General features: G+C 45.5%; 1 protein-coding gene across 1 annotated transcript; it reads right to left on the reverse strand.

Annotated features, from left to right (window-relative positions):
* Positions 1 to 16,525: 16,525 nt before the first annotated feature.
* Positions 16,526 to 81,244, reverse strand: LOC8024294 (retinol dehydrogenase 12-like). Its single transcript, XM_042288233.1, has 6 exons — positions 81,013 to 81,244; positions 49,066 to 49,302; positions 44,887 to 44,979; positions 40,230 to 40,415; positions 36,064 to 36,173; positions 16,526 to 16,873 (listed from the first exon to the last, which is right to left on the reverse strand). The coding sequence occupies exons 1-6, from the start codon at positions 81,242 to 81,244 to the stop codon at positions 16,688 to 16,690; spliced, it is 1,044 nt and encodes a 347-aa protein (XP_042144167.1). The 3' UTR covers positions 16,526 to 16,687.
* Positions 81,245 to 144,179: the final 62,935 nt, after the last annotated feature.

The raw sequence follows: 144,179 nt of genomic DNA on the forward strand, positions 1-144,179 counted from the left end.
GTCACCCGTATTGGAGAAATTTATTATCGCTTTAATTTTCTAACCTGGAGCGTTTTTCCAATAAAACGTAAGTGCCGGGAGCAATGAGGACCCACGAACAATGACTTTCGTATCGCAGCAGACAACTGAAATGAAACTGTCCTTGGTGGGTGTAGGAAAAAAATGTCCCCGGAAAAGATGTCTCCGGGAAAAGAGTCCCCGGACAAAATGTCCCCAGAAAAAAAGGCCCCAGGCGGGAAGTAGGAAACAATGTCACCAAAGAATTATCTATCTCTGGACTTCCCTGATCCTCATGGCCTTCGGGCGGTCCGGTGATATGTCGGGAAAAAGGCACCGTGTGGCAAGTAGAGAAAAAATGGCCCCAACAAATAAGGAAAAATACGATTCCCCAAGGTATACATCACGACATTGTTAGCGCGAACACGACATAGACGCATTTTCACATTTTACTTGGAACGAGTATGAGTGGGAACGAAATTTTACCGCCTGCGTTATATCCTCAAATGAGCACTTTCAGTACCTATAATAACTTTGATAACAACCTTTTGTTTCTACGAAAAAAAAAACAGAAAAAACTAGCGCTTGCTTGTTCAAGCAAACAGTGTCGCGCTTTTTACGTATTTGAAAACGGTACTCAAGTACCTCTCAAATTTCTCCAAACACAGTAATTTGGTTTTGGGTAGAAATGTTATAAATGTTTATTTCACAACGGGGGAAAAAAAGAAACACAATAATTTGGTTTCCAAAATACCTTACAATAGACTATTTCAGTTGCTTTGTGCGACTTCTCCCTTTTTACCTCTAGGTGGGTCAGGTCATTTGTGACTGGATAATCACAGGACCGCCCAAGGCTCTGAGAATCGGGGAAAACCCAGCGATAGAGAACCCCTTGGGGACATTTTTTCCTCCACTCATGGACTTTTTTCAGGGGACATATTTTCCGGGGATTTTTTTCCGGCGACATTTTATCTTCCCGGGGACTTTTTTCCGGGGACATTTCTTCCGGAACCCGTCCTTGGTGATACCGTTGGAAGACATCACATTTCTCAAGTCAGAAAGTTAAAAAGCCCGTGTTGAGAATTTAAGTAGAGCGTTCAGTCACTTCCGCAACTCTATAAACAATCCCTTATGGGTATGGCCTCCGCTATATATACCGTAGCGGAGCCGCGTTTTCATGTTTTAGAGAACGTTGGCAACCCGGTGCAGAATATGGCGTTACGGGAGCTAACGCAATGCAACTATTTCGGACACTAACGGTCTGTACACAAGATACATCGTTTAGGCGCGCAACAGTTTCGCGACACTCAAGGTTCGCGAAATGTGCTCGTTCACACGTACAACTTCACGTGCAACAACAACACACACCGATGCACCGTTTTTAGTGAGCTCCGAATCAGATCGCTATTTATCTGGAGACCTGCTTTGCGCATTTTATGCAGTCAATTGACTTTATTCTTTTTTCTCACATACTGCACTACTTGGAGCGATCTCGCGTGTGCGCTAAGCCGATTGAGGCGGCAACCTGTACGTGAAGGACATGTGCCGGCGCCGAGCCCGTACGCAGCGAATTCATCGCCAAAGCTCCTATTAATGCACATGGTATTTATAGAAACGCTACGTGCCCAATTTGTTATTTCTCGGCGCTCATGTCTGCCTCGAGTTTACTGTGCTAACCGTTTCAGAGAGTGCACATGGTTTCACGTTCGCTTGTAAACAAAGCAAACTTAGTTTTAGTTTACTCGATGGTCTCTTATCCAGCGGTATTGTCGCGACAACAACGCTATGAGCACTATTCTAATCTCGCCAACTCCCGCTAATTGTCTTCGTCCATCGCTGGATTTTTTTCCGATATGCTACTCACTTTTCCTTCAGTGGTGCTTGACGTGCTTCCGGAAGGGCCGGCAGTATCGATCGTTCGTGGTTTCGGTTTTTTTTCGGATTTGGCTCCGCTACAACACCGGAAGTGGGCTTCTCAAACAGCTCGCTCCCCCCGTAAAGGCCACATTAGAGCGTTTCTGAGCGGCCATTGGCGGCGCCCTCAGAGTGACTGACAGGACTCGGCAAAGTTTCAGCAAAAGCTCGCTCCAGAAGCGAGGTGTGCGCGCAACTCTTAGATGCGCGCGTCCTTTTCGGACTCGTTCAGACGCGCAACCATTTCCCGAAACTACATTTCGCGACACTAGATGCGCGAAAAGAATGCATCGTGTGAACGGGCCTTAAAGCTAAAATAAAAGTTTGCAGAGCAATTGTTAGTCATCTCCTATTCATGTCGCTATCTCGACACAATATTAATTTATTATCAAGTAAGTTTATGTTCATCCTTGCTTCTTTTAAAAGTACGTCCAGCGCGTTTGCGACGAGTAGATCTGAGATCCACGTTGTTGACGCCGGGTTCGCTTCTCTGTGTACTACAGCCGCGCTCGCTTTGCTACACGAGAGGAGCCGCGCAATAATGGAATAAGTCGGCCGCATAAAAAAAAAAAAAAGTGCGACGTTTTTTTTTTTTTTTTACTCTTTCTTTTTGTTGCGAGTGCGTTGTTGTTCATACAGTATCAGAAGATGCCGCACGAACTAAAAAAAAAAAAGAAAAGCGGCGGTGAACCGTTTGTAATGGTGAATCGTCCCTTCCTTCAAGACCGCGGATCCGGCCTCCCTCCCCCACTTCGCCCCGCAACCAGAATGGAATGTCTGTACTACCCTTTCTTCCAAGTGGACTCTTCCCCAATGAATGGTTGACCTTGTTTCCCGGATCCGTTGCTTCGTTCCTTCGCCGAGTCGTCATTTTGGCAGTGTTGCCAGATTGAGCTATATATAGCCAAATTGGGCTACATGTTTTTCTAGTTGGCGTCGAAATTTTGTGGTTGGCTATGTGGCTATTTTTGGGCTATTTCTAAGAATGCGGCGAACTTCTGTCGAACCTCAGGTGGGACGTCGAACTTTGAGGTTCGAGTAGTTCATTTTCGAACTTCTAACCAGTTTCGGAAAAAAAATTGGTTCTCTTTTGGCTGTTCGTGAGGAGAGAGAGGAAAGAGAAAGGCTTCAAACTTCTACAAACTTTGGGTTTTTCACTACTCTAGTGAAGCAATGCTTGCAGAATTCAAGCGGTCTCCCCACAGCGCAATGAACAAGGAGGTTAGAAGTACTAGGAGAGGGCACGTCATAAAAATATTAAACGATGTTGTGGCTAACGTGACCGTATATCTCTTGCTATTGGTGCGCGTGACATGTCACGTGTGAGATAGACGGTTGATACTAGAAGGATTCCTGGCAGGCTTGCGCGCGCTCCGTCCGGTAGGTTTTATCAGATCGAAGGCTAGCTACGGTCACGTGATGTGGTCACGTTGGCCTGATAAATGAGAAGATTAAGAAGGAAAATGAGAAAGAGGCATGTCCTCTACTACCCTTCTATCCTCCTGGCAGTGAAGCAAACCGAACAGATAGCCCTATTACCACAGGCCGGTAGAGCGTCTTCAACCCGGACGCATATGACTCTGCCCGGACGAATGACTACCTTCCAGTCGTCGCCCACCCCAAGAAAGGACAACACAATTAGAAATAGCTACACTGGAATGGGGTCACTCACATTTTCCACAAAGAAAAATAGACGGATGTGTTATCAATAAGAACCTTAGATATTGGGGGTTCTGGTCCGAAACTCCCAGTGTACTGACTGTTCTGCTTCTGTATTCTGGTATTTTACTGTATGATCATATCTTATGTGCTTCACAATAAAGCCGTCTTTGTTTGTTTTTTATTTCTGGAAACCTACGAAGGAAGGGTCTGTGTTGTAAAAATTTTCATCCTTACAAATTTTCTCTCTTTTTTTTTTAATTTACAAGTGACATAATATCTGCGTTCGATTTATATACACCTCCAGCACCTGTGCAGAAAAGCGTAGGGCGGTGCACTTCTGGTAGTATCTAAATACAGATACCGGAAGTATACTGCCCTACACTTTTTTGCAGTTGTGTAATGCAGGAGGTGTAAGTAAATGGAACGCAGCTAATGTACACAAAATGTGGCGCATCTGAGGGTTGAAATAGAGAATGTAAAGTGTTTTGTACGTACTTGAAAATTGTAAAAACAGAAGGCCTAAAATCATTGTTTTTAATTTTGGCTATTTTGGCTATATTTTTTATGGCTTTGGTTATATTTAGGCTATACCTACCAGTTGTTTGGCGATTTTTGGGTGGGACCATCTGGCAACACTGCATTTTTGTGTCATTTCTTGTTCGGGGCCAGGAATAGGCAAAATACATCGAAATATGTATCGAAATACAAATACAAAATACTTCGTCAAAAATGTATTTAACTACAAATCTAATTACATCTTCAAAAAAGCATTTAAGTACAAGATACAAATACAACTAAATGTATTTGGTCTCGTTCAAATACTTTTCCAAATACATTCCTCAAAATTAGTGTGAGCGACTTCAGGGCACCTGCAACGGGTTTCTGGGTATCTCATTTTAATTTTTCATCGCACAATCGGGAGTTAGTGTTCGAGGCTCTAGTAACGTAATAGAAATATAATCACAAAAAAAAAAAAAAGACATAATCAGCTTGGACGTAATAGGTGAAAAAAGTGCAGAGCTTCAAGCAGCTTTTTTTGTCGATTATATTGATTTTGGTATAGACCAATTAAGAACCGAGACGACCAAGATGCGCAGCACTAGCTAGAGAATTTTTTATTGTTGCAACTCTCACAAGTTACGAAAATCTGGACGACCCGCGCATTTAGAATGTTCCAGGCAAAAATATGAATGGAAATCAGACTGGAAAGCATCACAACTTGTCACGGGCACTTATTTAGCCAGTCTGCCTGTGAACGTCGATTTCGTCACTATTCTTGCCCTGGACTAGCACCGTAATCACGAAGTCACTAAACGCTTGTGCTTGATTGAGAGACACTGGATTCGGTGCAGAACGTAGTTTTCTTCCTACTCCGGACAGTGCCTTTAGAATAAAGCCGGAGGAGAAAAAGAAAAAAAGCCCCCTGGCCGAATAAAGGATGGAGACTATATCTTACAATTACATGCATAAAAATAAGAATTGTAACTTTGGCAATAACATTTATTTAATGTAATAGAGGCAAGTGCAACATTAAAGAGGACACCTTCTCGGTACAGTGAAATTTTCTTGGTTTGTTGTAGCCGTTGGCGTTGAGATGAAGAAAGAGCAGCTTTGGATACGTCTTAAGATGAGCAAAATTAGCCGTGGCAATGAATTTGAGGGATGTATTCTCGCCCACAAAATTGTAGTTAATTACAATTGTATTTGAAATACCCATGTTTTAGTATTTAAATACACACGTCAAATACATTACCCAATTTGTAATTAAATCCAGATTCAAAATACACAAAGTATTTCAAATACATATTTCAAATACTTGTGTTTGAAATACTGCCCATCCCTGTGCGGGGCTATGGTTTTTGAAAAAAAAACAAAAAAAAAAACGCGTGTTCCCGCAAGCCGCTTGGGTTCCCTATGTTGACGGACTACGACGTGTGTTGGACGGCAGTAGCTCGCCGCAACGCAGTGCTCGTTCCTAACGAGTGGATGTGCTGTTCTGTTTTACACAGACTGAAAAAACGGCACACGGATTACCTTTCGCTGTATGGTACGTACGCTTTATTTTGAGAGTATATGTTTCTCGCGGAGGTGACGGTGTTTGGAACGTAGAGACGGGTCGACTCGAATAGAGCAGCGATCTTACCAGCTACGTGATCAAGCAAAAAAAAAAAATTCCAAGATCACGACGATTTATTTTTTATGCGCCCTGCTTGTTATTAAAGCAAAATCAAATAGGTAGGCGAGCTGGTTAACGATAGATAGACATAGTTTCGTGTCTGTCCGACCTTTTTTTGTTCCCTCGCTCCAGGGTTACTATGTCTACTTGTCATGTAGCAAGTAACGCGACGAAAGTGGTCGTACTTGCTATGCCAGTGATAAGTCACCACGTGTTCTTATCGCAGCTGCGAGGTTTCAGTCACCATGAAGAAGCGCGATCTCGAAGCGGGCACATACGGCGTGATTCTCGCGAGACGCACGCCGCGCTACGCGCCTCGCTTTTTTTGTTAAACTGGTCTACCTCCACTAGCCCCGGCAGCTCCGCTTTTGCTCTCCTAGCACCAGGCATGGGCAGTAGTGGGATTGCTCTAGGTGACGGTAAACAAGCCCTCAAGTTGCCGTCACCGCCATGAAACATGTTCGCGGCGAGACATGGGGGCGGAACCTTCGTCTCTCTTTCAATCGCCACCAGGTGGCGCTGCATCTACATCGATGAAATGGAGGAACGGGTGCGATTTCCTCCCTTCCGTTTGCGACACGGAGGAACATCGCTTTTTCCTCAATATCTGTCTGTCTATGCTGGAAAAAGCGATGAAGAAACTTCATCGTGACGTCGCCAGTGGGAGGAGCCTAATCTCAATCGGCGGCGAACTCAACTGGTAGGGAACTTCATCCCGGCGCGTTGATGACGTCGACGGAGAGTGGCGATTGAGTTGAAACTTCATCGGGATTTGTCCCCAAAATATGTCCCTAGAGGGAAATGCGCAACGCCGCATCGAAGGGTCTTGTAAAAGCAACATTTTTAACTTCTGAAAATGTATAATGCGGTACAATCTAAGTATTATTACCGGTGTCAAGTCTAGGTCGCATGAATCATGTCTTTTTACGTAAGTAAAACAATTTAGCTGATCGCAATGCGTGAGCTGCATCGCGATCGTGATGAATCGTCATGGCCGACGGTGGATGTCGCACGTAAACTGCTCGTGTGTCTGTACGAAGATTTGCCTCACTTTTGGAATTTTTGCTGTCAAGTCGGGCTTTTTCACGTCGCGATTACCACTCGGCAGTCTGGTGGGGGACGTGAACCAAGTGTCCTCGCTGAACTCGAGAAGTAGGACAGAATCTTGGCCCATATAAGAAAGGTTCCTCGCTAAGACACGGAAGAAGGCGCATGATTTCGAGCACGGACGCGCCTCGTCCATCGCCACACGGCATCTTGGCTGCAGTGTCGGTAAGTAAGTGCATGGCATCTCAATGGGCGGTTTTAGCGTACCATTGCCGTGCGCAGCGAAATTGCTACTGGGAGTGGGAGCTCGCGCTGTAACTTTGAAGCATGCTTTTCAGCGCGCTTAAAGCCTTACCAGCCGTACCGTGGCCACCGCAGAACACGGTTAACGGTCTCCTAAAACTTGCTACTTGTAGTAAACAGACACTGTGTTGTTTTTGGTCTTATTGACTTTGCACGAGTGTGCTGCCTCGTGATGTTTCTTTGAAAGCTGTGATCGTAGCGCTCAAGCTGACGAGTTAATTTCTCTAGAGCTGTGCATGAGGCACTCCGATACCTGAATTCTAAAGTGTAGGCAATGGGCATTACATTAACGCGGAACCAGAAAGGCTGCCAATTTGTTGTGCGTTAACTTGTGTTTGATTGGATGATGCAGGACTCATCTGCTGTGGCCAAAGGTGCTAGTGAGGACCCAGCACAGATGGCAGCTCCACCACCACCAAATGTTAGGTAGAAAAAAACAGTCTGGATTCATCTCCATAATACGTGGTTTGCGCCTGTGTCAGGACATGTATTATGCATGAGTGTTGTCGGTAGCCTCATGCTGGTGGCCATTGATGTTGTGGCGTTGCAGCTTTGCTACACTGTGATCATGTTGAACTGCGCTGGCTCCAGTGGCCCAAAGTGACAGCTTTTGTACCCATCTCAGCAATTGCACAAAAATGTGAACATGACCTGCACTGTGCATAACTATGTAGAAGATGCTGTCACTACCATATTGTGCCTGGTCGGTAGCTCCCAAGGTGACTGTAGGTCCAACCGTGTTGATGTTTCTAGCAAGGTGACACCTCAGCAAGATTTACAAAAACTTAAGTGTACACATGGTGCAGAGACAATCCACACATGGTTACTTGAGTTTTGTGTCGGACAAGACACAGATCCAATTAATGAGACTGTGTCAGGAAAAAGACGGTGCCTCCGGTCCTGTTTCCCAACAGCAACCTGCTTCCACCGAACATTCCCGGCAGCATCACATCTACCCACTGCCCTGAAATTGACAAGGGAATGAGACTAAGACAAAACTGGCTCACCAATTCCAAAACCGGTGTCTGCTATTTATATAAAAGGTCCACTTCTAAAAATATTTGCTACAAAGGACTATGGAAGCAGGACGCACCTGGCTGGGCATTGCCTGTCGAACTCGGCAAAATCATCGGCGTGCAGTTTTGTATACTTCTCTTAATTTTTTGCACTCAGGTATTCACGTCCTCCACCTTTGGCTAGATATCACAATCTGTCACAGTTGAGAGTAAGTATTGTAAAAGCTTGGTCTGCTGGGCAAGTTGGTAGTGGACATTCATATTAAAAATTAAAAATAGCGTAAAAGAGACAGGACAAAAAGACGAAGAAGCACACAGGACAAACGCTAACTGGCAACTAAACTTTATTGAAAGCTTCCAACTTTGCTATCACCATGCACGTGCTTAGTCTCGTTCAACAGAGACAGGGCGTACCGCCAAATCCGCACCATCATACCGCCCACCGCCTGTTCCAAAAGTCAGCAAAACGACTACATCACCCCGCCGCACAATCCGAACGAGAAAAGAATAGAAAAAACGCCGCGTTAATATTGTCAAGTTAGATAGTGTTAATGAAATGGTACTCTTTCTGCTGCATATACACCGATGCGACGCTTATGCAAACGTCTTTGTCACAATCACGTATTTTCGCTGCCTCCAGCAACTCTCGTTCCCTCCTTCCTTTGTTTCGTCCCTCCACCTTCGCATGTCCAGCTTGGGGGAACAACCACAAGTTCTACAATGCCCCGGTAAGTGGGAACCGTAATTGTTGCCAAGAGAAGCCGCATGCTCTCGAAGTCGATCATTTAAGCAACGTCCCGTCTGCCCTATGTAAACACGGCCACACGTTAGCGGAATCCTGTAAACCACCTCAGTGGCACAAGGTACAAACTTTGTCACGTGTTTCTTGCTACAAACAGGCTTCTTCACTTTCGGCCCGCTCACCATAGCGCACAATTTTGACAATCTGCACGGGGCAGTGAAGACAACGTCCACGTCGAACTTTGATGCTATCCTTTTCAGATTGTGCGACACCTTATGAATATAAGGTAGCACTACAAAATTCTTTGGTTTCCTCTTAGGTACAACGGAAGAGCATTTCAACTTCTTTAGAAGGGATTCCGCAACTCCCTGTATTAAAACCGAGGTTTTAATACAGGGAGTTGCGGAATCCCTTCTAAAGAAGTTGAAATGCTCTTCCGTTTTACCTAAGAGTTTCCCTAAGAGTTTCGAAGTGAGTGATTTCCAACTTTGTGCTTTCCATTTTTCATGTGATGGACAGAGCAGGCCTGTCTGCTGCAAAGTAATTGGATCATGCTAGGTGCACATTGCTCAAGGCTGCTTGCTTCATAGGTTGCGTGTTGTACTGGAAGACCCACAGCATGAGCTTGCTGATCTGAGCAGTTCCTTGGTTAGGAAGGTGCCTGCATAAACAAATTGCCTTTCAGGGGTCTCGCATTCTTGATATTTCCAGCACTGCATAAGAGTTCTAAATGAAGATAAAGCAGTCGTATGCCATACACTACTGCTCACCACACCCCTGGGATTTTCTTGTTCTCAGCAATTTCTGTAACATAGTCTTCAACAATGCTTGTTTTTTATAAACATTCACCCTTTTCGTGTACTTTGTTTGCAGGCTGTGGAGGGACAAGCAGCTGCAGATAGCCAGCAGTCATCTTCACTGACCACACTCGTGCTGCCCCTCATGGGGGTGCAGAATTTCCATACACAATAAAACATGCTCCCCAGGCACCATTTTGCGTCTGTCATGATTTCAGTATAGCATGGAAAAAAGGTTTTCAACACTACCTTAATCATACCCGACAAAATTGTCATACATCGAATCCAAATTTTGGGTCAGGAAATCTCGGTGCAATTGTTTATGTGCCAGGACTCGTATCTCGACTTCAGATGTCGATGTATATTTCATATACAGGGAACCAGAAATTTCACAATTAACGGTGACACGGCGGTGCAAGTTCAATCGTCCAGATACCAGCAACCACAGTTAATTCTTCACCTTTTCTTCCTCTATACTTAGAACAATATACTGTTACAGCCAGAATGCTTATGCAGTCAATGGGAAACAAGATGCCACCCATGAGGAGGCCCTCTTTTATTCTCTATTCTAATGCCTCGACGTTTCACTTATGCGGTTTGCATTTTTACAAGGTTAACCTGCCAAAAACATTGTGTTAAAAAGCTTTTTCAGAAACATCCCCTTATTTAAATCTTCAACTTCGAAACTCTAACCAAGCTTTATTAAAAAGCAAAAATCCCGACGTTTCGGAACCAACTCGGTCCCTTGATCACGGGTGACTGTTTTTGTCCCGCGGAACGGCCTGCCCAAGAACCCGAACACCCCCGGGTGTTTTCCGGATTATCCCTCTTAACCCCGAAACGTAGCTGCTGGGAAGGGTCCCCGTCGACCGGTTTATGTTGCCACGTGTGCATTGAATGTGCCACGACTCCAACAGGAGGCGCCTCCGCCAGTTTTTCTCCGTTCCGAGGATGAAGCTGTTGGCAAGGTCGATGGAGTGGTTCGTCTTCTCGACGTGTTCGGCCAGCGCGCTTCCCTCCACATTTTTCTTCGCGATGTCGTAGCGGTGGCGCCGCAGGCGCTCTGGATAGTTTTTCGTTTCCCCAACGTACGACGCGGGGCAGTCACCGCAGGGAATTTTATAAACCAGTCCCTGTGCCCTCTCCCTCGTGGGGCGATCCTTTGGCAGGGGGAGAAGGCCGCCGATGGTCGAGACTGGCTTGTGTGATACCGCTATGCCGTACTGTCGCAGTACTCGGGCGAGAACCTCGCTTGTGCCGTTGATGTAGGGTACACACACGCGGGTGGAGGGAGGGGGGGGGGGGGCGTCTTGGGTTGAAGGGGTGCGTCGAATTTTTTTGATCGTGCTTTTTACAAATCCAGCTGGGTAGCCATTCTTCTGCAGGTCTTGTTTTATCGTTTCGATCTCTTTTCGAAGGGTCGCCTCTGATGTGCAGACCGTGATCGCCCGTCTGACGAGTGCCGAAGCCACGGAAGACTTATGTGTCCTAGGGTGGCTTGAGGAAAAGTCCAGGTATCGGCCTGTGTGTGTCGGCTTCCCATACACACGGACCAGACCAGTCCAGGTGGCCGGACTTTCTCACTGCACAGACGTCTAGGAAAGGGAGACCGCCATCTTCCATTCCATTTTTAGGTGCCATACCAAAACTCCGCTTGAACTGTCTTTTAGTAAGAACCACTCGGCAGCCAAAGGGACTTACCGTGTCTTCTTGATTTGGCAAGTTACAAAGTATGACAAAACATTGCAAGCGGATACACACAAGTATATTTCGCAGATGTGACGAGAGACAAAGCTCGTAGTAGCCTCAACAGCTGCCAGGCTTCAAGTTTGAGCAGGGAGACCTTGGTAGGCAGCACATACTTGCAGAGGTGGCCACCGCTTAGATTTTGAGCAGTGCACAGCGTGTCCTCTGCTGTCAAAGCTTACACCGTCCTCGGGATCGGACTCTTGGGGCTCAAGGGAGAGGCCCCAAAATAGAGCCATACAAGCCCGCATTGTGCAGAAAGTCAAATGATGTTGCTATGCCTAGCACCTTTGCAACCACCGGAACCTGCTTTTCAGCATCCTATTCACTGCTCTACGACAGAATCCTAATCAATGCTTTTTTTAAGCTTGGCCTCAGAACAGCAGAGCATCCATTGGGGTTGCGAGGAATTGGTGTGCAAGCATGGCTTCAGGGTTTTGTCGCTGTCACCTGCACACAACAGTGAGACGGTATCTGACATGAATGTTTCATAACCTTTTCAGTTGTCCAAAAGCACATCACGACTAGATAGAAATTCTATATGCTAATGCAGCCTCTACTTGGAGATAGTAGTTGTATAGCACCCCAAAAAGGCTGAAAATGTAATAATAAAAAGTTAAAAAGAAATGGAGATATTCCACTTGTCTTGCACAATACCCAAAATTATGCCTTCAAAGCAAAGAGGTGGCAATCGAGTTTATAATCTCTTTATTTTCCTTTATATACAAAGGTGGGAGATGGGACATATAATGTCAAACGTCAAGCTGCATGGCTTGCAGCTTGACGAGGCGCTCTACCCGGTGTGGCAGAAAAGCAGCAAAAACGTTTCAGACAACACAAGCAAAGAACAAGATACTGTACCAGTTTGAACCTGCAATCGTAAAATGAAAACGTACACAACGTGCTGCAGCAGAACAATTTCCAGATGTTGAGGCCCGAGACATTTGGATGATACACATGCAATCACGAGTAAGCTTGAATCCGTGCGACTATCTCACACGACACTCATCACGGTGAACGAGGCACCCGTTTTCTACCGAGAGCTCTCGTGCAAGCGCATTGAGAAAATGTGTATTGAGCACTTACCGACAACACCGCTGTATTCGCATCGCTGAACTTCATGGTCGTCGTCTTTCCGTCTTCACTTGGAGCGCGAAGCCCACCCACCTTCAGCCCCGGGTTATCGATTATCGCCTCTGTAGCATCCAAAGAATGCGACTCGCAGCACACCGACGCACGATGACGTCTTCGTCGCAGCAAAATGTGCCGCCAGCTACGCTCAAAGAGACCACTTGCTGCTCGGCGGTCACCATATGGGGCCCCTCGCGACGCCGCCAAACCTTCCACGGCAAATGTCAGCACCAGCGAGTGTCGGGAAGTATTCCCCAATTACGTCCCTGACGAACCTTTAACGGCGAACACATAAAGACGTAGCGGTAGTCCGCTTTGGTCCGCCCCGTCCGCGATCTTGAACGTCGCCGTCTTCATTGACTTTGAAAACTTTTGCTGCCCGACTACTACAAAGTTATCTCCATCGCCAAACTCAATCGTGACGACATTTTGACGTCACCGTGAACTTCATTATTTCAACAGCATAGTTCGAACTCCATCGGAATCCGTAGGGAAAAACTCAATCGCAACGTCACATCACGTGACCAAAAGGGCAGCCAATCACCGACCGATTGAGTTAACTTCATCGTTGAGTTTGCGATCTAGCATAGACAGACTGTTTTTGTTTTAGAGTGTAGGCGCCCACTGATGCTCTGGGCGCCTCGGCCGTTTCTGCTTCATGCCAAGAGAACCAGAAGCGGCCGCGGCGCGAAGAACTACATTCGTTCTTTCGCATTCAGAACTTATAAGAAGTGCTGAGGTGTACCTCGAGCCTTTTTTATTTCTGCCAGTTCAGTTATTTCTGATTTTAATGTTATAACCTTATTATTTGTGCATACCTGTTGTAAAAGCGTAACACAATGCGTATTTAAATCATAGTCTCTCAGCTGTACGCAGAGTTTTTACTGACTCATATTGGCGTAGGCCCTTTAATGTCTAGAAATGCTATCCATGACGGTTTTTAAGTCATCCGTGCCACCTCTATTCATTGATTGATAATTAATAAGTTATCACCAAATCTTCTATCTCTTCGGAACCCATTCTGAGGCTCACCTAAAATGTCTACTGCCCATTCTTCCCTTCTCTGTTCTACTACATACATCGCTTGTCTGTACAGGACCGAAGTTACTTTTATTGGCCGGTAAGGAAATTTGTAACTCCCTTATTTTTCTTACCTTGATGTAGTAATCTCATTCTGCTTTGTTTTCAATCATTGGCTACCCCTCCCCACAATATTATTTGATTATTTGATATGTGAACCTTAGTTTTTATTTTTTGTTCCTGGTGTCCTGACTACTCTCATTCTTATGCCATCTAGCCCTCTCGATGTTCCAGCCAGTACTTCACTTTAAGCTCTGTCCCACTCCCGCCTGGTTGTCCCAGTTGTCTCGTTAGGGCCACTCCATGTCGAAGGTGACACGGCAATTCTTTCATGTGTGGGATATGTGCGAAACAATTAATTTTAATGATAAAGCCTCTGAACTCCAAAGAAAATATTTCTTTCTGAGAAAAAAAACAACAAAAAATTATAGTTTTGCTGATATCATGCTCTGAATTCCTGGAATTTGCACAAAGCTTCTGTATTAAGAAAAACATTGTTAAAAAACTTTCGCGCACCACACAAATTTAGGTAGGCGACTAATTACGTAATAAAAAAACCTATATTACACTAAAATACAAACATTGAAAGACGCAGTTTTGAGTCCAAATAGGAACTCCAAAGAAAGAGAGTTTACGAGATTTCTTTATTCGTTTAAATTAACTTGGAGTTGGGTCTTAACTACAATACTTCTTTAATTTTATAAATACTTATTCCTCTTCTCACATAGAACTATTTTTTAATTGCATGTGTAAAATCTGTAAAGCCTTGTTTGTTGCCTTCTAATTGAATGACAAACAAATCTCCAGTTTCCGCATAAACGACCTTATTGAGAGCAAAAAGGGCACCGATGCCCACGAACAGAGACATTTTGTATGCAGATGCCCCCCTGCGGTGGCGTAAATCCAATAAAAGTGTTCTCTAAGCCGGTCGTTTTGCATTTTTCAGTCTGTCCTATACATCATTCCAATATACATGTCCCAGCCCAATGCACAATATCCTCAGCCTACCAGGCGCATGTTCGCCGTTTGGCAAAGCGAACAAATCACGCGCCATACGCATGAACACTAAAAATGAAACCGACTAGGAGCTTTTTTTTTGTTTGGGAAGGTCTATATAGCAACCACCAATAGTTAGGGGAATCTTATAACCGTTCAGGAAACAAAATTGCTCCTGTGTTTCTTGTGCATGCTGTTCGTGAACGACTTTCCAATACGGAGCCTAACGTGCGACCGATCTTAGCTAACATTTGTGGGGAGAGAGAACACTGTTGGAACATCATACCTGTTGGCTACTTGTTTCAAATTGCGGGACAGTTTAGGCGGGCAGGGGCCAATACCGGACGTTTTCTTTTTTGTATCTTTCGTCTAGTGCTGCTATTCCCTTTAACCTTCTGCAACAAGGGCCCCATAACCTCTACGCTTTGCTTTCACGTGGGGTTCAGATTCAGAAAGCGTTCACTGGCTTTTTGTGGAGGGAGAGCGGGAATGAGATGGCTGGCTTACTTCGCCAAGCGTCCCAAGTCTGGGCGCTTGGCGAAGAAGACTGCGAGAAATCTGGCGGCCGTGAATGGCCGCACTGGACCTTTCCGTCAGTTCATCCTATCCGCCGGATTTCTCGCCGACTTTTTAGACAAGTGTCCAGATTAGGGCCTCTGCAAGCTTTTTGTTTTTCTCCTCTTTGAAAATAAATCAGGTGGGAGTCAGTGCCCTTTTGTTCTACATCTCCTATCTCTTCGTGCGTGTTCTGTGGGTTGTATTACCACGTCAAATCTGTATTATATTAAATTACTGCAATTACATTTTGAAAAAAGTTTTTGTTACTGCCGGCGGAAAAGAAACATCGTCGTATAATAATAATAATAATTCTTTATTTTCTGTGCCCAGAAACCACTTTTCAGTCTCCACTGGTATACGTTGCGCCATGTTGCACGAAGGATACCCCGTACATCAACTGATTATGGAAAGCAGAGTCCACAGTATCAAATAATTACCTTAATGAATAGCACATCCCAAAGAAATTAACGCAATCGTTTGGGAAATAAAAAAGAAAATTCAGAGCACTACTGAAAGCGTTATCAAATTTAAATAAAATGTGAACCCCATTGTACCATAAATAAGAAAACAACGTATGAATATTTGGCTCTTGATGATGATAGGGGATTGCGTTATGCGTTTGCTTTCATATATTCACTCATTACTGAGTCTCGTGTACCGTGTATTGTTTTGTTTCTTGTCATTTATATATTTCTATGTTATGGGGACGATGCCGATCACTTTGAGTTGACAACTTTCATCCGAATACCTTTTTTCTGCTTATTTATACGGGACCAGTGACTCGCCAGGCTCGATAGCCTTTTGTACTGGTCTCTCCTTCGTACCCTAACCGAAAGTAAATGAATAAATGCCTCACGAGCAGGCGACACAAATCGCGCAAATTCGATCTGAATTACCATATTTTCAACGTGCGGTCTTGTAGTAACTTCCGCTTCATTTATTTGCTAAATACCGCTTCTTAGCATTCGCACGGCCTTAGTTAAATTTTCTACCTAAAGCGGAAACACCAGACGACAGTTTCAGACTCTCTGTACCTCTGCGCTCTCTTAATTTCCGAGCAATATATTTAAGTTTTTAACTTACTTCTCGTTCTACGCCATGTCAGAGAATGCATGAATATTGTGTAATCCCGACACCAGCAGAAAAAAAAAAGATTCGGACGAGGTACTCTAAATTAGTCATTCGGCGAAAACTTGGGCAAAATCGATCGGCGACCGCCGCGATTGGCCATTGACATTGACGCTGGCCAATCGCGCACGTCGGCAATTGCGTCAACTTTCTTTCCTAGTGTTCCACTTAGAGCCCCTGGGAGTGTATTGTGTTAAAACCAAGAAAATTTTATTTGATGTCACAAACGAAGGTCGCTCGAGCATAATTTTATCCGTTTCAACTACCTGAACCCGTACAGAGCTGGTTCGAAAACATATCAAATCCCAGCAATGCTGAATCTTGTATGCCGTGAGGTGTCGGAGGCGGCATGGAAGACCCGATCACAGGCGCACTTTTCCGTGAACTGTCGCAGTCACGCAGGCTCTTTGACGTTCGTCATTTTCAGCGATTCTTCCCATAGTCGCTTCGCCTTCATTCGGTTGGTGGCCCATGGAACGGCGGAACACTCCTTGCAGTCGGCGAAATACTTACCATTCACCGACCTTACGTCTTCTGAGACAGCCAGGTAAACTACCGTTTGAGATCCCTCCCGAAGGCTCTGTAAAAAATAAGACTATATTACCGCGCGCGCAGCTGACCAAGCAGGCAGCGCGCGCGTGGCCTAATTGTTATCGCGCCTGCCTCCCACGCGAAAAGTCAGGGTTCGGTTCCTGGGAACGCCGCGTCTTTTGTTAATCCTGTAATTTAGTTTTCTGTTAGATTCGAGAATAATGTTGGGCGTATTGGAGGTCCGAACGTTCTACGCGTCGAACATTCTACGCCGATTATTCCAGAAGCTCACGCATGTACGTACATAAGGGGCGCCGCGTGGCGAACCGGACTGACCGCCGAATTCAGAAACCTCGCGCGACGGCGGATCCGTCCTCGCGATTGGCCAGCGCCGGCCCTCGCGCCTTCCTCGAGGAAAAGGAGGGGCCCTTCAGTTTGAGTGTAGTTTGAGTGAGGTTTCTGGAATTCGGCGGTGAGTCTCGCCTTCGTGTTCGATCCTGCTGTTTCGCCGCTATCGACGCCTGCGACGCTATCCATTTTCTGCTCTGTTATTTGGGCACAAGCTCGCCTCATTAAACATTCAGTTTCTTTAGTTATTCTTCGCCTTATCATTTATTATTCGTGACATTCTGGTGGAGGTGCTGGGTACACTCTAAGAAAAAAGTTGGCCTCAAGGGACTAATGGCAGCATTTGGTCCTCTGAACTTCCAGTTGCTCCCCGTAAGGACCATCTGGTTCAAGCTAGGTACCGCGCGAAAAAGCTGGGGACTAACAGCGCTCGACTGGGACTAACCGATAAGCGTGCTCGAGCAAAAGCAGCCATTAGTCCCCCTCAGACAGGGTGCATCTGTAGCATTTAGTCCCCGAAGGCAAACGGAATGTTCTCCAGGAGGACGGATGATACTTCGCTCGTCTTGGGGATCGGCGAGACTCTGCCCAGCACGGCTGAAAGTGTTGACAAAACTCGGACGAAACTGGCGAATTTGTTCAATGTGCCACGTAGGTTTAGACATTACATGGTAGAGCTTCGCGCGTTGTTCGAAAGCGAGTTAACGAAAGTGTTGACTATCTCGTCAAAAATGATCTTTTGACATTTCACAAGTCCCATTCACGTAATTTGCCTTCGCACAAAAAAATGAGCATTAATCCAAATGCAACACCTCCGAATACTAGCACTTTTTTTTCTTAAATGAAACTTAAGAGTTTGTAGAAGACGCGCTTTCAACACCGGAGTCTCGCAGTCAGAATAAATGGCCACTTCACTCGGTAAAACTGAGTTACTGAGAACAGGTCGAGCCTCGTCTCTGCGTCTCCCCGTAGCCAACCTTTCTTGGTAGTCCAATGTCGAACTCAATATCCGCACTGACACACTTGATGCACGGCACGTTCCACTTAAACAGCACATTCGGGGGCAGTATCGAGACGCCTTCATGCCATCGTCGTCGATGTTTCAGATAACATTCCAGATGAACAACGGAGAACGAACAGCGAACGGACGTCACTCATGGCAACACCCTGCTAAAACAAAACAAATGAGAACAAAAAAAAGGCCCCCGAGAAAACTGAAAAGAGAAAGAGAGAGAAAAAAATACAAAAAAACAACAAAAAAAAGCGTGCTTGCTTGTACGTCACTTGACCGGCGTGTTGAAAATGGTGACCTTCGACCTTCTCCCGTCCTTCGGGCATTGGTGTCAACTTGTGTCGTGTGTAGCAACAGGGAGAAAAAGATTTTCGGGGAAAAAATATTTTCGGGGAAAAGATATTTCCCTTTGGGGAAAAGAAATTTCCCAGAGAAGGTCCGTCGGAAAAACGGGAAGGGGTCTTTGTTTGAAAAGAACCAGCTTTTAGTATAGCCTTCGTCAGGACTTAGAAGCTGGTCGTCTCCGATCATTGCGGAATCCGGTTATGATTCGCGGTGCTGCAACACTGCACTTGATCTGTTCTGAAGTCATAAGGCAAGGGAACTTGATTAAGGTATGTCAAAGTACTTCTGTTTATGGTATATTCATTAACTGCGGCGTCAGAAAGTGTTTTATTTTGAGCGCGTTCTGTAGCTTCCAAAGCACGCGCCATGCTCTATTCTTTTTGGCCCCATGGTTGCTTATTTTGTTACGCCGCACAGAGACCTGATATTCAATCGTATCGAACAAAACGCCAGTTCTACCGATCGCTTATTTTTTGTGTTTTGCAGACCCTGGCAGGGATCGCTTTACCGTAAAAGCCTCTTTACACTACTTTACACATGCAGCTGAGAGCTACAAGCATAGCGCTGACCTAGCGCTAAACGCGTGCTGACGGGAGCTTTCACCAGCTGTTTATCGCATCGTCAAAAGTGTTGCTCATGGCAGACGAAAAGCAGCTGACGACACGTGAGCAGCGCTACTTCAGCGCTTCGCTGCGTGTGACAACCGGCCTTAATGGAGACATTCATTCGATTGTGCAGACTTTCGCGTTGATGGCGGGAGATCGTTCCGTCCCTTTGAAGCATAGTTTGAGCACGCACACGCTGGGTCTGTAATTCGTAGCGAACGGTCTACTAAAAATATAATATTGCGCTGGTCTGCTGTCTACAGATCGCATGTTAGATGTGAACCATTGTAGCACTTTTGTAGCCTATTTTTTTATTTTAATATGTGTGTGTTGTATCTCATACTTTTGCTGAGCGATCGGGTATTTCACGCTGCCCCTGTTGCTAATAATCCAAATTCCTCGCAAACAGGCAAGAAGCTGCAGCTGCCCCAATAAACGGTGCTTGGACCACGACCGGTTTGGACAGCCATCACAGTGTTCAAGCCATCATCGACGCAAGTGCACTCTCCGGAATCTGGCCTTATCGTGGAGTCTACCGCTCAGGAACTTTAACTTCAGTCATCCTTGAATGCGATGTGTATTTACGAGGCAGTAAAGCTCCGTTTAACTTGGAATGCACGATTTCGTTTTGGAGATTTGTGGCTCGGGAAAAAATGCAAAGGATAAACCTTTAGACCCAGGGGTCTAAATCCGACGGCGCAACGTTTAGACCCTGGGGTTCAAGTGCAAGGGCCTAACAGTTGGACCTCGGGGTTCATTTGAAACGGTGTAACAGTTAGTCCTTGGAGTCCAAGTGCAAGGGCCTAACAGACAGTCCTCGGGGTTCAATTGAAACGGTGTAACAGTTGGTAAAAGGAGACCAGGTGCAAGGGCCTAACAGTTGGTCCTCGAGGTGCAATTGAAACGGTGTAACAGTTGGGCCTAACGGTGTTAGTGCGAGAGACTAATGGTAGGGGCCCAACTGTTACTCCCCTTCCCGTTAGTCCCCGAGGGGACTAATGGTTGTGGCAACGCACTTACTCCCTTCGGGGACTAAGTCGCGTTCCCATTTTTCTTAGAGTGTACCGCATGCCCGTGCAGCCGTACCCTCCGGGGTCCCGCTGCGCAACTCCGAATCCAAGTCCCCAAGAACCCAACGAAGACCAGGCCGGTACCCAATCAAGTCGCCGGAACCTTGGCCAACCCCCGGAACTAGGACCGTTGCCACCCAAGACCAAGCAAACAAGGAGGACCACGATGGGAAACCAGTCGGAGACCCCGGCCGCTTCTGCCGTGGTATATCTGCCCGTCGCACCCCGGACTCCGACGCCTTTCCACGGGGAGATCCACGAGGATGTTGAGGACTGGCTACAACATTACGAACGAGTGGCCCGCCATAACCGATGGACACCGGAGCAGTGCCTTCAGAATGTTTTCTCGCTCTGGAAGGCACGGCACGCACCTGGTTCGAGAACCACGAAGCGTCGATTTCGTCGTGGGAAGAATTCCAGGCCGAGCTGCGACGCACCTTTGCCAACCAGCACCGACGACAGCGTGCCGAAGAACTCCTGCGAGCGAGAACCCAAAGGCCGACCGAAAGCGTCACGAGCTTCGTCGAAGACGTTCTCCATATGATGAATCGCGCCGACCCAAACGCTCCCGAAGAGAAAAAGCTCCGGCTCTTGATGCGCGGCGTGAAGGAAAACATTTTCGGAGGCCATGTTCAGAGCCCGCCTACCACCGTCGAAGGTTTCATCACAGAGGCCACCAACATCGAACGTGCCCTTCAAGCACGCGCCGCCCACTACCACCGAGTTCCCGGCGTCGCTGACTTTTCGTCTTCCGGCTGCGACCCCACGGACATCCGCGAGATAATCCGGGACGTCGTGCGGGAGGAAATCAGGAAGCTGCTACCTGCTGCCACAACCCGGCTACGCCCTCAGTCGCTGATATTGTCCGGGAAGAACTTGAGCAGGCGCTGCAGCCAGAAGTTCTCGCCAGCGCCGCTCCTGAACCACCGAAGCTGAGCTACGCCGCAGCTACCCGACGACCACCGCCCCCTGCTCACCCGTATACGGCGCCACCTCGACGTGAACCTCTAGCGCCGCAGTATTCACGACGCCATGAAGATCGGGCGTACGTCCGCCCAGAACAAGCTGCTCCACGAAAGACCGACGTGTGGAGGACGGCCGATCGACGCCCGTTGTGTTACCACTGCGGTGAAGCCGGCCACATTTGCCGTCGATGCCCCTACCGACAACTGGGGCTTCGCGGTTTCCACCCAAACGACCCGCGCCCAAGGTACGACCAACTCGTGACATCGAGTAGTACCTCCGACGTTCGCCATCTTCAACGCCGCTCCGGCGTGAGCCCCGCTCACCGTCGCCCAGAGGTTCAGCGTCTCCAGCGCCACGACCCCGCCGAGAGAGCCTGTCGCCCTTGCGTTGCCGGGAAAACTAGGTGCGGCAACGCCTGGAGGTGGCGTTGCCGAAGACGACCGAAGTAAAGAGCCTCCAAGAACGCCGGAGCGCTCCCATTCTCTCGACGCTACGCATCACAACGACGTCCCTGCATCGGTGTCCAACAACCTAAACATCCTTATCGACGGCCACGACGCGTCGGCACTCGTGGACAATGGAGCAGACTACTCAGTCTTGAGTGGAAGGCTCTCTCGCCGCCTGTGAAAAGTGACAATGCCGTGGGAAGGCCCTCAAATACGAACCGCCGGTGGGCACCTCATCACACCAGTCGGGCGATGCACTGCTCGCGTCGAGATCCACGGTGAGACGTGCCCTGTGAAGTTCGTCGTTCTGCAGGACTGTTCGAGGGACGTTATCCTCGGAATGGACTTCCTCTGCGAGTACGGCGCCGTCATCGTCCTCAGAGCAAACCAGCTAACTCTGCGAAAACCTGTTTCACCGTCGGAGGAACCCAAAGCGACTTCATCCGCGGTCCGAGTCCTCGCAAGTCACGTAAACTTACCACCGCGCTCGAGTGTTTTCGTACCTGTCGGGATCACCGAAGCCTTCTGCGGCGAAGTTCTGCTCGAGGGGAGCCTCCAGTTGCTTCTAGGAAGAGGGATAGGCGTCGCAAGAGGGGTAACCGAACTTCAGGATGGCCGCACTGTGGTCCTCATGACGAACTTCCGAAACGAAGCGCAACACCTCACGAAAGGGGCAGCCGTTGGCCACGTCAAGGATCTCCGAAACTCCGCTGAAATCGCCGCCATTGCTGACGAATCCTGGCCACCTCAGCAAGACAGTACGTCGCCAGCGCAGCTCGACATTGGACCTAAGCGTCCGGGCCCGAAGCGACGTCAGCTGATTACCTCCTCGCCGAATACCGCGACTGCTTTGCGACGTCGTCGAAGGTGCGCCAAACCGCCGTTGCGAAGCACCGCATCGCTACCGAGGACGACGCCCGCCCTGTGCATCGATCTCCATACATAGTCTCCGTCAAAGAAAGGCAGATGATCCAGGAGCAAGATCAAGAGACGGTGAACGACGACATAATTCAACCCTCAAGCAGTCCTTGGGTCTCCCCAGTCGTACTGGTTAAGAAGAAAGACGGGGCGCTTAGTTTCTGCGTGGACTACCGGCAGCTGAACGCAGTGACGAAGAAAGACGTCTATCCACTCCCCCGCATCGACGACACGTTAGACCGGCTGCGCCATTCTCGATACTTTTCATTGATGGACCGGAAGAGCGGCTACTGGCAGTTCGAAGTCGACGAACGGGACTGAGAGAAGACAGCCTTCGTCACACCGGATGGGCTGTACGAGTTTAAGGTGATGCCCTTCGGACTATGCACGGCGCCAGCAACTTTCCAGCGTGTCATGGACACCGTACTGGCAGGACTGAAGTGGCAGAGCTGTCTGGTCTACCTCGATGACGTCGTGCTGTTTTCCAGCGACTTCGACGAGCACTTGCGACGACTCCGAGCTGTTCTTCAAGCCATACGGACCGCTGGACTCACCCTCAAGCCGTCAAAGTGTCGGTTCACCTATGACGAACTGAAGTTCCTAAGTCACGTGGTTAGTAACGAAGGCATTTGTCCAGACCCAGAGAAGACTCGCGCCGTCGCAGCATTTCCAGCGCCAAGAGACAAGAAGGCCGTGCGAAGGTTCCTTGGGCTATGTGAATACTATCGGCGCTTCGTTCGAGATTTCGCAAGGATTTCCGCACCGCTCACAAACCTCACGAAGGACGCCGAGAAGTTCGAATGGGCCGAGGAGCAGCAGCAGGCATTAGACGAGCTGAAGCGACGACTGCAGGCGCCTCCTGTTCTTGGACATTTTGACCAGGATGCGGAAACCCAGATTCACACGGACGCAAGTAAGGCAGGACTTGGCGCGGTACTGGTTCAAGTACAAGAAGGCACCAAGCGAGTCATAACCTACGCAAGTCGGACATTGTCGAAAGCGGAGCGAAATTACCCCACGACTGAAAAAGAATGCCTTGCGGTCGTCTGGGCGATCACGAAGTTTCGTCCGTACTTATACGGAAGCCCGTTCCGCGTAGCCACGCACCATCATTCGCTCTGCTGGCTTGCGAACATCAAGGACCCGTCAGGACGCCTTGCGCGATGGAGTCTCCGACTACAAGAGTTCAACATGACCGTAGTCTACAAGTAAGGGCGCAAGCAGAGTGACGCCGTCTACCTGTCCAAAGCTCCCGTCGAAACACCTTCCGACAGCATCGACGACGATTACGGCGAGTGTTTCCTGGGCGCAGTGCATACCGACGACATTGCCCGACGTCAACGAGACGATCCTGAGCTCCGCGCACTAATAGAGCACCTGGAAGGTCGTGGGAGTGCCATACAACGTGTTTCTTCACGAGACCTGCCCACCTTCGCCATTAGGCAAGGAGTTCTCTGCAAAGAGATCTTCGGCACCAACAACTCGACGTGGCTGCTGGTAATCCCGACCGACCTTCGAGAGGAGATCTTCCAAGCCTGCCACGACGAACCGACGTCCAGAAACCTTGGTTACAGCCGGACACTGGCCCGTATTCGTGAAAAGTATTATTGGCCCAAGCTCCCCAAAACCGTCCACCTATACCCACGATCATGCCATGAATGCCAGCGATGAAAGAAACCTCCAACGAGGCCGGCTGGACTGTTGCAGTCAATTCCTCCGCCCACGGCACCCTTCCAGCAGACGGGAATGGATCTACTTGGCCTTTTCCGCCGTCGACGCCGGGAAATCGCTGGATCATCGCCGACACAGATTATCTCACGCGGTACGCCGAAACAAAAGCCCTTCCTTCCGGAACTGCTGTGGAAGTTGCCAAGTTTTTTATTGAATCGATCGTCCTCCGGCACGGCGCTCCCGAAGTCCCGATCTCAGACCGTGGATCCTCGTTCACGGCCCAGCTAACACAAGAAGTCCTTCGTCTCAGCCACACCAGCCATCGTCGCCCTATGGCGTACCACCCTCAGACCAACGGGCTGACGGAGAGACTTAACAAGACCATCGCCGACATGATTTCCATGTACGCCGACTTGGAGCACAAGACATGGGACGAGGTGTTGCCGTACCTCACCTTTGCCTACAATACGACCGTGCAAGAAACCACCGGGGTTACACCCTTTCAACTGGTTCATGGTCGCAAAGAGACGAAAATGCTGAACACAATGTTACCCCACGAACCGGCTGTCGACGGAAGCGACGACGCCCAGGTGGTTGCCCAACGGGCAGAAGACGTCCGTCAGCTCGCCAAACTCCGGATACAAGCCCAACAACGTATCGACACTGGCCGCTACAACCTTCGTCGCCGGGACGTCCACTTCCAGCCCGGAGACAGGGTGTGGGTGTGGACACCGATCCGCCGCCGTGGTCTCAGCGAGGAACTCCTGAAGCGCTACTTTGGACCCTACAAAATGCTTCGTCGACTCGGGGATCTGAACTACGAGGTGATGCCCGACGGAACACGGACTTCATCACGCCGCCCTCCACGACCAGAAGTCGTCCACGTCGTGCGCATGAAGCCGTACTACGCTCGATAGGACAGTGGACCTTACGTATTCCAAATGACTCTTTAGTTTACCGTTCTTTTCGTTTGCTTTGTTTTGTTTTGTGCTGCATCGGGGCGATGCACTTTTTAAAGGGGGGAGTAATGCCGCGCTCGCAGCTGACCAAGTAGGCAGCGCGCACGTGGCCTAATGGTTTTCGCGCTTGCCTCCCACGCGAAAAGCCAGGGTTCGGTTCCTGGGAGCGCCGCATCTTTTGTTATTCCTGCAATTTAGTTTTCTGGTAGATTCGAGAATAATGTTGGGCGTATTCGAGGTCCGAATGTTTACGCGTCGAACATTCTACGCCGATTATTCCAGAAGCTCACGCATAAGGGGCGCCGCGTGGCGAACCGGACTGAGTCTCGCCTTAGCGTTCGATCCCTGTTTCGCCGCCAGCGACGCCTGCGACGCTATCCTTTTTCTGTTCTGTTATTTGGGCATAAGTTCGCCTCATTAAACATTTAGTTTCTTTAGTTATTCTTCGCCTCATCATTTATCATTCGTGACAATATGAACTTTGACGGAGTGATAAGCCCTCTATGATATCTGACAGAACAACAACGGCACGACTCGTCCTGCCATATAGCCTCCTTTATACTCACAAAGCCTGGCAGTTCGACGACGGAGCAAAAGTGCAGATTTGAAGCGGGAGGATCTGGTAGCACAGAGCATCAAAGAGCCATTTCTCGGGGAACCTGGACGTCAGCGCACAGCTTTTGCAGCGGTGAGGACCGAAACACGTTTGTTCGCTCGGGAGAACTGTGTTCCGGCGTCTCGCCGCAGCGGGGCGCCACTCACGTGTTTTTCCTCTCCTCCGTTTTCTGCCGCTCTATATTTTCCAATTTTGTGGCCGCTTGTCGTGGCGTTGTCTGCCGCTCTCTCTTTCCCATTTTGGTGGCTGCTTGTCGTGGCGATCTGCCAGCCTCTGTCAGTACATAGGAGGCAATGGTCTTCCGAATACCCGGCCTCAAGCAAGCGCGCCATGCCTTCCGCCGTTATTTGACGGCGCGCGAGCTCGATGTGCACGAGATAGTGAAGCGTTGTCGAAGGTAGAAATCTCGCTCTGCAGGCGGAATAACTGAAGGTTCTCCCTGCCGTTAACACAATCTGACGCTGCCTGATTGGCGGCCTCAGCTCAAAGCTTCGGCTGCGTCTGTATTTAAGGTGAGGCGAGGTATCGTGAGAGCGAAGAATACCAGGGTCCGTTTGCTCGAAGCACTAACCGCGGCTAAAGTTAGCCGCAGTACCTAGGAGAGGGATTTTGAAATCACGTGACGTTTCTCGAGAAGTAAGCTGCACGATTCTCATAGCTACCTAATCAACGGGACTGTTTTATGTACTGTGTTTGAGTATGTATACCTAGGAGTGCTATTTGCGGATTCCCTAAAATGGAACGACCATACAGAACGTACAACCGGAAAGGCTAGTAAAATGTTTTATTCTATCCGTCAAAATTTCAGATCCACGTCGCGAAACGTTAAAGAAACACTTTATTTTTCTTTCGTAAGAACCATCCTTGATTACGCGTGCATTGTGTGGGAGCCTTATCACGGCTTCCCTATCAATAAACTAGAAAAAATTCAAAATCAGGCCTCGCGTTTTGTACTGAACAACTATGACCCTTATGCTAGTGTTACAGATATGAAAGCCATGCTGGGATGGGAAACACTCGAATGTAGACGAAAAAAACTAAGCCTAAAATTTTTCCACCGTGTCTTTCACAACAAAACAGGAATTGATAAAGCCACTTATCTTATGGAGCCATCCTACGTTTCTTCCCGTTGTGATTATTCTAAAAAGGTTGCTGTTCCCACTTACAGGACTGACAGTTTTGCGAATTCATTTTTTGTCAAAACCGCGAGAGAGTGGTACGACCTCCCGGAAGATATTGTGTCCATTGATGATAATGACGTTTTCTTTTTCCACTTGTTATAATGTTTTCTAAAACCCCCCTACAATATTGCCCACAGGGCGATGTAGGTACAATGTAAATAAATAAATAAATAACCGAACAAGCACAGGACTACACACAGACAATTGTGACGAACAACTGGCTCGATCTTTGCGATAATCTAAACAACCTTTCCACGCAGCAAGGATATGGAACATACTCCGCACGCTCCTCGGACAGGCTAAACCCAAACACTCTCTAACCAAAATACATCATACAGCTCCGAACCGGAAACACTAAAGAACAAATAGGGCCAGCACTGATCAACCAGTTCTATCCTAGCATTGCATCTAAAGACGCTACCAATACAGAAGACCAAACACCTAGGGAAACGGACAAAGCAGAAGGAATAGGCTCGCCTTTTACATTGAACGAGCTCACCAGAACCCTCGCTAACATCAAACGAAACTCTGCCCTAGGAGAAGACGGTGTAAGCTACCGAATGCTCCGTAACCTTCCGGACAACCAACTTGAACACTTACTAAAAATCATCAACGCCGCTTGGGAAACTTAAAAAATTCCCCAAGAATGGAAAATAGCCACAATTGTACCAATCCCCAAACCAGGTAAATCGCCCGACCGAATCTCCAATCTCAGGCCTATCTCATTAACATCATGTATAAGCAAAGGTTGGTCCTTGAAAGACTGCTTTGGCACATCGACAAGAACGAATGTTTGCCTCGCACGATGGTAGGATTCAGATCCCACGTCAACACACAGGAAGTCATGCTCCGCATTAAAGAGGACATATATGACCCTGAAAGCACCACCCAGATGCGGACTATCGTGTGACTTGACATCAAAGGGGCCTTTGATAACGTCACTCACGAAGCAATAACCCAAAAGCCAAAGACCTAGGAGTCGGAAATAGACTAATCAGATACGTCCAAGGTTTTTTACGAGACAGATTTGTTCAGGTCAGGGTCGACTACTATACTACTCCGCAACACACAGCTGAGAAAGGAGTCCCACAGGGAGCGATATTGTCGCCCACTCTTTTTAATATAGCCATGAAAGACCTTCCGAACTGACTTCAGAACATACCCAACCTTAAACACGCCGTGTATGCAGACCACATTACACTATGGCGTAACAATGGATCCCCAGGGGAACAACAGGAAACAATTCAAAGGGGTATTGACGCTGTACACAAATACACTAGTGAGCTCGGGCTAACCTGTTCCCAACAAAAATTTGAATACATAGTTGTAACTAACGCGACCGGCAGGAAGGCCGAAGAAACTAGGAACCACAAATATATCTCAACACCGCAAACACGCAGATAAAACGCAAAGACGTCATACGCATCCTGGGCGTCTAGCTTAAGGACAATGGCAAATGGAACGTTTGGCTAACAAAACTCACCGTACAAATACAACAAATACATCACATGATAAAGAGAATCACATGCAAGAACAGAGGCGTACGAGAAGAACATCCGAGACGTATACTTGAGGCTCTCGTATACTCTAGGACTCTATACCAACTACCACACATCCGGCTCATCAAGACTCAAGCATCCAAACTTGAAACGAGCCTCTGCAAAGGCCACAGGCTTGCACTGGGTATCCCACGATTCTCAGCGAATTACCGTATCGAAGCAACCGGCACATTTAACACGCTGGAGGAGCGGTGCGACATACAAAGGCAATCTCAACATGACAGCCTACTAACCTCGAGGCAAGGAAGACAGATCCTCAGGCAGCAGGGTTACCTTACACCTCCCCCCTGAAGAGATCCCCGACATCCCTCCACCGTGGGAATACATTCCGATACTAACGGTTCTACCTATCCCTCGGAACACGGACAACGGAAGATACGCCACAAGGAGGGCGGCAAGGATCAATAGACTCCGCACCTCTCCATCCCGGCCGACGTCACACTATACTACACAGATGCCTCACACAAAGACGAAATGAGCACCACATCAGTCGCCAGTCACTACCTCAACTGACAGAACAAACACGTAGAAATCCCCACGCCAGAAGAAGCAGAGATAATAGCTATCGGCGAGGCACTAACACTACTCTACCACACTACGGAAGACATCCTCATCCGGACGGATAGCCAAGCTGCATGGAGGGCTTTCCGGGACAACACGTTGGCAACATATTAGGCAACATATCCAGGATTACCTGCATCTGCGAAGCAACATAACGGTCACGATACAATGGACACCAGGCCATGGTAGTCTACAGGGGAACGAAGAGGCTCACCTCCTCACCCGAAAACCTTTGCCGGGACCCCCTGCTATATGGCCGCCTGAGTTCAATCCACGCACCGAGAGAGCCATCTGCAGAACTACAAGGAAATTCACACTTAAGAAACTGAAGGAAAATGTCAGAACTCTGCTCCCTGCTTAACGCTCGCTTGGAAGGAAGGAAGAAGTACTCCTAAGAAGAGCGGAGCCATCGCTGCTTACAGACAACTTCGTCCATTACGTATCTAGAAGTGCTGGACACCCAACCTGCAAACATTGCGGAGGACACCCAGACAACCACCATGCACTCTGGGCATGTCCCAATGCCCAATCTTCAAAACGCACGACTTTATCTTGCATATCACCTTCTCTACGGCCCTCATCCAACGAAGAATGGCTCAGTCCACCCAAACACCTCGTCACCGTATACTCTCCTCCAACACATCATAACCCACCTCCCAAAAGAGGAGTCATAAACACCCCAGAACCTTCTTAACGAGCGCCGGACCAGGCCTGCAAAAAGAAACTTTATTCTCTCTTTACCTCTCTCCCGATCACGTGGCCGCCTTTTCTGGCTGCGAGGTAAGAGGGCAGGGTCATTCCATGCCAAAGGAGACGGCAATTTTCGTCATATTTTGGATATGCTTGAAAAAATAATATGAATAAAGACACATTTGAAAGTAAGGATGGCTAAGTTTGAGGACTGAATTATGTTTATTTTTGCTGACGTCATGCTCCAAAGTGCAGGGAATTTGAGAAAACCTCCTGTATTTAAAAAAAATTGCTGAAAAAAAGATATTCTTACCACATAATTTTACGTTTGCATGCAATTGAGCATAAATATATTCTATCTTACCTTGAAAGGAAAACACCTTACGCCGCCATTTTGGGTCCAGACAGGCACTCCGAACCGATGCAAATTTTTAAGATTTCTTGATGTATTTTAGTCAACTTGAAATTTAAATTTGACTAAGAAACGTTTTTTTACTTATTTTTATAAACCTTATACTCGACTAGGTTGCATTACAATAGTAAAAAATTATTCGGACATTTTTTAATGAAATGGTGAATATGATGCTTTTTTTGAAAAACTGCCCTATAGAGGGTTTAAAAAAAAACATGTGGGCAACGGTGCTCGCATTTCCTGAAACAGCCAAAAGTTTAACGGACCCATCTGTTCAACATATCAAAAAATTGGAAAAGTACTTTTTGTTATTTTGGAAAAATTACTTTTTAAATATGAGGCAGAACGGCATCGCCTCCACGCGTCCACCTCGTCAAGAACGCGCGCCGTCGTCTGCTACGGTCGAGCGAAACACTGCATGGGGAACCTAATTTCGTTAATTATATTTGTATAGCTAAAGCTGATGATCTTGACATTATGACATGTCTATTTATAGTGACTAGAGAGTGCATTTTTTTTTGCTCTAAACAATATGTCCGGGTGCGCTTGCAAGTTAAATAGCGACAACTCGAAATATTGTTTGGGATACTTTTTATCAAAGCCGAAACAAAGCACATTTGCAGCTCACCGACGTTTTTGTTTCTTATGTACATAAATATAAAGTATAGTCAAGAAATACTATATCACAATTAGAATGTCAATGTTTCATTAGCTTTCAGTTCATGTCATAGGCTAGAACACTGCGCACGTCTGGAACATCACCAGTGTGATCCGTCTGCTGCGATGTCTTAAATTTGCATGGAAAACTCTTCCTGCACGATGGACGTGGGTGTTATTTTAGCCACCCCGTAATATTATTATTTTGGCACGCTAATTTGAAGGCTTTAATTCCACTTTACATGTGCTCAGGTGACGGGAGACAAAGCCGTCGTCTGCTAACCGAGTTTGTGCATGCAGACGGTTTGTGAGAATTGCTTAGCAGGGTGCGTCTTCACTTTTTGGTCATACTCCGTTTGCTTGTAAAAAATGAAATAGAGAACGCCGGAGATCGTCAACGATGCCGAGCGATAACGGTGATTTTCCCCTTTTTCAACGAAAAGGTATTGGGGTGCAAATACATAGTGCAACTGAAAAACAGAAAGTGAAACATTAAAAAATGTAGAATATTAAGATTGGATATTCAGGCCAACGGCCATTCGAAGGTTATAACAGAACAAAAGCATGTTGCGTGTTTACCACTTGTAAAATATATGTCTCCCCTATATGAAAAAAAGTTCTGTGTTGTGCTCCTATCGAAAACCCCTGAATATGAGTATTCGCTTGCCCTTTCTGGTATATTGATATCTTATCTTAGTGACATCTGTATATAGTATTTCTGGACTATATATCACATTCATGTACATAAGAAAAAAAGAAATGTCGATGAACTACAAATGTGCTTTGTTTCGGCTTTGATAAAAAGTATCCCAAACAATATTTCGAGTTGTCGCTATTCAACTTGCAAGCGCACCCAAATATATTGTTTAGACCACAAAAAAAATGATTTCCTTTCTAGTCACTATAAAGAGACATGTCATAATGTCAAGATTCTTAGCGTTAGCTATACAAACATAGTTAACGAAATTAGGTTCCCCGTGCAGTGTTTCGCTCGACCGTACCAGACGACGGCGTGCGTTGCCGACGAGGTGGACACCTGGAGGCGATGTTGTTCTGCCCCATATTTAAAAAAATGATTTCTCCAAAATATCAAAAAGTACTTTTCTAATTTTTTTATATGTTGAACAGAGGGGGTTGGTTAAATTTCGGCTATTTCAGAAAATGCGAGCACCGTTGCCCACATGGCTTTTTCTTACCCTCTATATGACCGTTTTTGAAGAAAGTGACATATTCACCATTATTCAAAAACTGTCCGAATAATTTTTTATAATTGTAATGCAACCTAGTCGAGCATAAGGTTCAGAAAAATAAGTTCAAAAAGTTTCTTAGTCAAACTTTAATTTTAAGTTAACTAAAAAAATCAAGAAATCTTAAAAATTTGCTTCTGTTTGGAGTGCCTCTCTGGACCCAAAATGGCGGCAAAAGGTGTTTTCCTTTCAAGGTAAGGTAGAATATGTTAGTGATCGATTGCATGAAAGCTTAAAATTACGTGGTAAGAATAGCTTTTTTTCAGCAATTTTTCGAAATACAGAAGGTTTTCTCCAATTCCCCGCACTGTGGAGCATGACGTCAGCAAAAATAAACGTAATTCAGCCCTCAAAGTTAACCACCCCTACTTTCAAACCTGTCTTTATTCATATTATTCTTTTCAAGCATATCCAAAATATGATGAAAATTGCCGTCTCCTTTGGCATGGAATGACCCAACGGTGTTTTTATTTCTCGAATTTTCTTGCGACTGCCACTGCGTGGAGAAAAAAAATCACCATCTGTTTACCAGCTATAGGATATCAAGGGTATCAAGAAATAATAAATACATAAATAAATCATCATTATAATAATAATATTTTTATTTCAACAAACACTTTTATTGTTATTATTATTATTAATATTATTATTATTACCAAGCGTGATTCTTCGTGTATTTCAACTACGGATACGGTAAAATTCGATGGTTTGCTCGCTGCCTTTGTCTGGAACGAACTCTTGATATCCGTAAAACCTTCCGATGTTTACAATGTGTTGGTCAAGGTTTTTCAATCCTCTTATTGTGACGCCAAGAAAGAGGTTAATTTCAAACGACAATCTTATAAGCCATAGTTTCATTCTGATATTATGACTGCAATCAAAGAAAATGACACGTTGTGGCTACGTTCACGTCGTTCACCAAACAATTTGCTGTTGAAAGGACAGTATCGAAGCGCTTGGAACAAAGCTAATGCGATCATACGGTCTGCCAAACGAAGCAACATTCAGCAAACATTCTTTTAGGCAAGACCAAATCCACGCGAAGCATGGAAGTTGATTAATTCTTTTACAAGGCGTATAGGAAATGCATCGCTTCTTGACTCCCTTCAAAAACACTTCGGCACAGATCTGAAATCAGTAGTGAAAGACTTTATCAAACTTTTTGCTCCGTCATTGGGCTTTGCGAGAGACTGATTTCAAACCGCTTGTCTCGAGCGCTAATATTAGTGTATCCAAACTCAGCATTTCTCCTTCTCACGATAGACGAATTACGCTCCAATTTGTTTTCTTTAGAACGCAATAAATCTCCTGGTGTTGATGCAATTTGTATTAATGATCTCTGCCGAAACTTTGGACATGTTCAGCACGTACTTCTTACCATGATCAATGAGTTCTTGGTCTCTGGCGTCATTCCAATTGAACTAAAAACCGGACTTGTGAAGGAAGAACGCCTAACAAACCTGAGTACAATCGCCTTATTTCTATCTTACCTTGCATTGTGGAGATTTTGGAGAAGCATTTGTATCTTGTAATGTCCAGCTTCACTGAAACTTCCAACATCGTGTCACCTAACCAGTATGGTTTTGTTGCTGGAAAGGGCACTCAACCACTGCTGGAAGACTTTTCCGACCTACTACACGGTGCTTTTGATCGAAACTTATGTTCATGTGCAATTTTTCTTGATGTCGCCAAGGCCTTTGACACGGTCAGTCATAACATGACTTTTTTTCAAACAGCGGGATTACGGTTTTCGTGGACCATGTATTCCATTGCTTAAAACTTTCTTTCTTGACCGCTCCGAAATCGTATCTATAGGAATTTTCAAACGTGCTCGGCTGATGCTAAAAGACGGTGTGCCCCAGGGACCGGTTTTGTCTCCCTTGTTATTTAATCTTCTTGTTAACGATATCTCAACAAGGCTCACTAGTGGCAAACATTTTTCATTATGCGGATGATACTTTACTTGTCTCTAGTCACATTAATTTTCGCCAAGCTGTGGAGTTATTGCAAAATGACTCTGAACAAATAATGGGCTGGTTTATTACAATTATATGATAGTAACACATCCAGAGCCAGACTTTTTTGCTTCAGGAGTCCTCTGAACAATATTTAGAATTCGACTCATCATTTGCGTTACACAGATCCAGCTGTCTTGATTGTACAATTAGTTCCTTGAAATGTGTTGACACTGTTAAGTACTTAGGCATACTCTTCGATTCAGATTTGTCGTGGTCAATGCATTTAACCCTTCTTTCTGGCAAGCTTTGCAGGGTGTGCTGCTTACATTAGAATAATAGGATATTTATGCTACTTGCCGAAAGAAAATTAATTGCTAATGTTCTTGCTTATAGTATACTAAGGTATGGCATCACAATGCTTGGCAACTATGCAGAAATATGGCAAACTAAAATTGACCGCATTCTAAGAAATTTTTTAAGAAGTGTGTGTTATAATTATGATCTTTCATCAAAAGCCGACATCTTTGAGGCTCTACAACTGCCTAGCTTCCATTCACTCTTATTGCATTGTGTCGTGGTTTCTGATTTCTGGTGTAGCCAAGTTAAACATCCCTTTTTGCCCCGAAGAGATTTACGTACCTCCGATCGCTTTATAATCTCCCAGTGTTTTACGAGGTATGGTAAGCGAGACCGTTCTTACTATATGTGCCATACACGTTTGACAGACTCCCCGACCACTTCTTTGAAGCTACAAGTTGGAGAAAACTGAAAAATCTACTGAACACTTTTACGCTCGAATTTATTCTGCAATTTCAATAATGTGCTGCTCAGTGATATTTTGTATCCAATATGTTTTCTGTGATATTGTGAGGTGATTATTTTCTGTTTCTCGTATAGTGCGATACATGTTTTAAATGTGTGCCCTACGGGGTTCTTCTGTGCTATCTGTTACCTTCCATTTGCGTCAAGCCTTTACTGGCTTCGACAGACCCGTTACCATACAGTGCAGGGGTGTCCAGGGAGACCCGGCCTAAGGGCCGCAAACAAAACCACGAAACTTCCAAGAGCCGCGGGGGGGGGGGGGGGGGGGGGGACTTTTGTTCAGAGCAATAAACGAAACTCGAACTACTTTCGATCTATCCGAGTCAAAAGCAGTCCAACTCTACGTAAGGTAGCAGTAGCACAAGACTACCGAACCGCAACCTGTCTTTCGATTTAAAACGCGTTCCATTTCTCTTTTTGGGTAAGTCTCAAGTGACCGGGAGGGAGGCGGGAAAGTGTGCGTGTGTCTGTGTGTGTGTGGGGGGGGCGAAGTGGAGAAAGCAGCGAGCCGCAGTTTAACACGCGAAGAGCCGCATTCGGCTCGGGAGCCGCAGCTTGGCCACCCTTGATATAGTGTTTCAAGGTATCTAAATAAATGAAATAAAAAATGAATGGAATGAAAAGTAACGTTAATATTACTATTACTATTATTACTATTATTATTATTATTATTATTATTATTATCAATTTAATTTACCATGTAAATTTAGTGGCAGCTGAAGATAAAACACCGTCCAAGCAAACTTAACTGGTCTTCACTCAGTCCCCTCAAGCTATATTTATTGAAAGCAGGAAAAATGTTCTATCGTTTCTTTAAGACGGGTAAAAAACAACAGCCTTATATGACAACATTACAAAACGCTGTATGTACACTCCAAGCAAGCTCTATCACTAGGCAGATAGAATTGGTGAAACGAATTAACCAAGGGAAGATCTGGTGGCAGTATTGGGATTACAGAAATAAGAGTTGTGGCGCAAGCTAGCTAGTGAACGTTCATACTTGGAAGGAAAAAAAAGACTCGAGACAAGGAAAACGGAAGGGACAAATATTGGAGACTTGAGATTTCAGGCTTCGTTGTGTTTGCCCCTTCCTTTTCTCTTGCCTCGGGGTTCTTTCAAGTATGATAGGGATCACATTTTGTTTTGCCGGAATTTTTTTTTTTTTACCTCTTCTATGGATTAGGAGTTATACAAACCTTGCCATAAGCGTCCAGTACTCGGTTCATAAGCCAGGTTTGGATATCTTGATTGCGGTTAACCAGGTCCGACCGAACCAAACCTGGATGGCAGCAATTCACTATCACACCTGCGTATATAATACAAACGTATTGAAAACGCTGTCATTTCTAATCACAAACCCAATCGTTTCCGAAAATCCCCCGATACGTTTTTCGTTCCTTCCGTGATAGGCTTATTTCTGATTGTCACATTGACGCCTAAAAAAAGCAAAAGGACCATGATATCTTAAGCTATATTCTTCCGCTTAATAAACCTAAGAATTTAGCCCACGATATACCATTTTTACAGATAAGGGTGATGACTTTTATATAGCACATTGCAAATATTAACGTAAAGATAAGAATTTGATTTTGACCATAAAAAGCGTGCAAAGTGTAGCCGCTTTACCCAAAAGGCACATGTTTAGTGCCTCCATTTTAGTACCGTTTATTGCGACTGGAGTTCTTTGAGACGCCAGCAGAGCTCACTGCCTATTTTCCAAATCTCTCAAAGTCACAAACTTCATGCAAAGACAGCGGTGAATTTAGGTACTCAGAGAAATTAATACAACAAATACTTGGGCGGTGGCAATGGGCACTGAACGAATGAGAGCTAACGGAGACATCGGTGATTGGGGGCCAAAATGATCAGTTATCAATTGAAATATACTATATAATCTGGGTCACCAAAGTACGATTATGCGTCGGGTCACACATTTATTTTTGATTAGAATACTTAGAAATGTGTACACGATCAACGAGGACGTCATGGGTGTGAAACAGCGAAGCTATCGCAGACCAGTGCATTGATGTTCCCTCTCGTGAAAACGCTTCTTAGCCAATGATTTTCTTTAGCCTCCGCCAATCCTTCACATTGAAACTAGGACTAGTCAGTGGCTAATTGTCGCAGTAAGTTTACTAATTAGCTCAACTCTTTTTAACTTTTAATTATTGGTTTTATGGAGCATCTCCTAATTCCAATATTGACGGCAATTTTTATGAAAGGTCATAACAAATTAAAAAATGTGCATTAATGTAATGGCTAATTTAGATGCTAACTTCTCAGTTTCGAATTTTTTTTTTTTTTTTTGCCAAATTTAGACATAAGGCACAAAAAGAGCACAAGACTGTCCACAACAAAGCGTGGAACACTGACGTCGTCGTGTCATTCATGTGGACACTATCTGGGCAGTGCGTCCTTGGGGAATGCACCGACGGCACAAGCGACGAGGGGATCCAAAAGACTACGTCACATTTACAAGCGTTAATGTGGGCAGGGATTGACGCTCTTCTTTTCGAGCAATTTTTAGATCGGCCTTAAAAAGGCAAAGATTGCTTAAATAATATCTAAAAAGAACACTACTTTATGCAATTTTCATAACTAGTCTGGCCTTTAATTGTAAGCCTTGCCAATACTTGCAATTACATGACCCCTAAAGCCAATATTAAAGAGCTAGTTAAAAGTTTTCAGTAAATTCGTCAACTTAGCATGACGATATTCGCCTCATCTAATGTTCGCCAAGCCTGATAAACAGATGGTAAAGAGATAACTCGTCTCTCACCGCCATTTTTTAAAATTTTTTTAATGTTCTCATTAAAATTAAGCATTCAAGGCTCAAGAGTATTGTGAACAAATACATTACTTATGCACCCCTGGAATGATCAGAGCAACAAAATATTTTCTAGTCTGGCCTTTAATTGTAAGTCTTGCCAATACTTGCAATTACATGACCCCTAAAGCCAATACTAAAGAGCTAGCTAAAAGTTTTCAGTAAATTCGTCAACTTAGCATGACGATATTCGCCTCATCTAATGTTCGCCAAGCCTGATAAACAGATGGTAAAGAGATAACTCGTCTCTCACCACCATTTCTTTTTAATTTTTTTTTAAATGTTCTCATTAAAATTAAGCATTCAAGGCTCAAGAGTATTGTGAACAAATACATTACTTATGCAGCCCTGGAATGATCAGAGCAACAAAATATTTTCTAGTCTGGCCTTTAATTGTAAGTCTTGCCAATACTTGCAATTACATGACCCCTAAAGCCAATATTAAAGAGCTAGCTAAAAGTTTTCAGTAAATTCGTCAACTTAGCATGACGATATTCGCCTCATCTAATGTTCGCCAAGCCTGATAAACAGATGGTAAAGAGATAACTCGTCTCTCACCACCATTTTTTTTAAATTTTTTTTTAAATGTTCTCATTAAAATTAAGCATTCAAGGCTCAAGAGTATTGTGAACAAATACATTACTTATGCAGCCCTGGAGTGATCAGAGCAACAAAATATTTTCTAGTCTGGCCTTTAATTGTAAGTCTTGCCAATACTTGCAATTACATGACCCCTAAAGCCAATATTAAAGAGCTAGCTAAAAGTTTTCAGTAAATTCGTCAACTTAGCATGACGATATTCGCCTCATCTAATGTTCGCCAAGCCTGATAAACAGATGGTAAAGAGATAACTCGTCTCTCACCACCATTTTTTTTAATTTTCTTTTTTTAAATGTTCTCATTAAAATTAAGCATTCAAGGCTCAAGAGTATTGTGAACAAATACACTACTTATGCAGCCCTGGAATGATCAGAGCAACAAAATATTTTCTAGTCTGGCCTTTAATTGTAAGTCTTGCCAATACTTGCAATTACATGGCCCCTAAAGCCAATATTAAAGAGCTAGCTAAAAGTTTCCAGTAAATTCGTCCACTTAGCATGACGATATTCGCCTCATCTAATGTTCGCCAAGCCTGATAAACAGATGGTAAAGAGATAACTCGTCTCTCACCACCATTTTTTAAATTTTTTTTTAATGTTCTCAATAAAATTAAGCATTCAAGGCTCAAGAGTATTGTGAACAAATACATTACTTATGCAGCCCTGGAATGATCAGAGCAACAAAATATTTTCTAGTCTGGCCTTTAATTGTAAGTCTTGCCAATACTTGCAATTACATGACCCCTAAAGCCAATATTAAAGAGCTAGCTAAAAGTTTTCAGTAAATTCGTCAACTTAGCATGACGATATTCGCCTCATCTAATGTTCGCCCAGCCTGATAAACAGATGGTAAAGAGATAACTCGTCTCTCACCACCATTTTTTTTTAAATTTTTTTTTTAAATGTTCTCATTAAAATTAAGCATTCAAGGCTCAAGAGTATTGTGAACAAATACATTACTTATGCAGCCCTGGAATGATCAGAGCAACAAAAAATTTTCTAGTCTGGCCTTTAATTGTAAGTCTTGCCAATACTTGCAAATACATGACCCCTAAAGCCAATATTAAAGAGCTAGCTAAAAGTTTTCAGTAAATTCGTCAACTTAGCATGACGATATTCGCCTCATCTAATGTTCGCCAAGCCTGATAAACAGATGGTAAAGAGATAACTCGTCTCTCACCACCATTTTTTTAATTTTTTTTTAAATGTTCTCATTAAAATTAAGCATTCAAGGCTCAAGACTATTGTGAACAAATACATTACTTATGCAGCCCTGGAATGATCAGAGCAACAAAATATTTTCTAGTCTGGCCTTTAATTGTAATTCTTGCCAATACTTGCAATTACATGACCCCTAAAGCCAATATTAAAGAGCTAGCTAAAAGTTTTCAGTAAATTCGTCAACTTAGCATGACGATATTCGCCTCATCTAATGTTCGCCAAGCCTGATAAACAGATGGTAAAGAGATAACTCGTCTCTCACCACCATTTTTTTAATTTTTTTTTTAATGTTCTCATTAAAATTAAGCATTCAAGGCTCAAGAGTATTGTGAACAAATACACTACTTATGCAGCCCTGGAATGATCAGAGCAACAAAATATTTTGATTTTGCAAGATAAGTGTAACAAAAATAAGATGTGAAATCACCCTCACAAGCTAATGACCTTTACGTCTCCAAATTAAAATGAACCGCGAAAACCAAACTGACGTCCTGTCGAAGTAACACAACGTTCAATAGCCCATATCCAGCTTGAAGTAGCCTGCGACAAGGCCGCTAGATCCAGGTACAATAATATCGTGCTTAATCGACTTCAGACATGCGACTCACGTAAACTCTCAGTTTTTGTTATCTCCTAGAAGATTAAATTTTTTTAGAAGATTAAAATTTAAAAGAGATTAAGAACTCAGAAGAGTTCGTCAATATAACAGACGCACCCGTGCCTTCCAGCCTCCGACTGAGCTCCACGGTGAAAAGCATGTTGCACTGCTTGGTTGTGCAGTAATTGAGGAGCGGGAACCAATACTCTCCAAAAAGAAGGTTGTCGCAGTCCAAGTAGGCAAAGTTTTGCCCCACGGAGCCCACCACCACAATTCGGCTGGGTTGGCTTTTCTTTAACAAGTCTGCGTAAAAAATAATTCCATGAAAAATCAATCCCAGAAGCCACATAAAGATTCACAAAGAATACAAATGAGAAAGAGCAGGAATCAATCCGGAAATGTTATAAACGTATTCCTTGATTGCTTTATGGCTCCTCAAAATCTGTAACATGTGTTATCTCGACCATGCGGCTGAAACCCTCTGCCTATGCACCAACGAAATACTGTTAACAAAAAAAAAAAAAAGAAGAAAAGCCGCATGAATTTTGCATTAAAAAAAAGTGACGTACGCAATATATTGTTACGAACCAAGTCTATAAATTCGAGAGACGATAAATAACTCGTTAAAAAACCTCAAAATATTTTTTCGACATTTTTGCTGCCAACAATTCAACGAAAATAACTTGCATTTTGTCCCTCATTAGAGAGGCTGGATCATCCGCGATTTTAAGCTTAAAGGTAAGGTGGGGCAGAATGAGACAAAACATTTTAATTTCGATATTATTTTTATTTTTGCTGAAATATTAAAAAAAACATGGAGATATTTTTAGATGTCTTGACTGTATACGGTTTAACTGGAGAAAGTGAAACTTTAAACAAAGCTATAATATCTGCAAATGACACATTGTCTTATTTTGCCGCGCTCTTTGGGGCAAGATGCGACAACGCAATGGGGTAAAATAAGGCACTTGAAGAACCTGACATGTATTTAGTTTTTGCAACTAAAACACTTGAAACACACTGCGTGAGCTGCAACACACTCTTCATGAGCCCTCATTTTGCATTCCATGCAGTGGATCCATATCAAATACGGGCCTGCATGGCTCCAAAGTTTTTTGCATACCACACACTGTCAGTCTCTTGAGGTGTGTATCGTACGATCTACAGAACGCTCGGACACTACGTGCTTCTTCGGAGGTCACTAATGACCTTTCTCTTCGGTTTTGCGGTTTTTTGTGGCGCTGTAGAACACCGGTCTTTGGTTGCTTTCGTGAACGTCTTATTTGTCTTTCTTGGAGACGATGTTAGAACAATGCTGCTATCCGACCTGTTTGTTCTCTTTTGATATTCTCGAAACTCATGACTGCTTCAGCAGAGATTCAACAATTCCCGGGGCTGTTCGGTGAAGTGCGGGAACCATGAAAATGTTCCCCTTGTGTCACTGATGTCTCTTCTGCTCCTGTACCTGTTGATACTGGGTCATCAAAGTCAGGATCATAAACTGGCTCACGAGAATAGGACGAGATGCCACATTTCCAAAATCTGTTGGTAATGTTGGTGATACATGCTGACCTATCGAATGCTTTTTTAACCAGCTCGCCGATGTGCGTCATTATAATCCGTCTTGTCGGGTGACTCACCATTCATTCCTGACATGCATTGTTGTGAGCTGTTTGGAATGCTTTGAAACCGCTGGCATCAGGGTTTGCAGCTTTTGCGTTGTATGTGGAGGAAGGGGGATCAGGATTATCCCGTATTCTCTGGCGTACTGAGTTGCTTTCGAAGTGCTCGCCATTTTTTTTTCTCTCTGTTGAATACATGGACAATAGTGTTTGATTCGCAGGATTGAAAAACGAGCTTTCTCACATCTCTGTAGTTGAGCCCTAAGAGCGATTTTTCCATGTCAAAAATGTTCTCTACGCGCGAATTTTCTTTCTCGGCAGAGAAAACGTTTTTAGAGCCTTCCGTTTTTAGAGCCTTCGAACGACCATCGAACAGCAGGGTGTCGTACGTTTTCAGAACACAGCCGGCATAAACCTGGACGGTTTCTAGGATCTCCTACATGTGTACCTGGCGGCAACAGTAGTGTCGCACGAGAATTCTTCATATGTACAAAGAAGTGGAGTAGGCACTGGGTCATGCGTGGCTCCGTACCTCAGCGATGTTTTCCTCGCGGCTTGCGGAAGTGCCATTCAAGAAAGATTGAAAGATCCAAAAATGAAAGGCATCTTCAGGTACGTCGACGATTTTTTAAATTCTATGCGACACAAAAGTAGATGACGAAATGGACGGGTGCCGAGACACAGTGATGCGATGCTTTGAATAGAGCTGCTTTGTGCTCAAATTCACCCATGAACTCCACGTGGATAATTCCATCAGATTCTTGGATCTAGCATTGAAATTCAAAGGTAACCAAGTGTTCTGGAGATACCAAGCCAGGTCATGCAAAGACCTTTTGACTCGCGGCACTCCAAGAATGTAAAGCGAGCGGTGGCAACCACAGCCCTTATATCCGCCCTAGAAAAGACCTGTCATCATCAAGTCGAGCGAAGTTTTAAAACTCAGGTCTCGAGACTCCAGGAAGCTGGGTATCCAAAATCGCTTTTGGTAGCGATTTGCCAGCAGGTGTGCCTGACTATCAGGCGCCGATTAGAATGCACGAATGAAAGCACAAAGGAAAAGAAAAAGACTCGACATGCGGTGGTGGTAGCGCCCCATGTTCGCGGTATGACCCACAAGTTGAAAAACGATGCTGGACGGCAAGGCGTTCAGGTGGTGTGTTCCGCTACAAACAAGGCCTATTCCAAGTGTCACAGGGTTAACCAGGAGCGAAGTAACAATGAGAAGAGGTGGGGCACAGTTCTCAAGTATCCATACGATCTGTGTGAAAACGAGGTGGTGTACCACATTCCGCTGACATGCGGCCCAAGTTACATCGGACAAATCGGCCGATGCATTAACGGTCGGACGAGGGAGCACGCTGCATCAGTGAAAACTCTGTCTGCAGGAGGACACTTGCCAACCCATTGTCGTGCGTGTCAATGTTCGGCACGGTTTTACGACGTGAACATCGAGGCAAGGAACAAGACAAAACTGGGACGTGAAATCCTAGAGGCACTTGCCATTGAGGAAAAAGGGGATGGCTGCATTAGTGCACCTTCTATCATGCTGCACAAGAAAGAAAAAAACATTTCTTCGGGGTAAAAACATTTTAAGGTGAATTAGAAAGCAAAGAAGAAGAGAGAATTGTTCCCTCAAGTGGGGCTCGTAGTAGAAGAGAAAAAAAAAAGAAAATCAGTTGTTAGTCCAGCTTTTGCGATTGGTCTTTTCTTTATGTGTATGTTTTTTTCTCGTTCAGTTGGCCTTAAGTGAACTATGAACCAACTAGCACAGCTCAAGCCTGTTAGAGCTTTTGCTCTTCGCATTCCCTGAGTCGTTTTGCTCGCCTTTAAAGTGCATTCTTTGGTACGTGTAAAAATGTGACGGCAGTGCGAAAGGAGTGGCGCTGTTGCTTGACACTTTCAAGAGCTTTTTTCATGTCACTTTCGCACCATGAAGCCCTTGCTGTTTTTCCTTTATACCTTCGGACCATGCTGGACACCGGGAAAAAAAAGAGTATGCCTCAGAAGACTGATGCGTTATTGACATGCGCGTTATAGAATGCGATATTGTCGCGTTTCGGCCCACGCGTATTCCGCTAGGTAAATAATTATTTCGTAAAAAAAAAAAAGAAAACAAAACGCAGCACGAGATGGCTAATTTTGATCCGCAGGGCACTATTAACGCATACCAATAATATTAACTGCTTATCTTAGCAGAATAGTGAGCGCCAACCGGAGTGCACGTCTTGAAATATAAGCACTAACTAAATTTCGCGCTTTTTTTTTTCTTTTGAGGGGTTAAGGTGGTCATTTTGCATTCATTTTTCTATGAAAGACTCTTGCCGACAGCTTTCTTTTTTTTTACACACGTAAACTGGGGAGGCCACGGCACCTTTCGGTGGAGTTTGAAACTACTCCGAATGCTTATCTAGGAGATATGTACGGCACTAAACACAAACTCGCATTTTGCCCCGAGTCTCATCTTTCCCCACGTCACGCTACCTTGTGCGTTCAAACTCCACGTTTTTAATCCATAGAAGACGGTAATATTCAATCCACTTCCTTGATAGTTATTTTAAAACATTTTTTTAACTTCAGATATTGATAGCACGGCTCGGCTTTTCGCAAAAAAGAAAATATACTGACCACAGTAAAGGGTTAAAGTGACAAACCGCCTCGTAACATCTCCCCATAAGTGCCGCCAGCACAACAAGGAGTAAGTAGTCTGCTGTTGGCACCTATCGGGAGATTGCACCACAAGTTACAACTATCTGAACAGCTGGATGGACTTTAAACCCATCGCTGTCTTGATTGTCCGCGAAAACGTCTGTCGTTGACTCCGGCAAGTCTGTTGGTCTCATTCTTTTTTCAGGAAAACAGCTCCGCCTTGAACGTTCATCAAAATAAATGCACTACCTCAAAGCACACATGATGAACGTTTGAGATTTCTAACCGCCGACGTTGATTTTTCGGCTTGCTTTTATCGAGGCAAGCTTAATCGAAGCCACCCTCTGTATGACCCAGACATTTTTGACCCAGCAAGTTTTGTTATCTAAACGTCACCACTAATTCACATCAGTGAAATGATGATCAGAATCTCTCGTGGGGCTTTTCCTTTTGACCCTCAGAGTCAGAAGAACTGGACATCTTTACAGCTCCGTAAGAATACTTACCTAGTAGTAGAAGGGTGAGTAAAAAATGACCCAAGTGATTCGTTTGGAAAGAAACCTCGAAGCCATCCTTTGTTTCTTCACGCTTGGGGGGAGCTGTAATGTTACCGCAAGAAAGGAATGAAGTAAATATATACTCAATTTGAAATTCATTTCATCAGTCTGCAAATAAACAAATTTGAAAACGAAAACAAATATGTATAAATGTAAACCATGTTATTAACTTCTCAGCACTACTAAATACGCACTCTGTTCGTCTAAATTAGTGACAACAAAAACATTGTCTACACTCAAAAGTATGGGAATGCAGGAGTGCGTCCTTTCATTTTCCTCCTTCTTTGAGGGTAGAGCTCTTTACATATCTCACCGTTCATTCTTAGAATAAATTCGAATTAAGCAATATTTCAAAAAGTTGACCTGAGCCCGAAAGTTTGTTCACTTGAACTGAATTGATAAAAAGGACTGACGGTACCGCGTCGCGTAAACGTTTCAGCTTTCAATGGGCCTCCTGCGCTGAACCTTTGAACAAACTGTGGCGCCCTCGTTTTGGGTAGTACAAGCTCACCTAATTGGAACTCCCACTGCTGTGGCGCCTTCGCCGTAATTTTTTTTCCTTTCGCGTAGTGCAGAAGAACGGAAGAAACACCTTTGGGCGTTCGAAATCGGCTACATTCACCGGCTAAAGACAATCGAAAGTTCCGGACTCATGCCACTACAGCTCGGGTACGCGTCTCGTATCTCTGAGTGGTGACGTTAGAACATCTGGCGTCCCGACGTTGTTTTTTTTTCCCTCCCCTCTATGTTTCTTCTGGACGCCTGATACGGCGTTTCTTTGTTCACACTCTCTTATCGTCATAGCGTTGGCCTGTGCTTCGATGGCGTCAGCATTTTTGTTTGTCTATTTTCCTCGTTATCGTGCTCCGCGCCCCAGAGCAGGCACGCTTCTATATGTGTGGCCGTTTGAGTCCCTCAAGTTTGTACTACCCAAAACAAGTCCTGAGAAGTCATTTTTCGCAGCCTCGTTACCGTGTTCCGCACACCGCACTACCGAAACTTTTGAAGCTTGCTTTTAAAGGGAAGCTACGGAGCTTCTTGGAAAAAATGAGTTAGAAGTGAATTCTAGTGTATTTTTACCCTGTGAACCCGAATACCCAAACCATTTGCTGCGTAAGTATTGTTAAACGCGAGAAAAACGCGAAAGACAGTCGCTGTCCGTGACGTCATCGACGGCTCTTTTGGCTGCCCAAGGCTAGGGGGGCGGGGCTTCAGCCCTATTTTGAAATTGCTCTTGTGGCTCTCCGGCGCGTCGCATTGAAATATAATTTTGATATCTGTTATTCTAAAGGCCAAATGAACGCAATTCATGCGTTTTTTCTCAAATGTAGAAGTGCCCCATCTTCCCTTTAAGCGCGCCCGGGTGATACCGTGACTGCGGAGCGCGCGCATAAGAGCCTGCTAAAAATGCGCCGGCAGTATGGTATGCGGGACACGGTATCGGCTTGATAAAAGTCTTTATTAAGAACAATACTGGGGTACGGTGGCCGAGTGTGTTAGCGAACCGCAGCTCGCAGCACGTAGACCGGAAGCTCGCCCTGCAGAACCCAGGGATTCTGGGCACGGTCCCCTTCCTGATTTGTATCTGAATGATCATAACACCGATGTGTCTTTCTGTAATCTTGACAACGTCATGATGGCGCTTAAGACGAGGACAAAAGGGAGACTAGACAACACGGAGCGCTACTTCAACTATTTATTTTTGAAAAAAAAGGGGGGGGGGGGACATATATACACTCAAACCGCTTCACCTCAGCCAATCCCAGGCCTCACCGTCACTCGCAAAAACCCTATATCTTTGTCTAACAGGTCAATGGAGGCAACGCTGACACATTGTGCTCCAGACTGTTTTATCAAGTCTGCTTCTATTATTTCCCTGACCGTCTTACCTTGTGTCTGGCTAGAATTGCGCACGTGTTGAACAAGGGCCTGCATCCACAATCGTGACAATGAACTGAAAGGTGAGCGTCACCGTGGTTATTAACATTCAAATTGTGCTCTCGTAACCTGTCATTTAGGCATCTGCCTGTTCGCCCGATGTACTTTTTACCGCATAATAACTGAATCACGTACACGACTCCCTCTGCGCAACCGACAAACGGGTTTCTATGTGCCTGCCACAGCACAGGGGGCCTCCGCGGCAGGGGTTCGTCAATCTGCAGAACCTGGCTAGCTTCTCCGGAGCCGAGAAAACAACCTTCGTATTCACTCGGTTAGCTATTTTCTTAAGGTTGTGCGCAATTCTGTGCATATAGGGGTCAACCGCTATCTTTTGTTTAACTTGTTTCTCTTTGACTAAATCCGGACAAGGCTAATGTTGAACAGTCAGCCCCCTGAGAACGCCTTCTGCAACAGACAGCCGCACACTCTTGGGATAACCGGCCGATAACAGGCGCTCTGACTGCTTCCCCAGATTCGAATTTACCTCATGGATACACGATTTGCGAAGGGTGTTCACAAAGCACAATTTTGACTAGTTTAGAATGGGATGACTTACACGGCAACAGGGGCTTCTTGGCCCTGGGCTGGTAGGTCCAACAAACATGATGATTGGACACGGTTAGCTTGAGGTCTAGAAACTGTATGACGTTATCTATTGGAAGCTCATGCGTGAGCTGGAGGGGGGATAGCGCGTCTTCAAAAGTGGACAAGAGACAGTCCACGACCGAGTGAAACCGGGACGTATCGTGGTCAAGAAAGACTAAAAAATCAACTACATACCTAAGAACTTTCCTTACATTAAAACCACTCAGGCGGTCCGAAAGGACGTTTTAGCACATCATGACAACGTCCTCAGCCTAGGACCAACGTTCTCCGGGTATCCGGCGAACCTTGGTTTCAGGCTGAGGTGCTGAGACAGAGAGCTCTTTCGAAGGTGATTATTTTTAGCTGCGTGTCTTTGAAACCAGGGTCACGCATATCGAATTGAAAGCGTTGAGGTCGTACCCAATCAAGTCGTCGCTCAGAGTCCATGACTCTGGATCGTCTGCCCGACCATTTGCTTGGAGAGCGGTTTTTTTACTTCCTTTTCTTTCAATGCCAAAGGAAAAACATCAACAGCGGAATCGCCGTGCACGCGCTGTTCCGTACTAGCGAGCGCGCCACAAGGAGCGTGAGAGCGCTTACACTGCGCTGCTGAAGCGCTAACAATGCGCCTACTGAAGCGCTTCTGAAGCGCTAACCGAGCGCTATTTCACGCGCAAGTCAGTGCCACATGAGCGCAGCTTCTAACGCTCATAAAGTGCTAACTGAGCGCTCCGCCGTATGTGTGAACCGGGCTTAATACCCTATTCACACGGCCAGCATGAATGTACCTTGAACATAAGTCCCTTTGCAATCGGGGAATCAGTCCGCGCTCTAGGGTCACGAGCACAAGTCACGCGCGGAGGTTCGCGAAAATATTCGTTGCAGAGAATAAAGCGGGTTTCACATGCAGCGATTTTGGCCCTAGAGCGGCGCGATTTCAGCCGTCGCGGCGCTCTGGCCAGCACCAGCGGTTGAGCGGCACGAGCGCCGCGACGGCAGAAATCGCGCCACTCTAGGGCCAAAATCGCTGCATGTGAAACACGCTTAAGGGTCCTTTAGCCAAAGGTATCTTCATGATCGTTTGAATGGGGTAGAAGTGTACGCTGTCTAAACTCCAATGCAAACTACCTCGAATATAAATCCTCTGGCAACCGTAATGCAGCTTTGAAAAAATAACACCGCTACAAAGAAAGGAAAGCCTCTGCTTTCCTTTCTTGTACGAGCATCGCACCTTAATATAGACCACCAAACTAACATGCCGCTATTTTAAATCGAAGTATTCTAAGGAATGCGTGGTTCTTGAATCAATTAGTGCATGATCTTCTCCATGCAAAAGTTTTGTAATGACACACGTGCCACCACATGATCGACTAAATTAAACACAGAGAGGTACATTCCAATGCAATGAGTTGCTATTCGTGCATTAAATTAATTTTTTGTTGTCGAAGCGCACACACCTCATGCTTTTGTTTTCCACGTGCTCGCCTCAGTGTTTTATAAAATGGCACATATAATCAAAAAATTTAGGCTGCTTCTGAAGAGGCCTTAGTGCTGTGCCTGCATGCTTTTGTTGAAAACAACATCGCAAATGAGTCAACTCACACATCATGCCGGCGTTATTGATGAGAACATCCAGGCGATTCTCCAAGGAGATCACTTGACTAGCGAACTCTCTAACAGAATCGAAGGAGCACAGGTCTAGCTTCATGCAGACCACCTGTCTGCCCGTAGTCTTGAGAATGTCTTGGGCTGCTTCGCGAGCCTTTTCCTGGTTCCGGCATGCCAGGATCACTCGTGCGTTCCTCCTGGCCAGCTCCCTGGCCGTCTCCTTGCCGATCCCTGCATGGTAATGAAGAAGTCGTCTTCACAGCAATGATGCAAATCCTAACACCACTTTAAAATTCAAAGAAAGCCCGCTGAACTGAAAATGTTGGCGCCGATATTAAAACTATTATGCATGGGTGTGCGAATAGTGGTTTCAATCTAATAGCGCAGAGTACGTCTATGCTCCGTTTCACTTTAAATCCGACTGCAATCGACGCTACGATCTGATTGAACCAATCAGGCAGCCTCCAATGTGGATTGGAGGTTTAGATTGGATTTGAGGTCAGCGGGTATAGCAGACAAAGGCAGCCCTTGCGTCTATCCTTCCAATCAGAGATGAGCGCTCTGACGCCACCGCACGCTTTTTTCTCCTCCTCTTCCTGTGTTTCTCACCGTATACATTGTCTTAGTTGAACCGTTTACACTCGGTTCCCTCAATTCCGCCGCTTATTCGGACTGAACAAGCTCTTAGCGTGATTGACTCACTTGTCAGGCTTTTAGTCCCTGTCTCGATTTCGGTTCATTCCGGAAAAATAAACATTCATTCAGTCATTCATCTCTTTAACAGATCGGCGTCCACCTCTGACGTCAGGCCGCGGCGGTGGGGCTGCTGTCGGCACGGAGCTTGCGAAGAAGCTCAGGCGAATATCGTTTCTGAGCATGGGCAGTGGCCGCACCTGGTGTGGGCAAACGCTGACTTGCTTCTAAAGAGCGTCTATAGGAGGCTGGGCGATGCTTGAACGCCCTGCGACTTGATTGGAAAAAAGCGTTTTGTTGGCCACGTGGAACAGGGGGGTAGTGAAGCCCCCGGTGACAGCGAGGTCTTAACGGATGGCACTAAGAGGTTAGGGCAGGGTGAAGGCACAGCAGGCGTGGGATTTTAGGGAGCGGAAGTGCAACATGGATGGAGCGCTTCGCGGACAAAGCGAAAGACTTCTGTTTGTCTGGGGATCGGGGAGAATGCGCCCATCCTCCCGGATCCCCAAACTGCGTTTAGTGCATTCAGTCGACATTTCGGACCGCTTTCTCTTGAACTGTTTTGTGGGCTTGAATAATCCGCTTTAGAATACTCGCGAGAATCAAGTATTTTAACGCTGCACGTGCACACCTAATCAACTAAAATCTCGAATCTCTAAGATCAAAGGACTTCCCAGAATACTTCCCGCCCTTACAAAAAATGAACAATAAGTTTCAACTGAGCTTCTAGTGTGTTTTTATAGATTCAAATGAAACTCAAAAGAAACGCAACGTTAAATGAGTTTTATCATTACAAAACTAATATTTATTATTGCGAATGTACTCATTACACGTTCAAATGAGTGTTATCATTACACGCTCAATATTTATTCTTTTGAATTTACTCATTACAAATTCAAGTGAGGTTTATCGTTACCCAATCAAAATCAATTATTTTGATCTTACTCATTACACATTGAAATGAGTGTTGTCACTGACAACACGATGTCCGTTATTTTGAGTTTACTCATTACAAATTGCAATGAGTTTTATCTTTACCGACTCGTTATCCATTCTTTTGAGTTTACACATTACAAATTCCAACGAGTTTTATCGTTACCCAGTCAATATCCATTCTTTTTGAGTTGATAAATGTACTGATTACTCATGCAAATGAGTATTATAATTAAGATTGCAATATCCGTTCTTTCGAGTGTATCCATAGACACTCAAGTGAGTTCTACCATAAGAAACCCTATACACACACAGCGAAAAAGTACACCCCTGGACGTGTAAACCGTTGTCCCAGGGCGGACTCCCCAAATGGTGTTCGTTTTACACGCGAGGCTCGGTGTATTTCGTTTGCACCCGAGGTCTCGTGTAAAATGAACATCTTTGAACGTGTACTTCGTTCTGCGATCACACGTCTAGGGGTGTTTTTTTACAATGGCGGCCGTTTGACGCAAGACGGGTTCTACGAGCGAGGCCCAGCGCTTTACACGGCTTTTCGCCGCAGCGAAAGCGTAGTTTGCACGTGTTCGTTCGTAATCGTCCATACGTGCTGAACTACCGCAAGCATTCACCTCCAAGCGCCGACGCCGTATCCATTACGGCGATTACGCGACAGTGGGAGCGACCATCGACTGCATCCAGCAGCGTGCTTCCCCATCGAGCAGGTCTCGTTCGCGTGGCGGTTCAGACGATCGCCGAGGCCTCAAGCCGGTTGCATTGTCACCGACGCCGGGTAATTTCCACAGCAGTTATCTTTTCGCGACCACAGACATGAACTTTATTGAAAAAGCCCGTTTGCCGCGAGCGACGACGAATAGCTCCGACACCGACCCTACCCGACCGGCGTTACCGACGTCCCGCTCACCTCTTTACCGCGAGCAAAGTTGTGCGCGACGTTTCGACGTATCCACTCATATCTCGTGTGTACGCAAATTTTGCGGCTTTCCGGGTACGAATCGGCTACCGAAACGGCCAGCGAACGAAGACGAACTGAACGCCGGCGCTATGCGCCATTTAAACACGCGGTTACTTTTCTACTAGACTGTAGCTATGTGGTGTGGTTCCTTACACATAAATGGACTACGTACAAACAAAGCTAAAATAAAATTGGGCGGCTGCTTGCGCCACCTAGTGAGTATGCGGAAAACTACAAAAATGAAGGACATTTCGGCATTTGAGGAAGTGACAAGCTCGAACACGGACGGCAGCACACCAACACATACATCACAGCACATACCACAAGATCAACATACAAGCATCTACATACAAAATCAACGAACAGAGACACTGACAGCCCGACACTCCTACTCGATTACGAGTGAAACCCACTCGGTATATATAGGAGACTTTTTGTTTCAAACGAAGGTCCGGTGACCCCCCCTGTATTTTACATGAACGTAACGATATTACACAATTATTACTTACATAGTACGGCGACATAAATATAATTTGGCAAGGTACACATTTCTCTTAGTCTAGATTATAGCTAAAAGAGACCCTATATTTAAAAAAAAATGTTTCGAGCTAGCCAAAATGTAGCAAAATCTGGTTTCGTTTTCGGAAGTTCTAGCGCTCAAGGCTGGAATGCGCTAGCGGAGTGTGTGTTTGCTTCTGTCAAACTAAAATCCGTTGTATGACGCTCTCAAAGCTACTGGCTGCAGCCCCCGTCTTGGTTTAGGGTTTGATTTACACGCGCTCCCGTGGAAATGAAATTATGCGCGCTCGAGTCGATATTATTGACAGCGTGAAGTATAAACCGAATGTAAACGATTTTGCGAGCGACGAGAACAGCGACGGCGACCCGCTTCGCTGACGCTCGGTCACTCGCGCGACGACGCAAGCCGCATGAAAGCGGAACGATGTTTTCTAGAAATCCAAAAACCGAGTGACGCGACGAGCGATAGTAAGAAATCTTCGTAATACGTCGCTGACTCGTCGCTGTCGCCGTCGCTCGCTAAATCGCTTTATGCAGTTCAGCCTTTATACTCACGCTAGTGCCGACCTGCATTATCCGCTGAGCCCAAGCAAGCGATAAGGATATTCAAATATGTCACAACAGTGGTGTGCATTCGCTAAGAAAACATATATGTCAAATTCCTGTAGTTTGACGTCGGGATCCGTTACTTGTTCTGCTGTCACCTTGGCGAAACGGTCACTAAAGAAAAACTAGTCAGTTTGTTTTATCAGAAATTATAAAAACCTTATCTAGCCACTGTTATGCACAAAAGCACTCTGGAATTTCATATAAATAGTTTAGAATAAACTGAACACAATCGGTAACTTAATTTTCCAAGCATAATAATAAAAAAAAATCTTAGAAAACAATGTATTTTTAAGGTGCTTCAAATAAAAAAAATTGAAAAAGCAGCCTTATTTCAGCTGCACTATCACGTAAATACTTTGGGAAAAAAATATCTATTGAGAAGTAGGTTTTGCAATCTCTAATTTGCTTCTTTCAACTTTCCAGTTACTTTATGCATACTTGCAGATTGTATCCTGACAAATCTAGACAAAATTGTATAAAAAGTAACAGTCTATATAAAATTTATAGCTTAATTAAATTCACATTTGTTTGATAATGTTCAATCTTAAATATGAGTTTTAAATTTCACATCTATTATTACAAATGATTGAATTACATGCTGCTTGATGCATGCTGTGCTGCCCCCCCCCCCCCTTTTAAATATATATATCCTGTACATTTGCTGTTTAGTTGTTGTAAACCTCTTAATGTCGTGTTATTTGTTTGTTGTTGTAGGTGTGTGAATGCATATGTTGTACCCCACTCCTACTTGGGCCTTCAATGGCCAGTAGTATCCTCTAAATAAAATTAAAAAAACAAGTGAGCAGTAAAAATCTGGAAGACAAAAGTAAACACAGAGCCGTACAAAAAGGCATTCAGTATATGAAACAGATACAGATATGGGCCTCTGGCGGTCCATCAGTTCAGCCTCCACACCGCCTAAAGACGGCAGTGTTGCAATATTACGAACCAGCGCACAGGTAGACAGTTACCAAAAATCCAAACACAAAAAACTCACATCAGCGCTGTGCAAGTGCATATTTTTGTGTATTTGGATTTTGAGTAACTGGTCTACCTGTGCGCCGGTTCGTAATTATGCCGTACCAACTCGCCCAATCTGCCGTATTAATAGTGTTGCAAAATACTTAGATCAACTATAATGCTAATGACTGCAGTGTATAAAAGCAAGCTACTCGTCGGAACGAGCTTGACGGTACGAGAATAAAGAGAATGTTTTCACAGTTAAACTCAGAGTCTGTTGCACCGTCTCTTCCGTCCTCAAGATCGAAAGTGCTACAGATTGGTGACCTGGACATGATGATTGACTCCGAGCACCTGCTATCCAGGGGAATGTTCTTCGTGGCCAAGGGCACGGCAATGGCTCTGCCTTTTCGGACGAAAATGCAGTAGGCACATATTCAACTTTCTCAGCCTCCACATCTGCAGCGCCTCCGCAACCACCTCTGCTCTGTCGCATCTAGCACCGGCATCTCCCAGCAATGGGCTGCGACCACCTTGCTTGCCCCACCGGCTTGGCAAGTGAATATTCATCGACATCTTCACACTGTTCACAAGGCATGTTGCTAGCCGACCAGGGTCTCCTCATCGTTGCCATGTCAGGCATTCGCTCTCAGTTCGGTTCCTCATCTTAGGGGATGTTGCATCGGCCCCGCAGTCGGCCGACATCCCCCTTTCAGTCCGAGGCTGTACACTCCAAACTGATCGAGCCGGACTGAAAGCACGACAGGGTCGATTTCCCCCGTCTGCTGCCTCATTTCCTGACCTCGGCGTCAACTGCCATGCACGGCTTCCAAACGCTCTCTTTCCTGCTCTCTAGTATGTCATCCTGCTTGCGGTACATGTCAACAGCAACGACACCTCTCTGGAGCCGCAATCACTTCAACAAAATCGTGCCATTCCTCACAGTGCAGAGCTGAGGGCGATAGCTCTGCGGCAGTCTATCGGTTCAGCCTTGGCATCGCCAAAGATGACAGTGCTACTCATACTCGTCACCACGAGCTCAACGACATGAGAATAAACAGAATGTTTTTATTGCTCGTAGTCGGTCGCAGCATCTTTTCCGTCCACAACATCGTATACTCTATAGGTAGTAAGCAAGAGACACACTTCAGATGAAAAGAACAAATGCTCAGATCACACATGCCGCGGGTGTCCAAAATTATCCATCATGTTGAATATTGTTTTGGTTTTTTTTAATTCTAACAGAAGACAAACATCATTATCGCGCAATCAAAATGAATACTTACGAAACACCTAAGTCGCAGTGTAAGTGCTCATCGCTGAGCTGCGGCTGTGGCATATATGTATTTATTTAAAAGTGCACCGATGATAAAACCTTCAGGTTTGGCAACAATACCGAGATTACAACGGTTGTTGTCCATTATAAAATACAAAAGAAATAAAAAATACCGGAAACAATGCAAGGTACAAATCTGCACAACAGGCTTCCGAATTCAACTACTTCGTCGTACTGGAGTTTGTTACAGTAATAACAGCTTTGGATGGGCTGTGAGGACAGCATTCACTCTGAACTGGGTGCCTTGGTGACTATCACCAGTGTTGAGGAGTTGCCACTCCAGAGTTGGAACGATTCCGCACTTCCACAACCCTGGAATCGAATGCAAATAAAATGGTGGCAGCACTGGAATGGAATGGGAATGAAATTAGTAGTTACATTTTGCCCAGAATAGAGTAGGAATGGAATAGGCTTTGTTCTAATGCGAGCTGCTTAGATGCCGTCAAAGGGGCTTTCGAAACGGCATTATTGCACTTAGGTATTTGACGGTTTGGTTATCTGACTGCTTATGTTCTTTCGAGGATGAAAGTGGCAACCCCAGTGAAGCAACCCAAACTGTAGAGTTGTAGGCTGACAAGGGCAATTTACTCGATCTTAATCCAGGGTAAGGGTTTTGCACCTCAGCGTTCCAAAAACTACCCGTGCCCAGCACTTTTCAATCTGTGTTGTCACGTGACACGACCCACCGGAGTAACTCGGATCTATTTGGGTAAGATTTGGAACACAGCCAAAGTGTCGTTCCTGGTGCTGCGAGATGCAACCATAAGGCTGTTGGGACCATGTGTGATTACAGCACCAGTTGCAGGCCACCAGGCAGGGACAATGTCACACCGCCCGCACTTCGTTAATACACGTGACTCCTCACTTATTATGTATCTCGTAAAAGTGGAGGACATATACGGTTCTTTTGTGGAAAAGATGGGCGACTTAGTTTTCCTCTCTGTTACGAGGCTTTTACACCTGGTGGTGCGATCAATATCTGCAGTGCCCCCATACCAATTGCCACTAGTGCTATGTGCGACCAAAGCTCAACTTAGTAAAATCAATGATTGCGGGTAGGGTTTTGAATTTTGCAGTAGTCTACGCATTCCGCAATGCCAGCTTTACGCCGACGTTATTTTCCGGTAACTTAGTACTAGCTGTCAAGTGCCATTTTCACAATTGGGAGGGATCGAGAGGAATGGAATGCAGCAGTTCAGCCATTCCAGGAGTGGCAATGGGCCCAGTTTTTCCTTTCCAGGAGTTCAAAGGAATGGAATTAGTATTAGAAAATTCCAATTCTCTGCAATGGAGTTGGGTGGAATGGGGAATCTTTTGTTTGTTTGCACGCCTAGAATGTTTGAGATGACTCGAGAATCTTGTTTGTTCGAGCTCGGAACCTTCTAGATACCTACGGGCTTACAAAAAGAGCTTTGCATGGCTGCTCGAGTCAGTCGTCCTTTTGTCGCTGTCAAAGTATGTGCGGTCTTTGTTACTTTATGTTTCTCGGCACAAGTTCGCTGCATTTAACATTGATCTGACGTTTTATTAATCAAGTTTGTTTTTGTTCATGACATATTGGTGGATGTGCAGGGTAACGCAGTCTATGCCCATAAAGCGTACCGTCTGTGAACACGATAACTCTGAAGACGACGATCGTGAAGGCGACGTCCTTGAAATCATCCGAGGACGACTCCAACTCTGACACCAACGACGACCTCAACAATGGCCTCGGAAGCGACCCGGACAATGAACTTGACAAAGCCCCTGGCTACCACACTTAGACGAAAACATCATGACGACTTCTACGCTGATGATGAAACGGACGACAACTCCAAAGACCAAACCCAGCTACAATGTCAACAACCAACCTGACAACGGCCTCGATGACAAACAGTCTTCAACCGTGGTGACGAGACTGATGACGACACTGATGATGACCCAGGCGAAGACTCAAACAATTTCATGGAAGACGATCCCGACTACGGCTTTGACAGTTATCCAAGGGCAATCCGGACGATGACTTAAAAGGGCAACTCCGGCCAAAACTCGAAATTAAAGAAATTGCTGGTATCGCTGTAGTGACACAAAATACGACCCCAGCCAAAATATTACGTCCGTGGGATGCCGCATTCTCAACTAATGCCGATAATAAAAATGTGACCCGCCGCGAGCCGCTGCACCTTAGCGGTCGGCTAGCGGGTTGCCGATCACTAAAGCAACATTGGGCCGTGACGTCAGTATCGTTCTTTTTTTCCTCCAAGCGTTACGCGGAGTGCGCTTCTTTGAGCCGCTACCACCGCTACTTGGACTTGCGATTGTCATGTTTAGCCATTGCTTTTATCTGTAGCCCGTGTAGCTTCGGTATAGCCTTTTGTTTATTTGCTTGTGAGGACTCAAAGACTGGTTTTAGCGAGCAACTCGTAGCGCCCAAGACAGCCCAGCTGTTCCTCGAAGGATGCCGAGTAGAACTTGTAGTGCTGTGGGCTGCTCAAACAACCCGCTGCACAACCCGGAGGTGCTTTTTCACAAGTTTCCAACGTACCAGAAATTGAAGAAGGTGTGGGTAAACGCTGTTCGACGAGTGGACTTTGGCTTTTACGCGCCCAAGGAAAAAAGAATGCAAAAACAGACATGTACAGCCCTAACGCAGCAGCCCGTGCCGGAAAGCCTCAAAGCTTCGTGTCTGTTACTGACCCGCAGCGCGAAAGCGAGAGGGCACCCAGTACTGTACTTCACTGGCAGCGCGTCGTAGAGCAACGCTGCTCCATCCACGGAGCCCCGATGACAATTTAGGCCTAGCGACAGAGTACGGAAGACTGCACACACGGCGACAGCCGCCGAGTACGGTACTGAACGAGTTCACTCGTTTTCCAGTCGCTACCTTTTGGGTATACTAGCGACAAGTACGGCATGGCACACGCACGGCGGCAGCGGCCGCCGAGTACGGCACTGTACGAGTTTACGGGTTTTCCAGTCACTAGCTTTTCGGTATACGCACTAACTCTTCCTACATGTGCTGGATAACTACCACATATACAGAATTAAAATAAAATCAGCTTACCTCCTACCTTTAGACGGCTAGCGCAACAGAAGTAGCTGCTGATCAACCTGCATACTCGTTGAACAAGAACGATCCTGACGTCACGTTCACATAGCGGCTGATTTCTAGTGCTGACAGGGCCTCGAGCGGCTAGTTTCGGTTTTGTTGGCCGTGCCCCAAACAAAACTTTGAGGCGTCCATATCTTTAAAACTAAGCAACAATAACGAGGAAAAAATTACACCTTGCAATTCAGGGACGCTGACTGCACTAAAAACAGTCATAATCCCAAAATTGAAAGTATGGTCCGGAGTTTCCCTTTAACGACAACCACGATTACAAACTTGACGGCGACCTTGATGATGAACCCGATGACAATACCTACGGCAAGTGTGGTATCTGTCACGAAGACGAACAGGACGACGACGCCTGGTATGTCACTCAACGAACGGAGGAAGTTTGCCAGCTTGGTAGCATTTTGATGCAAGCCAAAACTTCCTGACGATGACTGCTACAATCTTTGTCACCACGACGCCCAGTTTCAGCCTGGCTACCGACTGTGAATCTAAACACCAATTCATCGTCGCAGCAAGGAACTGTTAAAGTGGTGCTTCGACCTCAAGGTTATTCGCTACATGGGATTCAAGTTGTAAGTCGTTGGCCAATGGCACGTCAACGTTGTCACGCTGCCCTCTGCGACCCGTAGGCGATTCACGTCTTCCGACTCAACTGAACTAGGTATGCTCGGTAGGACTGTGAAAATCTGCTATTTACGAGACTGTATTTTGACCTAGTCTTGTTTAAGCTGTTAATTTAATTTTGTGTTGCATAAAGACGATGAGTCTTTCACAAGAGGGGAGTAATGCCACGTGCAAATAGCCGAGTCAGCAGCGTGATCGACTCACATGCCGCTGACCCCGCCAGCGCATGTCCTTCTTTCTATTGTTTGCGTGACTGGAATGATGAGACGACTCTAAATTTTTTTTGTTCGAGCTCAGAAACTTCTAGATACCCACGCGCTTACAAAAGTACCTTCGCTTGGCTGCGTGAGGCAGTTGTCCTTTCGACACCATCAAAAGTCTTTGTTAATTTATGTTTCTCAGCACAAGTTCGGCGCACTACACACTGATTTTAAGTTTAATAAAGAAGTATGTTTTTATTTGTGACAATATTTAGGTGAATTTTGATAATTCAATCTTCTGATATTTCAAACTAAAGTGTGTGGCTTCCAGGGCCCGTTTGCTCAAGCGCTAACCGCGGCTAAAGTTAACCGCAGTACCTAGGAGAGGGATTTTGAAATCACGTGACTGGCTCGGCAGGAATGCAGGGAAACATGGCGGTGCCCCGGTGAGTGAGCGCCGCTCGCTTTGAAACTAATATGTCGTTGTAGCTGCAATATTGGGTGCGTTAGTCAGCAATGAATGGTGCCAGAGGCTTTCGCTTTGCCTTACCTCATTTAAATCGCAAAGCATGAGCATGTGACCTCGCCGCATTTTTAGATAGCCTTTCGATTCTGGCCATTCCTAAGCCTAAATGAATGCGATAAATGTTAGCATGGCAATGTCTTGGGAAAGTGGATTGCCTTGACTCAATCGGCCGGGTATTAAGAGCACACAAAAGCAGACAGCGTCCCAATAGACCATATTAGACCTTTCTTTAGATTTCCCAAGCACCGAGGTGCATGCTACAAGTGTAGTTACACGCGTTGCACGTGCTGGCGTCTGAAGTAGTAACTGTTCTAAAGCAAAAAGTCTAAAACAAATTTTGTCTTGCACGTGCGTTGGTCAAATATTTATTATGGTTATTTACTTCGAATCTTTTATGAGAGGAAGGCCAGTGCGCGCAGACCGCAGAATTATACTTCCAGCGTTCTTCTCGATGCTTGGGTAATTTAGAAAAAGGTCTATAGGGATGCTGTTTGCTTTTGTGTGCAATCAATACCCGACCGATAGAGTCAACATAATCCGCTTTCCAAAGATGTTGCTAAGCCGACAATTACCACATTCATTTAGGCTTAGGAATGGCCAGAGTCGAAAGACTATCTAAAAAATGCGGCAAGAGCCTTGCTCATGCTTTGTGATGAAGTGAGGTAAGGCAAAGCGAAAGCCTCCTGCACCATTCGTTGCTGACCAACGCGCCCGGTATTGCAGCTACAACGACATATTAGTTCCAAAGCGTGCGGCGCTCACTCACCAGGGCACCGCCACGCTTCCCCGCATCCCTACCGAGCCAGTCACGTGATTTGAAAATCCCTCTCCTAGGTACTGCGGCTAACTTCAGCCGCGGTTAGCGCTTCGAGCAAACGGGCCCTGGAGTTTGAAATAATGAGAGTCACTGTAAAACACCATTTTTGCAACCCCAAGTAGCAATTTATTTTAGTGTGATTTCTGGAATATTTTATTCAGACCGAACACTTCTTTTTCAATAAGCTTGTCGGCATAAAATTTAGACTATTTTTTATAGCCTAAACGTAGCAAGCGTTCAAAACAAATACAACCTAGTGCATCAGATACACAGAAAACACAATATTAGCAAATGCTACTTTTATTGAACACATCTGGAGTTTCTGTTGGATACATACAGCGCTGTGAAGAAGTACACCATTCTTATATGAAAATAAGCTTCCCACCAGTGAAATTTCTCAAGTTGGACAGCCTTGTTGTAAGTCAGGCACATTAAAGAGAACCCTGCCCAAGTTTTCATAGACACTCTTACGAAGTTGTTTCATACGTACAATAGCGACTTCAAGGTAGATGTGTAGAAACTTCCCAAAGTGCAAACATTATGTGAAGAAACTGCATTTCAAAGTTGACGTCCTCGCAACCCCCCCTATCGGTAGCTGCTCTACCGGCAACAATGAAAAGAACTATAGAAAGACCGCTGAGGCCACATAACGTAAGACATGGTGTCCAATATTCGCCATGGACAGCATTGTTGGTAGTTGGACTTGTTTGTGCTCACTCTTTTACCCAGTCTGTCGATTGATAGCTATTTAGAGTGCATGATAGGAAATATTTGTGCTGTAGACATAAAAACATGTACATGTTGCCCCCCCCCCCCCCCCCCCCTTTGAATCTGGCAGGCGAGACCACTCGAAAATGTTTGAGAGTAGCTGTGTAGAGCTGACATGTTCTAACATTCTGATGACACAATTATTCATATTAAAAGGTATGCTTAACCGAAATTCGAAGCTTGCAAAACAACACTGGGGCGGTAGGCGGGACGCTGCAAAACCCCCAAAACGTCACACATAGAGCATTATTTCTAACGGATGGCCGTATTTTTGGAAACATGTGGGATTCAACAAGTTCGACGAGACATGTGATGTCGCGATTCTCATTCCCTCTCCTCTAGGCTCCATGCCCTTAAGCAGGTGAACCGAAGCGGGAATGAGAGAAGCGAGGCCGCTTCCCCTCATTCTAAAGTGTACCAGGAGAAGTATGATGTCACATTTCTTGTTTGATTGTGCCCTTTCCTTTCCAAGAATACGGCCATCCATTTGAGATATTAATGTATGAGTGATGTTTCGGAGTTTGTAGAGCTCCCATTCAAAGCTTCCGCGGCCTTATTTTATGAAATCCAAATTTTGGTCCAGCATCCTTTTAAACAAGCTTTTTCAAATATTAGCATAATGAACATACAATTGGACAACTTGCTAACTCACAACAGCATCCTCCCGATGATTCCGTACAAAGGTTCTGTCACACGCACCAACCGAGGGGATTGCTGCAAGTCCATCCACCCTCAACTTTTAGTCACCTTTGAGACTGCAGAACTGCTGTATGAGGCCCGTCCAGCCACTGCGCACACAAAGAGAAACACGGGAAATAACACTCAGTGACGAGCAAATCTCTGGGCGGAAAGCCCTCCATGACAAATGAGCACTGTTGGGTTACGGCAACGGCGTAATACACAGGTTCTGCTTCTTGGATGCCTTCACCGCTGCGGTGGGTGGTCGTAGCTAGTCGTAGCAGATAGTGTCACGTTTGTTGCTCGTACCAAAACACCAAAGCCGTGTAGTATTCTTGTTGCCGAAGTTCATAAGCCTACGTTCCCGGTCTACACACACTACACAAAGCCAGCCACGAGCAAAGCTAGCTAACCCCGTTTCTGCTTCGGCGACAAGCCGCCAGGGCGGTGACACCGCCGCTGAAACTTCTGCCTCGGCTCTTCAAACCAGGGCCCCTCAGTGCACAAGCATGACACTTGCTAGGCTGCTCTGCCTGTACCAAGTGACACGCGCCCGCATGTTCCCTCTCATAAGTCTTCTGACTGTACGTGCCCCGTATTGTACACGGCCATACTGTGCACATGGCGAAAGTTCCCTTTTGAAAGTGCTCCACGGTCGGCTTACAATGCTGCGAACACATAGCACATGACCACTATAGGTGATGACACTTGGGACACTTGCCATCCGTCGTTGTGGCGCAAAGTCGCTTTCTCAGTCGTTCTCACAAGGGGCGAGGAAAGGCAGGCATTGCATAAAAAATCAATACATATTATAACACTGGCTGTGGCAAACTAGTTTCAAAGATGATACAGTCATGTCTTCTTAATATGGACACCTCCGTACTATAAAAAGATTTTTTTTCTATAATGCAAGGTGTTTATATGAGAAAATTAAATTTAAAACAAAAATTGGATAACAAGCATAACCAAACAAACAGTTTATTCAGCTAAAAGATAATGAGATGTGAGTTTGCTCTATCGCTTTAGAGCCGTTTAACATGTAGCACTACTGTCGTTTACAAGAACAGATACCCAGGCTGTAAAGTGATGATCGGCTGAATAGCAAAAGATGTTGCACTGTATGCACAAGCCGGATGTTATTGACACTTAGCTGCCGGCAGTTAGGATCCTATAATCTTATGATCGCAGACGGGAATTACATCTGGCGCCTACGGCTGGAATAATGTCTCGCTTCGTAACAGAAAAAGCACAAAAAAAAAACACAGGATGGCGAAACCGGGTGTCACAAATTCAGGCTTCTCTTCATTTCTTTAAATACTTTTATGATCTTTTTTTTTGGACCACTTTAAGTGTTGGTACGGTCAAAAAGGGGGAGTGTGGTGCCACTTTTAATCTCAGTTCGTCCCGTCGCAGTTCCTTTCTAAGTCTCCAACGAATTTGCTCGTTTGCGGAATGGGTTTTTGTTAACGGGCGACGTAGATCATCCCAGGTCACAGTTTGTGGCTTTGACCTCGCGGACGGAGGGGTGCGTATGCTGGCTCGCGTATGGTGCCGATTTGACATGCAGGGGCGCCGCCTGGATACAAAGATGTTTACGCTGGCTAGCACGCTTTTTGAAGGCGGCGGCTTTGCTCAGTCTGCCGCCTGTCGTGTTCTATGTATCGGCGATAATTGATGTTTTTGGAGTCGTACGGGGGAATGGATGGGCACATATGTTTGGTTGTCTGAAAAATGTAATAGGTTTTGCCATTTGGGTCGTTGCTGTGTAGCTTTGTTTTTCTTGAAAGTTGACTGACCCGAAAGGCGGGGAAACGGGAGGTTGGTCGGTAGACGAGCCTATAAAAGGGGGTTCGGGAACAAAGAAGGTATTCCAACCCCAGAGCTGGCCGGGTCGCTACTCAACGTGGTTACTCCCTGCAGATGAGTCTTGGAACGTGTAATTTTTGGCTTCTGCCCTGCCTGTCGGACAAGTGTTTGAGTTTGTTGTGCTGAAGCGTGTGTGGCTGTGTGGTGCGCGGTGTCGACCTCATCAAGCCTCTAATTGGACCGCTGGACTTCGAGACGCCGTTCTTCGGCCGACAACTCCAGACTACGGACTGCTCTGGACTCGGCACCTACCGGAAAGCTAAGCCTGGTTTTCTAGGACTTGTCTACTGCATTCTCTGGCTCTGAAGTACGAATTGTTGAATGTTGGGAAGATTTTTACACAGTGCTACTTTCTGTCGCGACTGTTTTGGGGGATTATCCCATGTGTGTAGCGGTAACGTTCGAGCTCCATCTCGGTTTGCTCTCGTTGTTAGTGTCGGGTTTTCGTCACTGTTTTGTTGGCTTATTCCGGTTTTATGAGCGTCGAGTCTTTTTAGTATTAGTTTCTGGCTCGCAGGGCTCCATAGCTTTGAGCTGGAGTGTGGTTTGTGTTGAGTGCTCTATTGCCGTGTACAGCTTAGTTTTTCACTTTATTAAATCTAATCTTTTGTTTGCTTATCCTCCCTGTGTCATCATCTTTCTCTACTGATTATACACCAGGCGTGGAACTAGCGCTAGTCAATGGTCGAACTTAGCTCTCTTGTTCTTTTCCTGTAATTTCTCGTTTATTCTCAGAGTGGATCATTGAATTATTTTTATTAATTTGAACCTTACTCCGTGACACCGAAACAGATGGGAAAGCACCGCAACGTATTAAACTCGTCGAACATTAAATGTTCTTGAATTATAGCTCACCCATGCTTGCTACGTCATGAAGCCCAAAGGTTAGTTCAATGCCAATCAATATCAAATGTCTTTAGATGGGCACCTGCTGCCCGATCATGGCCTTTATTGCAAAGCACTGTTCACACATTTGCGAGTCCTGCAGTGCCTTGTGGAATGGTGGGCGATACTTGCCGTTCCGCAAGGCACTGCAAGACAAATCAGGCTCAACTTTTGAATGTCGACGTGCTTACGGAATGCTGCAGCAAACCAATCATTTGCCGAGGGAAAAAGAAAGGAAGCTGCATGCCTCCGTGTGCTCATTGCCAGTGTTTTCTGCTCTGCTATGTACCCTGCTTGTGTGCTGTGATTTGCAAGCCAGCGCGGGATATATTTCCTTGATTTGTTTGTCTGTTCAGCTGTGCGAGGTTGTGATTGAAACAACCAAGAAGTATAGACCGCCATTCTTTTCATCAAGCTAAGGCTTCGCTCATCCGAACCGGGGACGATGACTGCTGTTGTTTACACGATTTTCGACAGCTATGTGGAGTGGCTTTGTGTTTAAAATTGCAATCCTAAGTGCAAAAAGAAGTTACCGCAGACTATATTGTTAAAGGTTGATTTCAACTGGCAGGCTCTGGCTACAACCACCTTAATATTCATTCAACATTGTTTGCATTTCTACTTACCCGTGATCGCTTCATTTGCCAAACACGTTAGTGGCCGGTCACCTTACCAATGAAACTAATGTGCTGGTGTCTCCGGCGAAGAATTCCCTCAGGGCTACATGCAATGCACAACCCAGTTTGTAGCCCGTTCTGACTGAAAGCTTTCACACTGGGGAAACGTTGTTGTCACAAACGCAGTCAAAGAATGCGATAGGATTGAGGGAACAGGGCGATTGTCCAAGTTGACTGACTGCATGAGCATATGTTTCTATCGCCACCGTGTTTCCTCCACGCAGGCGACGGAGAAAACGATATAAAGACTCCTCGCGCTTGCCAATGCCAAGTTTCTCTAAAACGTCGAAATACCAGACACCCAGCAGCGAAGTGTCGATATTGCCGGAGAGAGCGGCGGGACAACGATCAGCGCAGGATCGCGGCTTCGCCACTCTTATGCGACGGTGTCTTCGGTTTCCGCTCTCTGCAGCTTCCACCGGGACGCTAGCCGTGCCTAATTGTGCTAGCTTTGAGCACCACAGTTCATAGGGTTCACAGCGCCCGAGCGAAAGCTCGCGCAAAAGAACCGGCGAGCAGTCGAGTCGTTTCCAATCGACGGGGTGGCTAAACGCCGGTTGTGTGAATCGGGCTTAACGCCTGAGCCGGCTTGCTCAAAGCAAATCTAACGTTCTTGAATGTCATGTAATAAAAATCTGAGACGTGCTACATTCTATACAAACTTGATAAAAAAAATCAAACACTCACCTTCGGCTGCTACGTCCGCCGTACCGCTTTAAGGCAGAAGCAACATGGCGCTCGACGTTTTGGGGTGTTGGGCTGGGGTGTTTTCAGTGTTGCTTACACGCCTAGTCATGTAAACCGAAACCGAAACACCAATTTTTACTACCCCAAGTAATTTTTTGACGATTTATCACCAGCAGAGCGTGTAAAAATATGCTAACGAGTGAAAATGGGGTGTAAACAGGCGAAATATTACATTTTCGCTAACAGTGTAGACATCAGCTGATCCAATGCGGAGGAATTCGATAAAAGCAAAGGTGAAGATAATCATGAATGCAGACTGCCTGCTATTCAGAAGACATTCTTCTCAAATAAAGTCATGTTCAAAATTGCAATCCAATAACTTCTCATATTTATTAACCATTTATTAACCCTTCTATAAAATCGAAACATATTCAATTATTCCCATTCTCAACTAGCACACTGTCTCGTGCAATCAAAATGACACAGCGATAGACATAATGACTCAATATACAGTACCCGCCCCCAAACTCCTCTACGCGCGCAATCCACTAAAATATATAATATATCCTGCCACGACCCCGGCCCCTCCTCCATTCGCATTTGGCTGGACTACACGTCTTACCATCTCAGTGCATAAGCAGTAACATATTGAAATTGTCTCTGAAATTTAGTTTCTCAGGTAATACAGGTAATTTTAACATATATAAAACCACTGAAAAAAAGAAAACGAGAAACAAGCCAGCAGTTGTTTTGCGACACACCGCTAGATCAGTCACGACCAGGGTGTCGAACCGGAACCGAACCGAACCGAAAACCGGAACAGAACCGTTATTTTTAGCCGAACCGGAACTGAACCGAACCGAAATCTTCGCCCCCATCTTGGAACTGAACCGGAACCGAACCGAAAAAAAATATAACGGTAACCGGTTTAAAACGGTTCAAGGTAATTTCTTTTTTTTTCCTTTTTTTTTTATTATCACAAAATGAACATATGGGAATAAAAAATTGGCGGCTGTATTTCTATTGATCAAATTGGTCATAAACAGAATTGCAATGTATAATAAATTGTGGGTTTTCGTGGCGCTTTTGTATTGGCACTATGATTAACCATGTGTCACGTTTTCACGTGACGTCATTGTGTCAATACATGTCAAGAAATGTCACGTGACCTCGTGACGTTACTGCGTCAACTCGATTTAATTTGAGGATGTCACTGGATGTATTAGCCTTGTTGACAGCGTGACGTAATATGACATCACAATTTTGCACCGAGTCACGTGACATCGTGACGTAAGCGATTTTCATAACACCTAGTCGAGTGCACGGGTTCTTGACAGTCAGCATCGTCAAACATTCGGGTCACGGCTCATGTCAATTAAATGTGATAATAGCCCACCTCTAAAAATATCTGAAGCTCCCAGCCCAAGCTTTTGCTTTCCAAACCCTAGCCGCCTAGGGCATGACTATGATGAACACTGATGGTATATAATTAGCGTCAGATCACGCGGCCGCGTGTTGAAATTGCGAGTTGAGGAGGGGATCGACAGCTGTCTCTTTCCTTTATTTTTTCTGCATCTGCTATTGCGCGGAGGGGAAAACTAATGCATATTTTCGCTAAAGTTGAGGCTTGGGCGAGTTGGTACATACTTCGAAAATTAAAAACAGCGCGGAAAGACGAGGACCAGACAAAGAAGTGACACGGACGTAGCGCTGACTTACAACTGAGTTTATTGAACGCAAACTCGCAATATTTATTTGCGGTGTCACGAACAAAAGTGACACCGCAAATAAATATTGCGGTGTCACTTTTTGTCTGGTCCTCGTCATCGTGACACCGCAAATAAATATTGCGAGTTTGCGTTCAATAAACTCAGTTGTAAGTCAGCGCTACGTCCGTGTCACTTCTTTGTCTGGTCCTCGTCTTTCCGCGCTGTTTTTAATTTCCGAAGCATATTTTCGCAGTCTATAAAAGTCAGGGGTTACTTCTTAGCAGTATTTGTTGAAAGTACAAAAATTGTTGCACGACCAATTTTATATCATTGAGGCACCCAAACATTCTTTTCGTTGCTGCTGAACTGCATCCGAAAGATGTGTCCGAGAATAGAAGTATTGAAATGACTAAATGCGACTTATTAATACGACGTTCCATAGAACTACATGTGTGTACGGAAGGAATACTTAAAAAAAAAGGATTTTAGTGACCTCAGAGGGACAGCCGAACAATGGCAGTCGCTGTAAGTCTCGCACGAGCGTCGTTCTCAAGTTATTGTCCAAATTTCGACACCCTCTGTATTTTGCTTAAAGAAGCTATAAAAAGATTTCTATACATCACTAAATTCTACTCAGGATCACTCCATAACTTTAATAACTGATTGAACTTGGCTTTGCTCTTTTTTCTAGGCAATGGCAGTCGCCAAAAAGTTAGAGAAATATGAGCATCGTTCATTCCCTCAACTCGGAGCCAGAAGCGGCCACGTGGCCTGGTGCCTATGTTATGCCGCCAACGCTAATCATACCCCCGCGCTGGGGTTGGAAAGGCAGAAAACGCGTGCTGGAGCTCCAGGCATTGTTAGAGTTCGGCTATCCTCATTACCGCAGTGGTCGGACACGAGCCACTACCCAAGTGTCCACCAAGGCATTGCTTGTTACGAGCCGATGTACAGTGCTCACGCAGTTCTGCTCAATCCATGAGCCGTGCTCGACTGTCGTCAGGCAGGTGGGTTTGATCCCACAATTACGACATCGATCTTTGCGAAGGCAATTCTAAAAGAAATAGTCTCATTTTTGGCGTCGCAATTTAACCGCGACAAAGAAGCTTCTGAATCAGTGGCGGCCTGTGCGAGTATACTTGGGTCAGACTAGGACCAGTACGCCTCGGAAAAGTCGTGAATAATTCCAACCCGTTATCGTTTTATGACCCATTTAAACTTCACGGGGTTCACAATAAGAGCAGTGAAGGGTTGCTGTTAACAAGTGAAAACTAAAATTGTCGAATTAGCACTCACGAACGGAGGAGGCAATTTCTCAGAAATACTATCAGCCTTTCCACTCCGGTGAAGAAGGAAGACCAGCGAAGCTGAACTCAGGTGGGAATGAAGTAATGGCCGGCCGCAAGTCGGCAAGTTAGAGTGGAAAGGCTGTAGAGGTTGCCGCCATCTATGCGCGACGGCGGCAACCAGACAACCAGAAAGTCGGTTGTCTGGTTGCCATCGTCACTTATAGATGTCAGTAGCTGTCCGGAGTTTAGTGTCGTCATTTGTTTCCTGACGGACACGATACTGGGGAAACTAGCCCTTAATAGCTCCGCTGTAAAAAGAAGTGTGTGTGTGTGTGTGTTTGCGTGCGTGTGTGTAAGCGAGAGGGGGGTTAATTTTAAAAACCTACTGTGTTGTAAAGGTTCCTCTTCCCCGCATCTTTGGCGCACACCAAAACGCGTGACCCCGGAAACTACTTTGCGTGTAAAAGGCTCTTGCTAAATAGCACGTTTTTGTCGTTCCAGAAGCTCGCGCTGTACCTCACGACGATGCACTAAGAATAGTAATACGTGCTTTCAAAATACTTGGCTTTCACTGAGCTTAACCTCCTGCAGCATGCATTTTGCACCATCGGATTCGATCTTCTCAGCAAGAAGAAATCACAATGACCACCAGCCTATAGTGTGATGATGTCACGTGCATGCCATGCTAAACAGTTAAGCTTTCTGCTGAAATGTGATGTTTGGAACACTAGCAATAGATGTCCTAATTGTAAAGTTGTGCCATTTTGTAGCAGTCTCGCGATGATATAAGGCAACCTAGAGAAATGTTAGCGCGCATGACTATTCAAGCATAGCGTTCTAAACTGAGGGCCAAAACAAGTGCAGGTAAAACCGAATATAACATTAGCCTCCCGAGGCAGCATTTCGCGAAGTTTCGAGCTCATGGAAGCTGATGAAATGTAATTTATACTAAGATTTTAAGAATCTTTATCTGCCCTTCGCCCTATTTATGTAAAATTATAAATTTCATTGCTTGCATTCTTACGCATATCTTTTTGCAGTAAGGCGTTCTGTAAGGGGTTGTTTAGAAGGATAACATTAATTATCTCAGTATTTTTGAACATTTTATGTATTTGACTTCCAATCTATCATGTGAGCACAGAGTCCTTTTTGGCACACCCTGCAACCCGATGTTTCACACTGCCAATCAGCAAACAGAAAAACACTTTTACGCAGACTCCACAGCTCGCGTAGTTTCGAGTATCGTCCTTCCGCGTCGGTCTCAAGCGGTTATGGGAACTTTATAAAGTAAAATTTATTGATCGTTATAAAAATATATTTAATTACTAACCGAATATTTGACAACATAAATAAGTGGCCGAGCACCCTCAAGCAATGCCCCCCAAATTATCTGAAAAATGTTCTGCCAATCTTTTCCGGTGTTTTTATCCTCGACAGCCACGTTTAAGTGATATGGGACAGCCTTACACACATTCCTGATTTTGAAGTTAATTTAAATAACTATGTGTTCGTCACACATATAACTTCTCAAGCATATAGAAGTCTGTTATTGCCTCTTTTATCTGGCTAACATTACTTGTATGTGTCTGTAAGCTGGACAAAAACAAAGTAAACAAAGGCGCGCGGCGGAACTATGACGATTACGCATGCAAACCGTCAGAAAGTGTCCAATTATGTAGCTGCCATGTCGAGTAGAACGTGAAATACTACTTCGTTTTACATAACAAAAAAGAATCTTGGAAGACGCTTAAGCAATTCGCCTTTAAAAGTGGAACGCGATAGGCTTAACGGGCCTCGTTTGTATCGCATTCTCATTTGCCACGAAAGCGTGCCTCGCGCGGCCTAGTCAAAAGCGTCTGACTCGCAACCGAAGGGTCCTGGGATCAAATTTCACCTAAAATTCTTACTTTTTTTCTTTAAGGCAAAGGAATTGCTTTAAAAAGTGAAATCTTTTGCGACATACGACGAACTTTAATTCGCATTACATGTCATGTTTTAATCACTTTTATTCCACGCGTGATGTTACGTTTCACATGAGCATTGTGGGTTGTTTGAAATTCTAGCGCGAGGGCATGTAGCTCTGACGTCATCACCCTATCGACCAAGCAAGATTTTCTAGTCACGCCACAGACAACGGGTTTTCTGCGGCATGAGCTCCTCAACACTATCGCGTTAAAGTCATCACTTAGCAAGGGTGATGCTCATTTGCAAATTAAATTGGCCGGCATCTTGTCAAGAACAAACCTCAACAGCCAGGCTATGCCAGCTTCTCCTGTATAAAAAAAAAATGTTCACTCGGACAAGCGCTATTTTGGGACAGATTCGATCGGAGTGCGAAGGTCCGTATAGATTAAGGTGAACAATTGCGATTACTCCTTGCTGCATGATTAGTCGCATGCATGCGGTACTGAGTGTAAACAATCTTTGGTTAGAACAACAAACATTTTGATTACCGCTCAGTGTTCCCATAAAAAATAGTCCGAAAGGCATTATTCTAAAACTTTTGTGACATTTTGACAATTTCATTGCTTTTAGCTAAGTTGTGTCGTCATCTTATACATATATATTGTGAAGTGTATTTCATAAACAATATCTGGTAATATATATGGCCACGAGGTGCTCAATTTATAATTTTATGTGATGTATTTAATTCCTTGGCTCAAAGACACAATCACAATTTCACTTTTAATACTGCGACACAAAGTTGTATCAATCACGGGTGTTTTAGGCGACATACCACACTTCGCGACCATAATTTATACCGTGTAAATAAATCAGCTTGAACTTTAGAATTTTACACAAAGAAGGGACAAGAAAATGCCGTATAGTTCTAAATTTCAAGCTGATCTATTTACAGATGTACCAACAAGCTCACCTCTTCACTCTTGTACGTAAACATTTTGATTCAGGTAAAATATGTTTTACTGGTAAACAAAGAGATGTCAAGTCGTATGAACACGACGTTATGTGCGTTAATGTAGATTTTCTTCTACTCTTGCGTCAAAATTAAATAACTGAATTTTATATTTTGGTACCTAAAAACAAAAGTAAATTGCACGGACGATCGAAGAAGCTATATAGTTAATCATTTCACGGCGTAAATAGTGTATATCAATCAATCAATCAATCAATGTTTATTTTTCTCTTGTGCTAACCAACAGCTCGAAAGCCTAGTGGGCTAAGCACACAAAATGGCCAGAAAAACGTTAAAATATATTTTCAATTTAGCGGTTCAAACCGGTTCGAACCGGTTTGAACCGGTTTGAACCGTTATTTTTTGCTCCCCGGAACTGAACCGGAACCGAACCGAAAGCTGTGAACCCGAACCGGAACCGAACCGATAAAAATTTCGGTTCGACACTCTGGTCACGACACCCCTGGGATTCGCGACTCACAGTTTGGGAAGCACCTCCTGTTTAATATTACAACTTACAGAGTGCTGCTTGAAACATTTTTCAAAACATTTATAAGTAGCAACTGTTGACCTAATACCGCGCCAAAATTTAAACCAACTCTCACACAAACTCACAAAAACATAATCCCAAGTTTCCACATAATAAAAACCAGTAAGCACAAAACTAAATACACACTAGGCTTATTAATTAACTCTGAGCTGTAATTTTGTTTTAATCCAATACACATGAAAATAAAAGAGGAACAGTAATGCCCATAGGCCTTTTGGTACTATAGGGGGTTGGACCGCTCCCATAGGGACTTTTTCAGACCATTAGGAATTTTTATCACTCAAACGAAAGGTTTTGTTGGCCAAACAGGACTGTCTAGGCCAATCGTGCCTGTATATTTGAGCAATAGGAACCAATTAGACGTATGTCTGTCAGAATGATGTAAATGCATATTGGACGCCACAATTGAGAATCGGATCAGTGGGAACATGTTTCTGTGCTTTTCGAAAGTTATTTTTGGACGAAGCCGATATATTTTTCAGACATCCAACTAAGGTAAAAATAGTCCCTGTCAGAAACACACCGGCCCATTTGATGCATGTGTTATGTAGCATGGGCGGTACGATGCAAATATCTGTTCCACGTCCAAAGAATGTGTCCACACTTGAATTCCAGCATGTATAAAAGTACATTAACCAAGTCGATTATGCGGCAGTGCTACGCTCAATATTTTCGGATGGCAAAAATGGTTTCAGCCCAGGTTATATAACACACCATTTTTGTGCATCAACGGGGTTATGAAAATTCAAAGAGTTTTGTAGCACAAAATTAATGCTAGAATCAAACACTCAGATACAGTCCCAATTTAGAGGAAAATACCCTACTGCAATGTTTGCTTTTCTGAAGGAATTTTAGGACCATACTCTAAATAAAACTGAGGAGCATGGTGCTTTAAAATAATTTACTAATAAATTCTGTAAGCTCAGCGTAACTTAAAAGTAATCTCCACAAAAACTTAACAATAAATCTACTCCCTACTGCATTGCACCCAAAACAAATGGCGCGTGGGTGCTACTTCTGATTTACACATTTATTTCCTGTGCTTGTATAATAACTGTATTCACCCTCTTTTACTCCTAGGTTTCTAAAAACACACTTACGGCGCCCCGTTATCGCGACTTGGTCAGTTTCGGTTTCGGTATTTTAACTCTTACTGGTTTCGGTTTCGTATTGTAAGGATCGTGTCTTCGACGCCCCATCGGTAGCGACACCAGTTCTTTCTTTCTTTTTTTCTTTTTTTGTCATTAATCATGCCGTTTGTCGTGGGTTGGGTACATGGATACCGTGGGATGGAAATGCCTTTAGACATGGAAATGTGCTAATTTAATCAAGTTTATCTGTCTGTGAAGTTTCCTCTTCTGATGATTATGTTCAAGAAGGGCGCGGAAGACCGACGACACGACAGAACGAGCCACTCAACGCAGTTGGTAAGCATGCTTCTTTGTTCGCGTTGTAAGAAGACGCGTTGAACGAGAAGTGAACATTAGGGAGTTTTCGAATAACGTGGTGGCTGCTGTGCATGCGCAGACCCAAAACTAGCATTCGGACTCGAGCTTTGGGGCCCGTTATTTCTCGAAAATAGCGTGGGTACCGCAAAAGGCGGCGCCCGCGACGTCTCCGTTGATCGCGTCTTCGACGCCGCCGCCCGGTCGGGAACTGCGTGAGTCGCACTCGGCGACCGCTGTCGGTGTGGTCGAAGCGTATTGAAAACGCCACGGATCGCTGGATTCACAGCTCAAAGCTATCGAAGCGCGTGTACAGTGCTAATCACACTTGTCTATAACGCGCGAGCGAGCGGCTTTCCTCGGGGAGCGTTGGACTGGGGGCATTCGCGGAAACTAAGCTAGTCACGTGGCGCAACATGGAACGGCCCGCTCGAGGGGTGTCCTGCACCAGGGGGGTAAAGGTGGGTGAGGAGGAGTGGCAAATCCTGCGCGCCGACATCCTGGGTCCCGAATGAAAGATCACGAAAGAGAGCGACAGAACACGAGAGAAAGAAACCAATGTTACCAGCTGAAAGACGACAGTCGCAATGGTAATCGCGAAGACTGAAAACTCTCAGTAATATAAACAGTGATAATTTAAGGTTGTAAACTAAATTCTGAGCTATTGTAATGCTTATAAAAAGCGGTATATTCATTACGCTGCATTAACTTCCCCTCTGTCCAAATCTTTGAAATCTGGTGGCTGTGTGGTTTCGTATTCCCAGGGCGCGGCCAGGCGCGGCCATTCGCGAAGCCGGTTATCTGCTTTAGCTTAGTCGGTTTAGTGTTGACGGGAGGCCGTAATCTGCGCGCTATGCAAAAAGAAAGCTTCGAAAGGAACGCGAATATCTTTCCACCGGTAAGTTCGTGGATTGTTGAAGTTCATGAAACTGCTCTGATGATATATTTATATTTGTGAAATCGAAGGCAGTTGGTAACCATGCGTGGGACCCCGAGGGTAGTTCTAGTACACCATACCGAGGGTCTGCCTGCATGTTCCGCCGCTTGAGCCAGCCGGAACTCACGGGAAAATGGCGGACCTTTTCCTCTAGAGTTAGTATGTATGATCTCTACGTCCTGCACACTCTATAAGCGATACAAGTAAAGTTCTTTATGATATATTTTTGTTTTTTGGTGACGACATCGTTGATACGCCATCATGCTTTAGTGTGTTTATTGTTCGAGCAATGATGTTTGTAAAACGCGTACGAGCAGCCTTCCGCGTTCGCCGCCAGCTGACAGAGTGGGCCGGACGACACCCCTCGAGCGGGCCGTTCCATGTTGCGCCACTTGACTAGCTTAGTTTCCGCTAATGTCACCAGACTAGCGCTCCCCAAAGAAATCCGCACGCTCGCGCGTTATAGACAAGTGTGATTAGCACTGTACTTACGATCGCGGCAGACATGCAAACATGCCTGGGCAGTGGATTGACTGGGCTTCGTAAGTACAACAGAGCAGCTTGGCAGTGACAAAAACAAAACGTGCGGCATTGAGTATAAAAGAACTATAAAAATGTTACTCTAGTCTAGACGAAACGCTTGTTTAGGTTTCAAGATATAACGTTCTAACTTCGAAATAAAAGCTGTCGCGACATCTTGGTTGCGATTTAAGCGCGAGATGCTTGCGTTTAGGGGGGTCCCCGGCAGAGAAATGCTATTCTAAAACTCTTCACCGCAATCCTCGCTATTTTAAAACTCCCTATTTTCTCGGCACACGTTTGCTCGTTAAGCTAGATTTTTTTTTTCTTCTCTGTTTAACTAGTGTGGTTTGCTTTATCTGCCCTTATGTTTGGATCTGTGCGTAGCATAATGAAAAGTTGCCACTCATTTTGTGTATTGTCCGAGAAAGTGTAGCTTATGGCAACAGAACACTTATTGAATCCTAATGCTACTTTCAGTCCGTTGCTTTAGAAAATGCCTCATTGGTCCAGCAGTGTACTAATGTCGTCTAACTATAAAGTGAGTACATTGATCATACTTCATTACATTTTAGAAGTTAGACTTCCTTGGAATTCAGTTCATGCAAAGCCAATATTCCTTTGCAGTCAAAATGGTTCAAGAGGATAGCCATCTTTTGTTTTGAAGTTATGGAAGTGGACTGGATGGTACTGTTAGGACAAACTTTGGTCCCCTGACTTTCTATTATTGAACTGGGTTTACATTTCACTGTTAGAATTTTTGATAAAGCAGTTGTTCCTTTTCGCCTTTTTTTCTTTCATTTTGCAATTGGGATGGGATCAAGCCGAGGGCCGCAGTTATTCCCAAATGAAGCAGCAGCAGTGTGTTCCCAGCTTGCGTCACTTTGATTCATTTCAAGGCATGCCACGAAATGACTGCCCCTGTTCATACACCGTTGGAACCTGGAAGCGGGACTGGCTTCAAAATGCAGTTCGACTCAGTGTTTGAGCGGTATGGGACGTGTGTTGAATGACCTATGCGGTTGTCACAGGTTCGTGGTTGGTCAACCCGAAAAGCTCCAAGTCCCACTTCCGTCTTCTCGTCTTCCTCTTCCCATTGGTTTGAAGCTCGGCCGGCATCAGTCTCATCCGAGCTCACGCCTTTGGCGCTCAGGTTAAGATGCGCGAGGATTGTGATTGAACCCCCCCTTCCCCCCTTTCCCCCTTAACCACCCTTAAACAGAACAAAAATAAAAAAATACGAAATTCGTGACAGCAGTGTTCGAGAGAAACTGCCGACTTTTAGTTACCCTGCCTGAAATTTTGCAAACATTTCAGTGTGGCTGCAGCTGTGAGGGTGAGATGGACCGTGGATCCAATATAAAAGCTGGACCCTGAAGCGACGCCTTCAGGATGCCGAAAATAATTATGGTAAGTTAGAAATTAACCCACTAGTATACTTCCTAAATATTTGGGCCGGGTGTCGATTAAAAATTTTAACCCAGCTAATCTGTCACAAATTTTCAGGCATATTATCTTGAAACGAATTAAACTGTAGATGTCCCAAACTGACCGAGGTAAAGCAGCCTTGCAGTGCACCAAGATTTACACTGAACATGCTTTTGTGTGCCTTCCACATGGTGTAGCTCTTATATTGAAGTTTTATTAGCTAGTTTATTCAATGTTTAAACTTTCAGCTTGCCAGCTGGCTAGTGTGTAATTGTGTTTTTATTGCGCAAGCAATATCTTAATCCTAGCGGCAGGAAGTTTCGGGTAGCAGTTGACATGGTTGGACAACGATGTGCATGCTTGCTTTCTCTGAAGCGGCCAATTAGGCGAAATAACAGCATGTGCGGAGTGTCCATGCCTTTAATTTTTTTTTTGTTGTTTGTTTCAGACTACATGTGCTCCCAGTACAAGAGGATGGCCCTCCAGGCGCTGATGACCAGCATGTTATCTCTGCTGGGCTATCGAGGGAAATTTGAAGGGCAAATATTTCAGCTGCAGTTTGGCTATTCTTTCCCTGCTACACTTGAGTCCTGCGAATTTCTCTGCATGCTTGTTTGTTTTTTGTTTTTTTTTTCATGGTACTGTAAACTTTTGTTATCGTCCGTTGCAACTTTAGACTAGCAGAAGCCCCTTCCACAATTCCTTTTGCTCGCCATGATTGGCGGTGTCCTCTCGGCTCTCTTCCTCTCTAGTGTTTGCTTACTAAAATAAGTGAAGGGCTTTGTGAGTGCGGCTTCGGCTATTCTAGAGTGTCAAGAGAGTATAGCGCGACCTCTGTCAATTTAATCATTTTGAAGAGTCCTAGCGGGGACCCATGCATTTTTATGGGAAGGACTCTGCATCATTATTTGAACCGAAAAAATTACCCCACTAACGAAAAGGCACGGGCTTTCTGCTACTAAATTAACCTGACCAAACTTTGTTTTCAAGATCAGACCGAAAAAAGTCGACTCCTCTCTTATAAATGGCGAGTAACAGAAATCCTGTGCTAGTCTCGCCACGTTGGGAAGCCAATGATATGACCCCCATCTTCATTTCTTTAATGCTCGTTATGGCTGTTTTCGCATCTGGTATTTTCACTGTTCTTTGGCCAAGACTGAGTGGCAGGTCGCACTAGGTTTCCAGAAGAAAGCTGTCGCATATGCAGAAATTTCTAGCAAGTTCGTAGCGCAGTGGCGCTTCGTCGCAACCGAGGAAACACTCTACGGTATTGTTGGTGCAAAGCATTAAGCCTCACGACTAGCAGCAACTTGATCGTGGATATACTGCATCGTACGGCGTTTATTTGAGCTCTACTTCACACAAAAAATTACAGGGGCTCTTAGGTATCTCTTTGTGGATTGAATGTGAAGGCATTGCCATTCCTAACGACACCTTTTTTTTCTCTATTGTTAGGGATGACAATGCTTTCGCATTCAATTCACGTAGGGATACCTAAATGTCCCTGTAATATCTTTTTTACGTTAAATCATATGGAGTCACACATCATGGTACGTCATGTCGTCACGTGAAATGTGATGTCATCGAACCGAGGACATATTTTTATGACCATCTTTCGGGCACATCAATGCCGACGCCGTCTTTTGCCGTAATGGGACAAGCTTCTTTTTGAAGGGTGAGTAATGCCATATTCCGAAGCGGCTGGGATAGCAAGCAGCTAGCATGCCCGGCTCTCACACAGCAGCTTCGGGTTCGAATCTCAGCCGTGAAAGCACAATTTAGTCTTTCTTTTATTCCTCTGTTGGCATTTGGTACCACTCGGTTAACGCTGGCGGACGCCGGATAATGCGAAAGCATATAATGCGCATTGAAAAGGCACATCCAGTCCGGAATGTGCCTCATCATGTGGTAGAGTCGCACAGCTGCCCACCACTTCGAAAATGACAACTGAAGTATGAGGGGGCACTAGTGATCACCAAATCAAGTTCACGCCATTCATAGGTGAAGGATCCTTTTGGGCGCACTGAAGATTTGTGTGGGCATTTTCTTTCGTTAAAATATTGGCACGCCTCGCCGTTGATCGCAGTCCTGCACCTCGTTAGCTCTAACCGGCAGGATGGACATCTCGACAGACTCGTCGGCTGAACCCTCCGTGTGTAGGTTAGCGTTGTTCTTGTGCTGCTTCAAGTAGGGATGCATGCGAACAGTGCGCAAAAGAGATGCCTCTTGCCCACGCTTTTAACTTCATTGCTGGTCGCAGCGAAATAGCCAAGTGACGTGTGGCCATGTTTGCCCTAAGAAGTTTGTAAGACACTTTGGATCATGTAGTAATATTCCATTGTAAGTCACAAAAATGTTGGGACAATTATGTTTCGTTAATACGGATTTCTTTTCGGTCTTTGTCATACGCAATGTTTTATCGTAAGTTTGCTTTTGAATTCGGCCTCTGATGTCTCGATCCTTCCAATAATTCAAACTTTGGGTATTGCACCAATTGTGAAAGTTGCAGTTGACATCCTTTCCTTCCTGTCCGTGATGATTAAAAATACTTTTTCGAGATAGTAAACACACAAAAAATACATAGGGACGAGAAGTGGACATAAAACACTGGCACCAGTGTTTACCACCGCTTATTGTCCATGTGTTTTTGCGGCACTTGTCTACGATCATGAACCAATTGGCCCGAATTGCCATATTAATTCTTCGAGATGCTTATAAATCTTAGCTTCTCTATGTTCAATGTTGGTAAAATTCATAAGCGACATCTGCTCGCTTATGTAGACCTTGTCAACAGCCAAAATGCGGCGGCAAAACAGTGAGAGATTAATTCTCGCAGACTCTGAGGCAAAATATACTTTTTCATTATGGTGCCCCTGACAATGTTGTTAGTGCCACTCATTAAACTATCAAGGTAGTGTGTAAATTAAGTGCCTGGGTAAGCAAAAGTGTAGGAATTTTAAATGTGACCTTCCGCATTTAAGGCTGGTTCGCACGTACAGTGCCGCGCTAACTCAGCCCTGTTAAGGCAACGAGTCACCGCTACTTCCGTGGCTTGTATCGTGTGTTCTGAGTCGCCTCCTTTCATACAAAGGACTGGTCTCCCGGTTTATAATACTGATTCAGCGCTGAGGTAGTGCAGCGCTGTAAACAGGATACCTTGCTCGGACATTGAAGTTTAGATAAGCAGATCAATGTGTAACTTTACAGTTACACAAGGCACTACAAGGTCGCCCATGGATACGAAGGCAGTGTACCATATGTTCGAATTTCGCATTTTTAATAAACTAGTTATTACTCTTTCCCACGGTTTTATGCAGGCATTTTCTGAACACTGCATTCGTATATAGGCATATATATAAGTGACACTTGCACTCGGTTTCCCCCTTCCCTCAAAACAGCGGTTACATCCGGACCACATGTCATGCAACCTATTGCCGTCTTCCCTCTTAGAGCTCTTTATCTAGAAACCCATGCTAGGAGTATAATTTCTAATGCATTTCATTTGAAAGTCTACATACACTGCTTTGAGTCTCTGTTGAGATTCAAATGTTTTTTTCTACCGCGTTGCAATTCAGGTTTTGATGGGCCATCTCATTAGGTATATTTCGACTCGTCGGAATGTGCCTAATGAGATGGTACTACAAAATCTCAAGTACAACGCGGTAAAAAAAAAAATTTTACTTTAAACAGAGACTCAAATCAGTGTATCTAGGCTTTCAAATGAAATGCATTAGAAATTCTTATGAGGTGGCACAGCAAAAGCTTAATTGAAACGCGGTGGCCAATAGTTTTCGTAAACTCCTTAGGGACTCGTTACAGAAAATCAATTGTTTTTTGACACAGACTCGAAACGGTGTCAATAGACTTTGAAATTGTATTCATATGAAATGTATTAGAAACTTTACGCGGTAGCACATGGAAATTTTAATTGGAACGCGTTGGCCAATAGTTTTTGTAAACTCCTTACGGATTCGTTACAAAACTCATTTGCATTTTTATTGAGACTCGAAAAGATACGATTAGTAGATTCCATAAACATGCAAATGTAATTCAATAAAAAAATTGTAAGGGCGGGACTGTATGCGCTGTTATTGGCAAAAAGCAGGCTCTCTTGAGATAAAAAGAAAAAAAATTAAATCTAGCGCTAACATTGGGAAGAGTTGAAAATCCTGCCAAAGGCTCACTTCCGGGAGAAGCTGCTTACTTCTGGTGGCTTCAAACTGGTTTGCACGGTGCGCCATTCAGTCCCCCAGAGGAGACCACTGGCCTGACATACTTTCCTTCAACTCTGTCGTCACTCACCTGTGTTGGAACCGGTGATGATGACCGTCTTTCCAGACATGTCCACAGAAGACTTGCACTTTCCAACAGTCAACTTGGCATAGACCTTGACGAGCAGCATGACCAGGACGAGTGACGACAGCACCCCGAGGACCAGCCACATCGGCACCAAGCGCATTGCGAGGGATAACTCTTGAGTGGCCGGGTCTGTGCTCAAATGCAGCCGCCCTACATGTTCTTCCAACTCATGCATTGTTCCTGTTCGCCGTTAGAACAAAAACACATTTTTAAAGATCAATAATTTCAACCTGGAAAAAAAGAAGGCCAGCTTGCTACGCGAGAAGAAACTGGGAGAGGGAAAGAGATGACAGCGTGCGGGGACGTCAGAAAACCGAGCTTTGGTGGCTACAATGTTTAAACTTTGTGATAGCTATACACAAAATAAAAATAATTGATAGGCTGCAGTCATCTTAACTGTCCCTGCACTCAATGAAAAAATTAATTTTGATAATTTAGTGGTGCGAGTTATTTTTTAAAGGTGTACGGAAACGAATTGACGTCGCCGCAAGCTCTCAATCACTCTCTTTAAAATCGGCCAACAAGAAGCGCAATGCGTGTCGTGGTCGTGACGTAAATGTCTCCTGCACGGCAAAGGGTACTGTAGTTGCGAGCGCTGCCGTCTGGTGGCGTCGACGTGTGACAATCTCGCCTAGTAGAAATATCCGAGGACTGTACGCCCTATGGCCTAAAACACCTTGCCCGTAACGTCATTCGCCGCCATGCCGATATTTTATGTGCCACGAGTGTTCGGTTCGCCATGTTAGTTTCACAACGCAACTCGAGGGACCCAGTATGCAGAAAGAACCGTAAGTAACCACGAATGGCTACACCCGCAAGCCATGGATATAAGGTATTCACTGGGTGCCATATTTAGCGCGTTATTCACACCGCTTCTGGGGGCGGGGGGGGGGGGGGGTTGGGGGGGGGGGGGGGGGGGCTCAGTCGTATGGTTGGCCACGGCCGGACTGGAAGCGCGCGCTGTCTTTTTCTTCTTACGGCCTTTGCAATTGGGGCAATCGCCACCTCCCGCCGCAATTCGCGGGGGGCGCTGTCACCTCACACCTGAGCTACCCTTTGCCGTTCGCACATAGCGCGTCTGACAGTGTATCGCAGCGCTGTCGCAACTTGCGGCCGAGATTTTTAGAGCCTTCGATATCTGATCCTCACGTTCAGACCCTCAGCCACTATCTAATGCGCTTCTAATGAGCGCAAAACGGTGTATATTTGACGCACATTTCCGAGAAATTCGGGAGTAAAAAGGAGTATGTAGAGACAGCGAATGCGATTGCGGAAAAACTATACTCGTCTTTACCTCCAGGACTTCTGTTGCAACTCAACAACAGGAGGAGGCGGACCCCTTTTATGTAAAGGAATTTTAAATGATAAATAATTCGTACACTCTCATGAAATATAAGCAGGCCCAATCTATCTATTTCCGTGGTCTGCATAATCATTTCATAGGCCGCAGATGATGTCGGCCAGCTACTCTAGACGAGGGTGTAGTAGTCTGTACAATTTTGGCACAGTGAATATTACAGCCTAAAGTGCTTCCTCGAGGGCTTGTGCACATATCCAGCTGACTTTTTGTTTCTGTCCGTGACCGTCTTTGCATGGTTCATCAGAAGTATTCTGAGGAACTTGTTGCAACTTAAACCAGCCAAGCTCTTTGAGTGGCTGTTGTCCATGCCTTCTGGACAACTTAGGATTGGCGCGTCTTCAAGATAGGGTGCCATGGGCATTGCAGAACTTCGTGCACATTTGACTTTAATGACTTAAATCGGAGCGAAGTTCAATAAACCATTGCCAAAACAACAACCTACGATGCTCGAACACCACCGCGAAGGGACTCTCCGAGTGGGATGAAGTGAGTGAGGTGGTTGCGCCCCTGGCAGCAAGCAAGTGAACTACATACGGAGAGAAAATGCCATTGACTCCCGGGCGATTGCAAAGGCCGTAAGAAGAAAAAGAGAGCGCGCCGCGCTTTCAGTCCGGCCGTGGGTTGGCTTGGCAGAGGTCCCCGGATCCTCAGATCAAACTCTTATCTAACGTCTGCAAATAACGGCGATCTTGATGCTGGGGAATGGACGTTGCAGAGGCACTGTGGAAGCTTTAACATATCCAACGCAGTAAGTTTGTTAGCGTTCTCCGTCGATTCACATTCAGGACTAAGTACCTCCATGAGCGGGCCATACCACCACAAAGAGGCGCTGTTTCTCAGAGTCCAAAGCTGTGGCGGCATTTGAACGGAGCGTCACAGACCGCCATCAGGCGCAATCTTGAAATATATTCATTCGTCTTAAAATTAGTTTTCTTGGCGTTTCTTCCGGCATCCAAAAAAACAAAAGGTTGTCTAGACTAGACTTTTTGAGCTGCCGGCACAACATAGACCACATCTAAACAAACGAATAAGCGTGAAAAAATTTCGTTTTCCTATAGCTGTGACAGCGGCCAATGCTACACGCATGAGAGCTCGAGGTCGCTGCTTTGAAGCGTTCTTCCGCAGAACGAGCACTCGCGCTAGAAATGCATGCCTCAAACTCAGGAGCCCAGACTAGCTCGCGCTTGTGGCTTTGGCTGCTGTCTCAGCTTAAAATGAACATCTGAGAGGCTTTCAGGCGGCTGTGCAGGAACGCCGCCATAACTGACCTTCAGTTTTTGTTTTCCTCTTATTCCGTTCCCTTCACTTCACCATTGCCGAAGCAGGACAGGCTACTGCCCCTTTAAGTGCTACTGTGTCCTCCTATCTAGCAGAGGCCTTTGTGGAGGCTCGTAAACCCCCCCTTCAATGGCTCGGCATCTCCGTAGGACAAGGGAAGGTCGGCAATGGCGGCTCAATCTGGCGCGTGTTTAGTGTCTTATAGACCTGCTTAAAGCATCGCTAGGGAAATGCAGGAGACTCGCGAAAATATATAGAAAAAGTCGACAACGAAGATCTGCGAAAACACGCGTGACGGCGGTGGCGATACCGTCTTCGCATCCGAGACCCCGTCAGCCGCGCCGCATAGGCGTCGCCTTCACGTACTTTGGCGGCGAGAGGAGGGGGAGGTGGAAAGGCGTCGCCAAAAAAACGGTGTTGGCGGCAACGCGTTACAACTAACGGCGTTAACGGTACTGTGTTACTTTTTTCGGTAATGTAGTGACGTGCTCGTTACATTTTCAAAATGGTAACGGGTAATGTATTGCCGTTTCGAATTTCGAGTAGCGTGTAAAGTAGTTAGGTTACTCGTTACAATATTCTAAGACTCAAAATAATTACACTTCAATTATTTTCGTGCTTCTAGCCGCCAAGCCACGTAAAGCTTAGTTGTTGTTTTTCGTTTTCCCCCTTTTTCTTGTGAGTATTTAGGTGTAACCGTAAAAAAAAAAACAAAAAAAAAACATAAGGCACATTACGTTTACCTTTAGGCAGATATAAGGTTTCGTGAAATATGGCGTTTATGCATATCTGCAATGAAAATAGTAAAACGTGTTAATTCATAATTAAAACAGTAACGCAAAGTAACGCGTTTTTTATCGGTAACAGTAACGGTAAGGCGTTCTTTTTATTTTAAGGTAACGTAGACCGGTAACGCGTTCCTTTCATTTGCAGGTAACGAGTAACGTGTTTCGTTACCTTTTTGCGGGGTAACGCCTACAACACGGGAAATAAACCACTCCACCAGGGGTGGTTTATGACATGGCCGTCGTTCCGTGTAACGGAAATAAGGAGATTGTCGTGTATTCCCGTAGTAAAGTAGCTGGTATAGCAACACATTACAGCAATAATAAAGACGAAATATGATGTTTAGGGTGTTCCAAGTCACCGGGCTCGATCTAAAATGGACCGTAAAAATCGACGCCTCCACGTCGATTTTTACGTCAAAGAAGTATTTCACTGGTCGTTTTTTTTTTTTTTTTTTCTTTTGAAAGTTTAAAGCCTAGCTCCGCTTCTGTGCAAAAATACGGCCAAAAACCTTTCCAGGGTCAACGGCGAGAGGCGACACAGACGGCCAAGGCGGGTGGCGGGGCGCGTTTGGTGCTCGTATTGATAGGTGGCGCTACCTCGTTGTTCCGGCATGCATTTAAAGAAATACGGAAAGTGTACGCCTCGACCGTGGACTATTAATATGAACATATTATTTTTGTAATGCAACTTTGGGTTAAAAATGAATGCGGGAAATGATAGCCAAACTGGAAATAACAAAAATAAAAGAAAAAGCGGTTGCATAACGACGGCGTTCACGGCACTCTTGCTGCCGACGGATTTCGTTAGCGTGTCGTATGCTTTTCTTCGCTGGTCGGTTGCATCCTCTGACGCTGCTCCGACGCTGCTCCCGAGGGAAAGAAAGAAAACAGTGTGGTTCTTTGTTCTTGTGCAACATATTAAGATGATGTGCATGTTTCTCCTGTCTTTGTTTCCTTCCTTCAAATTCTTCAGTTGCGAGTACAACATTGCCTGTCTTGTTTGCTCTCCTTCGTAGTCCGTGTTTTCTGAGCTGTTTTCACAATCATGCCTACCTCGAGAATTCTATGTCGGCATCATCTGACGCTCTATACCTCTGTCGTCACAGAACGCCCGTGTTTGACACGGATGGGCATGCCCTTCTTTTCATATAGACCTTTTTAATGTTTACAAAATTCCACTCCGTCGTGCGGTCAACACAGTCCAGCACGTGCCTGTTTGTCGCATCGGAACGTGAGCAAAGCACGCGCCAGACACACGAACACTGAAGATGGCACCGGCCACACGCTCTTTTATGGAAAGGTCTTAGGGCTCATTCACACTGGAAGCGGATCCGCGTTCGCAAAGCGGTTGCGAACGCGGTTGTATAAGGATTCAGTACAATTGCACGCGCACACGATGACATCAAATGCGCGTGAAATTGCACTGGATCTTTATACAACCGCTTTCGCAACCGCTTCGCGAACGCGGATCCGCTTCCAGTGTGAATGGGGGGTTAAGGGGCCGCTTTATCGAGCTCGTTGTCCCCACAGCCGGGTGTTGACTAACACAGCATAAAAAAAAGAAATTGAACCTTGCCTAGTGCTGTCGGGGCACGAGCACTTCGCTCTGACCAGTGCCTTAGTCGCACGAAGAGCGCTCTTCGAATCCTCATTTTCCATTTCTTTGATGAAAAACAAACAAAAAAACTAGGTTTGTTGCCCACGCTAGAGCCACTGAAAGTTACCAGTGTACCGAATTCCATTCAGTCCGCTTACCGGAAGTCAATACTCACAAAATCTAGTTCTGATTGGCTGGTTAAACCCGTGGCGGAAGTTATAAGTCGGCCATTTTGAAGACAGACCCAAAACGGCAACGTATATAAAACGTTTCCGCGTTCCCAAGGCTACGGCGCGTACACATGGGTGGGAGCGCTGGGAATTAATGAGTTAGAACAGAAAGGAAGGTGCGCTTAATTTTCTCTATATTTTTTTTTTATACTAAGTTGCCGCGAATCTGGTTTTCCAAAGATGTTTTCTCGCTACGGTCGCGCTGGTTCTGAGTTCCAATCTCTACGCCTCAAACGCTAAGTCTAACACTCGACTTCAATGTATTTCGAGGCCAGAGAGAGAGAGAAACAAGACAGCGAGGGGCAAGTCTCGCACCGCTCGGAACTAGAGAACTTTAATAAAAACACACCGCCGTCACCACAAACCCGGAGGGTATTTTGAAGGGCTCACGCAAGAACGAACGCTACACTGTACGCGCTTCGTTTCGACCGCACAGGTCAGAGCCATTTTCGGGATCGCGACTGCCGCGCCGCGATTCAGTTCTAAAGCGAAGCTTGGGAGTTTCGTTACTCTGGGAACACTCAGCGACTCTAGCCCACACAGCTGACGCCTGCCGCAAGAGGCGTGACTCTTTAATCTCCTCCCTAATAGGGTGCCACGTGCATGAAGCAGGTGCATGGTGCACGTGACCGCAACTTTGACGAGCTTGCAATTGCACGGGCGTGCCTGCACGAGCAGGGACATGGCCGCCGCCAGTGTCACGGCCACTCGATCCCCCCTGGTGGTGCGGCCTGCCGATGTTATTCCGAAAACAAAAGAGCGCGCGTGAGAGGAGAACTACACCCATTTTTCGTGGGGGCGCTGCACACCGGTGAGCGGCAGAGCTCTGGTGAGCGGTCTTGTGAGCTGAAAGCTATACTCTGTTTCACCTTATGTTGTAACGCAGGAAAGGCTGTAAGTGCGAGCTCCTTGCTCTGGGGCAGATCTCGGCGGCACAAGCTCTCGTGCAGTTAGGGCAGCTGTCAACGCTATGAGCTCGCGCTACAAGCCTTCGCTGCGGTACAATATAAGGTGAAACGGAGTATAGAGAAGGCGCTTAACGCGCTCTTGCTCCGCTACCCAGATAAAATATCTGCCTGTCACTGGCTTTGCCGATACCGAGGCGCTGCCGCAGAAGTCAGAAAAACTCGCTTTCCTTCCATCTATGCACCGCTGTGCTCGGCGAAAATATCATAGTGTCACTCTGCGCTCGCGTGTGTGGTTTGTGCTGGCATATTGGAAGCTGCCGGAAATGTAAATGAGCGTTTTAGTTCTGAGTGCCAGACGGCGATGAAATGTGCCAACTCCACTCGTTAAACAGGAAATCCTGCAGTTGATGAAGTACAATGAAGTCTCTTCCGAACTTGAGTTCGCACTGCTGACTTACATGGCTGGCTACTGGGCCTTTGTTTGCGAACAAAAGGTGCCATTTTTATTTGTAGAAATTGTCGTAATTTCAAAGTAATTAGCTGAAATATTCAACCTACCAATGCAATAAGAATTTCTCAGTGAAAGCAAGGAAGGCTAATGTGTAGAACCCGCTAAACTTTGCGGGTGACGTGTCCTGAATGCAAGCGCAACTTAAGGGAAATACATCACATGACGGAGCATATCAGTCCATGTTTAGCCTTGACCAAGGAGGACTCAGCTATCCACGACCTGAAGCTGTCTGGCTGTGCAAGCTCGTCTGCACCTTTGTCCAGAGGGCTCTAAAGTCGGCAGAGATTCGTGGTTGTGGAAGGATTTGCAAGGTCCTCTTGAGCGCTGTGCTTCCACACCTTATGGACTGCCCGCTGATGTGGTGTGTTAACTGCCGAGACCCCTACCACAGGGAAGAGCTCTGCGAGCTCTTTCTCAAAAAACTCCTCAGACCTTTTTTGGCAAACTGGGCTGGTGACCTAAACAGCCCACTAGAGAATATATTTAGGCTTTCGCGGAAGCCTCTTTCCCGAAAGGTACTCCGCTTGTGAACTATATGACTCCCTTGGTCTGTTTTTTGTGAACAATGAAGTTTATATTGCTCAAGTTATGCACGCGGAATCTACTTTTATATTGTCCTTCACAAATGAATAAATGGCACAGCTCGCGCGTGCTCGAGCGTTGGTTAAAACCGGAAATCATACGGCCTAGCTCTATCCAACTATAACTCCTATATTACAGTGGTAATAGAAACGGGGCAACAGTTACGGGAAGAAGAAAACGACAATTCGCTCATACCGCCAGCTGAATGCAGCTTTAACGCGCAGCCCGCAGCTGAGTGAGCTTTTCGCAGAAAGTATCACATGCTTTTATTCTACACAGATTTGTCACATCATTCATGCAATCTGGCACTGGTTTCAACTGAGACTTGCGGCTTCACGAAAAAAAAAATCTAAATAGCCACACCGGGCCGGGCTGGGCGTACTGCTCCTCTCCTACTATATTTCGTCTTAGCTTAGCATGGACTAACCGCGAACGCTGTTCCAGCGCGAGCGGTTAGCCTTTACTGCCTTGACTGGAGCACTCGCTGCACGAGCGCTCATGTAGCCGCCGAGGCTTCCGTCGAAGCAACGATCTCGCGCTTTCAGCACGCGCGGCTAACAAGTGCATACTAACGTGAAACGAAGTATAGAGTTCCTCGATATGCTCCCACGAAAGGAACTCCATCTCTCACCGATAACGAGCGCCACGGCTGGCGCTGCGGGGTAAAGTAGAACTATCGCTCTCATCGGCGGAGTGAGGCATACGGCAGGCCGCTCCCAAGGGGAGTCCTAATCGAGTGGCCGTGCCAGTGTATTGACGATTGCAAGCAAGGCAACTGGCTACCGCCATGTCTTTACTCATGCAGGAATGACCGTTAAATTTTAAGCTTGCCAAAGCTATGATCACGCGCGCGCTACATGTGCTTGACCGCATGGTGGCACCAGTCGGGGCGCCATGCTTACAGTAGACCCGTTTTAAAAGTCCGAGTCCTCTTGTGGCAGTCCCAAAAGCTCCAATATTGCCGCCCTAATGACGCTGATAAGAGACCATGGTCGGCTAAATCGTGCACCCTCGATTTCATGAATCGAAGCTAACGTATAGACCGTTTTACTGAAGGAGGGCGAGAGAAAAAAGGGGAAAGGGCTACCGGCGCTTTCCCCCTTTCCGATTGTGTAGAAAGAGTAAAAGTACCGGATGGAGAGGCTTGGCCAGTCTTGGGTGTCTGCTGTGCCCCAATTTCGTTCGCGCTTTCTTTTCTGTTTGGCAACAGTTCCCCGGTCATCGGGTCACCATTGCTCGGTCATAGGGTGCACGAATAACGACAGACAGCGTCGAATACTGTCCGAGGACCTATGTAGCTTGCAATGAATCCGGCAAGGCGAGAGCGGCTGCAACGTCTTTAAGCTCCATCGCTTTCCACATGACGCCGGTCTTGGCGGCAGTGGATTGCGTTCGTAAACCGAAAAGGCATTTCCTCAACACCATCTTCTCGACTGTGCTCGGAACAGCTTGTGTATGGAGCGCGCACCGAACGCTGTACCGCCGATATACATGGGGTACGCTCGCAAGGTGCGTGCCAGTTTTCTCGTGATAATTGCTGTTTAAGCTTGTAAAATTTTGTAACTGAATTTATTTTAATATTGATAATTTGCTGTGGTGACTGACTCGATTTCATCATTTACACTACTTAGTTGAAGGCTTATTTCCGCCGCCGGGTGAGGCTAGAAATTGTTGAAAAGGTACTTCTATCGGTTTTCCTGAATAGCGATCCCCTGTGCGTTACCAGGAGTGCCGCGGGTGGGTTGTTTGGGTTGTTTCCGTTGATTGGGCGCTTTGAAGCGCTGGATAGTCGCTCCAGGGTACGACTCGTGTGTTGCGATCTGCGTCTTCGAGCACAGTGTGTACGTTTCTTTGTTCGAGTCATGGCATCCGCCAGTGCGGCAACGGGGGGAACAGCGGCAGCGAACGTGTCAGTGATAGAAATTGGAGCTTAGTACTCAAAATATTGCATCAAATAGTAAAATAATTCGTGGCTGCTTTGACGCTTTCTGCGGTTCGATATAAGCACATCTAGAACGTCTTCGTCGTTCATCCACTATGAAATATGAGAACACGGACACGGAAGATAAAAGCAGCGCAGCAAAACGATATGTAGCAGCTCCGGGTGTTTACAAAAGTTAATGAGGTTCCCGTTTCGTGCATCGCTTGTTCATTACTAAAGCGGCTGCGTTGAAATGGGCCTATTGCAAGCAAAAATTTATGAATGGTTCATCATTTCCAGTCACGCGGAAAGCGGCGGAGCTTCAAAACATTGCAGCCGCACGTGCCTTGCCGAATTCCATGCAAGCTACGAGGTCCTTGGGCGGTATTCGACGCTTTCTGTCGTTATTCGTGCACCCTATGACCGAGCAATGGTGTACCGATGACCGGGGGACTGTTGCCATCGAAGCCCGTGGCTCTAATTAAGTTTGTGAGTCTAAAACAGAAAAGAAAGCGCGAAAGAAGTTGGGGCACAGCAGACACCCAACACCGGCCAAGCCTCTCATCCGGGACTTTTACTCTTTCTACACACTCAGAAAAGGGAAAAGCGCCGGTAGCCCTTTCCCCTTTTCCCTCTCGCTCTCAAAATGGCGCTACCCACGATAAAACGGTCTATAAGGACCAGTATCTTTTTTCGCTTTCTGCTTTATGCTTTCGAAGACGTTCGCGTTTTTAGGGGTGGAGAAGCTGTGCAGTGAAACCATAAAGGCCTGTTCACACAAGCAGCGGAGCGCTACAAGCATAGCGCTAACCTCGCGCTTAGCGCGTGCTGACGGCAGCGTTCACCAGCTTTGTATCGCACCGTCAAAACTGTTGCTCATGGCAAACGATAAGTAGCTGACGACACGTGAGGAGCGCTACATCAGCGCTTCGCTGCAAGTGAAAACCGGCCTTTAAAGTGTCGGGTTTGGCTCCGTACAGGGTGGGTACATTGACTCATTGAAAGGATCTATCACTGATCTATATTGTAGTAGGCCGGATCGCGGACGGGGAGCCCGTTGGTGTCGCCACCGGCGGCCATTGCTTGACACCAGGAAATACACGCAAGTCTATGGGAGAAACGCGGAAAATTGAGAATATTGTAGCACATACGCTGTGTTCGGAGGTGAATATTTTACGGTCTGTTGCGATCTTTATGTCGGGTGTTTGGAGATCGAATCGGTATTTGTCGAACGTTCGAACGCCGATTAAAAAAAATCAAACGTACCGGAGCACCTACGGCTGAGCTGGCAAGCCCTGCTCTCGTAGTGGAGTAAACAAAGGAACTTGCCGTCAGTGAGACGGTCCTCGGGAACGCCCATAAGTTGATGAATGACAAAGAAGTTCTATCTCGACAGCGGCTTTCCGGGTATGAGCAAATTCCGCGTATCAAAGCCTTCGAGCTTGTCGTCTGCTAAACCCAATTCAACGAAACCGCCACCGACTCCGCGGTAACTCTAGGTAACTCTCGTCTCAGTGAGCTGCACTACATCTTTCGCCCAGTGTAGTCACTCTCGACCACAAATTATTCATTTATAATAACTGCGAAGGCTGTAAATTTTAGTGTTTGTACGCAAGCTATTCGACGGGATTATCGAAAAGCAGCCAAAATGTTTCTGTGCCAACAACAGCTGAGAAACGGGGTAAACGGTACTCTTTCTTGTTTTTCCCATAGAGGTCCATACATTTCGTGCTGTCCATCAATGGCCGCCGGTGGCGACACTCGGCCCCAGCTACCGAGGCCGCGGTCCAGGATCCAGCCTACTACAATAAAAATGAGTGGGGTCTATCAAATACTATGTAGCTTCGCCTATACTGGAAACTCCTCCGAAAACCCACGGGAGCGGCGGCGAACGCGACAGTGGCGCCTCTAACGGACTGCAAGTCTACGGAAGCAGACGACGCAATAGAAAAGCTTAGACTCCGCGACGTCCTCAAGCTTTGTGAGCTGCATATCGTCACCCCAACGGCTGAAACAGTTAATTGCGGTCAGTTCGCTTGCAAAGCAGAGTCCACTGACCACAACTTCAACAACAGTCAAGGGACAAGGCGCGCAGAAACAAAAATAGAGCAGTATATTTAGCGGTCTCAAACACCACTCTGGGGATCACTCGAGTTTGAAGCGCATCTAGGAAGCGGAAAAAAAGCGTTTAGCTACTCGAACTGCGTCGTAAGAGGCATGGGCGTACCAACCGGGGGGGGGGGGGGGGCAAGGGGGGCGTTTGCACCCCCCAGTTTTCAGAGTGGGGGTGGGCACCCCCCCCCCCCCCTGAAACAGCCGCCACAAAACACCTGGCCGGCGGCGCCCAAGGAATACCAAGGGCACCGCCCCCGACCCGCGGGGGCATATTTTTAACGCGCAGGCGATACAAACCATAGCAACGGTGCTCACGCTGGATAGGCTGGTTCGTGGAGATAGGCGCTGCCGCCGTCAACATACGCAGCAGTTACACTGCGAGTTTCCGAAGCGGAAGCATAATTTAGTGGTAGGATGTCTGCCTCATACGTATCAGACCCGGGCTCTATCCATAGTGTGGGCTTACTTCTTATATGTTTTTTCCTCGAACATCTTGTTTTGTCGAGACATTTGGCGATATTTACGAGATTTCTTTTTTTTACGATTAACACTGAAAAAAAAAAAAAGAATGTTATCCACGAAACATCGCTGAACTAAATCCTATGGGACTCTATTTACGGAGGTGCATGGGAGACAGCGGGGTCTGGGTTGCCGGCTGAACGCCGGAAAGCGGCGTGTGAGGGGGAGTGGGTTAATCGTTTTGTAATTAGTAGCCGCACACTGTCGCCGCGAAGCGGAGAGAACGCAGGCGCGGGGGTGGGTTAACGCGCGGGTTAGCGTGCTTCGTGATACACGCGCCGTCCGAATCCGAGATTTAAGTTCCCGCGCGTTGCCGAGCGGCCAATCCGGCGTGAGCGTCGTTGGTAGGGGGTCTATCGCCTGCGCCGTAAAAGGAGCCAGTGACCAAAGTGCCCGGTGCGCATACACAACTGGCCTTCTCCCCCCCCCCCCCCCCCCCTCCCCGTCTTTTACAACGCCTACACACACACACACACGCCGTAAACGTTAGTGATGGACCGAATCTGCCGAACTTCAGACTCGGCAAAGTTTCGCACATGCCAAAATTTTTAAAGAAAGTTCGGCAAAAATTCGGCAAAATTTGGCAAATCTCTGCGCACGCGCATGAACGAGACGGGGCCATGAATCGCAAATGGACGCCGCGCAGTCGCGCGGTTCCCATCGTACAGTTTAGTGCAACCAACGGTTACGGCAAGGTGTGGAGTAGGCGACAGGGCAACTTTGCGTTTGTGAGCTTTGCGCTTGCGAGTCTGGTTCTCTAATATGTGCTACCTCAAGAACAGAAACTCGACCAGTAATATACGCAGTCCACTGCACAAGTGACAAATGATGCTGTGCATTCTGGATAGTGTGATTTTCATTTGACCTTTCCATTGATGCAACGAGGTAGTTGAAATCTTGACTGCAGCACACTGCCATCAAACGGGCCGAGTCACGAGAGCTTGCCAGAATGTATGGGATGCTGCTGGCATCCCCGTCATTAATGGGATACATGTTTTCTCCCTTCTTTTCTTTCCTTTTTACGTACTTTCTGTAGTGTGTATATTCTGTACATTGATTTCCCTGTTATGTTTTTTTCATATGTGGTGGCGGGCTGGCAACAGACATGTACAAGCTACTCAAAAAAGTAATTACGTTAAGTTACTGAGTATTAGCCTCAAAAGTCATTTGAGTAGAGTAGAAATTACTCAAATAGAAAATAAATGAGTAAATTACTAATTACCGTAAGAAAGTAGCAAATTACGTTTGAAGTTACTTTTATTTTTTCTATGCTAACAAGGAAGAACTTACAAAGGTTTTGATGCGTTAGTGAAATACTGCTAGCTGAATATAAACCGGCTTCTGTTTTCACATAAATGCTTTAATAGCTGGTTCTTCTTCTGCATGCCTAATTGTAGTATACTTATTTTTAGTAAAGGATGTACTGCGGATGTATCAATTCATTTTTGAGGTTTAGCACTGCCTGAGCTTGATTTTGCAGGCAGTGTTTCATTGCTTACAGTGTTGCGTAAAGTACGTCTTAAACGTGCAACTACCTGGAAGTACAAAGTAAATTAGGGGTTATGTACTTCAAGTAAAGTAGTAAGTACACGAATGAAATGTACTTGAAGTAAAGCACTATAAATACGACGTACTTCCAAAGTAAAGGTGAAGTACTTTTTAACACACTCTTTCAGAATGCCCTTTCATTTCCTATATAACGTTTTTTTTTTTTTTTTTGGTCGGTATGCATAGTTTTAGGGGAAATCGGAGGTGCATCAGTTTTTTTCGGAAAAAACGGCAAATGCGGAAATGCATCTTTTTTTTTTTAAATGGCGGCAACTATCACGAAATAGAGTAATTCCCGAAGGAAAAATCCATCAATGTAACCCTGCTTGGCAGTCAATGTTTTCTAGTGGACCGCTGACTGTGCCTGACTGAACGTCAAGCATGTCTGATTGGCCAACAAGTTACTCTGACCGACAGTCAAACTCCAGTCAGACCCCGCTTGTCGGCTTTCTGATGGTTTCCTGGTGGCAGTCGGCCACCGCGAAATGCCATCAGGATGTCTTGGTGGTGATTCTGACTGTACATCGATTGTCTCTGACTGTACGTCAGAAAGCTTTGACGTGCAGACAGACGTACGGTCAAAGGACGTAAAGTTCGTTCGGATACCACTATTTCGTCAAATCTATGAATACGAAAAGTAATCTATGCACGAAAAAACGATTTTGGGACGTGAGTCCATAAATCCGCTGACGTTAGAGATATGACCCGCAACCGACCGACAACCTTGATCAGAAGGCCGTGGAAGCGCTGAACACGACACTTCGCACTTCGCCGACTTCGCTTCAACCATAGAGGCTTCGCCGAGCTTTCATGAACGATCGCTCTCGACTCGGTTTGTTTGCCCGCTTGCTTTAACCTGTCAATCCTGCCCGGGCTCTACAATGTCTTATGTTTTAGTAGAATTTCCACTCGACAAGACCCAGCCTGTTGTGAGTTCCGACGATGTAAGGGGCTTAAGCGGTGTAGTTGAAGACGACAGGGAGTACCAGGTCTACTGGGCCGGTGATGCGCGAACAAAAGGATCGTTCTACGACGCGAAAGTACTCTACATGGCAGGTAAGTAGAACTGAAGTACGGCGAGTGATGTACGAGTGCTTTACATAACATGCTGACGGCTTAACTGCATTTCCAGCCAAAGCATTGTGTATAAAACGAATAGTCAAAGCGAGTTTTTCTACAGGTGGGGCATAGCAATAAAGAAAAAAAAAAGTGGGGCGCAGCATAGCGGTTAGGGTGTCTGATTTGTACGCATGTGGTCGCGAGTTCAATGCGCGGTGGTGCTGCTTTTTTTTTTTTTTTTTTCTCTCGAACTTTTTGTTTTATCGAGGCATTTGGCGATATTTATGAGTGCGTATAGCTTTACTCTTATATAAATGCTGCCCTTGTTGATCAAATTCCCTTGGCAGTGGCAGTCAGACGTCATCTGATGGACCATCAGATGACGCCTGACGGTCCATCACGTTCCACCAAGGCTGTTGACTGGCAGTCAGTGTCCCAAATTACATAGCTTGATGGAATTTTCAATAGGGTTGCTTTATTCTCGCTGCCGAACCATTTAACACAATCAACTTATAAAGCACTTATTTGTATCGGATTTATAGCCGCCATTACTTCACCGAGAGAAATGACCAGATGACTTCTCGAAAGACAGCACAAGCTATAGACCGTTGCATTAGGGTCATAGCAGAGAGGGTAAAAGAGAAAAACAAATGCACTCCCCCTCTCACCCTGCATGTCGTCCGCTCCGCCGAGTGGGCTGTAGCTAGCGTCCGGCTGGCGTGCAAACTCTGTTTAAAATCGCGTCATTTTGGAACTTTCAAGCGCAGATGCGCAGATTTTGTTATGGCAGTTGTCGTGTAATATTATGCTAGATAAAAAGGCTCACAGGGTCCCATTGCGCTGTTACCAACGTGCAAATAAAAAAAAATAGGGAAAACTGTCAGATTGGCCGATCTCTTGGCAAAGAGTAAATCCGGGTACTGTTTTTTTTTACTATACAAAGTTCGTACTGGTATAGGCCTTTAGCGACCCTGAGTGGAAGTCTGAAATAATAAATGAAACGTGCTCTCCTGCCGCAATACACTCAATAGTTGAGGGTAGTACTGCCGGCTGACTCAACTGCTATTTAAGTAACGGAAAAAAGATATGCACTTGATCATTCAGCAAAATAGAACAACGGAGCTATAGGCTGATTTTGGAGTAGCCACAACTATTCTAAGAACGCGAATCACTTCACAACGGGAGCCACAAGCAAGAGTTCGATGTTCGGTAGAGCCCGCCGATACAGCCCGAAGATGGAGAACGGCAACCTCCCGGTTTGTCGTCTGCTAGCGGAGTCGGGCGCGTGCCCTCTCCCTCGTTTTATCCCGCCGAACCCTCTGAACTTCCCGGATGTGTGGAGAGGGCATTGCGGTCGAACAAAATGGTGCCGCCCATAGAGCGCTAAATGGAATGGTCTATACAGGAGCACCAGATGAACTTCAGAGCGGGTGATGCACTTTGTTACCTCTTTTAAGTGAGAATGTACTGTGTATATCTCCTGTAGTGGGCAAGAATTCCTATATTGGGGAGAAGCGGGGACAAACCCTTTTTTTGAATGCGTCAAGTCTCCTTGAGCTTCGGGACACAGAGAAACGCCAGTCTTTGACGCTAACCTCACACACAGTTACCCGGCCTCTCTTGCGTCGTGTCTGTTCGCTCCCCACGCCTCGTAGTAGTGTTGTTGCAGGGGGGGGGGGGGGGGGGGGGGGCTCGTTAAAATTTTTTGGGGTTTTGAACTATCCAAATTACTTTCTTCCTCTTCCCTTTTCTACGCGACATACTTCCCCCTCTGCAAATATCAGCTGATCTTCCAACATCTTATCTCTGTTGATAGCCACAACAACCAGTAAAATTCGAACGTAGTTTGTAATTTGAGTAGAAGTCACTCGGAAAAGTAGTTAAACTACTAATAACCAAAATATAAATGTAATTGAAAGTTACTAAGCTACCCAGAAAAGTAGTTAAACTACAGTAACTTGAGTAAAATAGCTGCACTGCGTACAAGTTTGGCTGGCAGGAGCTCTGCGTAAGGGTTTTCACCTATCTGCCTAGCCCCGCACACCACCACATGGGCCCCTTCCAGTATGTGCAAATAAGATTATTATTACGGTTATTGTAATTCTTATTATAACAATCTTGTTTTCAGCTCACAAGTAGTTTGTGCCAAAACAGAATAATATTTCTTTGTTCGCGTTATTTCGCGATTTCCATGTATCTGCATAAAACTAAACACAGAACTATCATGCTCGACGTTGCACATCCAACCATTCCTAACCCTCCCCAACTTTCTAAACGTCCGTGTGTGTCTTAACGCCAGACACTGGAATTTAAAGATTAAAAACGTAACGTTGCGAATACGGAACGCATACTTTCATGATAAGCTTACGTCAAGTGACTCAAATCGAAAAGCATGGATATTTACAATATTGTTCTCTCTTCTGGTCAAGGCAAAGCAACCATTGCATTCGTTTTCGCGCACGAAACGGTGGCTCCCAGAGAAAGTAAAAACGCAGGGATTTCCTTTATTTTAACAATGTAATGAAACTTGCAGGTGTGCGCCGATGAAGCCTCAAAATCAAAACTTTCGTAGCGTGATTTATGACTGCGCCGGCTGCTACCTAACCTCTTTGTCACTCCACTTTCTGGAAGCAAACATTAAAATTGCCAGTAAACACAAAAAAGCGACATCGTAGAATATCACCTTATTTAGTCATAACTGTGTCAATAGGCGCTACATGTTGAATTAAAGTTAACAAAAAAAACATTAACCTTTTTCGTCAGAACAAACTAAATATCAATGTTAAGTTTGGTAACAGTGCATTTTTTTCCGAATCATTGCCGAATCTTTAGAAACGTTCGGCAAAAGTTGCGCCGAATTTTCTTCAATTCGGCAGAAGTTTGGCCCCATCACTGGTAAAAATATGCGACCCGGGGGGGAGGGGGGGGGGGGGGGGACGGTTGCCCCTGCACTCAAAAACAAGTTGGTACGCCACTGGTAAGAGGTTATTGGTGATCCGTTACGAACTGTGTTGCCACCAATGCTTACTGAATAGGTGATCACTAAAACGTGCGCTACCAACATGTTAACATTACCAGTCAAAGCCCGCCAGCAGCTGCAGCATAACAAAAACAAAATTTAACGAGAAAAATGACCGTGCAAACACTTTCTGACCTTTGCAGGAAAGATGGGGTCCCCATCCCAGAGGAAAATAAAAAGAAATGGGGAACAGTCGCGAACAACGCCGAATAAAACGAAGAAGTTAGCGGACGATACAAAGATACATATCACCCAGCAAAACCTTCAACGACGACGATCGTTGCGCAGGTGGCGGTCTCGTCACTCTTGAGTCCACAACAAACAAAGCGGAAGCAACACAACGAAACCTATCAAAAAAGAGCTTCACCCTTTCTTTTTTTTAGCTGCTTGTTACATGTTTGCTTATTTCCTTTCGCGCCGTTGGGAAAACTAAAAACAAAAGATGCATACTGCGCGGTACATAAGAGTCGCACGCTGCAATCTGGTACATGCAAGCGCTGCGTGATCTTTTTTTGCTTTCGCATTTCTTTTCCGAGCAACCTTGGCAGGTTTTTGTTTGCTGTCTTGACGAAGCAGTTCAAAAGTATATTGAAGTACTTGTTGACGTACGTGTGCAGGCAAGCTTCGAACACCGTGCGTTGTTACGAGTGTCGATCAGCGGCCTCAAGTCTGCCTTTAGCTGAACTCTTCTCTTGCGTAATATATCAGTGAAATTTGTATCGAAAGCACGGCTTTCGTTACCGGCTAGGTGACCAGCTCAGTCGGAGGGGGGTATCTTTTTTGCACGCGAATATTTATTGGTTTCCAACAGAATCTCTTTCGAGGTGTTCCATGTTTCTGAATGTAGTAGTAGAAAGCACGATGACAGATTTGACTGGCTGCCCACGCGGCTACATAGGACAGGGTGTACAGTTGTGCATCTAGTCTGTTGTCCATTAAGTTCTCCGCGACCTCCGTGGAGTTTTCATAATCGTCTGTTGAGGCGTCATGGGTGATTTTGAAGCCAGACTTGGATGGCTCTTTTAGTTGAATATGAATACTGCACTAACTAAATTACTCACGTTTGTTCGGTCTTCGGGAAACGGAACAATGACTTCCTACGACAGAGCAAAAACCTATTTTGCGGTGGTAGGCAGCACATGGCATGCCTGCCATCTCCAAGTATGCGCTGGTGTATGCCCGAACGCGGCCGGTCGATCAACAAACCATAGCAGATGTGTCCGCGTACAGAAATAAAATCCGAATAGAAATGTATCACGAGCTTACACATTTTTAATGTATTTACTAAATAGAAAAAAAGCATATGTGAATATTTCAGATTAGAAACTCAATCGAAGGCGTAAATAGGAGGTTATTACAGACGACTGTGGAAGAAAACAAAAACCAGAAAGTTTCCGACAGCTCTCAAGTTGTCCGGGCATACCTTAGCACATTAACCGGCGGCAGTAAGCGCCGAAGCGAAGGAAAGAGGGTAAAAAGTATCCAAAGAAGCAAAGCAAAATACGCGATGGTTCTCACGTCGAGTAAATAAAATAAAAAATAAAAAAAAATAAAAAAACATAGCATAAAACCAGGAGAAAGAGATACCGCGCCCGCGTAGAGTCGCCTCAAGCATAAAAAGAAAGTGGAGTTTGAAAATAAAAGGAGTTGTGATAAGATCCAACAGGTGCCGGATTTTATCGTCAAAGAAGCGAAAGACGTTAACCATTTCGTCGTTTACCCTGAGACCGTTTTTTTTTTAGAAGAGCAGAAGTAACAGAAAAAACAGACAGGTCTTTTGAGACCTGTCTGTTTTTTCTGTTACTTCTGCTCTTCTAAAAAAAAACCCAGTCTCAGGGTAAACGACGAAATGGTTGGCTTCCACCAGCTAGCCTGTGCTTTGACTCTTTTCTCGAAAGACGTTAGTTGTCCCGGCGCTAAGCATCGGAATTTTTGAACCGCATATAACGTGGCTGAAGGTACCTTTATTTGCGCTACGGCGCTCGTTTTGTGTTTCGTTTGCACGCGCGAGAAGTCTGCTTTTGTTTTTAACTCAGTTTTTATTCATATCAGTAATAGCGTTAAATTTGCATGTGCAACAATTCACTTTTACCGGAGCATACTGACATCGTAGTAACGTACGCGGTTCGAAATTGCCTTTTACTTCTTCATCCGGAAACGATCGTAACGAGATTAGCCAGCTCACCTATTCGAAAAAATGGTTATAAGCGAGACTTTCATGAGAAATGGAATTTGCAAAAACAAAACGAATTGATTGATAATATCAGTAAAGTTGAAACACAGCTATGTTGTGAAATTCCTGTACATTGCCCTTCTCCAAAAAAACAGCGCCAAGGTACAATCGTGTTTTGCTTGACTTACATAAGCTGTGAGAGTGTGTTTTTTCAGTAGAGCCCTAAAATTGCGCCCTGAAAGCTCTAACGTCTTTCCCCCCCGAAGAAAATATCCTTCACTCACGAGGTTGCACATATTTCTTAACATTCAAAACAACGAATGCCCGTGATTTCTTTTTTTTTTTTTGCATTCCTCCTTTTGCCCTGAGATAGGCAAAACTAATGCGCTGTAGAGAATGGACCTTTTGTAGAAATACGCGTTGCGCATGCGCGGAATATTTGATGCGCCTGGGTTCGAGAGTATCTAGTTCGAAACAATCAGCCATCTTGCTTTTCTCGCCTTTGCGCGCCTTGGAGACCATCGAGACTCGAGTTTTGATGTTGCGAATAAGGTGAACACGAGTCATCGTACTGACGACGCCCGTTCTAGATTACGACGTGCACCGCAATCATGCCGGTGAACTGTGTAGCCTTCGGCTACACAGTTCACCGACACATTACATGTCGAACGTAACCTTCTTCTTTGAATGACCATCCCCGATGTGCTTGCCTCAACGAACTGTTCTTTTTGAGGTAGCTCCATACGCGGTCCTGGGTGAGGTTCGCACGGTCCGGGGGATGACGTACCCAGTGGTCCGCGTCAAACGCGAACGGGATGTTCCCATCCCGAGGCATCGCGACTCAAAATGCTTCGAAGAGCAGCGAAAGAAAACTAAGAGCCGCAAAAAGTAAACGAACCGGTAGCACACAAGAAGTCTAACGCGGACGTTGTTTCCGCTAGAAATACTCTCCAACCCAGTGCGCCTCAGGTTCGTCCATTGCCCCATAGGTGGCAGCACATGTTCGCCAAAAGGTCCATTCATCTGCTAGCGGAGACTCCGAGCTTGCTAGGGGCGCTGCGATCACTTTTCGTCCGCGCTACGCGGGAGTGCCCAGTATTGGCTTACATGGTATTTGGGTCTATTGTCAATAGGGGGTAGTCACTGGACGCCACATTAAAGGGCATTGCTTAAAGTGCATGCTCACAGCGAACTCACCTTAATATGCTGCTAAGGCCTTGATGGTGTGCAATGCACGTTACAAAAGTATAGTGGAGACTCGCTATCTGCGCGCGCTCCGCAGTTGCTCACACTGCTACGGCCGCTCGTTTTCTGTTTCTTGTCGTTCTAAGTCACGTGTGTTCTGTATCTGGTATACGGGACGAAAAAAAATATTAAAACATTTCAAATCGCAATATGCGAGAAAATATAGGTGAGGAAAAACAAGAATGTGTTACAATCATGCCTTTTCCGTAAACACCTTCCAGCGGCGTGAAGAGAAAAAAACGATGTTTTACCGCCTCTCAGAAGAGACGGCATTCAAGATGGCTGCGCCCTCGTGTAAACGTTGTATAGACCAACGAACTGTTGACAAACAAGTCCGCGATTGCCCACACCACGTGTGGGCAGTGTGCGTTGAACCAGATCCGCGTCAAGTTCTCTGTGCTTTGTGTTTAAGCACGTGATGGCAGCGAGCGTTCATCATATTACTTTCGAGTCGTCAAAACTACTGTTTGTAGCACAGCCCAGCACGCGTACGTTCGTGCTTTTGAGATGCGTGAAAATCACGCGCCATATACGCTGGAGTGCTGAAGATGTCAGCTTCCCGAAGCCCTTCAATGCAGTGCTCTATTAGCGCCAAGATCATCGATCCGTGACTTGACGACCAAGCTTCGCCTCGCCGTGAAGTCATGATTTGTGACCCTGGCTAGAGGTGATCAGGAGCGACTACAAGTTAGATGGTATTGTCAGGAGTAAAAATAATTACAGCGGAACGTGAATAACATTTTAGGGCTGTACTTGTATCAGGCCGGAAGAGCTTGCAGTACGCGACTTCCTCTCCCCCCTCTAAAACTGCTTCAGCCGGGGCTGGTCAGATTGGGTTGAAGACACAAAAATCCCCGGCTGTCGCTAGCAAAGAGTCCCAGCGCTCCAGCTCTCTCGAGCTCCTCTGAGTGGTCCTTTTTATACCCGTAGATTTCACTAGTCTCTGTATCTGTCGGCCTCTCAGTCAACCATTTATGTTTTGCATTTTGTTTACGTTTCAACCTCACAGTGCGTTTAAAAACCAGAGAGGAAGTTAAGAGCCATCGAGTTCTTATAGCAACACCATCGAGGTTGACCGTCTGACAATCCTGTTACGTCCGTGGGTTGGCTAATCTTGGAAAATAGGGTGCCTACATGAAAGTCTGTGTCGAAGCGAAGAACATCATTCGTTGCGCTGAGCGGGTCAGCACGTGACTTGCGCGGTAAAATGGCGTCTCGGCAATAGTCAAAGTTACGAGCTCCAGCTGAGTCACACCGGTTTGAGCGCACTTCAAGATGCATTAGAAAAAAAAAAAAAACGATTTAGTGGACAAAAGGCTCAGATGTAACGAATCGAGTAAAATCGCATGTTTGAATGAAGGCACCCTACGGGAAAGCCAACCATGGCGGTACTTTTGGTCGCGCACTTCGACAAAAGACCGTTCCAGAAACGGGTGCAATTTCTAGCGGTCGCGCGCATAACATGTACTTCGATCATTCCCCGGAGCAACAAACATGCCCGTGCAGTTGTTTGAAAAACGCAAGGTAAGATATAATTTCGGTCATTTTTAGCACAGTGTTACCGTACGGAAACTCGCGTGTCCCGAGGAGCCTGCTTCGAAACCAAAACGCCAGTTCCTGGGATATGCCAATGCCGCTCCGTACCATAACGCTTTGCTAAACCTGTTTTTTTTTTTCTTGCTTTTTTTCTCTTTTGCAACTGTTGGAACGGTGTAGCTTATAGACCTTTCCAACATTTACAAATCCACAGCTCAGCGTGCGATCTCCACAGCTCAGCACGCGCGTGTGCGTCGCTTCGGAAAGCGAGTAAATCACGCGCGATACGCACGAACACTGAAATTGAAACCGGCCAGCAGCCCTTTTCTGTAAAGGTCTATACGTGTCGCCACGAGAAAGCCAAAAAACGAATGAACGAGATAACAAGGTAAGACAAGGCACTCACCTTGCGAATTGCAGTTCCGAGTTTTTCAGTGATTAGGATCGAACGCCGACGGAATCTTTCTGAGCTTAGAGCACAAACGTCATATTGGAGACCAGACCAACATGAACTACTATCAGTACACTTTCTTAATCGTCCAAATCGTGCACATGTTTTGTTTTGGTTGGAGGAAGGGGGGAGGTGGGGGAGCACCAATTACTTTTTTTCAAAAAGTCTCGGACGGTTTCGCACGATCCGCCACAATCCGAACGAACCAGACGCATCTCGGCGCAGCCGTTCGTCCGTCCGCGCACGGTGTCCTTGAGAGAGAACCTGTTTTCCGTTACACTGCCAAGCATGTGACGCAAGGTCACCTAGCCGAGGGAATATTTGAGGGCGCGGTGCGGACGTTGTCGTGTTCTCTATAGACGCTTTTCAGCAGCTGTGCGTATGCGCCACCATAGCCGACCTTCAATTTTTTCCTGTTGCGGTTGCTTCACTTCATTCTGACCGCAGCAGGGCAGGTTATTGCTAATTTCAGATTCTACTTTGTCCCCCTCCCCAGCATTGGCCTTTGTGGGATCTTGTCAACGCTCGCTTCACTGACTCGGCATCTGGGTAAGACAAGAGAAGGTCAGCCATGGCGGCTGGAATCTGGCGCGTCTGTAAAGCGTCTATAAATACGCCTAGGATATGTACTGCAATCTCTCTTTTTGTGAAAAGCGCAGTGGTAGTTGTAACGCGGTAGGAACAAAATGTCAGAGAAGAACAAACCGAGCCCTGCAGCCGGATCATTATATTCAGCTGAATCAGAATCGAACCGTGATTTTTGCCCCCATTTTCAGAATGAACCCGGGCCGAACCGAAATAAATATTTCTGGTACTCGATTCGAAAGTGGCTCAACTATTGTGCTTATTTTTTTATTTCTCGAATGGCACATGACTTTATATTAATACTAAAAAATAATTTCTTCCTTGGATATGTTTCGGGTGAAGTGATAACGCGATATTGCTTTTTATGGTCGGCTAATACGAGATTTACCAGGCGGCGCGTCGGGGATTTGAAAACCAGAACATACGACCTGCCACCCAGTGCCTTTGCTCGGAGCCACGAAAATATTTTTTTTATTCCATTGCTAGTGCCACAATAAGGATGTGGGCGGGAGCGCAAGAATATGAACTAAGACTCATAAAATAAGATGAAAAACAACGTCAACGTTGTCCGGAGTAAGGGCTTATTCATGCAGTAGTAAAAAATCTTACTTTTATGAGAAATTCATTGGTCCAATTTAAAAACCTTTCTACGAATATATAAGAACAATATAGAATTATTAGCAAAGGTATCAGAAACTTCTGATCAGTTTCTTATGTCTTCTTATATTTTCTTATCAGGTTCCTATATGTTCTTATAGAATCTTATTTCATCATACGCGCTTATTTGACCAAGAACTTTCTTATACATATAAGACTTTTCTGGGTAGGTTCCGCACTAATTATTTTTCACAAGTATACTGCTCACACAATACATTAGCCCCAAATGAGTGGCTTCTAAAGTAGAACGTTATACTCGTTTTTTTTTCAATGGTTAAATTTGTTTAGATGTTGTTTTATGCGTAAAATATTTTATTTACATCATTTAGTTTGCTCAACCCAATAAGGTGTACCTTCTTAAATATAGCTAAATATTTAAACTGATCCCATGTTTTATTTTATTTGTCGTATTTTGTTTTAATTGCTTCGTTTTTCTCGCATTTTTAATGTATAAATTATGTTACTTAGAAAATTATTTATTTTTCTATTTTTTTCTTGGAAGCTGCTGTTTTTGTGACAGCACCCCAGACCTTGCGAAATTTCAGAAGGCTTATTTTTTCTTACAAAAGCCTCAACAGCCCTTTGTAGGGAAATTCTTTCAGCGCAACTGCAAAATTATATTAGCTATGAAAACGCCGAATAATGCAAGGTAGCAGCCACCTATTCGCTTGACTCCAGGGGCTGGAACACATGTGCAAAAAGCAAACCAGACGTCTCATAAACCAGAAAGTGTAAAATCTTATTCACTTTTTTAAAAATAAAAACAAAAATAATACATACATATTTATTTACTGCACTTCAATCGAAACTGTACTCTCGTTAGAAGATAATCCCATGTTCTGTGCCAGATATTTCCAGTTTTTGTCGAGTTTGCCAATTTTGAAGAAACACTATTACTTCTGATTTTTTTTTCTGATTTTTGGGAAATTTTAGTTTGTTTTTCGCACATAGATTTGAGCCTTAAATGAAAGGCCGTATCGTTGTAACCACCTACAGCTTTTTTTTTTTTTACTTGAACATTTTTTATTGTTAAGTGAACATAAATAAACCTTCCTGGAAAACATGGGCAAATGATGAAGTATAGTCGGTGGTAGGTTAAAGTGGCCCTGCAATCGTATTTAAGCGTCAGAAGTTTTTGCAGTTTCCACATTTCTTGTGGTTCGGGTAAGCCAGCGGGCACGGAGTGTGTAACTAAATAGCAGTGCGTCATAATTTAACCGGACGACGCGGAAACCTCCTACGTGGACGCCCCGTGGTGCAGAACGCGCGCGGCATGTGACGAATACCTTAAGTTGTCGGTTCCGGTCAGCTCCAGCCTTACGACTGGTCAGAACCACTGAAATCTTGTTTGAGTCGAAATACAAAACGGAAGTGGCGCGAACAATATCAGTTATTTATGACTGTAGTCTTTCTTTAGTATTTTATACCAGAAAAGAAACAAATGCAGTTTAGAAAGTACGGAAACACGAAACAATGAGTGATGACCCGTCGACAAACCCGCCGCCATTAAGTGGTGGAAGGGGTGGCAGAGGCCGACGCAGGCGCCCTCGCGGAGCAGACGACGCGCGACGCTGGCGGCCCATTTTTCAGGAAGCGAAAGTACGAATTTGTCTCCTGTGGTCTCACGTCACCGGAGACCCACCCGGAACTTTCCCAGAACTTGGGCGTCGTCGAGCTAAAGGACTTGGCCAGCGCGCTCCGGGCGTATACGAGAAGTGCCCTCGTACGGTACTACTCCCGGCTCCGAATCTTCGATAGAAGGGTGGAGCTGGCAGTTGACGCGCATCCGGCTACAGGGGAAGCGACCATCGATGTAAGCCGCAGCCGATTGGACAGTTGCTTCGCTTCTGCCATTGGCCACCCTAGCCAGGGCAAGGGACGCCATGACGAAGGTTATTTTTACGTGTTTTGGTAATTTTAATTTCTCCATAACATTTAAAAGAAAGTGAACTTCGAGAAAAGAAATTATTCACTAAGTAATTACGTTCAGTGCGCGAGGAAAAGGAAAGGGAAAGCTGGGGAGGAGGAAGCAGGCGGAATGATGGAGAGAGGAGGATGTTTCCTCCTCTTCAGCAATCCGTCTGTTTCCTCCCCCCCAGCCTTCCTTTCTCTCGCCCTGAGCTCTTAACCTGTCACAAAGCACAGACAACAGAAAACCCGACTTATACCCCATTCACACGACCGTAAAGGTACCTTTAGCGAAGGGACCTTTATTTTCTGCGGCCAATCAAGTAACGATCTTCCGCGCGTGGCGTGTGCTCGCGACCAAAGAGCAAGGGCTGATTCGCCGATAGCAAAGGAACCTATATTAAAGGTACCTTTATGCTGACCGTGTGAATCAAGTATGAGACAGAAAGTGTGTCAATTTAGGTGGCGGTGACGACAGGCAAATTTATAGCGCTCGTAAGGTCTCGTTAGGTAATACTCATTCAGTATAGTCGTCGCGTTAAGAGGTCGTGTAACCCTGATGGTGACAGTCAAGTGCTGCGTTGGTCGCTAGCAAAGAATATGATATGTCCGAGAGTGAGTGTTAAAGAGTACGCAGCCCTTTGTTCCTGTTTCCAGTTTGAAAAATGTATTAAAGGGATTGTCCGATGATTTCCGGAAGTTACTAAGTTTCACGCTGTTTACGCAGATCGGGCTGAATTATAATCAGGTGGGATATTTATTATCGCTAAAAGGCGCCTCGATTTTTGTTAAATCAATCATGAAGATCAATAGGAAACTGCCCGCCAAATTTTGCAAGTATACATGGCTGGTCGTGTCGCGACGTCACATCAGGCATGGGCCGTGTTCCGAAATTTACCCGACCTTACTCCAGGGTAAGGGTTTTGTACCCTTGGCGTTCTAAAACCTACCCTCGTCCAGCGTTTTTCAATCTTTGCTGTCATGTGATACGATCCGCGGGAGTAACTCGGATATTGTCAATATTAATAAAAGTGTTAAATACGTAATTTACGCCGATGATACAAGTTTATTTTTTACCGGTAACTGCTGTCAGGAACTAGCAATAAAGGCAAATCAAACGTTGAAAGACCTCGCTACTTGGAGTCAATGTAATGCTTTAAAAATAAATGATAACAAAACAAAAGCAATTTTATTTCGCCCAAAAAGTAAGAATGATTATATAACTACTGATATTGTTTTAAATGGAACCAAAATAGAGATTGTATCTAGTTTTAAGACACTTGGCGTTATATTCACGGATCGAATGAGTTGGGATGAACACGTAAATTATATTTCGGTAAAATTGTCACGAGTCGCCGGCTTAATGTATCGTCATCGCCATATTCTGCCCACAAATGTAAAATTAATTATTTATAATGCATTGTTTCTCTCCCACATTCATTATTCCTTCTTAGTCTGGGGTACTACTACGAATACAAATTTAAACAAAATACTTGTGATACAAAAGAAAATATTGCGAAGTATTTGTAACGTGTCATACGATCACCCTAGCGAACCTCTCTTTAAACGTTTAAATTTGATGCCTGTAAATAAATTATATAAATATCGTTTATGCATGACCTATAAATCCGAAGTACAAACAAATCTTCATGCCCTTAGTGAATTGGCGTCTCTCTCGCTAAGAGTAGCAACATATCCTACTCGAAACACGGAAATTTGGACGCTCCCTATTTGCAAAACTAACTACGGTGAAAAAATGTTAAAGTATGCACTTCCTCGACTGCTTAATTTTCTTGTTACAACATTGACCTGCCGACAACATCTGTAAAAAATCTCTGAGCATTTTTTTCTTTTCCAAATGTCATTGCTTAGTTGTCATGTTTCATAAACTAAATTTTTGCTGAATTGTATAATGCTTTGCTTGCATGTGCTTTGATTTTGTCTGCCTTTTATATATAGTCGCACCTTTTTTGTAATATTGTCCTGTTCTTATCTCTGAAATTGTTATCTTTTCTCTTGGTTTTCTTTTTGGATTACTTCTGCCACTGCTGCCTTGTGTAAGGAGGGGGGGGGGGGGGGGGGGCCGAGGGCCCATCAAGCTGCATGATGCAGCTTTTTTCCTCGGTCTCCCTCCGTCATTTGTGTTTTGACGGAAAATAAACATTATTATTATTATTATATACATTTGGGTAAGATTTAGAACACAGCCATGGTAACGTCAGACTTGCGAGCTATGACTTACTCCCAGTCTTGATCGAAATAGTTGATTGTGCGTAAAAAGAACATCGTCGAAGAAGGCTCTCTTTGCATGATGTTATGTCAGAGCTTCCGCTGTTGCCAACAACAACACCGTGTGTCTTTCGGACGCAATCTGAGCAGTAGGGCTCTGCTTGGAACTCGAATACCTTTCCGGAGGGTGATTAAATATTCGGTAAATCTGCGGAATATATTTCTCAAAGCCATGGCGTTAGAATGTAGTTGTTTTTTGAAACACACAATTTTACAGAACAATCCCTTTAATTGAACCGAATGTTTATTTGGACTAATTTAAACCGTAATATCAAACTTAGGAAATGCTTTTGTTAATTAGCGTGTTTTTGCTATTCTTAACTTTTGCCGTGGGTGGCAGTTTGTTCCCAAAAAGACATTATTGTTTTCCTAACCACTCTATTTGTAGGCATTTTTGCAAGTATTGGAATAAACACCCGCGGTTGAAATTTCACAACGAAGTTACTGGATTAGCATCAGTTGACCGATTCTGTTGAAGGGTTCATTAAAGGGTACTGGTTTTACTCTTGACGCTCTTTCCTCAAGCAGGATGGCGCAAGTACAACATATGTACACTAAAACGTAGCTCCCCTGGTCAACACGTTTCTTGGTCACTCTGTTTACAGGAACTGAAGGTTGTAATTTGTTTTCCTCTTTTTTTCCGGAAGCTTCTTGAACTAATTGGCTGTACCTTGCAGGAGTGTCTTGACAGCTTCGCCACGAGGTATCGCAAACCGCCAAGGAGTGTTACGGGACATACATCGTCCAATTTCTTCTTGGATCGTCAACCACGATCCAAGCTGTCTTTGCTGATACCTGACTTGACTGGTCTCGTGCAACGCAAACAGATGCATCTGAAAGAGAAACGCCGGTTGTTGCCGGGGCAGAACGCGTGTGCGAGATGCATGATGCGAGAAACGCATGCACGATGTGAAAAACGGTGCAAGAAACACGGGAAACACGGAGAAAGAAACCTACATATGTTTTTTTATATCGTAGTGGGATGAGATCTTCGGGTTTGTGTGAAAACACTTTAGTGGTTGCTAACGTTTCCCCCTGGATGTATTTGGAAATGCTTGTACAGAAAGTCAGCAGGGCGATTTCGGCGCCTTGATTATAGTCCGCTGCAAATCAAGAAGGTAGGGCGAGGGAAAGGAAATCAGGGGAGAAGGAAGCGGAGAGAACGCCGGAAAGAAGAGGATGCTTCCCCCTCTCCCCTCTAGCGTTCCGTCTGCTTCTTCCTATCCAGCCTTCCTTTCCCTCGCCGTTTACCTTCTTGAGTTGTAGCGTACTATAGCTGGTTTTCCAGAGGAAAGAGAGGAGGGCGTTCCAAAGATTAGGCAAATACGCCTCATTGCTTCGTGCGCTAGTCTTTAGCCTGCTGCCTGATTTGCTTATCCGATGAGCGTAAGACAACCTAGGAAGCGGCCATTATCTAACGCGTGAATCGCCCAGGTGTGTTTACGCGCTAGCCTTTAGCCCCCTTTCTCTCTCCCCTCGAAAAAAACAAACAATGTAGAACTGAAAAGGAACGTTTATTGAGGCGAACTGGCGCCTTAAATTATGAATAAAAAATAAAAGTACCATACACTGCACGACACTGCAGCGCTAGCACAAATTCTGCGCTTTTTGGCAATTCTTATCAAAAAGGAACTCGCGGCAATACGATTTGCCAATTGCGTTGGTGCCCAACTGAGCATTTTTAAAGTGGCACTGAAGTCGATTTGAGATCGTCCTTTTTAGGAAGATTTTTTTTTTTCAAGTGAAGTGGTCGACGAAGAGCGCTTGTCAGCGTGTTGCAAGCGATGGCGTCGCCCGCCTTGAAGAACAGGAGTCTTATCCGAATGTGTACGTATCAGGCTGTCTTCGAAATGAGTTATAAGAAAAATCATTCGGAATCTGCGCGTATTGTATGGACTTGATTTGTGCACACAATGTATCTCCCTCGAAATATAGTCCCCATGTTTTTCTCTTTCTTTGAGATGAATAGGCGAGTTTGTAATATAGCACTTGGTAAATGCGGAAATTAACACCTTTAGAACAATATAAAATAAAAAGCAACGTATTTCAAAAATGACTTCGGTACCCCTTTAAGGACTACAGTAATTTTGATTACAGCTTCATCAATACTGAGGGGAATATAGGAAAAATTGGGGATGGCTTGTTCGGGCTAACATTGTCCTCGAGTGTTCATTCTACCACAGCGATCGGAGGCTGGTTATCTGAAAGCAACACGTTACGGTTGCTTCACGTTTTATGTCTAAAAAAAGAAATTGAAACCAGAAAACACACACTAAAACCGCCGAGAAAGATTCTCGTAGTTCCCGAAGTTTAACTTCGTTGCGAACCCGCACCTTGTGCGACCGTGTTAGAAGCGCAGATATAATTGCATCGCCCTTCTTCCATTATATCGTTGCTTTTTGTCGGATGATAGAAATGTAACCAGTAATTGGTAGTAATTCGTGACTCAGAAAGTAATTAAATTACTATAGCAATTACATTTTCGAAAAACTAATTGATTGATTCCTAAATTACAAAAAATGTAACGAATGGCCAATAATCCTCTTACTTGCAACGGATTACTTTCATGTCTGTAAACACATGGCCTGGGCAGATGCTGTGTATGCAAGTGTCTCTATGTTACTTTATATCACCTAAAACGATCCCCTTCGTGTAAAGGCCAAAAACTGGCCATTTCAGAGTTATGATAATAAATAAAATGTTTTAAACAACCACAAAAATGGGCAAGGAAACGGCAAAGCAAGTGGTCCGTCGGAACGCCCGAGTGGTCATTGCCTGCCGCAACCTGGACAACGCCCCAAAGGCCGCTCGGGAAATCTTGGAAGGCACCAGACAGCATGTTATCATCAATCAATTGTACCTGCACATATTCAAGTCAGTAAAATACTTTGCGAATGTCATTATCAATACGGAGCTCATACTCGATGTTTTAATCAACAATGCTGGAGTGAGACACATTAAAAGGATGTCTCGCTGGAGAATCTGCAACTAACCCACGGAAAAAAAAAGTTGTATGAATCTGTGTAAGAACTGACATCAAATATTCAAAAACTGATATGCGACATAGAAACTGACATGAAATACCCAAAAACTGATATGCGACATATGAGAACTGATATGCGACTTATGTCAACTGATATCCAGCATACAAGTTCATATGTATATTATCAAAAAATAATTGATTTAGTTTCTTCTTTTTTTTTCAGTATACGACGTGCCGCTCGGGGAAGCAAGACGTGGCTTGGAACCGCAGTGGAGCGGCTTGATTTATTGGCTTTCAAATATTTACAGCATGAGCGTTTACATTTTACTAATACATTCATCCCTTAAGTCTTTTAAAATACTCTCAGAGGTATGACATGATTGAAAGAAAATCAACATGCTGAGGATATTATTCATTACTTAGGTGGTCACCAAGAAAATCCGTACCTTCAAAACGACCAGTGTAAAAGGCGGAAACACAGAGCGCAGAAGTAGTTATCGGGTGTGCTGCTGTATATTTGTTGTGCGGTATATATGTGTATGCGCTCAATGTATATGCTCAGCTAATGCTAGTGGTATACGCTCAATGTATATGCTCAGCTAATGCTATTGGTATACACGTGTCTTTAGCAAAGGTGCCCCAAGGGCCCGAGGTGTAATGTTGGCGTGAGCAAATAAAAATACTTTTGTAGTTCATGAGTTGGTGTGGTACCTAGCGCCACCTAGCCTTGCTGAAACTGATATGCGACATCTGAAACTGATCTGAAATATAAAAAAATAAAAACTCATATGAAAAAAAGTGTCCAATAAACGTATAAAAAATATAAAATTTTTTTAGTGGTGCAGTGACTCTAGTCTTTGAAGTAAAACATTATTTCCACAAAACAATTACAAACATATTATCGCGTTTCTTCGCTCAGTTGTTCGAGATCACTTGTGGGATGCCTTGACGAGATAATTTGAACGTCAAAATTTGGAGAATAGGGCGAAACATATCAAATGGTACCGGAACAGTTTTTTTACGTACCAAAAACAAAATCGATTTAAACGCTTTTTGAGGTTTCCGTTAGCTGTCGGAGAGCATATTTTCACCAGTTGTTATAGAGCGCAACCGCCGCCGCACGCCCCTTTCGTAAAAGAGAAGTCTGGTGAGTCGGAGAAACAAAGAACTTCGCTGTTCAAATGAAAATGCAAGTACGAGCTTTAATTTTTGTGCTCACGTCTCTCATGCGAAGCATATCTGGAGGTGCATGTTAGTTCCGCGCTTCCACCACGAATAGCAAGACCACTGGCGCGAAAATTTGTTCCTATAAAAACCGAAATTAAAAAAAAGACAGTCCAAATTACGTTGTTTTTTTTCTTATTTTTTACGCTGTTAAATGCTTTACGTGCCTCATATATTTGTAAACCGTGCCGATTTATTGGTTTCACATGTTGAATAGAAACTTTCTAATTCAAACCCCGCCCTTAATGTTACTAATTAGAATGTTAGTAACTCACATGTATTTAAAAGCCTACTTAAATAGGGCGTCACACTTATTCCTGAACATGCTCTCAGGCAGTGACCAACAGGACGTCAATCTTCTCTCCATTCTACACGTACTTTCTGCCAGACCCGTACACGTTACTGAAAAATAGTAAGGAATTACATCTACAATTACTCGAGGCTGAATTGTAATTAATTAAAATTAGAATTAGTTTCCCATAAAAGTAAGTGACCACTACCATCAAAAGTAATTCGTTACATTCGTGGCGTTACTACCAACATGGTTGTCCTCAAGCAAGAAACAAAGGGAAGAGGGTTATTGTTCTTATCTTTGCCCCCTGTTCTATTTATTGACCTCGTGTATTTTGAGCAACAGCTCTCTCTCGAAAGTCTCGTCAGACATTTTGCGTTATTTCTAACTCAAGATGCCGACTGCTACGCTGAACTCTTTTTGAACTGAGGCACTGAATGGGAGTGCCATACTGTGCCTCAGGAATGCTTCATGCTCGGCATTGAGCTTCTTCAGCGAAGCAACGGAAGTACTATTTACCTCGAAGATAGAGCAAAGCCTCGTCGTCACATTCATTGCCTGATATTCGGTAGTTTTAGTAGATCGTTCAGATACGTCCGATACCCCCGATAATGATATGATGAATGCGCAAAGGCGGCAGGGGAGTATCGAGTATCGTTGTCGGAGTCATCGGAACGACCTACTAAAATCCTCTACAGTCGAAATCATGAAGCTGTCATACAAGTCATACAACTAGAGAAAACTGGGATAAAAATTAATTTATGTACACCTTACTATACCGGTATATATGGCCAGACAATGGGGTCTTTTCGAAGACCGCGTTTCTCTTTTCGCTAAACCCTCCGCAACGAAGATGCCGCTAGTACTCCTGCGCGCTGATGGCCTTGGTTATAGAGTTCCGGGTATCGTAGCTGGTTGTGGAGAGCGTTGCGGGACTGCGAAAACGATCTACGAAAACTCCCTAATAGGGACTTTTCGTAGATCGTTTTCGCCGTCCCGCAACGCTCTCCGCAACCCGCTACGGTACCCGGAACTCTACGGTCAAGACCATCGGCGCGCAGGCGGATTAGTAGCTTCTCCGCTGCGGAGGGTTTAGCGAAAAAAGAAACGCGGTCTACGAAAACTCTCAAATAGCAAAACATATTTAGCAACAGTTAGGTGCTAATTAAAGATTAAATAAGGCTTGGATCAATATTTTTTTTTTGGTTCGGAGCAGTTTCAGCCTCAGTTGAGATGTTGGTGAATTAGAAAACGTTTTTAATATCTAAATACAAGTAATAAAAAAATGAACAACACCAGGACACTAATAATTAATTAGAACGTCGGTAAAAATAAGGAGATGTAAACACACGTTCGCCTTGCGTACCCGTTCTTGGTGCCATTCAAAAGCGCACGGACCACGGACCGACTGCAGTTTACTCCAGTTTCCTCCAGACAGACGTCCGCAGATGCCACGTGCAGCGAAGAGCAGAGAGCTAAGCCGCACTGTGTTCCCACTCACGAGTTTTACCCTCTCTTCAAGCCCAGAATCTCAAGTTTTTTTGTTTTTTTTTTAAAGATCTCTGCTTGAGATAACAGGAAGAAAAAAAAAGGAAGACTGTTACCATTTTCGAAGTCCTCGCAAAAAGCTGACTCACAAAAAGGGTGACCGAGATGCAGATAACCTGGCTGCAATTCACCAACAAAGTGGGCCAACCCTATACGCCTCGCAAGTGGGCTCATTTTCGTCTTCTGCGCATGAGAAAGGAAGTAGCGGTGACGTCAGAACACCGAGCCCTGATTGGCTGATCGCAACCCCCTATCTGAGGGTCGTCTGCTCCTTTGCAACGTCGCCTGCTCGCAACGTCGTCTGCGTCTGTCTTACCTTCCCTGCGACATTCGGAAGTGCAGGTCTTTACGAGCGAGCTCGACTTCGCCTTTCAGAGAGGGCAGACGAAATAACTCGAGCGGCACGTTGATTTTGTCTAACAACTAGCAGACGCACATCAAGGAGGGAAGTCGAAGGACTCACTGGCGAGGTGTCCCGAGGCGCCGAGGTTTGTTTAATAAGAACCGAGAGGTAAGCGTGTTAGCGCCCGCAAGTTCCCTCCCAAATACTTTTTCTCTTCTTTCCTGTGCGGCGAGACCCCTCATTCTTTAACAGCGTCGGCGGGTTGGCGCAGTTAACGCGGTCTGCTTTACGTCTGCTAGTCAAAGCGATGGCTGCTTTAGCTTTCCTGCGTCTGTCGGAGATTCACCGCTTTTTCACCGGCGAGAGTCACCGTTGCCACGGGAAACAAGGAGATGACAAGAGGAAGAAATTGACCTCTTAATCTAAAATTGAGGTAAGCGATCAAAGTATAATACGGGAAGGGTTCACAAGGGTCGCGCGGGCATATTCCATTCAGCACGCCAGCCGGTCGTGGGCAGACGGTCGCCGAGTCGCGGAGTGCCTGCTAGGCCTAACTGCCGTACTCGCTTGGTCTTGTTCGGTGGAATCGTGGCCGTTGGAGCATTTCCCGGGTGTTTGTGGATCCAGCGTTCTTGTTCGTCGTGGTCTGTTTCAAGTACTTTTAGTTTTTTCTTGCTGCTTGAAGTCGGGACGCGTGAGAACCGCACGTAGAAAAATCAACGTCCGTGGGTCGTCGCGACCGCGACGCTGTCGGCCATGCTGATTTGATCGTAAGAAGCGCGTAAGACAGCTTTGGTGCTGTAGAAGGATTTCGTCGTAACCTCCGCAAAACTTACGAAAATTTTGTTTTGTGAATACGAATTTGTTCTTAAGTTTTGTCTTACGCACATTTTTGGCGTAAGATCGTTTCGTGAATCTAGCCTCTGCACTTCCGAAAGTCGCAGGAAAGGTGAGACAGACGCAGACGACGTTGCGAACCGACGACGTTGCAAAGGAGCAGACGACGCTCAGATAGGGGGGCCGCGATCAGCCAATCAGGGCTCGGCGTTCTGACGTCACCGCTACCCCCTGCGCAAGAAGCAGACGAACTTGCCCTCCGCATAAGTTCGACTACAAAAAAAGTAAGAAGTTTTTAAAACAGAGTCAAATAAGGTGAAAAGAAGCAGAAAAAAAAACCATGTTTTCTAAAACAAAATGATTAGTGTGCAGCAGCGAACCTTGATGCACGTGGCAATAACGGCTTCACCTATTATCACATCTCTTTTATTGGATTAGTAGACGAAGTGTTCTCTCCTGTTGTGACAGTATGAAAACGGTTGTCGTCACTATAACCGAGAGGGAAACTGATAATCCTTATCTGCGCACCTGCAGCCTCCAGCTGCTCGAAGAGGCACACAATCGCTTGGGTTTTTTAGCAGCGTTGTTAGAGTCTAAGAATAGATTCAAATAGATTCAGGGGCTTGGCGTTGTAAAGAAAGGCTTTGGGGAACTGAAGAGTGGCAAGACTCCCTTTGCGCTGGTCAATGCGCGTGACAGTGTAACTGCGCTCACCATCAAAAACAAAAAAAAAGAGGTGTTTCTCTTTTTTTTTTTTTCGAGGGGGGGGGGTTGAAAAAAAAGTAAGGGATCACAAACAAATCCAATTCGTAAATATGTAAGGGAATTAATTTACAATTACTCTCGCCAACATGTATTTATTCCGTTACTAAATCACTGATAAATGTGAGGAATTACAAGTAATTTTGTTACGTGTAAGGGATTACAAGTAATTTCGTTACTTGCAAGGGATTACAAGTAGATGTGTTACTTGTAAGGGATAACGCAGAAGTCTGCTTTCTGCAAAAGTGATTTGACCAGCGTTTCGCGAAAAACCTTGTATAATCGTGAATATATTACATTTCTCCTTTTCCTGTCTGCAAGTTTAAGGGGTGAGCACATTTAGTCTTTCTTAAGCTCCTCGGACTACCATGGTGTGGAGAGAAAAACTAATACAAGTTTAGTAAGTTTTGAACGTCCCGGACCAGTTCTAAGCAGTATTTACTGGCAGTACGGTGCCCCACAGAGTTCGGACAAACAAGCGACCCCCTGTTAGAGACAAGAAGCTTTCATCAAGAGTGGTATGGTGGAGCTTGCTATACCCCAACTAATGAACGAAATTTTATGCTCGTCGTTCTGTTACCTAGTAATATGCTGAAAAGCCGCGATGTCCTGTCCGTGCTAAAAGTGACGCGAATATACAAAGAGAGTTTCACCGCCTTTTAAAGTGTCGGTCTATTAAAAGATTATGTTTTCGCGATGGAGAAACCACTTAATGGTATTTCGAAAATGTTGAGCATAAAGGGACAGTAAACCTCAGAAATAGGAGGTACATTTTAGTCGTGTATTTGACGTATCTCCTTCAAAAGAAACAAATGTACGGTTTAAGTAATATGCGAGTGGCTCAAGAAAATGGTCAACATTAATCCCACAAGAACTCCGGAACGGAAGAATATTGTCCCTGTCAATGCACTCTCTCACAGACAAAAACAGGGGGTCGTGAGGAACTGAATAGAAAAGGTCTTGGACAACGACAGAGAAAGCATTTTGCATTCCGTGCGCACCCTCTCTCAAAAATTCAATTGAAAATTCGGAATTTCGCACCATAAACGGGTCGTGCAAATTGAGGCCTGTCAAATGTTTACAGATAAAGGAGGCCCCGTGATACTGCCATGAATTCCTTTCGGTAACAATAACCCTGAAAGGGACGCCGGCTTTGCGGATTTTCGCTGTAAAGGACACGTCCAGTTGCAGTTTCATGCTGGCTCTTTTTAGCAGCCCGCAAAGTTCCATCACACTGCACAACTCCATTGCACGGGCTTTTTGTTAACGATGGTGGACTCATTTGATTGAAGTTCTTCCGTATAGCTTCCTTTTCCTTGGTGCTGTAGAGGGCATCTGGCACGACCACAAAACCATTTGACAGCCCTCAATTCGCACGACCCGTTTATGGTGCAAAATTCCGACTGCATAATTGTATATTTGAGGCAGGCTGCGCAGGAAATGCACACCCTGCAGGGAATGCACACTCTGTGAGAGAGAGCATTGACAAGAACGGTGTTCTTCCGTTTCAGAGTTCTTGTGGGATTAACTTAGACCAGTTTTTTAGCTTCTCAGATATTACTTAAAGCATACATTTGTTGCTTTTGACGGAAATACCTTTCTTCAAAAGAGGGTCATTTGTATTGGCTCTTGTGTGGCAATTGTGTTGTGCAACATTTTTCTCAGTGCGTACGGAAGAGCCATCTTAGAGAAACCGGGGGTCTCTAGCAGGTTCAATATATTCATATTTGTGGATGACTTACTCATTCTGAGTAATCAGGCTTACGCACTAGAATGTGAATTGACGGAAGTGTTGAAGGTGTTTAGGACATGGGGCAGTGGCCTAAACTTTATGTATGATGAGTGAAGGCAGGGACAGTTGCAGTTCCTGAACCTTCGGGTAAGTCTCCGGAAGGACCACGTTTGCTGGACGTACCAGCCATGGTCAAAAAAGGCCGTTCTCTCGTATAAATCTGCCCATTCCAAAGTACTGAAAAGACGCATTGCCTCTATATGAGTCCTAAGACGGCCTTTAAAGAATCCTGCAGACAAAGTGCACAAGAAAGTTTTGATAAACAGGTTGCGAGGCTTGAGAGAACGGGTTTCTCCCGAGGGACTCTGGTCGAAGTGGGAGAGAGCCAGGTAAAGGAGGCTAAAGGATTACAGAGGCAGCCCCGCGACATAAATCTGACGAGGCCGGCGTTAATTCCGTATATGCACACAGCCACGCATAATATTAAGAAAGTTGCCTCGCGCTACGATGTGCCTGCGGTGTTCACTGCATCTAATAAGGTGGGGCGGCTCTGCCGTAGGATCAACAATCCCACTGTATCGAAAGATCTCTGTGATACCAAGCACCGCATAATGTACACGGAGTGTACTACGGGTGTTGTCTCGCGAAACTCCAACGTCGCGCGGCTCGTGTTATAGCGGCCAGACTGGAAGGTGCTTAAATGATCGAGCACGTTGTGGGAACCACGGTGTTCCCCGCATCCCTATCTAGGCCTAGCTCAGGCAGGCCGTGGGACGTCGCCACGTGGGGGCGCGTCCCGGATGCGAGGGCGAAGCCGTATTCCCTGGTGGACGGCTTTCCCTCGTCCTTCTCGGGTGATTTGCCTAAGGCACACCCCTCGGGATCATGACTTGGACGCGTCCGCCCCTCCGGGGAGCCACCTACATCCGACCCACCCCGGGCGCGTCCATTCCCGCAGGCTATACCCTGTGGAGACTGAAGAAAAGACAGCCGCTTCACTGGTGTCTACGCCCGTTCTACCCCGCGCTCGTCCTGAGCGCGAGCTAGTTCGATCTGCCTCACGAGGCATCTTTATTCTTCTTCTTTTCGATCCCCACATCATCCCCCTCTTGGGGGGGGGGGGGGGGGCAGGGAGTTTCCTAATCAGTTGGTGACATTTCGTCGTCGCTGAGTCTGATGTTCGCCAGTTCTGGTGGTAAGGGTAGTGTTCGGCGCAGGCGTTCGGGGCAGGCACGGCCAACAATAAGGAGGGCGGCCTCGATGTCGGCAGGTGTAAGGGCCCGTGATCCAGCTCGCACCAGCGCCCGCTGGTGGTCTTCTCGGTCGTGGTGAAGTGCTCCTTGATGATGTTGTTCGCATGAAATGAGTGGGACGCGGCAAAGTTCACAGATGTCGGCATTTTCTTCCCCGTCGTAGGCGGCGGGTAGATCTGCAGCACAGCGCTCCGTCAGTGTCCGTCGCCGGAAGGGATGGGGAACGTCTTCTGGTGCAGTCCCTTGTGGCACTTGAGGTTGGTGTTCCCAGGCCATCCGGGACGCGAATGTGACCATTCGACCGGCCTCCATCACGCACCAGGTGGCAGCCTCGGCAGTGCGTGGCGGTTGCTGACGGCGGTTATGTCGCCTGGCGCGGCGCGAGTGGCCCCGTGGATTGAATTGGGGGCGTAGGGGGGATCGGGAGCGGCTCCGAGAGCGTCGGAAGGAATGGGTGTTGCTGCGTCGAGGTGGCATGCCTGGATAGAAAATAACCATGAGCAACAATCTTTCGTGTGGCAAAAATTGACGGGGGACTGTGTTTCTTAGGACATCCCTAAAGGGTGACATGTCTAGAAACAAACGGCTTCAGATCACAAATGTTAACGGGTCCAGTTAACGACCCGTCTTCGACATGTCGTAACCTATACACCAAATGTGATACCCGTGAAACAACTTCCAAGGGACCTTCCCAACGAGGAGCTAGTGATGCCGCGAATCCCTTTGCTGCATTACTAAGCGGGTGCACGCGCCGGAGAACGCAGTCGCCTATTGAAAATTCTAGGGATCTCCTGCCTTGGTCATATTGGTTCCTCTGATCGAGCTGCGCTAACTCAATATTTTGTCGAGCCACTCGCACAGCGTCGGTGATTTTATCACGAAGTTGTTCAGCGAATCTCGCGTACGAGGTGTTTGGTCTTCGATTATCGTCGGAAAAGCTGTTCTCGAGGGGAAATCGCAGCTCGCGTCCGAAGTTTATTTGGGAAGGTGTGAACCCTGTCGTACGGTTCTCCGTGTTCGAGTGGCGAAAGCCATTTCCGGGATGTAATTGTCCCAGTCTTTATGTCTCTCGGTGTATACCACTAGCATTGCTTTGAGGTTCCGGTTGACCCTCTCAGCTATGTTGGCTTGAGGGTGGTAAGGAGTGGTGCACTTGTGCTGGATGCCCAGTGTTGCGCAACAGTCCTCAAAAACCTTACTTGTGAAGTAGGATGCGTTGTCGGAAATTAATTGGGAACAGAACCCGAAGCGGGTGAAGGTGTCCCTCAATTTGTCCCAAATGGTCCTGGAACTCAGTTGGCGGAGAGGGTGAAGCTCCACCCACTTTGAGAAGTGGTCGGTGACTACCAGGAGATACCTGTTTCCTTTGGGGCTGCGTGGAAAGGGGCCCATTATGTCACATGAAACAATCTCCCATGGATAACGACTTTCCACTGACTGCATCAAACCAGGGGGTTTACCTCCCCTGGGTTTGGCTTGTTGGCAACGTAGGCAACTGCGTGTGTAGCGGAGAACATCCTGGCGCATCCACGGCCAAGTGGCAACGCGACACAGTTTCTGGTAGGTTTTCTGACCGTCACTGTGGCCCGCTAGCGCACTGTCATGAAAATACCGGAGGAAAGTTTGCCTTAATGTACGGGGTACGACCACACGAAAAGGGGACGTTGTGGGGTCGGCTTCGTCTGCCTGCGGTATGTAGCGAAGGAGGAGTCCATCCTCGCTGTGTACATATGCGTCTACCGACCCATACGTCCTGTTTCCATCGGTTTGATGGGGCTGAGTCAAGCACCGAGATACCTTTTGGCACATGTCGTTTTTTGCTGGGCTTCTCGTAGCTCGTCCCGGCTCACAGAAAGACCCCAGGAGACTTCAGCGTCAGCAACAGCGACGAGTTCCGCTGTGTCATCCGCTTTTCGGGGGGGTAGGGGTGCTCGTGACAGGGCATCTGCTGCGACATTGAACCTTCCCGGTTTGTATTCAATGGAAAAATCATATTTCTGTAAAGCCAGAGCCCAGCGGGCAAGGCGTCCAGCGGAACTCGTCGCTGTGGCGCCCCACGTTGGCGCCACAGCGACGCCCCACGTTGGGCGCCAATGTGGAGACTGAAGAAAAGACAGCCGCTTCACTGGTGTCTACGCCCGTTCTACCCCGCGCTCGTCCTGAGCGCGAGCTAGTTCGATCTGCCTCACGAGGCATCTTTATTCTTCTTCTTTTCGATCCCCACAACCCCTACAAAAATATGTATGGACGTCCTATGTCCATACTTTTGCCGTTCTATTACCTCTTTGTCCATCCTATGGATTCCTGTAGACTGTTCTTAGGCCGTCTATGTACCATTGGTTTGCCACAGAATGGACACAAAAACGCTATAGAGATCTTCGTGAAAGAAAACGTTTTTCATTCCTTCCTATTTCCGTTCTATGGTCCCGGTGAGTCTATGGTCATCCTATTTCCTCTCTATGGTGTGAGCTATATATTGGTGCATTAATAAAGTGATGCCGGGTAGACGTTTTCTTTGAGTGTAGCGAGGTGTCCGAGGTAAAGGGTTGTTAATCAAGTTCCAGGTATCAATATGTTACATTGATGTCTGGAGGCATATCCAACCTCAGGGTATACTCATTGTGGAGATGGAAGTGTTTAGCATGTGCCGAATAATGTTTTTACTTTCCAGTGGGAGGTAGGTACATGTGGGTCGCTGCGGCCCCCGTAGATATTCGCAACTTTCCCAACCCATAGGGGGCGCACTGGTGCCTATCGAAATTGCGGTCATCTGGATGATCGTCGTTAAAAAGCGGTATACTAGGCTGGGTCTGCGCGCGACGCGTAAGTATAATTGTAGTTTCGCTATATACGCGCAGTATCGGAGACTTACTTTATGTTTTTTTTCACGTCAGGAAAGTGTAGGCAAGCCATTTCATTATGAGGCCAATCATTTAGGAGCTAGGGAGTGCGATTCTCACACCGCGGTACCACCATCGCTTAAAGTGGCTTCTCTATAGACCCCGTAGGGACTCCGTGCAGACCCTGTATGGCTTCCCTGTGGACCCTGTATGGCTTCTCTGTGGACCCTGTATGGCTTCCCTGTGAACCCCTTACGTACTCCCTATAGACCTTGTAAGGCTTCTTTGCAGACCGCTAAGGACCCTACACTCTTTAAAATGACTTTTATAGAGCACGTTTTTGCGTAAAAACAAATGGGGAAAAGCTCTTTTTGTAGAATCCTTTATTGGAGATCAGTACAAAATTACAAGAGCGTGATGTTTGCATACACTTTTAGCTTACAGGGTTTTGCGGCACAATTAATATTTTTTTTTTTTTGCAGCCATGCCTCACCGGCGACTTCAGGTAGCGCGTCCCGACTTGGGTGCGTCCTAACTTGGGTGTCCGCCTGGGAGACGGGGGTTGGCATCCCTGAAACCCCTCTTTTACCGTATATGTTTCGGCGCCAAAGTAGCCGATTAAAGTCAAAGCAGAACAGTCACATGCTGTCGAATATCGATAGTCCCAAACCAACACACGCAGTCGTGCAATTATCCAAGTGGCCGCTGCGGGTGGAATGGTGGCGTTGCGATCGCAATTAGTTTGGTTTTTGAGTACAGGTCGGGGTGCCGCTTTTTCAGAGCAAGCTCTTTAGCAGTTTCCCAACTGACTTGTTCTAGAAACGTTGGTCGGTGCGGACCCAATAGCAGACCCCCTGCAGACTGAGTGGCTTCTCTGCGGACCATGTAGGGACTACCTGTAGACCTTGTATGGCTTTTCTGCAGACCCCATGAGGACCCTGTGTAGACCTTGTATGGCTTCCCTGTGGACTCCCTAGCGACTCCTTGTAGACTTCGTATGGGTTTTCTGCAGGCACCCTATAGACACCGTAAAGACCCTGTGTAGACGCCCTATAGATTCCCTATGGACTCTATATGGCGTCTTGCCATAGAGACGGTATAGGATGACCAGGGTGTCGAACCGGAACCGAACCGAACCGAAAACCGGAACAGAACCGTTATTTTTAGCCGAACCGGAACTGAACCGAACCGAAATCTTCGCCGCCATCTTGGAACTGAACCGGAACCGAACCGAAAAAAAATATAACGGTAACCGGTTCAAAACGGTTCAAAGTAATTTCTTTTTTTTTTCCTTTTTTTTTTATTATCACAAAATGAACATATGGGAATAAAAAATTGGCGGCTGTATTTCTATTGATCAAATTGGTCATAAACAGAATTGCAATGTATAATAAATTGTGGGTTTTCGTGGCGCTTTTGTATTGGCACTATGATTAACCATGTGTCACGTTGTCACGTGACGTCATTGTGTCAATACATGTCAAGAAATGTCACGTGACCTCGTGACGTTACTGCGTCAACTCGATTTAATTTGAGGACGTCACTGGATGTATTAGCCTTGTTGACAGCGTGACGTAATATGACATCACGATTTTGCACCGAGTCACGTGACATCGTGACGTAAGCGATTTTCATAACACCTAGTCGAGTGCACGGGTTCTTGACAGTCAGCATCGTCAAACATTCGGGTAACGGCTCATGTCAATTAAATGTGATAATAGCCCACCTCTAAAAATATCTGAAGCTCCCAGCCCAAGCTTTTGCTTTCCAAACCCTAGCCGCCTAGGGCATGACTATGATGAACACTGATGGTATATAATTAGCGTCAGATCACGCGGCCGCGTGTTGAAATTGCGAGTTGAGGAGGGGATCGACAGCTGTCTCTTTCCTTTATTTTTTCTGAATCTGCTATTGCGCGGAGGGGAAAACTAATGCATATTTTCGCAGTCTATAAAAGTCAGGGGTTACTTCTTAGCAGTATTTGTTGAAAGTACAAAAATTGTTGCACGACTAATTTTATATCATTGAGGCACCCAAACATTCTTTTCGTTGCTGCTGAACTGCATCCGAAAGATGTGTCCGAGAATAGAAGTATTGAAATGACTAAATGCGACTTATTAATACGACGTTCCATAGAACTACATGTGTGTACGGAAGGAATACTTAAAAAAAAAAGATTTTAGTGACCTCAGAGGGACAGCCGAACAATGGCAGTCGCTGTAAGTCTCGCACGAGCGTCGTTCTCAAGTTATTGTCCAAATTTCGACACCCTCTGTATTTTGCTTAAAGAAGCTATAAAAAGATTTCTATACATCACTAAATTCTACTCAGGATCACTCCATAACTTTAATAACTGATTGAACTTGGCTTTGCTCTTTTTTCTAGGCAATGGCAGTCGCCAAAAAGTTAGAGAAATATGAGCATCGTTCATTCCCTCAACTCGGAGCCAGAAGCGGCCACGTGGCCTGGTGCCTATGTTATGCCGCCAACGCTAATCATACCCCCGCGCTGGGGTTGGAAAGGCAGAAAACGCGTGCTGGAGCTCCAGGCATTGTTAGAGTTCGGCTATCCTCATTACCGCAGTGGTCGGACACGAGCCACTACCCAAGTGTCCACCAAGGCATTGCTTGTTACGAGCCGATGTACAGTGCTCACGCAGTTCTGCTCAATCCATGAGCCGTGCTCGACTGTCGTCAGGCAGGTGGGTTTGATCCCACAATTACGACATCGATCTTTGCGAAGGCAATTCTAAAAGAAATAGTCTCATTTTTGGCGTCGCAATTTAACCGCGACAAAGAAGCTTCTGAATCAGTGGCGGCCTGTGCGAGTATACTTGGGTCAGACTAGGACCAGTACGCCTCGGAAAAGTCGTGAATAATTCCAACCCGTTATCGTTTTATGACCCATTTAAACTTCACGGGGTTCACAATAAGAGCAGTGAAGGGTTGCTGTTAACAAGTGAAAACTAAAATTGTCGAATTAGCACTCACGAACGGAGGAGGCAATTTCTCAGAAATACTATCAGCCTTTCCACTCCGGTGAAGAAGGAAGACCAGCGAAGCTGAACTCAGGTGGGAATGAAGTAATGGCCGGCCGCAAGTCGGTAAGTTAGAGTGGAAAGGCTGTAGAGGTTGCCGCCATCTATGCGCGACGGTGGCAACCAGACAACCAGAAAGTCGGTTGTCTGGTTGCCATCGTCACTTATAGATGCCAGTAGCTGTCCGGAGTTTAGTGTCGTCATTTGTTTCCTGACGGACACGATACTGGGGAAACTAGCCCTTAATAGCTCCGCTGTAAAAAGAAGTGTGTGTGTGTGTGTGTTTGCGTGCGTATGTGTAAGCGAGAGGGGGGTTAATTTTAAAAACCTACTGTGTTGTAAAGGTTCCTCTTCCCCGCATCTTTGGCGCACACCAAAACGCGTGACCCCGGAAACTACTTTGCGTGTAAAAGGCTCTTGCCAAATAGCACGTTTTTGTCGTTCCAGAAGCTCGCGCTGTACCTCACGACGATGCACTAAAAATAGTAATACGTGCTTTCAAAATACTTGGCTTTCACTGAGCTTAACCTCCTGCAGCATGCATTTTGCACCATCGGATTCGATCTTCTCAGCAAGAAGAAATCACAATGACCACCAGCCTATAAAGGGATGATGTCACGTGCATGCCATGCTAAACAGTTAAGCTTTCTGCTGAAATGTGATGTTTGGAACACTAGCAATAGATGTCCTAATTGTAAAGTTGTGCCATTTTGTAGCAGTCTCGCGATGATATATGGCAACCTAGAGAAATGTTAGCGCGCATGACTATTCAAGCATAGCGTTCTAAAGTGAGGGCCAAAACAAGTGCAGGTAAAACCGAATATAACATTAGCCTCCCGAGGCAGCATTTCGCGAAGTTTCGAGCTCATGGAAGCTGATGAAATGTAATTTATACTAAGATATTAAGAATCTTTATCTGCCCTTCGCCCTATTTATGTAAAATTATAAATTTCATTGCTTGCATTCTTACGCATATCTTTTTGCAGTAAGGCGTTCTGTAAGGGGTTGTTTAGAAAGATAACACTAATTATCTCAGTATTTTTGAACATTTTATGTATTTGACTTTCAATCTATCATGTGAGCACAGAGTCCTTTTTGGCACACCCTGCAACCCGATGTTTCACATTGCCAATCAGCAAACAGAAAAACACTTTTACGCAGACTCCACAGCTCGCGTAGTTTCGAGTATCGTCCTTCCGCGTCGGTCTCAAGCGTTATGGGAACTTTATAAAGTAAAATTTATTGATCGTTATAAAAATATATTTAATTACTAACCGAATATTTGACAACATAAATAAGTGGCCGACCACCCTCAAGCAATGCCCCCCAAATTATCTGAAAAATGTTCTGCCAATCTTTTCCGGCGTTTTTATCCTCGATAGCCACGTTTAAGTGATATGGGACAGCCTTACACACATTCCTGATTTTGAAGCTAATTTAAATAACTATGTGTTCGTCACACATATAACTTCTCAAGCATATAGAAGTCCGTTATTGCCTCTTTTATCTGGCTAACATTACTTGTATGTGTCTGTAAGCTGGACAAAAACAAAGTAAACAAAGGCGCGCGGCGGAACTGTGACGATTACGCATGCAAACCGTCAGAAAGTGTCCAATTATGAAGCTGCCATGTCGAGTAGAACGTGAAATACTACTTCGTTTTACATAACAAAAAAGAATCTTGGAAGACGCTTAAGCAATTCGCCTTTAAAAGTGGAACGCGATAGGCTTAACGGGCCTCGTTTGTATCGCATTCTCATTTGCCACGAAAGCGTGCCTCGCGCGGCCTAGTCAAAAGCGTTTGACTCGCAACCGAAGGGTCCTGGGATCAAATCCCACCTAAAATTCTTACTTTTTTTCTTTAAGGCAAAGGAATTGCTTTAAAAAGTGAAATCTTTTGCGACATACGACGAACTTTAATTCGCATTACATGTCATGTTTTAATCACTTTTATTCCACGCGTGATGTTACGTTTCACATGAGCATTGTGGGTTGTTTGAAATTCTAGCGCGAGGGCATGTAGCTCTGACGTCATCACCCTATCGACCAAGCAAGATTTTCTAGTCACGCCACAGACAACGGGTTTTCTGCGACATGAGCTCCTCAACACTATCGCGTTAAAGTCATCACTTAGCAAGGGTGATGCTCATTTGCAAATTAAATTGGCCGGCATCTTGTCAAGAACAAACCTCAACAGCCAGGCCATGCCAGCTTCTCCTGTATAAAAAAAAATGTTCACTCGGACAAGCGCTATTTTGGGACAGATTCGATCGGAGTGCGAAGGTCCGTATAGATTAAGGTGAACAATTGCGATTACTCCTTGCTGCATGATTAGTCGCATGCATGCGGTACTGAGTGTAAACAATCTTTGCTTAGAACAACAAACATTTTGATTACCGCTCAGTGTTCCCATAAAAAATAGTCCGAAAGGAATTATTCTAAAACTTGCGTGACATTTTGACAATTTCATTGCTTTTAGCTAAGTTGTGTCGTCATCTTATACATATATATTGTGAAGTGTATTTCATAAACAATATCTGGTAATATATATGGCCACGAGGTGCTCAATTTATAATTTTATGTGATGTATTTAATTCCTTGGCTCAAAGACACAATCACAATTTCACTTTTAATACTGCGACACAAAGTTGTATCAATCACGGGTATTTTAGGCGACATACCACACTTCGCGACCATAATTTATACCGTGTAAATAAATCAGCTTGAACTTTAGACAAAGAAAGGACAAGAAAATGCCGTATAGTTCTAAATTTCAAGCTGATCTATTTACAGATGTACCAACAAGCTCACCTCTTCACTCTTGTACGTAAACATTTTGATTCAGGTAAAATATGTTTTACTGGTAAACAAAGAGATGTCAAGTCGTATGAACACGACGTTATGTGCGTTAATGTAGATTTTCTTCTACTCTTGCGTCAAAATTAAATAACTGAATTTTATATTTTGGTACCTAAAAACAAAAGTAAATTGCACGGACGATCGAAGAAGCTATATAGTTAATCATTTCACGGCGTAAATAGTGTATATCAATCAATCAATCAATCAATGTTTATTTTTCTCTTGTGCTAACCAACAGCTCGAAAGTCTAGTGGGCTAAGCACACAAAATGGCCAGAAAAACGTTAAAATATATTTTCAATTTAGCGGTTCAAACCGGTTCGAACCGGTTCGAACCGGTTTGAACCGGTTTGAACCGTTATTTTTTGCTCCCCGGAACTGAACCGGAACCGAACCGAAAGCTGTGAACCCGAACCGGAACCGAACCGATAAAAATTTCGGTTCGACACTCTGAGGATGACCACACATCATCCATAGAATAGGACGTCCATAGAACGTCCGTTGGCCAATATTCTATAGGACAGCCATAGGACGGCTTCACGGAGGCAACAGAGGTCGTGGTCTGCCTATAGGTGCCTTTCGTTCTCCCTATGGACGCTGGTCTATAGAACGTCCTAGAAGTGTCCATACATATTTTTGTAAGGGTATAAGACGGCCCTATTCCAACGGGCAAGACTCTCGCCGGGGGAGGCTCTGCTCGACGGAGCCTTCATACCCTTAGCTGATCCTCCCCCTCCGTGATAATGTCAATAGAGACAGCGCGGACTCCGACTGGCGATCCTGTTAAAAGAGACAGCGCCGTCATCTCCAACATTGTTGGCCTTCGGGCAAGCGTGTGGCATCTAAGTCAAATAAACACGTCTTTATCCGGACCCAAGGAAACTTCTGTGTTTCTAAGTGGTACCCCCCTAAAAGGGGAAACCCACATCTGGCGCCCCAACGTGCGGCCTGTCCGGCGATTGCAAACAAAGCAGCACTCTCGCAATGACAGCGAACCAGGCCAATTTCCGGCCAAGAACTTCGTGGACAGAGGGAGAGGCGAATGCCCGAAACCCGATACCACTCAACGGCTTTGTGGCCACGCCAGCCACGCCTGGACACAATGAGCAAGTGTCCTTTCAGCCGAGCTTCCCGAATGGGTATGACTCACACTGCCCGGAATGCAACCGTGGCACTCCTTCTCGGAGCGCGCCAGCCTTCATCGCTGAGCCAAGCCCACCCGCGACTTTCGAGGTCAACACGGGTCCGACGAGACAAGAGACAATGACGCAACAGCAGGCGAATGCAGCCTGTTACAGCTTTGATCTTTTAACCTCAGACTGGCCGTCAGGTTCTCCGCACGGAGATAACACTGACGCCGTCTACGGGCCGCAGCACAGCACAGCTGCTACAGGCGCAACAAACCACTTGGCGGGCCCATACAGAGGGAACAACCCTAGCCGCGCGTGCGGAGAGCGATTCTCACAACAGAGAAAACACGCTTGGCGCGTATCACCCCCTACTAGAAAACGCAGCTCGGGTGATCGAAAGCCTGACGGGCGCACTGCAAACAGCAATTAGGCCCCCGCCGCCGACACGGCCACCGGTCAGAGTCCCTATCCCGACGTACCAAGGGTACGGAGACCGAGTGAGTGCAACAGACTTCCTCGAAAGCCTGAAAAAGTACCAACAGGCCATGGGAATGTCGGACCACGAGATACTATAGAACGCATCTTGCCAATCTCGTTGGTCGACCAAGCGGCGCGGTGGCTCCGTCTAACCGGAAGCCAGCTGTCGTCGATCGAGCAGTTCCGCAAGGCATTTCGCCAGGAATTCCACTCTGCAGACTACAAACGCAGGATGAGGCGAGAGCTCGAACAACGGACCCAACACCCAGACGAGTCACTGTTGGAGTTCGTTAGGGCGATGCAAGAGCTCTTCGAGCTAGCAGAGCCTTCAGCGCCCAATGCAGAGCGGGTAGAGCGAGTCATTAGACAATCGCACCCCACTTTTGCGGCGTATTTCCGAGGCAGTCGCTTTTGCGACTTGAACGAACTGGCCTCGGAGGCTCGGCAGATTCAGGGAGACATTCTTGCCGCACGAGAGTATCGTCCCCTACCCCCAGCATCAGCGGCACTCGAGCCGCGCTGCGCGTGGAACGGTGACGCGGCGTCCCGAAACAGGAGACACGAAGCCGCCCACTACGCAGACGAGCGAAGTCGAAACACGTACGACATATCAGATCGTGCGCTCGACCCGTACCCCTATGAACGGCGGGCAGCAGAGACTGCGCCGCAGTTCAACAGGCGAGATCGGACCACAGAGTTACCGACGCCACGGGAGGAAATGCGGCCAAAGCGTCCAAACACACAGGACGAAAAGCGCGGCGCACATCAAAGCGCACAACAGGACTCAAGAAAAGTCCCGCAACAACGTTGCTTTCGCTGTAACAGCGCCAACCACCTGGTTCGACAATGCCCAGAACGGCAGAACCCCGGTCCCCAACAGTCGGGAAACGAGCGAGGCCGCCGATAACCAACCCGGCGGCTCAAAACGGCACAGAGCAAGGGACTCTTTTGCCTACATCCTACAGAATAGGCTTTCCGACCGGCACGCTAGCGCCATTCATAGCCCTGACGATTGTCGGTCGGACGTTCAAGGCACTGCTGGACACAGGAGCCAGCGCCTCGCTTTTCGGCGACGAAGTGTTGACCCACCTCCAGCAAAACTCAGTGCATATGAGGGAGGGCAACACGGCCTTTCGACTCGCGTGCGGTACCACCCATTCAAGCGGTACTGTGCGGTTGGTCGCGAGATGGGAGAATCGAGTAAGACGGCAACGCTTCGTTCATCTCCCCAGTCTTTCCGTTCCGATCATCCTGGGCAGAGATTTTCTTGCCAAAACAGGGATCGTGATTAACGTGAGTAGCGGTGGCTACCGAGAGGGCACATTCGCACCTCTGAAACCCTTCTGCGAACCCCCAACGCCAGAAAAAACACTGGTTAATGTGGCAGACAGCAGCTGCCAAAACAAGGCAACAGAATCACAAAAACCGGGTATTAACCGCTCAACAGGTATCCCGACGCGGTTGCAAACAAGCGCCGTAGCGTCGGAGGTCACCCACCCCCTGCTGACTGAGTCATGCTGCGGGTCAGGGCAAGAAAAAGCCCGTTTGTCGACATTATTGCGACGCTATGACGCCATGTTCACGGAGCGTCCCGGGTGCACAAACGAAGTGTGACACCGGATCGACACGGGCGATGCGCTTCCTCGGAGGCAAAACGCACGACCCGTCAGTCTGGCTAAACGAAAAGCCATCGACGTCGCCTTGGACGAAATGATCGAGACCGGAGTTGTCCGGCGGTCAAACAGTCCCTGGGGATTTCCCGTTGTGCTGGTCCCAAAAAAGGACGGCAGCTCAGGGCTCTGCGTAGACTACCGCCGTCTAAACGACGTAACGCAGAAAGACGCATATCCCCTTCCGAGCACTGACTCGATCCTTTCCAACCTCAGCAGAGCACGGTATTTCACAACCCTGGACGCTAGATGAGGCTACCTCCAAGTTCAAATGGAGGCAGGTGACGAGGCAAAAACAGCCTTTGTGTGTCACCGCGAGTTTTTCGAATTCACAAGAATGCCCTTTGGCCTGTGCGGAGCGCCAATGACGTTTCAACGCTTGATTGGCCGAGTACTGGGAGAAGCCAAATGGAAACATGCAATGGCCTATCTCGGGGGGGACTCTCGGTGGGGGAGGCTCTGCTTGACGGAGCCTTCATATCCTTATCTGATCCTCCCCCCCCCCCCTGATACTGTCAAAAGCGGCAGCGCGGACTCCGACTGGTGATCCTGTCAAAAGAGACAGCGCCGTCATCTCCAACATTGTTGGCCTTCGGGCAAGCGTGTGGCATCTAAGTCAAATAAACACGTCTTTATCCGGACCCAAGGAACCTTCTGTGTTTCTAAGTGGCACCCCCATAAAAGGGGAATCCCACAACGTGAACACGCCGCGGCGACGAAAGCCACTCCATCGGGGCATCTTGCCACTCACTGTACTCGTTGGTCGCTCTAGTAGGACTCCAGCATTATATTTCTGATACCAGTTTACATTTTAAAATACATTTTCACAAGAATAGGGCGAGCATTTTTTGTATTTATTCATTCAATATACTTAAGTCAGACGGAATGTTTTTTTTAATCTGATTTTCTGCTGTTGCGTTTTAATTACTGGGGAATTTCGTTTCTGTGGTTTTATAGCTTCGGGGAGTTGGTGGAAGTTGGCACCACTATATATTGAAATTTTATAGGTATGCAACACAGATATCAAAAAGCACTTCTATGCATTAAAAAAAAGCATAGACAACATTGTCTTTACAGTGAAATGTGCTTATGGCTCGGTTTTGCTATCAAGAAAAACAAAATTTTACCTTGCGGCAATTAAAAATTTGCTTTCAAAGGATCTGAGCAACCTTCTGCGGTACTGCATGTTATATGTGGTATTCACATGGAGGTGCTCTAACTGGCTTTTATTTTGCATTTACTGACAGCAGTATTCTACAAATAGAGGGAAATCATGCTTGTGACTGTTGAGTTCTGTAGTTCCTGCCGTTATGTATTCTCCTGCAGTATAAAAGACCCAGTGGGAGCGCCTGGCCAAGGCAGTGACTGGTGGGGGCGCTCTGTGTGCTCTGGAAGTTTCCAATCTACTCAAGGGGGAAATCACTCAAGGCTCAGCTAAAGCGCAATGCACGCTTATCATTTTTCGGGATCACGATGGAGAGCAGTTCATTCACATCATGTCACGGCCACTAACTCTGAAATAGCTGTCTAAGAGAGACTGGCCCGAGTCAGGGCAATTATTTTCACTTTTAAAGTGCATGGTCCGTGCCATCCTTTTAATTAATGAATGCGCTCTTCAAGACATTTTACGTTTCAAATATGAGGCTCGGGTGTAACATTAATATTTGCGCCTGTTTTCAAGTTTTACACCAGAAACAACTGATAACAAAAATAGTGATTCGCATGCTTACTTCGAGCCTCCATGACCATATCTCTGGGTGTGAGGCCGTTGAAGCAGACTCTTAGGCTAAACCTAAACCAAAAACTGTTAGCAAGTTCAGGACCAGTTGAGCCCCGAGTGAGCGTCCTTTCCTTGAGGCAGAACAGAATCTCACGGAGCGCACATAGCGCTTCCGACCACCGCCGTCTTGGCCACGCGTTTTCAGTAGGTATTTTATATTGAAGGAGACTGTACATACCAAAAAGACCCTTTGGGGGGCCTTTCTGTTGTGTTATAATTTAATTAGGAGCATAATTTAATGTTCACGTAAAACATATTTAGTAAACATGCATCACTGTTTATCGTGTTTTTTCTCCAGGTGCTGCTATCCAGCTCTACGTCACAGCCATGAAGTGGTCATGGGGTCAACCACGGACAATTGCTGTCATTGGTGCTCGGATTCGCAGAGTCACCTGCTAGTTGTGAAGCTCAGTTACCAGGCAGCAGATACTGGACCGGCAACCAGCCTCACCCAGAAACCAGCTTTTGTCGTTCTAGTGGGGCTCGGGGATCATGCCCAAGTCCCACTAGGGTGACAAACAGAGACAAACGACACGGAGAAGCCTCCAACCCATGCAGCATGCCCGTGATGGCAGCTTTGGCAAGTGTTTATTCGTTAGGTGCTCGTGAAATAAGCCCGAGTGATTTTAAGCCTGCCAAAGATACCTTCGCGTGCATGATGCTTGTGTTTAAGCGTAGCCTCCTTTATTCTACAAAGCCTGTCAAATCGCGAAAGATTCAGGTTTGAGGCTTTTTGCTGTTATTTGTTTCTGTTCTTTACTGTAGTGGGACTCGGGCTTAAGCCAGCACCATGTACTGAACAAGAAATAAAAAACACGGTATCAATTTTGATTTGATTTTGCAGCCTCATTTGCATGCTCACCACACATTAAATACAGCAGCTCGCAGATTTTTTCAGCTTTCATTTTATGGTTCAAGTATTCTGAGAATGTTACTTAGCAGCTTTATTAATCGTGAGGCACTAAATCCGGAACAAAGTAGCAACCAGTTTTTCGGGCACACAGCACCAAAAATTGGGGATGTTTGTCTATATGCTACGAAAACATCCTTTGAACGACAACATATATGCCTCCTTGGGAAAAGTCTGTAAATTCCCCGTATAGCCAAGATTGAATGACCAGAGAGCTCCCGCCCTGGCGCACACTGCATTTACACCGTTTTTCCAAGCTTGACTGACCACTGAACTGCCAGCGTGGCCCCAGATGCATTCAAATCTTTTTGCCAAGCTTGGATGACCACTGAACTGCCAGCCTGTCCCAGGCTTGTTTTACACCGCATAGCTAAGCTTGACTAGACAAGGAACCCCCACGGAACTGCCGGTCTGGCTAGCCAGGCTTGGGATAGCATGCTCCTTGGGGCAAAACGGTGCTTGGGCCGGGGAAACTTTCCCCGGCTGACCAGGCAGGCTCAAGCTTGAACCAGTGAATGGTGCTGTCTGGTGTGAAATATCATTCCAGCATCCATCACATTTTTATTCAGTGTCTCTTCCAATCAGGGTGTCAAACCGAAACCGGACCGAAGCAAAATCCGAAACCGAACCTTTAATTTTAATCAAATAGGAACTGGATCGAACCGAAATCTTCGCCGCCATCTTAAAAACGAACCGGAACTGAACCGGAAAAAATATAACGGTAACCGGTTTAAAACGGTTACCGGTATTTTTTTTTGTAAATATAACGCAATCAATATTGAACAATAAAAATTGGCTGCTACATTTCCATGTATTGATAAAATGACGACATACGAAATTGCAATGTATAAGAAATTGTAGGAGTTTGTGGCTCTTTTGTATTGGCGCTATCATTCATCAGATGGTCACTTGACGTGATGGTGTCAAGACATGCTGCCAAGTAATATCACGTTACGTCACCCCATGACGTCACGTGACTCACTGCATCAAGATGATTTACATTTAGACCATTACTAGATTTATTAACGTTGTTGACACCGTGACGGAACTAGACATCAGGACTTTGCAGCAATAATCACGTGACACCGCGACTCTCGAGATTTTATTGTCCCCGAGTCGAGTGTTCGGGTTCATGACAATAAGCATCGCCAAACATTCGGGTAATGCCTTGTCTTTAATTAACAATTATATTAGCCGAACTTTAAGAATAACTGATGTTTTGCCAACCCCAGCGCATGACTATCATGAACACTGACGGTATATAATTAGCGTCAGATACCGTGGCCGCTTGTTTTAATTGCGTGTTGAGACCAGAGTGTCGAACCGAAATTTTTATCGGTTCGGTTCCGGTTCGGGTTCACAGCTTTCGGTTCGGTTCCGGTTCAGTTCCGGGGAGCAAAAAATAACGGTTCAAACCGGTTCAAACCGGTTCGAACCGGTTTGAACCGCTAAATTGAAAATATATTTTAACGTTTTTCTGGCCATTTTGTGTGCTTAGCCCACTAGACTTTCGAGCTGTTGGTTAGCACAAGAGAAAAATAAACATTGATTGATTGATTGATTGATATACACTATTTACGCCGTGAAATGATTAACTATATAGCTTCTTCGATCGTCCGTGCAATTTACTTTTGTTTTTAGGTACCAAAATATAAAATTCAGTTATTTAATTTTGACGCAAGAGTAGAAGAAAATCTACATTAACGCACATAACGTCGTGTTCATACGACTTGACATCTCTTTGTTTACCAGTAAAACATATTTTACCTGAATCAAAATGTTTACGTACAAGAGTGAAGAGGTGAGCTTGTTGGTACATCTGTAAATAGATCAGCTTGAAATTTAGAACTATACGGCATTTTCTTGTCCTTTCTTTGTGTAAAATTCTAAAGTTCAAGCTGATTTATTTACACGGTATAAATTATGGTCGCGAAGTGTGGTATGTCGCCTAAAATACCCGTGATTGATACAACTTTGTGTCGCAGTATTAAAAGTGAAATTGTGATTGTGTCTTTGAGCCAAGGAATTAAATACATCACATAAAATTATAAATTGAGCACCTCGTGGCCATATATATTACCAGATATTGTTTATGAAATACACTTCACAATATATATGTATAAGATGACGACACAACTTAGCTAAAAGCAATGAAATTGTCAAAATGTCACGCAAGTTTTAGAATAATTCCTTTCGGACTATTTTTTATGGGAACACTGAGCGGTAATCAAAATGTTTGTTGTTCTAACCAAAGATTGTTTACACTCAGTACCGCATGCATGCGACTAATCATGCAGCAAGGAGTAATCGCAATTGTTCACCTTAATCTATACGGACCTTCGCACTCCGATCGAATCTGTCCCAAAATAGCGCTTGTCCGAGTGAACATTTTTTTTTTATACAGGAGAAGCTGGCATGGCCTGGCTGTTGAGGTTTGTTCTTGACAAGATGCCGGCCAATTTAATTTGCAAATGAGCATCACCCTTGCTAAGTGATGACTTTAACGCGATAGTGTTGAGGAGCTCATGTCGCAGAAAACCCGTTGTCTGTGGCGTGACTAGAAAATCTTGCTTGGTCGATAGGGTGATGACGTCAGAGCTACATGCCCTCGCGCTAGAATTTCAAACAACCCACAATGCTCATGTGAAACGTAACATCACGCGTGGAATAAAAGTGATTAAAACATGACATGTAATGCGAATTAAAGTTCGTCGTATGTCGCAAAAGATTTCACTTTTTAAAGCAATTCCTTTGCCTTAAAGAAAAAAAGTAAGAATTTTAGGTGGGATTTGATCCCAGGACCCTTCGGTTGCGAGTCAGACGCTTTTGACTAGGCCGCGCGAGGCACGCTTTCGTGGCAAATGAGAATGCGATACAAACGAGGCCCGTTAAGCCTATCGCGTTCCACTTTTAAAGGCGAATTGCTTAAGCGTCTTCCAAGATTCTTTTTTGTTATGTAAAACGAAGTAGTATTTCACGTTCTACTCGACATGGCAGCTACATAATTGGACACTTTCTGACGGTTTGCATGCGTAATCGTCATAGTTCCGCCGCGCGCCTTTGTTTACTTTGCTTTTGTCCAGCTTACAGACACATACAAGTAATGTTAGCCAGATAAAAGAGGCAATAACAGACTTCTATATGCTTGAGAAGTTATATGTGTGACGAACACATAGTTATTTAAATTAACTTCAAAATCAGGAATGTGTGTAAGGCTGTCCCATATCACTTAAACGTGGCTGTCGAGGATAAAAACGCCGGAAAAGATTGGCAGAACATTTTTCAGATAATTTGGGGGGCATTGCTTGAGGGTGGTCGGCCACTTATTTATGTTGTCAAATATTCGGTTAGTAATTAAATATATTTTTATAACGATCAATAAATTTTACTTTATAAAGTTCCCATAACGCTTGAGACCGACGCGGAAGGACGATACTCGAAACTACGCGAGCTGTGGAGTCTGCGTAAAAGTGTTTTTCTGTTTGCTGATTGGCAGTGTGAAACATCGGGTTGCAGGGTGTGCCAAAAAGGACTCTGTGCTCACATGATAGATTGGAAGTCAAATACATAAAATGTTCAAAAATACTGAGATAATTAGTGTTATCTTTCTAAACAACCCCTTACAGAACGCCTTACTGCAAAAAGATATGCGTAAGAATGCAAGCAATGAAATTTATAATTTTACATAAATAGGGCGAAGGGCAGATAAAGATTCTTAATATCTTCGTATAAATTACATTTCATCAGCTTCCATGAGCTCGAAACTTCGCGAAATGCTGCCTCGGGAGGCTAATGTTATATTCGGTTTTACCTGCACTTGTTTTGGCCCTCACTTTAGAACGCTATGCTTGAATAGTCATGCGCGCTAACATTTCTCTAGGTTGCCATATATCATCGCGAGACTGCTACAAAATGGCACAACTTTACAATTAGGACATCTATTGCTAGTGTTCCAAACATCACATTTCAGCAGAAAGCTTAACTGTTTAGCATGGCATGCACGTGACATCATCCCACTATAGGCTGGCGGTCATTGTGATTTCTTCTTGCTGAGAAGATCGAATCCGATGGTGCAAAATGCATGCTGCAGGAGGTTAAGCTCAGTGAAAGCCAAGTATTTTGAAAGCACGTATTACTATTCTTAGTGCATCGTCGTGAGGTACAGCGCGAGCTTCTGGAACGACAAAAAACGTGCTATTTGGCAAGAGCCTTTTACACGCAAAGTAGTTTCCGGGGTCACGCGTTTTGTTGTGCGCCAAAGATGCGGGGAAGAGGAACCTTTACAACACAGTAGGTTTTTAAAATTAACCCCCCTCTCGCTTACACACACGCACGCAAACACACACACACTTCTTTTTACAGCGGAGCTATTAAGGGCTAGTTTCCCCAGTATCGTGTCCGTCAGCAAACAAATGACGACACTAAACTCCGGACAGCTACTGACATCTATAAGTGACGATGGCAACCAGACAACCGACTTTCTGGTTGTCTGGTTGCCGCCGTCGCGCATAGATGGCGGCAACCTCTACAGCCTTTCCACTCTAACTTGCCGACTTGCGGCCGGCCATTACTTCATTCCCACCTGAGTTCAGCTTCGCTGGTCTTCCTTCTTCACCGGAGTGGAAAGGCTGATAGTATTTCTGAGAAATTGCCTCCTCCGTTCGTGAGTGCTAATTCGACAATTTTAGTTTTCACTTGTTAACAGCAACCCTTCACTGCTCTTATTGTGAACCCCGTGAAGTTTAAATGGGTCATAAAACGATAACGGGTTGGAATTATTCACGACTTTTCCGAGGCGTACTGGTCCTAGTCTGACCCAAGTATACTCGCACAGGCCGCCACTGATTCAGAAGCTTCTTTGTCGCGGTTAAATTGCGACGCCAAAAATGAGACTATTTCTTTTAGAATTGCCTTCGCAAAGATCGATGTCGTAATTGTGGGATCAAACCCACCTGCCTGACGACAGTCGAGCACGGCTCATGGATTGAGCAGAACTGCGTGAGCACTGTACATCGGCTCGTAACAAGCAATGCCTTGGTGGACACTTGGGTAGTGGCTCGTGTCCGACCACTGCGGTAATGAGGATAGCCGAACTCTAACAATGCCTTGAGCTCCAGCACGCGTTTTCTGCCTTTCCAACCCCAGCGCGGGGGTATGATTAGCGTTGGCGGCATAACATAGGCACCAGGCCACGTGGCCGCTTCTGGCTCCGAGTTGAGGGAATGAACGATGCTCATATTTCTCTAACTTTTTGGCGACTGCCATTGCCTAGAAAAAAGAGCAAAGCCAAGTTCAATCAGTTATTAAAGTTATGGAGTGATCCTGAGTAGAATTTAGTGATGTATAGAAATCTTTTTATAGCTTCTTTAAGCAAAATACAGAGGGTGTCGAAATTTGGACAATAACTTGAGAACGACGCTCGTGCGAGACTTACAGCGACTGCCATTGTTCGGCTGTCCCTCTGAGGTCACTAAAATCTTTTTTTTAAGTATTCCTTCCGTACACACATGTAGTTCTATGGAACGTCGTATTAATAAGTCGCATTTAGTCATTTCAATACTTCTATTCTCGGACACATCTTTCGGATGCAGTTCAGCAGCAACGAAAAGAATGTTTGGGTGCCTCAATGATATAAAATTGGTCGTGCAACAATTTTTGTACTTTCAACAAATACTGCTAAGAAGTAACCCCTGACTTTTATAGACTGCGAAAATATGCATTAGTTTTCCCCTCCGCGCAATAGCAGATTCAGAAAAAATAAAGGAAAGAGACAGCTGTCGATCCCCTCCTCAACTCGCAATTTCAACACGCGGCCGCGTGATCTGACGCTAATTATATACCATCAGTGTTCATCATAGTCATGCCCTAGGCGGCTAGGGTTTGGAAAGCAAAAGCTTGGGCTGGGAGCTTCAGATATTTTTAGAGGTGGGCTATTATCACATTTAATTGACATGAGCCGTTACCCGAATGTTTGACGATGCTGACTGTCAAGAACCCGTGCACTCGACTAGGTGTTATGAAAATCGCTTACGTCACGATGTCACGTGACTCGGTGCAAAATCGTGATGTCATATTACGTCACGCTGTCAACAAGGCTAATACATCCAGTGACGTCCTCAAATTAAATCGAGTTGACGCAGTAACGTCACGAGGTCACGTGACATTTCTTGACATGTATTGACACAATGACGTCACGTGACAACGTGACACATGGTTAATCATAGTGCCAATACAAAAGCGCCACGAAAACCCACAATTTATTATACATTGCAATTCTGTTTATGACCAATTTGATCAATAGAAATACAGCCGCCAATTTTTTATTCCCATATGTTCATTTTGTGATAATAAAAAAAAGGAAAAAAAAAAGAAATTACTTTGAACCGTTTTGAACCGGTTACCGTTATATTTTTTTTTTGGTTCGGTTCCGGTTCAGTTCCAAGATGGCGGCGAAGATTTCGGTTCGGTTCAGTTCCGGTTCGGCTAAAAATAACGGTTCTTTTCCGATTTTCAGTTCGGTTCGGTTCCGGTTCGACACCCTGGTTGAGACAACACCACCTAGACAGAAGGCCTCCGCATGGTTTCCTCTTCCTCTATGAAACGTCATCACAGTCGGATCGCGCTCGGTCGGCTATTGGACCCCAGCCCGACCTTCGACGCGCTGATTGGCCACGAGCCGCAGCCGAACACTGACGCAGCACTCGTGCCCAATCTCTCACCTCGATCGATCTGACTATGATGACGCGTGTGGCGGCCTTCTGTCCAGGTGTTGTTGGTTGAGAACGGGAAGGCTTTTTTTCTTTCTTTTTATGTGTCTGCCAGTGCGCGGACGGGAAAACCAATTTATCTTTTCGCAAGTTAACAACGTCAAAATTTATTTCTCAGCAGTGTTGCGGCCCCCATTCCATCCGAATTCCATTCCGGGCATTTAGAGGTTCCGACAATTCTACCCATTTTCAACTCCTAGGAATGGAGACACTGGGCCCATTACCACTCCTGGAATGGATGAACTGCACCATTCCATTTTTCTAATTTCTAACCATGAATAAGTGGCCATTTACAGCCCCATTGTGAGACTGGAAAAAGGCAACATAAGGCTACTGACATTATCAAACATGGAGACGACCGCAAACGTATGCAAAACACCTTTCTCAAAGCACTCATTCCGATAAGCGGAAGTGTGGTCGCGCAAAGCGCTTCGTGGCACTTGTATCACTGCAGACAATGATCACGCGGAGAAGCTTAAAAGGCTTGTGAGTCGCAACAGACGCCAAAAATAAAACCACCCATTTTCTTCATATACCCTCCAAAGATACATGGTTAGCGTGTTGTTTATATTATAAGGCCTTAAAAATGCATAGCTTGCGTGGCGCAAGAAGCTATCTTGCCCTCTGCTTCGAATACTTGCGCAACAGCATCACTTGCGCGCTGTTAAAAGCGACGTCGGGTATACCGGCCCCAAATCCATGTGCACTGCTGCAAGAGCCGAACACCGCTGACAAAGTGCACCCGGTATACGGCGCTAGCACGAGGAACTCTAGCACCGCTATAAAACCTTCCTTAAAACGTAAACGTTTACGTTCGCTGTACGGTTCTTGCGATTTCTTAACATATTGGATACAATTTTGTATTTGTGTTACGCGCAAACATTAGAAGATCGACTGGGTTACAAGCAGGAAGTCAAACTGTTCATTATCGTGGTTCGCTTGGGAGTTCAGTGACAGTGCTCTTTTATGTGCTTTTTTAATACGTTGTGCCTAGAGTGCTGTGCGGTTCGGTTACCGGTTCCACCAAGCGCGAACCGGTAAGATTCCGTTATTGGAAAAAATGGTCCCAGCCCCCAGTCGTTAGGAAGAAAAGCTAAGATCAACACGGTGTAGCTTTAATAAAAAATAGGTCATCATAAGCCGTGCTGCGGAAACGAGAACAGAAAAAGAAATATGTGCTTAAATTCGTTTTATTATCCTGAATTTTCGACGCAAACACCGTACTATAAGATGACGTGATTATACCGGCGCCTGGAAATGGTACCAAAGTACAGTACTTGTGAAATCGATCAGACAGCGCACACAGTGTCATCGCGGCGGGAGCACACACCGTGCTCACAAACTATCCCCCCCCCCCCCCAAAGAAAACAACAAATAAGCACAAACGCACTTCCAATAATCGCACATAAACTTGTTGCTCACCTTTCAGTAAAAACTTTAATGTTACAACGCATATTTACAAATGTACAATCGCACATGAATAACGACGTAGAACGGGATACCATTCTATCACGAGATTGGAGCGACCAACTGCGACACTCTAAACGTGTCCTACATGTCGAACAAAGTTCGTAAATGAGCTTTTTCTCATCTGTTGATCGTATCCATACATCCCGCAATATCCGTAACAAAAGCTTTGAACACTAGCTCAAGGAAGTCCTTCTCTCTGTCCAGGGAGAAAAGTCGATCAATAATCGACCAGTGTCATCGTTGACTAGCTACCACACATGCCACCCACACCGTAGCAAGACTGGTTCCGCGAGTCCACGTAAATGCCACACACGAGAGCAGTGGCTGGAGCGACGAAATGCTTAGAGTCGTCGACCTACCTCTTGCTCGTGTGCGCTCTCTACGGCGGCGACTGCATTTTTTCCGCTTCCCTTCTCTTCTGAAATATCTCGGCGTTCTTTCAGACAGTCAGACGCTCACACACAATGTAAATACACCAGAATCGGCCCCCTATGAGGGAAGAAAGTGTCGCCACCGGAGCAGGTTCATTAGAAAAGTGTGGGGAGCTGCGGGACTCCACTGTGGTCCCGCGGTTACGGGATAGTCATAAATATAAATTTGGTACTTTACATTGGTAACGCGTTCTATATTACGTTTATATTATAGATAATAAATTGTACAAGCTGCTTATTTCAAACGTATATCAATGCTGGATAAATGCCAAAAAAAGGGAGGCCGTTTACAATTCCCTGTAACGCCGGTTGGAGCGCAGCTCTTCAGGAGGAAGATGGAAGCGTACTGAGGGATAGGTGACTCCTTGAGGTCACGTGACCTAAGGGGGCTCGCGTGACGTCAGAGAGGTCACGTGACCCCCTCAGGTCACGTGACCTTGTGAAGTCACGTGACCCCTAAGGTCACGTGACCCCCCTCAGGTCACGT

This window comes from Ixodes scapularis, unplaced genomic scaffold, assembly GCF_016920785.2.
Source record: "Ixodes scapularis isolate PalLabHiFi unplaced genomic scaffold, ASM1692078v2 ptg001275l_1___fragment_3__unscaffolded, whole genome shotgun sequence".
NCBI lineage: Eukaryota > Metazoa > Arthropoda > Arachnida > Ixodida > Ixodidae > Ixodes > Ixodes scapularis.

What these genes read in the sequence shown, in the direction of transcription:
- LOC8024294 (XM_042288233.1), bottom strand. Translation starts at nt 81,244, where the DNA reads ATGCATGAGTTGGAAGAACATGTAGGGCGGCTGCATTTGAGCACAGAC. An exon ending in CATCACCGGTTCCAACACAG is followed by an intron (nt 49,303 to 81,012) that starts GTGAGTGACGAC and finishes ATTACCATGCAG; the next exon opens with GGATCGGCAAGGAGACGGCC. An exon ending in ACTCACCCTTCTACTACTAG is followed by an intron (nt 40,416 to 44,886) that starts GTAAGTATTCTT and finishes TTTTTTACGCAG; the next exon opens with ACTTGTTAAAGAAAAGCCAA.